Here is a 144,179-nt window from a genome sequence, read left to right as displayed (position 1 = left end):
TTCAGTAGGTGCAAGACAAGCCTCTGAATGACAAAATCAGTGAAATGCAATAGCAACAACAACTGACTGTATTTTTCAATAGTGTGATTCAAGGTTTCACATTGTGGAAGGAGGTTGTCCTGGTCTGCTTCTGGTCTGGACTTTGGCAACTGCAGGCAGAGTGGCTCCTGGAGTCCAGGGCAGTCAGAGACTGAGAGATTCAGACAAAAAACCTCACAAATGGCTTAGGCTGTGGTTTTACTCTTCACATCTCTCCAGAGGAGAGCAATAGATCAGCTTTCCCTCTTTTAGTAACAGATTTTAGCCATCCAAAGTTATCTACCTGTTCTGGTGGATTCACTAATCCCCATGCCTGTGTATGTTTGCTGAAAAGTCTGGTGAGGAAGATCTGGGATGCAGTGACAAACTTTAGGGCAAGTGTGATCTCAGGAATAATACATATATGTTATACATATATATATATATATATATATATATATATATAAAATATATGTATAATTCCAGGAAAGGGTATGAATCCAGTTTGGTAACAGCTGTCTTGATGCTATTCCTCAGATTGTGGAGGAAACTTCAAGAAACACAAAGTACATTAATAGTACATTGATATACTAGTCTGCTGAGGGTACAAGCAGGAAAAACAGCTCTTCTAGCTGTGATTACTGTGTCCAGCCTGTCCAAGTGTGGCCCTTCAGTGGTGTTGAATGAGATGGAAAGAAGCTGGGCTCTCTGCCTTCACACATCAGTGCCAGGATTGCAATAAGGAATTAAACCCAATCTACACTGACCCTTTTGGTCTGCATCTTCTCGAGAAGCTCTTGTGAGCACAACAGGGCTATGGGCATCCTCTTCGCTGGCCCCAGATGTGCAGCTGAGAGCCAGGGCTGGGGCATTGCTGTGTGCCCGGGAGCCCTTCAGCTCTTTTCTCTCACCCTGGGGGTTTCTGCTTAGTGGAAAACACTTAAAAAAGAAAAATTGCACCAAAGCAATTTAGCACTGTGTTTGTCTTCACAAATAGCATGGGTTTGTGTAGCTCCGACTGGAGGCAGTTAAGAGTGGTGGCTTCCTCTGAGTGCTGGCATTACTGCCTGCAAGGATATCAGTCTCAAAACATGTGAAGAGAACAACACAGAGAGGGGGACACAGTGGGTTTATTTAGGTTTATTACTGAGGGTAACTGAAAGATGGTGGGAACCTGTCTATTTGGGAAAATCAGTGCAGGGTCATCAGAGGTCAGGGTTTCTGGAGCCATAATTCCCCAGTGCTCACTTGTGTTAGACTACCAACTAGACCAAAAGGAGCTTTGGAAATCCTGTTTGGGCGAGGCAAACCATGCCAAAACTACCCTCTACAGAGACATCCTATACGGGAAGGACGAGGATCGATGAGATTTCCTGATATCTCAATTACTTAGTGCCTGCCCTCCTTCTGGGGTCAGAACAATGTTGTATTCAGGGCATAGGACTCCAGGACATCCCCAAAAGACTTGCTCTGTATAGGAGTGAACCACTGCAAAGAGTGCAAACTGCTCCTGGACAGGCTGAGTTGCTTCTGAGCTGGTAGTGTAGGGCCCAGATGTTGTAAATTGGTTGCTATGCCTTGTCTCTCACCTTCCCATTTTTCTTTTGTTTCACAGTTATTATAAAAAATTGGTAGACGGCTAATATTACAAGTCCAGGGCAAAACTACTCATACGTTTAGTGTAAGGACATTTAAATATTTAAAGCAGATGGTTCCCAATGACCTTACATGTCTCCTTTATAAATGTATGTACTGTCTTATAGAACCATCTGCATCCCAATATGCAGCTCATATGTTTCTAAGTGTTTCCTCGTTAACCAGCAGAAAACTTCATCTTCCATCCAATGTGAGATAAAGGCTCAAGCTCAGTTACAGTTGTGCAAAGCAGCGCTATAGTTGGGAGCAGCGTTTAGTCCAGGAAAGTAAGGTGTTGGCACCTCACACTTTGCAGACTAGGTGGATCAACAATGGTAGGGTTTGGAGTGTGCTGGCAGGCTTCTGCACAACAACCAAGCCCAGGAACTCCAATGGAACAAACAATTTGCAAAAGCATTGCCGCTGGTAATGACAGGGCATACACATCACCTGGTGTGACCGCATTGCCTAGGTGAGGCTTTTTGTGAAATGCAAAGCAATGCGGAGTGATGCATGACTTGCCGCCCCCCTAGATCAGCCTTGCTCCTTCCTCTGTTCTCACACAGAAGAGCAGAGCCAAAATACTAAAAGCAATTTTACATTCTCTGAGGGACCCACGGGATATAAGCTCTGATCTTGTGCTCATCTCAGACTCCCTTGATTCCCTGGACCGGCAGCCTTCCTGTGCAAGTCTCCACCATGCAGAGCTGCCCTGTCATTAGAGCAGTATGGTTGTCTCACTTCTTTCAAAGAAAAATCCTTTTAATTTTTTAGGACTCACTCTGTGACTGGCCGTGTGCTACCTGCACTTTTTTGGTAGGAAATAATCTTAAAGAATTGTTCATAAAACATATATAAGTGTCAGGGAGATGGGAAGTGGCATGCCTCTAATTTAAATTTCGATTAGAAAAAAATACAGAAATGTATTATATGAGGAACTGCTAAGAGCTGTGTGGAATATTGTGTTTTAAGACCTACTGTAGATCTGTGTCGGTGCCTGTGAAAGAGAGGATAATTAGTGCCCGTACTCTCAGTCATATCAGACTAAAGGTAATGGGGTGTAAGAAATGGTTCATTAGGCTCTCTCAAGTACTTTTACTGTGTCCATACTATTTATACCAGCAGAAAAAATTCAACGTCTTTAAAATCAAGTCAAAGCATTCGCCTTAGATTCTTCTGTTTAAGAAATAACATTGAGTGACGATCTCTTAAAGTCAAATGGAAAAAAAATGTACATTAAAAAAATGCTTAAACCAGTTTTATTAGCATTCTGTCACTCCAACACAGTCTCCATGTCTATGCAAATCCTGCCTCCTTCATTTGTGCTTCTCTCTATATGTTTAGCTTGCACAGAGGAAAATTTGTGGACACAGGAGGCAAGCAGGCAAATGCATAGCATTTATTTTCAAGAGAAACATGCATATGGATTATCATTTGCCTTCTGGTCTCCACAAAAGAGCAAACTGTGTGGTGAACAACAACAAATGTAAGTAAATGGAAACAATGACTGACAAAAAAGAGGGGTTAAAACCCCAAAATATGTGTAGCTTGACTAAGTAGGGTGGACAGAATGGCATACTACAAATGTTTGGAGGGTTCAGCTATCAAATGAGGGTGGGAAAGTTATTTAGACTGAAGGATATAGAAGTAGGAGTAATAGGATGAAGTTAACAAAGGCAAAATTTAGGTTAAGAATCAGGAAAAGCTTCCTGACAGCAAAATATATAATACAGCTCTGGAGCAATTTCTCATGGGAAGCAGAGAAGCCCCATCACATGAAGCCCTATGCATTTCAAACTAAATTGGAAGAGCATTAGAAAATATAAGGAGAATAAAATATAAGGCGCTTTTCTGTGCACTGCAGGCTGGACTGGATAACTGGGAGCTGCTCCTCCTGCCCTCAATTTCCACTTTTTTCTGGTTCTTTGCTAACAATGTGCCATTTGTACTTTCTAGAAAAGTAACTAGCACAGCAAGGGTGAATTTGGGAGTCAGTCTATTAGCATAAATTACACTATATATCTACAAGATAATAAGGGCATAGCAAAGACACATTGTACTAATACTGCATGCAATTCTGAGTGCACTTTTGAACATACCTCATTTTTTGATTTGCAGTCTTGGGCATCTCCATTTTGAGAATTTGGTTCTAGGTAAGTGCTTAGTCTGGTGTGTTTGCAGTCTCTGGCAAGAATTAAAAGAGCTGCTCCACATGTGGACAGCAAGACACCACTAAAAACAGGTGTGTAGCACCCACAGCTCTCTCTGGATTGAAGGGGGAACGGCAGTGCTTGGCATCCTTTGGTGGCAGGTCCTTCCCATGGCTCTCAGGTCAGTGGTTGCTTTTGCACAGGGCTACAGAAACACAAGCCCAGGATTTTGAGCACGGTCTGGAAGGTAAACATTTAATGGGGACAGAAAGTGTCAGCAGGACTGTGTGATGCTGTGGTAGCCTCAACTTGTATCGTGTTGCTTTTGGGCACCAGAAAAGGGCTGCATTAATCATTTCAGTTCCCTTGGGATAATATGTTTTTGAATTGACCTGTCCAGGGCAAAGATTGGCCCAGTGGCCATATTGTAAAAGGACAGGTAGGACACTCAACTCTTTAGCATACAGACAATGAACACCCGCACCCAGAGAGAATACACAATTAAGGCATCCTGATTAATCTGGTATCACAGAACAGATATAAAAGGGGGAAAAAGCATATACTGAAAGATGTAAAGAGTAATTATCTACCTATGCAAAATATATACCATGTGTATTTAAGTGCCAATTTAAACTTGGGCTGTTGCCACTTCTTCTAAAATCACCCTGCAAAATGAAAAGCTTGTAACTGCAAAATATTATTGTGAGATTTAGTTATACTATCATTATAAATTGTCTTTGCATACATTTTAGAAGAGGTGGCATCTTGGCCTTAGGAGATTATAGTTTCTGTCACAAAAAAAAAGACAACTGTATCTTGGCTAAAAGTAGTTTGATATTAAGATGGAAGTATCTTGGAGACTTTTTTCTTTATATATATGCAAACAAATGCTCAGTAACCTATGATCTCTACCCAGGAAAGTGTTTATGCATAAGATTCTGTTAAATACCATCAAACTGCAGAGAACAGCTCATATGTTTTAGATAAGCTTGTCCTCCAGAGCTTTTCTAGGTACAAGAGCTTGAGTTTTAAAAACCAGTGAGTCAGAACACGTACTGATCTCTCACAGGCTGTTGCACAAAGGTGAAGCAGCTTTTGTGATTGTCATGAGCACATGTAGCCTTTTGTGATGAGGAAGCCTCACATTATTCTGCATGCAAGTATTGTTCCGTTGCCTTCCAGATAAATAATTTTTGTTTAACCTAAGAATTTAGATTTATTTAAGTCAGCCTCTGCAGTCCTTGCAGAGACAGAAGAAATGCTCAATACTGACTTCGATGCTTGTTGGATTTCTTTTTTTCTCGTGCACTAAGACCATAGGATCACACTGTAATTACTCTGCCAACCAAGTATTGAGCTTTTAGCACTCTTTATGTTTGATATTTGCTCCTGGAAAACAAACTGAAAAATAGTTCATATGTTTTATACTCATTTAGAAAGCAAAAACATCTCTGTAAAGAATGCAGAATGAAAGCTGGCCTGATGCATAAGCATGAAAAACGTCTATCAAATACTCAGTGAAATTCCAGTGTATGCTTGCTTTACCTCAAAACCACTCAGTAAATCAGCCTAAATTTGTACTATGTATTTGTGGGTTGTTTTGTTTTTTTTTTTTTTTTTTTTTTTTAATTATCCTCCATACTGTAGAAGTGCTCAGAGGGGTCAGTAATGAGCCATGATCCTGCTCTGTCAGGTTTTGTGCAAAGAGAGAACCGAAAGATGATACCTGTGTGGAGGAGTTGACACTGACTACATCTGAGAGTACTAAATTATACCAGCATCGTGTTTACTGCACGAGCTGAAAACTCTGGGCTAATACTTGCTGGCACCAAGTTTGGCAAAGGTAAGTCAGGTCCCCAGTAACCTGAAAAAGCAAAGAAAATGTCAATTCATGTGCACCCTGCACGGAGGTACATCACACCTCCTTTCCCAGAAACCTGTGAGGAGCACAGCACTCTTGCCATCACTCACACCTGCATGTTACAGATGTCTTCATTGTCCTCTATGACTCATTTCAGTACAGAGAGGTATTTTTGCACAGAAATACCCTTTGTCATAAACTTTTGGACCATTTCACAATTTCACACAGGGCACCTTTGAAAATGAATCACTTTTCATATGCTACTTTGTGGCTTTCTCTAGTTACACTCCCCCCACCTCCCTGCTCCAAAATTCAGGGGAATTCCAGAACATTTTGCAATTAGCTAAGGATTATATTTCCTTATTTTTATTAATTTTATGTAAAGTGGGATTTATCAGTGGAGCATTCATTGACACTGACTTCAATTTATTCTGATGAAACTGACTGACATCTGTGTGTGCTGTTCATCAGTCATAATTTAAACCATTCTTAATTGCATTAAATGTAAATTAAGACATTCAATTTTAGCCATTATTTTTCATAAAACACTCTGAACTGAATTTTAGTGGGTCATGAGATCTTACATTCAAAATAAATAGGGTAAATTTGAAACTTACCATTGATGTTCATATTTCACCCTTTGTCGGCTGTATTTCCTTTGTAACGTATGAGATTAGAACAATTAATTTTCTCTCTGAAGGGAACATGAATGGCTGAAGATGATGTAGCTGAATTTTTTAACAAATGACTTTATCATTTCTAGCTTTTGCTTATTACCACAATGTATTAAATATATTAAGAGAAAACGCAATTAACCTTTCATCTAAACCAAATGACAAATTAAAAGAGAAAACGAAAACCATGCCAGAATTAGCCCTCTGATTTTGAATTCACAAGACTACACTGCTGGATTTATTTGCTGAGACTCCTCGAGGAGGTTTTTCAAAGCAAAACCTGTTCAGCAATGAGGGCTTGAGTCAGGCAATGCTAAAATAATGGGAGGTACATGCTGCCTTTGCTGTAAAGGAGGCTGGTGTTCAGTGAGTGGGTTGGGGGACTGTCTGGGAAAGGTCGCATATTTCATTTTTGGAAACTAAGACCAAAGATCCAGCTTAGTCCGGTGAATCTGGACCCAAATGACTAGCACAGCAACTAGCCAACCCCAGCAGTGAGGACACAATTTTTAAAATCAAGTGTGTTTTGCTCCAGATCAAGGGACTGACTGAACACTGTGGCTTAACAGAGGGAGCATCCCTGCCAAGCTCCGTTTTTGTTAGAGCGTGGCAGGACTCTTGGCTTGTCCCCAGCCAAATGTGGTGACCTTGGCTATGCTGAGTTCTCAGCAGGGAAAACCAAGGCTACCCCTGGAGCAGCCCTTCCTGACCCAGCCTGTGCTGGGGGAATTGCCTGTGGTGCTCACCCTGAGAAAGTACAGAAGGGTGGATCCTGGCATCTGGGTACTGAGCTGGTTTGCAGGATGGGGCTCCTGGGGTTGGGCTGAGGGTTTTTTCTCTCTCTGGTTCTTTGCTGTGGATTTGGATGGACAGTTATCCAGATGTTTGTCACTTTATATAGCAGAACTGCTAGTCTGGGAATGGGGGGCATGTCAGTGTGAGTGTCTGCGCTGGTTTAAACCAAATGATACAACCATTTGGCAAAGCTTTCCAGCTCCGCTTTAGCACCTGTCTTGTTGCGTCTCTAGATCACAGAGAGTGTTGGTGTGAAACAGTGCTGAAGCCCCTGCCCGGTGCCAGCCTTCCTCCCAGCCCCACCATTAAGGAAATCCTTGTCACCTGGCTAAAGCCCGGCTGTTCCACTAATCGGGACCCCAATCGACTCACTGAGTAAAGGCTAATCTTGTGTCCACAGCTCTTCGGGATGGGGTGCAAAAGTTGTCCAACAGTGCAGCCACCACAAAAGTCCCCTTATGCATGTAGTAAAATTTTATATAGCTGTTATATACAACATCTACATTCCCATGCCAGTTCAACTGATGGAGAATGAAGAGTTGCAATAAGTCTGGAGATGCAGTGATGCAATCATTCTCCCAGTTTCTTGCTATTAATAAATGTCTCTTACTCATTTTTAAAGATAGCATAAATGAGAGTACTGAATATAAATGGCTTTTGTAAGTCATTGAGGTCAGTGAAGCATGTCATTGTTTGCAACTTGAATTCCATGAAAGCACTGGCTGGCTGAGAGGCACACTATATATTTTTCTCATAAATAAAACCCACAAACAATATTCAGTGTGTTTAATGATAATTATAAAATAAGACTGTGTACAATGAGTTCCCAAAGCCAGAACTAGTTGTGAGTGCTTAATAATATGACCTTACGGTGTCATCTTTAGTGTACGTGATGCCTATATGCCAGCAATGTATAAATTATTTCTCAGGCTGTACTTTAGCAAACATTTGATTATGATTTATTTTGGGGTTCTCTGAAAGATGAAGTAAGTTCTTTAATATTAGCATTACTAATGATTTTAATGAGGCATTAAAATGTTGCAGTATTGTAGGAACATTTTTCTTTTTTAATATTATTTCATTAATAGTTTACATGAATGTTAATGTTAAATTGATTATGGAACCTGAAAGAGTAATCCACAAAATGTCAAAGTGCCATTAGCACAGTGAAAGAGCCCTCCAAAGGCAGGGATCTAGTAAGAGCTAATGAGATATCTCTGTACCACGTAACACTGAAGCAGCTTTTTCTAAAATTAAGAATGAAAATTAGGTTTTAATATCCTTCACTTTGGGACTCTCCAGCCATATCAGTGACCTCACGCACACGGAAAGCCAGCTCAGACCCTGGGCGAACAGACTCCTGCAGAATTTGTTCTTACCTCTGAAAGCCTCAGTTAAAAACTTGAAAAATCTAACTTCAAAAACATAAAAAAAAGGTCTTTCACATAGAATGTGGTGACTGCATTACCCATCTATCGACACCTCCGCGGAGTGGATTAGCTATAGGGGTTTATGGTTCATGTGCAGTTTCTACTGTAAACGTCACTCTTCGGTGACAAGAAAGAACTTGATGGACACTTCCAGTAAATTTTGCAAAGTAAGTTTTTAGCTAATGGTGTGTTTTCTCACCTCAGAGGTCAAGTGTGTTCAGAGGAACATTTGGAAACATGCTATGTTAGAAAGCGGAAATGGGAATAGCGGATAAGGAGGACTGGAGAAGGATCAGACACACATGTATGAGGTTCTCCACTGATTCACAAATTTGGGAGGTAGGAATACTTGAAAAGACTTGTCCCACAGCAGCTCTCACTTAAGCAACTGGCACTTAGGCAGCAGATGAACCAAGGCCTCACTGACCTTGGCAGTTTTATAGGGGAAAAGGTAATGTAAAGACGAAGTGTTCTTGAAAAATTTCACCTGTATGTTAGGCAATTCCATGCTATTACATGCTGTGTGTATATGTCTTCAATTTCCAATTTATTATGTCTGGAACAAATAATACTTACTCTCTCAATCTGATTTCTTCTGATATTACAAGAAGAAATTAAGAGGTGAACTGGGTCATTTTATGGTTTCCCCCCAACTTACTTCTATGTTATGGAATATATGAGTATCCAGGGATGCTCATTTGTGTAAGAACATTGTGCTCACACCCAAATGAAAAATACATTGTCTTTTAACTATAGCCATCAATAAGCATGCCTGCTTGCAGTCTCCCAACAGCCCAACAGCTGCTATGATATTCCACATCAAGTCTTGACTGCAGATGTCAAAGCCTTTCTCACACTAGTTATTTCCAACATCCGAATTTCACCACCAGGACCGGCCTTCTTCCACCTTTCAAGCAGGTATGGCCGGAGGTTTGGATATCTGGGGGTCCTGGGCCCATGAGGACCACCCAAAGACAAGGCATCACTGCAGTGGAGGTGGCCTTCATATCATCGTCTTGAAGCACGTTGGAAGTAGGTCATGGCTTTGACCCTGCACAGCACCTTTTGCTTCCTGGAACTGCATCCTGAAAGCACTAAGCCCTTGTATTCTGGCAATCAAAACTGTGAGGTTTTGGACCTCTCATGTTGTCTAAGTTCAAGTGAAGAGGAGAAACTCAGACTTGCTACAGTATGGGGCTGCTAGACACTGACTCCCTTACAGGCTGTGGAGGGAGCTGAGTGCCCAGCCACAATCTGGATACAGGCAAAGTGCCAGCCTGGCAGCTCTGGGCACTGTATGACTTGAACAGCTCCAGGTGTCCCTCTTCCATGTCTTCCAAACAGCCACAATGCTTGAACAAACTCCACACAGCAGCAGCTGCTGGAGGAAAACCTTGGTCCTTCACAGCCTGAAGCTGTACTGTGCCACCCTCATCCTTCCAAATCATCTTCCTCTGAGCGAAGGCTCAGACCAAATCAGAGCAGAGAGCTCAGCCCCAGGTGGGATTGATCTCTCTCTCTTGTCCATGTAAGATTCTTGTTGTAGTCTGGTAACGGTAATTAATTAGACCAACAACACCCTTAGGAAAAGCACTTCTCCTCTGTCACAGATGAAGAAACTGAGGCTCTGTGGCTTATAGCCTGATGCTGCTTGGCCTCTGTCAAAATCAGAGAAAATACTTTCCTGGGCTAAATGAGAGGACTACAATCCTTGCCTGATGGAAGAAATGGTTCCTAAAGACAAAACTCATGGAGTACTCATTGATGGAAAAAAAAAGGGCTTGGGGAAATTTCTCTGAACTCCTGTGTTACAAAATTTCATAGTGGATGTTACTCTGTCTACTCTACTCATAAAAATTCCTTGGCTGATTTCATAATTCACATACTCAGAATATCTTAAATTTTGTTGTTGTTGTTCTTAATAAGTAGGAAGGCTGGGTTGAAAAGGGATTGAATAATTTTCTTCTACCACAGTTTGTTTGTGTCCCTTTGGTTGGAAAACTGGCTTAATGTAGCTTTCGCCCAGTACATGTACTGAAGTTAGCAGATCTGGTCCTGAGCATTGCTCCATGGCTGGAGTTGTCCCAGGTTTCTCTTACCCACTCACTTCTCTGTGGGGCAATGGGCAGCAAAATGCTGTTTCAAGTAGCTTTGAGAATGCACATAGCTGTCAAGAGGCAGAATGAGGAAGCAGCAGTCTCTTTCCTCTTCCACCTTAGAAATTAGTGGTGGCAACCTTAATCATTAAACCAACAGCTTAAAAAAGCAGTTAAGTAGTTAATAAATAGATCATTTTCCAATAACGAGAGAGACAATTGGTTGAGAGAGGGACAGTTCTGGCTTGTAAGCAGAATTCCTCTTTCCTTTCCAAGTCCATGCAGGGCTCTTCTTCATTTTCATTTAATCTGGGAGTTCTGTGCAGAAACTGATGGTATGATCTGGTCTGTTATACTTAAGAGGGCAAGTATGTATTATACCATTTGTTTATGTAATCTGAATGTTACAGTTTGCATCTAATATATGGAAATTACAAATCAGCTCAATACAATGTTCTGAGTGCAAGGAATATGTTTATCCTGTAAAGACATGTTTTGTTAAAAATATCTGATAAGACTAATATGACACCAAATTGCATTGCACATTAGTCCTCATGCCATTGAAGCAAACCTAATAGCCTCTTCCTGCACTCATATGCAGAAGAAACTTTCACTGAGCCTGAGATTTCCTCTATGTAGTCACTGTAGACTTGGCCCTCCATCTGTTCCTAATATTGCTGGATAGAGTTAACCTGGAATCTTTTGCCATTTGCAATCCAGTGCTGGTTTCCTGATAGGGAGAGCTTGAAGTGAATTCATTTTCAGCTGAATATGTCATTAAGGAACAGGCTTTATTAACGACCTATTAATGCAAAGTCAAACTGTGCTCTTGTGCAAATCTCTAGGATTCAAAGGAAATAGACAACTGCTTATGTGACACATGGTTTGTATATGGCTAGTTCCTCACATCAGGGGGGGATATATAGGCAATATTAAGTATTCTGTTTAACACTGTACGCTTACATTCTTTACCACTCAGAATAATAAAACCTTCCCATTTTGCAGTGACATTTATTTACCACCAAGCATCAGCCCCAGCAGAAGAACTCCCAGTTCACTCCTGTATATAATCTCAGGGTCTGTCATTCACATGTAGAAAACTCAGCTCTCTATTTAGCACAGTGTTGGTGAAAGATAGACATTTACAGGGCCCCTCTGCCCTTGAGCTGTTCCATTAGTGCATGGAAAGCACCTTGCAGCCTGTGACAAGCGCAGCAGATCGGCACTAAATCAAAAATCAGTGCCAGCCAGGGATCTAAGCCACCATGAAGGTCACAGCCATCAGCTGCATGCCATCTCAATCCAAACAAAACACACTGGATACAGGGGGATTTTCACTACTCACAATAGGAGACAAACACCTCATGTTAGAGTAATCCCCCGATAGCAGTGAAATGGGTAACTGACCTTTTAAATACTTTTGAGTATTTAATAGAACTTTGAAGATGAGGAAGGGAGGTGTTTGTAATTTTTGGGTGCTTTTTATAGTGTAACTGAAACGTTGGCTCTGTGCCACAGCAACCCAAAATGCTAGCAAAGAATTTCTCTCCCAGTGCTGGGAGAGCTCGTATGTTTTAAAAAGCTCTCTGTATTCCGTTTTTTTTTTCCCCTAAATAAATGCTCCCTGTTCAGAACAATTTTCTCTATTGAAAACTAAGAAACTTACCCAAGTATCCTTAAGTGGTCGATTAATCTGAAAGAGACTCAAGCAAAGACACAGTTGTGCACAGTATCTTTCCTTAAATTGTAACCCAAAGTGATGTCCAGAATTGCATACTGTAACAACAGCACAAAGTTAAATGAGGGGAAAATAGAAGGATGTGAGATTAAGAGGTTTCAGCAAGGCAGTCAGGGTAATCTGCTGTCTGAGTTGAAAGATGAAGAGAGATCGAATGGCAGGATCTGAACTGACCAAGCTGTGTGCCTTCTCTCAGCCAGGCTGCAGCAGGGGAAGTAGGTGCCCAGCAGTGCTGCATACAAACCTCTACATTGATATGGACACGTATGGGCTGATTTTCTCACTGAGGTCTGTTCAGGAGTTGCCTGTGTCATACTCCATCTTTCCTCCACAGAAAGCAGTGTTGAAAACTGTTTCCCTCTACAGGAGTCCTCAGGGTCAAGAGGACAGAGAAGAAAGAACAGTGATGGGGGTGAAAAAAGAAATACTTCCTTCCCCTGTGGCGACCATTGGCCCATCTCCCAGCTCAGCCCTGGGGACCGACGCTCGGGATCTCCTCTCCTCTACTTCCATGGGAGCTTGACTGCTGGGTTGACTCATGGTGGAATTAAGCACACATGTGTCTGCTTGTGCCCTCGTCTTCTGCAAGTTTCCCCTCAATTCACAAAGAGCTTAGGGAAATTTGCGGGTTTGGGAGCTACATCATTCCAGTGATATAACCCCTTCTCTTTGGACATATTTTGGAGCAAACTCCCTAAGCTAGCTCCAAAGAAAAATGCCTTCCCTTTCCCAGGTCCTTTCCCTCAGGTTTCTCTCAAGGGCAGCCCTTCCCATTCCCTCAGGGTGAACGATGTGCTCTGATGAACATAATCTTTATTTCCCCAGCTCTACAGTAACTTATGTTCTGCAGCTAAAAAAGAAAAATAACCCCAAATATGATACGTATGTGTTTGTGTGTGTGGAATACAGGGTGTATGGGAGGGCAGAATGGTTTCCCTTCCTTTGCTTTCCTAAACTGCAAAACTCATGTGCAACTGCATGAGAGGAAAATGAGGTCCCTTTGGAAATGAAATGACCAGAAAAAGGGAAGGTAGAACTGGTTCCTCTTGGAGATCTCCACCTCCCACTTCGGGAAGGACCATTCCTGTTAGAAATGTAAAATGTGTAAAACAAAAACAAAGGCTCTGGATGGATAGCATAGAAATAATATTCATGCAATCTACGTGAACAGATCTACTGAGGAGTCAAAGCTTTTTTAAACTATGATATTTCAGCCTTTGGCAGATTAATTGGCTGCATCACTTATTATACAGAAAGCTAATTTAAATAAGATACAAACCAATGCACTAGGTCAGGCTACATGTTCATCAATGTCCAGCAGTGGATACATTTTCCTGAGAAAAGAGTGTAAAAAGCAGGGCATATACACAAATTATCCCTTCTGTACTGTACTTCCAGGGCTGTGGGAATCAGTCTCAGTCAGGTGTTGAACTGTCATGTTTAAAAGCCACCGAAGGATCTGCCTTTCAAGAGACAAACTATTCTTTTCCTGAAACTATTTCAATGTACTTTCCTAAATAAAGATGAAAGACTCGCCAATGTGTTTTGGGGAAAGAGATGTTTCTTTTAGAGGAGAATATTTATAAACATGAATAGCATGTTTACATCTCTTTGCTGCTGTAAATGCTCATTTTGCTATTGAAAAAATGGGCATCCATGAACATGTGGCCTCTTGATAGATCATTTAATACAGGCTATGTGTATCTTAGTTTTGTGTTAAAACTATATATATCATCTATGTACTTGCACACACAAACACACAGAAGAGCTCTGCAACCTATAGTAAGGTGTGCCGGCTACCAGGTGCCTGGCAGCATATTTGGAAACCAGGTGCTGTGAGGCCACGGACAACAGAGAAGAACCCGACAATGTTTTCTCCCAGCCCATGAAGTTCCCCGGGATGGTGGAAAAACTCCAAAACGTGCCGGCAAAATGTGTGTTGTGGGCGGCTGCCACCTGGTGGCACCGAGAAACGAGCCCGGAGCGGGACGTGGCTCTGGTCCTGAGGCAGGTTTTTCCTAATTTCGGCTGAGAGCCAAGGTCAGGAGCTTGTCTTCGCTGTGCCACAGCTTTCGGCAAACTCGTGCACATCTCTGAATGGCATGATTTGATTTAAATTCTCCTTAATGGCAGTTTCGTAGGCTCTCAAGCAAGGCAGGCTCTTGAAAAGGAGATAGCGTGAAGTGTCCTTTCCTCTTTCCTTTTTCTTGTTAGTTAATAAAGTTTTTGTATTCATCATTCATCAGGAGTCAGCTAGGGAGAGTGCTCTGTTTTAAACGCTCTGGCTTTTCACTTAATGCATCCCATCTGTTTCTGAAATAAATTGCAATAATCCGTGTTTAATGTTAATCAATGTATTACTAAATATGCAAATTATATTAAAAGACGTGGTTTGAAAAAGCTTTCATTTGTAAATATGGTAGCTTAAAACAGGAAGCATATCTAAAAGCCATTTAGATACAGTAGCCTAACTCGAACAGTGTGGCTGATTTATAAAGCGGTTTGCAAGTTGATCTTTCTCCCACAAGGGGATATGTAAAACTGTTGCATATCAGATTTTGTTAACATCTGATGGGTTACTGCTAACAGTGTAAAAGCCTAATATTCACAACCATGTCTCTTATTTAAATTAAAGCAATCTTATTCCAGCTTTCTAATTTTTGTGCTCATCCTAACATATGAATTTACATGAAGAGTTTATGAATCACAGTGAAAGCAATTTGAACAAGCTTTTCAATCAGTGCTACATCTTAGTGCCTGATTTAGGTAATTTGTTGTCTAAGGAGCTCTTCTGGTCTCTCCTTCTCCTTTTGAGGTGGCCTGGTCTGTCACGGTGGCTGTCCCTGATGGTACAACCACAGTCTCTCCACTCTGGCATCACACTTTTCAGGAGGTTCCTATGCAGAGTCTTTGGGTTGTTGCTCCTATCACCAACATGACCCCGGTCCCCAGCTCACTGAGGCCCTACAGCATTGCTTGTGCCACTTAGACATACAGCTGAGGGTCATTTGCACTTGTTGGCTTTCTGCAGGGCAGTGGTGTTAACATGTCATGGAAGTGCATGTGCTCAAACTCTACAGGCAGAACATGACCTCTCTGCCCAGCCTCATGGCCCTGAACACAAGAAAGGAAACATCGGTAAGGAGCATTGGAGGGAAGATACAGCTGTGAAGATAAATGCTGAGACATTCCACAAACAGAGATGGCCCTTTGAAGTCTCAGGTCAAGGTTAGCCATTGGGTCTCTTCTGTCTTTTTGGCTTTGTTTTTCTGTTCACACTCCTGCTACACTCACTGGAGAGACTGCTTGATGAAACCATCTCTCCTCTATGGTGGGGCAGCCGTACCTGGAAGACCTGGGTACCACGGGCAAGAGCAGGAAGGAAAGAAAGCTGTGACCGCTGCACTGTTCATGATAAGGCAGAGGGGAACCCTGGGAGCTGCATATATCCACAGCTAGGGCTGCCTGTGTGAGAGCAGCTACTGCAAGTCTCATTCTTCCTTGAAAATGGAAACTATCTTTTGAGCGTGTAGTTTTCCCTCACTGACAGCATTTCCTCAGTTTGTGTTTGGTTTGATAGCACACTTCTCTTTTCCCATGCTGTGTTATAGAAAATCCTTGATGTTTCAGCATGTAAGTTAACCTCTAAACACAGTTATTTGAAAGGCAACTTACCCCTTGCCCTGGAGAAGGTCAAGTCATAACTGCATGTTAAGCAGTTCCTGACTTGCTTTTCTTTTCTTTTTTTTTTTACTTCTACTTTCCTGTTGCTGCTTCTTATGAAGCAGCAAGTGAAATTTATGGAGATGTAACAGAGTCAAAGGACCAGGAAGTCAATTTATCATAAACTCACCCGGACTGGATGGGGATCTCTTGTGTCCTTACATATTTTCTCTAGTTTCCACATCCTTGAGAAATGGGGCACCATTATGAATGAATTTGAGACTAAGGAGCAAACCTGGGACAGCTTTGACAGGACCTCTTTCAGATGACCATTTGACAACATATTATTAAACGTTTGATGGTTTTGCCACAGTTTCCATGAGAAACTGAGCACAGATTACTCAGTAGCTATGATTTGGTCCAATGTTTTAGATGTCCTGAAACACGGATGTGTTCTTGTCTATGTGAGCAAACTTCCCAAGACCTAGAAGTGGGAGCAAGGTTAGCACAAACCCTGTGAACCCAAACTGTGAGTTCCATGTAGCTCAATATGTAACACAAGTGCTACAGCTCAGTAGCCCTGCAAGACCATGTAGCCGGCAGAGAGGAGGAGATAGTGCAAGTGCTACTGATCTACTGTCATGTTGTTTACATTCAAACATAGGCAAACATTCCCCTTTTTGCCCTATAAGCTTAAGAAAAGTATTTTGGGAAAAGTAAAGATCAGAAGTAAATAAAACCTCCTAATTTATCCTGGAGAAGAAACAAGACACAAGGGTACAAACAAAATTTAATGAGGCTGCAAACCTGCTAGAGAAACAGGTGTGTTGCACGCTATACTTGCCCACATGGCATAGAGCTCTGAGGGAAAGTTAAACTGACAGACTTGTTGTGATTCACCTGTTGGTTCCTTGTATGTGTCACTTCGGGTATTGATAACACAGGTTTAGGCACTCTCAAAAGAACCCTGGGCAGGGTGACACAGCCCACTTCACCCGTCTTGATGGGCAAAAGCCATGTGTGAACTTCTTCAAGGAAGAACTTTTCACTTCCACAACCCCATAAGTTGAGTGCCCACCTACGGATCCAAAGTAACAGCTTGGTTTGACTTCTCCTTTGCAAAGCAGTGCTCTTCCTTCATGTCATGAAGCCTGAGATTTGTCCTCAGCTCTCTGGGGATTTCGGTGGTGACACTGTGTTTGGTGACTCAGATTGCCCTCATGGAGTTTTTTTTAAATCTTGTCTAATCAAATAAAAAAAAGTTAAAGTAACAGCTAGGTCAGGAATGAAGATCCCTATTCATAGAGGATTTATTGACAGTACCTTTGAAAATACTGTTTAATATGCAAGGTAAACAAATTAAAAATCCCAGCTTGTAGTCCAAGGGCATTCACAAATTAGAAATGACCCCCTGTCTGCCCTGAGAGTGTTAATGATGTAAAAGCTGAGAGGAGCTGAGGTCTCTCGGGAGAAGAGAGTGGGTCAGAGGGGCTTTTGTTGAATGCACCAATCTGTTTGGCTTTGACAGGCTCTTTGTCTAACTTGGGAGATGACAAGAGGAGCTAAACTGTCTGGCAAAGGTGGGGATATCTGTCTACATGGAGCCATAAGATTTATGCATTCATCATTCTGTATTTGCTTAATTGTTGGTACCTCTTGACTGCCTGAGACCAAGGAAAACAATCCCCATTGCCTGCAGCTGTGGGGAGAGAGAAACAGCAGCCTGAGTCACTATCAAAAATTGTGACAGAAGACAGGGTTTAAATCGCAAATCCAGTCACTCAATTTTGCTTCACGCCTGTTTTAATCACAAAGGTTGTCCCTAACTTGGAGCTGAGAAGGCAGAAAGGTCATCCAGTCCACATCTCATTCAAAGGCTGTCAAGAGGAGTGGAGCACAAGTGGTGACAGCATTGGTATCAACGGCAGCATTGGTGAAGTTTGAGGGCTGAGCTGGGTGTCTTGGTGAAGCCAACAACCATATGTTGGAGCCAGTCTTCTCTCCAACACACACAGACCTTTGACCTCCAAACCAGGAAAGGCTACCTTGCCTTTTTCTTCTTCTTCTTTTTTTTTTTTTTTTTTTTCCCAGCTGGACTGCATTGGGGATTCTTATACCTTGCACAGGAAAGCAAAGTTTGTGCCCAGGGATGCATGCACAATTTTCCCAGACTGTCAAGAATTTGAGTGAAGTTCTAGCCCCACTGAAATAATATAATCATAGAATCACAGAATCACAGAATCGACGGGGTTGGAAAAGACCTCAGAGATCATCAAGTCCAACCATTGGTTCAACTCCAGTCCATTTACTAGATCATGGCACTAAGTGCCAAGTCCAATCTCATTTTAAAAACCTCCAGGGATGGTGAGTCCACCGTCTCCCTGGGCAGCCATTCCAATGCCTGACCACTCTCTCTGTAAAGAATTTCTTTCTAATATCCAGCCTAAATAATAATTAAAAAATCAAATAATGATAATAATGATAATAATAATGATAATAATGATGATGATGATGATGATGATGATGATAATAATAATAATAATAATAACAATAACAATAATAAGGCAACCCGTGCCATCAACTTCAGATAATGCTAAGACAGATATCCAGATGCACATCCAGGTGGATATCCATGGAAATTCAGATGGATATCTAGGAAGTGCAGGCGAGGGAGCCTGGATATTCTTTGGCTGGAATGTGAAGGAAAAAGAAGAATTTCTCTCATCCCTTTCCTTGGCTTCTCTTGAATTTTCACTTGGATCCAGAGCTGATCCAGCTAAGATACCATGCAGGCATAACTACTGCTAAAATGAAAGAGGAGATGGTGGTTCCAAGTCCATATTCACAAAGTAGCACTTGCAGAAATCGCAGTGAATAAAATTGTTCAACAATCAAATCTGATTTTAAAAGCTGCTGCTGGAGAAGGCCTGACTGGCAGTGTAGCAAGTTGGCTGGTTAGTGGCAGAGCTGCTTCAGCTGCTTTGGAAGCCTGCATATTTCCAAAGCTGTTCCTGGTCTTTGGCTATCTGTTTAGAAGCCTCTTGAGATGTGTTTTCCAGAGGCACTGAGCACTGACAGCTGTGGGCAACTGTCCTTTGGTGGGCAGTGCGCAGCACTTCTGAAAGTGGACCTAAAGCCTGGCACCCTAATCCAAAACACCCCCAAATGTGTTAATTTAAAATGGAAGCTACTGAGCTTTGTTCTGGAAAGGTCCACTGGTATTCAAAGCCTTGGTATTTCTTGATGGGAAACGTGTCTAAGTGCTGAACATGTCTCTAGCAGAGAAGAGTAAGATTTCCCTTTCTAAGCGCTTAGCTGAGTCCTTGCCAGTTGTGTTTCACCTTCACCCTTTTGATAGTTCATGCCCAGGAGGTTCCCCTTGAACCTGCCAGGGTACTGAATATGCAGGGCCACAGAACCACCTCATTTGAATCTGCCCAAGAGCAGCACTCCTTCTCTATCAGTTTTTAAGGCCCTTGGAGGTGGGAGTGGAGCTATGGGCCTGAAATATCCCCATTCCCTCACAACAAGTGATGGGAGCTGTGGGTAGCCCCAGGACAGGAACATGTAATTTTTGTCCCCTATTTTTTTCAGCCAATCTGAGGCTGCCTATGTGCCAAATGTTTCTTGATGTTTTTAATGTCAGTATCATGATCTGAACAGGATTATGCTTTACTATGGCTGAGTTCTCACAGCTGACACAAGAGCCATATTATCTTCTGGTGAATTCAGGATAAGCAAGACTATATGCTGATGATTGTTTTTTAGAAACTTGTGTTCAGGTGAGATATGAGCTTTAATCTTTATCAACAGGGCTCAGCAGTTCTTAGAGTCTAAATTTTAGTAGTCTTAGAAGTTAAGTTTTTACTTACGTGGATTGGCTCAGCTACAGTCATCTCACAAAATTTCATATGGTGTCTGGTAGACACAACCCTCTGATTTGCTATTTAATTAAAGATGAATAGTGAGACAAGATGAGACTACGCCACAGTGCTTATGCTCTCACAAGTCTGTGGACAGAAGAGGAGGTATACACAAGTGTGCAAGCTCACAGCACTAGTACAGTAAAGAGGTGAGGAAAGAGAGCCCAGCTGCTGAGATGGAGAGCAAGAACATATCTGGGAAAGAACAAAAAAATTTCTAAGTACAAAAAAGTACATAGAAGCACAGGAAAGCACTTAGTTGGTCACTTTGCTGGGTTGACTGGGAATGAACGGATTAGGTATTGAAATTTGACAGAAAAAGACATACAATGGTCCTTGTAGTTGGATGCTATAACCAGACATATTTCAAGACATTTTAAAATGTTTTAAATAGTGAGGTGAACCAAGTTATGAAGTAGCTTGACCTCATATATGCCAGATTCTGTCACACAAGGTCCCTATGTGGTGAGTGGCTGCCTTTATGAGGACTTGCTGCAGCATGCATGGAAATTTGCTATAGAAAAGGTTGGATGAAGTTTTCTGGTGTGTGTTATACAGAAGATGAGAGTTACCGAACACAGTAGCTTTTTCTGACTTTAAATTTATTTCTGAAGAGACAGACTTTTGTAGGAAGAATGTCTGGGAGGAAAGAAGAGGAAACATTTAGAAATGACTGAAAGCCTATTAAAATGCCCTTCCAGACAGGACACCATGGAGACCAGTGCATTAATCAAGAAAGTGGTATTGAAAGAAGAGATAACCTGAACTCGTGTTGGTATCAACACAGCCTGTCCTAAAAAGAAAGTGGGTAAGGAGGAGGAATGCAATTCTGAGGATGGCTGTTTAGTCAGAGGAACTAATTCTCCTGAAAATCATGTTGCTTTAGTACCAGTGTTGTTTCTTTGACCAAGGCTTTTGGTCTCATTGGTTCCTCATTTTAACTGCTTTTTTACCATTTTTTTCCCTTCTCATCATGAAGAGAACAGTGTAAGAGACCAGGCTCTTGGGAATAATTCACGCACTAAGTGGAAGATTGCAGCTCTCCCCTGACTTTCCTTGCAGCCCACATGCAGCATCTGCCCATACTTGCTCCAGAAAATAATCAAGTCAAGCTTCATATGGGAGGAGGTAAGGAAAGGCAGTACAGTCACAGGACAAATGACACAGCTGGTTAGCTGGCACTCAGACACACTATGCTACACCATCCAGATTCTTCTGTCACAAAATTAGCCTTGAGAGCAACACGTTTAAGCTTCCAGCTGTACATTGTGCAAGGATTTATGAGATCAAGGCCAAAGAAAATGAGGCCTCTCCTGACTTAACCTTACTCATTACTTCAAGGGGGAATTTGTATGAAAAGGGAGCAAAGGATATGGCCTAATACTGCTGTCTTTTTGTGGCATTTCAGTAGTTTCATACAGAGAAGGGAGTCAGAATTAGAAAACCATTTTATTTAATGACATAGTATGAATTAATATAGTAATATTTTTTAACCATGGTACGCATAGAGAAGAACTGTTCCCTAGCTAATCTTTTAAATCATTATGGCTCATCAATTATAATTTTTGTTTGAACTTATTATGTAAAGTTGAATGACATTTTATTTCAAACTGTGCAGACTGAAAGAAAAAACCTCAGTATCTGGTGCTCATGTAACTCCAGTATATTTCTTAACAGCTGTGCTGGAGTTTACAGTTTGATTGGATATCACCTTTTATGACTGAGCCTTCACTCCTTCAAACATTCAATTGCCTGCTTCCCAGTTACTTGATTGGAATAAATGAATGAAATGATGAAATATTTTCAAGGATGTGGCTTTATTCTGGTGTTCTGAGTGAGAACAAAGGGCATGCCACATGAAATCCAGTTATCAGCATGTGGCCCACATAGCGTTCAGGAAACATACTTAAACACAGACTTGCCTTTTAATATTTTGGTGACCCAACTCATATAGTGCACATTGGAAATGTGATAGAAATACTTTGCTAGATTGGGCTTTGGCAAATAAATGGTGAAATTTCCCCATCACTCCCACCCTCAGTTCAGAGATCAGAGCAAGGTATATGCATCTTTTATTCCCGTCCAATTGTATGGCTGAAGTGGGTACCTAGTGGCCTTATGCCAGTCTGATGCACCAGGACAGGAGCACAGGAAGGCATTTGCGAGGACAACCACCACCTCTGTCCCTATAGGCCCTTTCTGAGGCTGGCAACATGCTATTGCAGAGCCCTTTAGGGGCTCTTCCCACTGAAACTTTGCTTTTGATTAAAACCCCTTCCCAATTCCCAGTCTTCTAGTGTCTCCATGATACAGGAGGGAGAGCTGTTCTCCCCTTTCCACTTGTGTTTGATTGGGATGAATTTCTGGTGCCATCTGATGTGACCAGTGTTGGGATTACAGTGACTACTCCCTTCTCACATGTGGGTGTGAATTGATGTTTTTTGACAGAAGGACCAGGCTTGCACATAACACAGTGAGTCAGGTCCCACTAGCATCCTGTGTGTTGATCTTTATAAACCCATATCTGTACTAGAAGTACCTCACCATTGCAGCTGCACAGATTAGTTGCACAGTTGTGTCACACTGCCAGAAACGGAGTGGCACACCAATGGAATTAAACAATTAACAGAAAAGGACATTCAACAATTTCTTCTTTGGCAAGGCCCCAGAGGACAACAAGGAGTGACCTGTCCTCTCCTTGAGGTGACTTAATGTGCTGTAGGTATTGAAAGCTTTTGCTGCAGTCACCAGAGTATTCACTGCATCTGAGACATTTCCAACCTCTTTGCTACATGCATGAAACTTTACTATAATCAGCTGTCATTCTATACTTTAACTCTCAAGAGGAATTTTTTGTAAGGGCATAGGAATCTCTCAACCATTTCTGAATTAGGGAAGAAGAGAATATACTGTGACCATATTTTGCACTTACTGTGAAGGGGACAGGATATTAAAATTAGAAGTTGATGGTTAACACTCAAACATAACTATACCTGAAAGCCACTGGTAAACACAGAGTAAAAAATGTGATTGTCCAATAGGAAGGTCACTGAACAGAAATATGTCATTTGCACAGTACAAGACAGTGTTATTCATAAGTCTTTGAGCACAAACATACACAGCTCTGTGTCAAAATACATTTAAATTCAAGGAAGTTTTTCATTTGTCCAGTCCAAAGCCCACCTGCAAGTGACTAGCGTGAACTGCAGTTTAGTCCCTAAAAACATAGTGAAATGACTTTTCAGATGTACTGTTGAGAGTTTTAGGGCTGAAACACAACAAGACACATGAAAGTTTGAACTTCAAAATTTTCCCCTCTGTCTCCTGGCTACCCACAGTCTTACACTGCTGTAGCAATTTGGATTTTGATGCTTTAGGAAGTACAGTTGATGATACTGTGACTTAGAGACTCCTCCTAAAGTACATTCTGAAAGACATGCAGGGCGCTGTGTAGGTTGGTTTTTATTTATGACCTATTACATACCGATGTATTTGAAGCAGTAATTTAAATTAGCTCCATTTGCTTTATTAAATATGATTACTGTGTATTTGTGCTGCTGTATCCCAGTAGAATCTTAAAGAGGCACAAAGATCCCATTTGTCTAAGTGCTGCACAAATACAAACTAGAATGATCTACCTTTCAAAGAGGTTATAATCCATATACAAGCACAGAGATTGCAAGGAGACACAGATGGGGCGGTCCATGGAGTGCATGATTAGGTTCACAGTGTTGGCCAGTGCCTAGGGACAACTTGCAGCACTTCAGCCCAGTGGTTTCTAAGGAAGTCATGGGTTTTTTTGCAAAGGAGATATTGGAAGAAGGGATATGAATGAGGGAAGTGAAATTTTTTTTTGTTGGCACTCCTTCCACAAGTTCAAGACAGTGTGAGAGATAGTACATAGGCATTCACCAGCAACATAACAACTCGGCATGAGATGTCTGAAGGGGAAACAACACTACAAGAGTGACACTAGACCCCAACATCTGAACTGTGAAGCTGATAGGGAGAGAAACACTTCAGCAGGGAAGCAACTCAGATGAGGAGCTGCCTGGGGTAGTGTGAGTCAATCTCTGTGGGGGCCATCCTTCCTTCCTCCGATGACTGAGAGAGTTGAAGATGAACCATTAACACCCTCAGCACCTAAACTGGATGCCTGAGTTTTGCGGTGCAAGTCATGGTCTTTGCAAAGGTCTACCTGTTACTCTTGGAAAGGAATAAAAATCCCACCAGAATCCCTTTGGTTTCATGTAGCTGTTATATGAAATTCTGCCTGGATTTCACTGTGACCCAGCATCAATTACTGCTGTAAAGTATGGGTCATAATTGGACTTACACTTTTCTCATAAACTTTTTGAAAAGTAATTAATTATACTGTAATTGTGATCTTTAAAATTCGACTGGTGTCTTTCATTGAATAGCTGTTGCAGGACATCATCATCTCATGGACTTTAATATCTGGAGTCTAGTACAATTTACGTGATTCCATTAAATATCTATCAATTTTCAAGCTGGGTTTGAGGCTACTGCATTTGAAGTATGAAAACATGCAAACATTGGAAACTTGCAAAAAAAATCATCAGAGTACAGCTTTAATTTATTTGTTCATATCCATCATGGAGATGAAGAAGATTTTTTTTAAACAAAAGAATCAGATACATTCCTTATGAAAACAAATGATTTAGAAAACAGGGTTAGAATGCCACCTGGGGGCTTATATTGACATCACACTTAAGATCAGAGCAGGTTGTCATTTGTACTGTCAGATTAAAAAAAATGTTGACTCCATTTTCTTCACATAGTACAGTCAGATTTTAGGAACTCATGAAGGCATTATTTCATTTTATGGCACCTGCTTCCTTGGTGCTTCAGCAAGAATATAAGAAATGGGCACTGGAGAAGCAAACCAATTTACTTTGCAAAGGGAAACACAGCTTTATGGCTCTATGCAGGCTACTATGCTTCTTTTAACAAAGAAATGTAAACCAAACACAAGATTAAAAAAAAACCCAAAACATATTTATTCACAACATACAGTAGAAAACACTAGGTAACATTAGCCATATGACAGAGAAGGCCACAGAGTTCATGGAGGCAGAAGAGTGATCATTCAAGCACAAATAAACTACATAATGCAGCAAATCAAAGCATTAAAAGTGGGAATATGCAGATCATACTACTCATCAATTTAATTAGTATTTAAAGTAAGTCTTGACTTTAAATTAGGGTACTGTGAACCCAGTGTGACAAAAGTGAGAACTGACTTGAATCTTTGCCAGAAATCACAACTGAATACAAATTCTTGCTGTTAGAAACATGCAGGTAACCTTTTGGTAAACTTTTGTGATTCAGACCAGACAGAAGAACTTAATACTAACTTTACACACTAAGATGTTAAATCTAAAGCCAAAGGGAGAGAGGTGATCCCATTTCCTTAAGAATTTTACCAAGTCACCATTTAGTTTTCACTCAGTCAGGAGCAATATGGTACCCTTCTCCACTTCTCCCCAGCCTCTTGAAATTCTCCGCAAAGGACTGGATGCAACCTGTGTCCTTTTTAGCTTTTATGATGAGCTGCATCAGTTGTAAGACCCTAAAGCACTCAGGTACACAGTATTGGATCATTCCATCGAGTGAGCTGCTCCAAGGTCAAAGACCTGAAAACTTGGCTGTCCTTGTGGCAAGGTGGACCATGAAGGATGTCTGTCTCTAGGGGAGGGTTATTGAGTATTTGTCCACATCATGGATAATTTGATCAACAGAGAAAGAAGACAGAATGAAAAGGGGATCCCATACAATTGGGCATCACGTGCATTTCTAATGTGTCTTCAAGGGCAGTTCAAACTGTTGACTGATAGGGGACTGGTAGTGACAAAGCCTTTTCTTGCAGACCCAAAAATCTGGTAAAATGCAAAATTATTTGTTTTTGTGTATCTGAATCCATGCACTTCTTTGTCCCACAGGCAACTCTAGCTGCTCTTGATGGAAGCAGCTAATCCCTCCTTCCATGGAGAAACATTACTGCTCTCACAGACCATGCTGGGACAGGCACTGCATAAACCCCCTCAGCATGCTCAGAGTCCAGTCAGTTATGACCTGTGGGTGCATTTCCATTCCTTAGCAAGTTCCTAGCAGAGTTTAGATCCACGCTTACCTAGATCAAGCTAATATACCAAGCCTAGCATATCCTGCACTCAGGTGAGGAGGAGGAACTCAATAGGCTTGAGTGGCATTGCTGGATGATCTCCTGCCCCACTCCTAAACCTCTGTATGCTGATGGTTAGATGTGAGATAGGTGGTGATGTGATAAAATGCATCAAATCCTTAAAGGAATGCTCCTAGGTTGCCCTGGGGACACATTGCATGTCTACTACAACGACCTTGAGCTGGTGGGAGCCACAGGGTCCATGTTTTTCTTGGTGCTTTTAATTACCTTCATTCACTAAGTCAGCTACTTAGGCAAGGTGGCCTCAAGCACCAGAAGCAAGTGACACTTAGCTGTGTTATCCCCTGTCACTCAGCGTCAGGTTGTACCTCTAAGATGGCCTACAGACTGAAAGGGATAACTTCTCTGTGGGAACAATGGATGTCTGAGTATTCATTATCACTCACCTGACCTGGGGAATGCAAGGTTAGCCAATTCCCAAAGAGGTGGATTTAACTGGCATTGAATGTAAGGAACAGCAGAATGGATTTTTAAGGCACACACACTGTTTGTGGAGCTATGTAACATATGCTGTCCATTGAAACATCATTTGTTGGCTGGACTACTCTGTTTCTAACTCTGTTTCTTTAATATGTAAAGTGTTTTGGACTATATTTGATCCTGGCAGAGTGTGAAATCCTTGCAGGCACTTTTCAATTGACATATTTATTAGACATAGGGGAAAATATTGTCTGGATTAGACATGGATTTTGAAACTGAATCACAACTAACTATATCTCAATGGTATATATTTAGAGAAGCAACTTTAAAATAACATTTTCCAAGACATTATTTGTAAAAATCTCCCCAAGTAATTCTTAAAATAAGACTGATTGTAAGCTGTTTACTTGTTCCTAGCTACACTATTCAATAAATAGAATCTATAGGAAAATTTGAATTGTGTAATGTGAGGAAAGTGTAATAGGTTTCAGTAATTTGTAAACAGTGAAGCAATGTCAGTGCATTGATAAGCTTTTCTCTCTCCTATATAAAAATAAATTCTGATGTCCATATATGTTAGTGACACACAGATCTATATCTGTGTGTTTTGTACATACATACAGATACCTATGCATACATATATGCAAGTTCTTGGAGTAAACATCCATTTGTTTAGGTGTCTTGATGCCTACAGTAAACTAAGGCATTATGCTGTTTAGTAACAGGACTACAGATGACTGTGCAAAAAGCTTCTTATAGTTGATTATTATATCAGGGACAACATGATGGGAAAACAAAAATGTAACCTTATGTGGAGGAGAGTTACAAATGCTAAGCATCCAAAACTCATAGGATTGCTGCACAGTACTTTCACTATGCAAAGCTTACAGGAACATTCATGTTATCAGTCTAATGAAGTGACTGTAAAATCGCTGTTTGTGAAGACTGAGGATTTTTAGAAGTTTATGTTAGTGTATTTGGTTGATTTCACAAGAGAAGCCAGGCAAGAGGTATACAATTAATGTGACATGATGGAAATGTTAGTTAAGAGAGGAAAAGGTAAGCCAGGGACAGTTTCTATGCCTGATCAATACAGCAGAGGCCAGGACCTCATTGGGAAGAACTAAAAGGGAGGCCACAGTGCTAGAAGATAGAAAGAAAAAGTATTCCTCCATTTAGCCACAAAGGCCTGGGAACAATAAATGTCATGTTTGTGGAAGAGAGTCTCCTTTTGCTGTAATCATAACATGTGCTGCAAATTTCCTGCAGTGACAGTTATTTTCCAATTTGCTCATTATTTCCATATTGTTTAAGAGCCTTAACACAACCCTTTTCCAATGGCCAGTGGTTGACAGCAACAAGCCATCACACTGCGGAAGACACTGCATCTTGACCTGGCAACTCTTCACCTAGACATCATGACAAACGCAGCACATGTACAATCTGCACTGGGAAACAGAGAAGTCCTTTCTGCTTCCAGAAGTATACAGTACCTTAGATGTATTGAAAAACAACAGCTGTTTTTTTTAAGATTACAAGAAGGAAGTATACAGAAATTCATATGACACACAAAGGTAGATAAATGAAAAATGGAGTAAAAAAGCTGGAAGCAGACTGCATTGTTAATTTAAAGAAGGAATTCAAAGATGCTCAGAAGCAGAGTTCTGAAATTAGGTTTAATTAATGAGACAAAAGGCACTCTCCTGAAGTTCATCTATAGTGGGTTGACCTTGCCTGGATGCCAGGTGCCTACAAAGCCACTCTATCACTCCACGTCCTCAGCTGGACATGGGAGAGAAAATATGATGAAAGGCTCGTGGGTCAAGATAGTGATAGGGAGATCCCTCAGCAAGTACTCTCACAGGCAACACTGACTTGACTTTGGGAAAATAATTTAATTTATTACCAATCAAATCGGATCTGGATAATGAAAAACAAAAGAACATATCTTAAAATACCTTTACTCCACCCTTCCCTTCTTCCTGGGCTCAACTTCACTCACAATTTCTCTACCTTCTCTGCCTGAGCAGTCCAAGGAGTTGTGGAACGGGGTGTTATGGTCAGTCTATTGTGGATTATCTGTGCTGCTACTTCCTTCCAACAAATGAAATGCAATGAAACAAGACAACAGTCGCTACTTTGGAGAAGGTAACAAATTTTTTAGGGAGGCTGCTGAAGAGCAGATTGGTGGCGATGAAATATTACCATGGAAACCCTGGCAGATGTAGCTACAGGCACAAAGCAATCCAACTGGTTGTGCCCTTATTCTGCAGGAACAGCACCTCTGAGCTGAGAGTCTAGTACAACTGCACTGAAATAGAAAAGCAGGATTATGTTAAAGTAGGAGTAAAGATATCCTGCTTTAAAACTAGTTTATGAGTGTCATCAACTTCAGTTTGCTGAGAAGCTGCAAAATATTCACATAAGTTAACAAATGGCAATATTCAGACTACATGCTACCAATACTTGTAAAAGTTATATCACTAGAGCAACATTTCATCCTAGACCTAGGATGCATCCTATGCTTTCCATGAACAGACTGGTCACCACTAAAAGTTCAGGTTTTAGCAAACCACCGTTATCTCCTGCCCTAAGTATCTGTCAAATCTCAGTTATGTCTCATGATACCGTGTTCTGTTGACTACCTGAAAAAGGTAACAAGACAAAAGAAATATGTAGATTCAGATGTGCCGAGCAGTCCCTGTTGGACATGTTTGTACACATTAGGGGGCACCTGTGTCTGCTGAGGAACAGGGTTTGTGAGGCCTTTAGGGTTGGGTTTTGTGATCATACTCCATGTGCACTTAAAATTCAAAAAGGCTGCCAAGATCATTGTGTTAAGGACAGAAGAGGGGCAGGATGGTGAATTGTGTGAGGCTGTGGCTTAGCCTGATGGTGCAACCTCATCTACATTTGTTGCTCCATCCCAAGAAGGACATTGCAGACCTAAAGGAGGATGAAAACAGTCACAGCCAAGGGAAATCTGTTATATACAGAAAAATTTGGTGGTCGTTTACTGCAGGAAACAGATAAGACAGTCACAATAAAATGGTAATAATTATTCTTTCATTGTAGCATAAAATTCATCTGAGATTGGAAGACAGCATAGAATCACAGAATGTCAGGGATTGGAAGGGACCTCAAAAGCTCATCCAGTCCAATCCCCCTGCCGGAGCAGGAACACCCAGATGAGGTTACACAGGAAGGTGTCCAGGTGGGTTTTGAATGTCTGCAGAGAAGTAAACTCCACAACCTCCCTGGGCAGCCTGTTCCAGTGTCTGTCACCCTCACCATGAAGAAGTTTCTTCTTATATTTAAGTGGAACCTCCTGTGTTCCAGTCTGTACCCATTTCTCCTTGTCCTATCATTGGTTGTCACCAAGAAGAGCCTGGCTCCATCCTGGTGACACTCACTGTTTATGTAACTATAAACATTAATGAGGTTCCCCCTCAGTCTCCTCTTCTCCAAACTAAAGAGCCCCAGCTCCCTCAGCCTTTACTCATAAGGGAGATGCTCCACTCCCTTCATCATCTTCTGTGACTCTCTCCAGCAGTTCCCTGTCCTTCTTGAACTGAGGGGCCCAGAACTGGACACAATATTCTAGATGTGGTACATAAAAAGCTAGTAAATATTTATTTGTCCGTCATATGTAATTAACACACTCGGCAGTTATAACTGCAGAATTTGCCCACAGGCTCGTGCGAACCAGCCTGAGGGTCCCGCCACCCCCTCACAGCGCCCCCCGGAGGCGGCAGCACACCCACTCGGCGATCGATTGCTTAGGCCCCTCTCGGCCCCGCCCACTCAAGGGCTGCGCTCCGCGGGGAGCTCGATTAAGAAGGCCTTTCCCCCCCGCCCCGGCCATCCCGCCTCGCTGCCGGCTGCCGCAGACGAGCCGCCCGTGGCGGCCACGCCGGTGCCGGTGCCGGTCCCGATGCTGCGGTGGCTGATCGGTGGCGGTCGAGAGCCGCAGGGCCTGGCGGAGGTAAGGCGGTGGGCGGGCGTGGCGGAAGGGGCCTGAGCAGCTGGCGGCGGGAGGCGGGGCCAGGAGGAGCGTTAGGAGCGTTGCGAACGTTGGCGCGGTGAGCGTTGTCGCCTCACCGGCCGGGCCGGGAGTGCTGTCTGTGGGATCAGCTGCTCTCACGCAGCACGGCGCCGGTGGGAGGCCGGGAGGAGCTCTGGGTCTGGGTGGAGCGTTGTGAGGAAGGGGCGCGCTGGCCGTGGCCTCGCTGCCCGGGCAGATCTGCCGTCCCGGGGTGACGCGGCGGGCCCTGCGCCCCGTCACGGTCAGCTGGCAGTCTGTGAGACTGCCTGGCTGTTAGGAGGAGTTACAAGCTTCGTTAAAGAGAAACACGGGAGGTGAAATATACACAAAAGCAGACCCACGAGCTTGGGAGCCCTCGCAGTCAGGAGCGTACCGGTTTCTTCCCTCTGGCTCAGCGCGTCCTGGGCGAGTGGGAGTTACGTTGTATAACTTGCTAGCATATGGAGTCCTGCCTTGGGGACTTTGCCGTCGATAATGTAAATTAAAGGCAGTAACTTACTAGCTATATAGCCTAGTTGTAGTTTGTAGTAATCTTCTGGCATTTCTTTTCAGTTTCTCATCCATAAATTAGGGTTATTTAGTGCACTGAACACTGGTATCCTTCCTGTTGCCGTATTTGGAAAAACTAGTCTTACTGGATTTGAGGGAGACATTACTGGGATTTTCTTGTCCCTAGGACTCTGCTGAAGTTCTCAGCCTGGACTTAACAGAAGTTAATTAACACTGTTACTGGGCTCACATCAGTTAGTGCTTTTGTAATCTAGACAAATATGAGGAAGTAATTGTATTTCAGCTGCTGTGTGTGAGAAAGCCATGGCAATATGATGGTTTGTTTCAAATGCCATTTGTTACTTCGGTGGAAGTTTGAGTCTGAAGCCATTTGGAATGACCATGTCTGGGAATGCCTCTTTTGTTATGTTTGACTTTTTTTCTCCATCAAAATGTTGGTTGTATTGCAGTCATATTTAGCAGGTTCATGTGCAGTTATTTTTAAAAGGAAGACGGGAAATTATGTGGGTGTGTGTGCCTGTGTGTGATTATACTGTGATTTAATAAAGCATGGGCATGAGTCAAGGTGTGGTCCAGTTCTTCCATTCTGCCATTTGTAGCTTGGTTAAACTCTGTTCACAGGACTTGTGTTTCCATTGCCACCGCTGGTTTGCTGCATGATGGTGATTGTTTTGCTTCTCTGTGGAAAAGCTGAGTAAGAAATATTGACAAGGTTTAGTCCCCAAACTATTTTTTTTTCCTTTCTTACAGTAGGCAATATTGTTAATCAAAAGATCATGTTGGTAACCATTAATTCTCTGTGTAGTCTTCTTAAATAGATAAGGAAGCCCATAGAAGTGTGTTGTCTATGGACTTAAGGTGATTATTTAATGTGCTATGGCTTCAGCCAGTCATGAAAAGGCCAGATGTATTAGAACGACGTTGCACTGGGTGAATAGAGAAAGCCTCTGGCAAAGATGTTCTAAATTCATGAAATATGAATTTCTCCTTACCCATTTATTTTTTACTATGGAACTGAAAATCATTTAGACTTAGGCTCCTGAGTCTCTTCAGCTGATGGCCATGTACTGATGGTGTATGACTTCAGCAGGGTGGCTCTGGTAATGGGAACAGTGTAACTGCAGTAGCATCATGCTCCATATAATCTAATTTGTCATGCTCTATAATAGGTACATAAGTAGGTTTGTATACTCTTGCATCCCTATATTTTGTGAATTGCTTTTGAAAATGCCACTTTTAAATGCATCGGGTCACAGGGGTTATAGGAAGTTCTGGAGCTGAGATGAATGTTGTGTTATTTTTTACTGATTTTTGAAGTGATCCTTACAGGTCCTGCCTGAAAGCCTGCAAGTTTGGAATGGATTCCATTAGCATCAGCATCTATAATAGCTTTCTCTTCTAAAAACTTGGATGTTGCTACAAGGGAGTTCAATTAATAGTTTATATCAAAAATAGATTTTTTTTTCAGAGAAAGAATGCACATGTAACAAACCCAGCACTCTAAATCTAAAGACAGCATAGCTTGTTGTGTGACAGTACTGGGGGAAAAACTTCTTTTTGTTATCTATAGTACTTTATCAGCACTGTACCTTTCAATTTTTGCAGGCATGCTTAGAATTCAGAAAAAATAATATTAGACACATTATTCAAAAGAAGTAGCACTGTTTTGTACTGAATAGGGATGTTAATGTTAGAAATTATGACTTTTTCAAAGCAATGTTACTATTGTTCTGTGAATGTGTGTTTCTGTTAGTAAATAAAAATGTGAGTCTTCTGACTGCAGTATTCTTAATGTCATTGGGTGATGCTGAGTTTTGCTTAGGATTTTTAGGACTCTCATTTTTTTTTAAGGAATGGTTTGTTTAGCTTTTGACAGATGAACTCCAAGTTTCCATATTTGTCCAACTTTTCTTTGTAACTATACAGGTTCTACTTGCATTATTTAAAATGGGAACTGCTATTCTCACATAATTGCATAGAATGAGGAACAGTTGCTTCGTGAAATGCATCAGATAGCACAAAACCAAGATAAAATCGCAAGAACTAGCATTTTGACAACCTCTTTATTTTAAAAATAAACACAGATTTCTTTCCCTATATATTAACTTTGTCATTCTTAACTTCTGAAGAGTAATATCAGAGTACCAATATGGAAGTAATAGAAAATAATTTATTATTAATTCAAGAAAATGTTGAAGTTTCTGAGGATAATACATTTGTCTTTCACATAGCGTTACCTCTAATGCATGCTGCATGTTGTACAGTGTTCAGTAGTTACTGTTGTACAGTGCAGGTTCTGTTTAAGTTCTCGAGAGTCCTGGAAGTAAGATGACATTGACTGTGACTGTGATGTAAAATAAATCTAGAAGGAGGATAGTGCTCAGTTACTACTAAGCTATTTAGATTACTTTTTTTTTTTTTTTTTTTAAAAAAATGTCTAGTAGCACGTTGTTCTAGAATGTGGAAATCTTAAATACAAAAAAGTTGTCTTCTATTGAAACAAAATTATGATTGAGATCAGCAGAACTATCGTGCCCTGAAACTGCAGTCCTATGCAATATTGTATTGACCCTGCCTGGTGATCAGCTTGCTCTGAGTGATTGATTGTTCTTTTAATTAATAGTCTAGTTGGGAATAATTGCAGATGCTGTTTTATAAGATGATTAATCATTCTCTTTCTCTCTCTCTATTTTTTTTTTTTTTAAGCAGTTTCTTTTGGTATTTTTTTAATTGAGTCCCAACAGATTACTTATATATTATGTAACAGGACAGCATTTATTCTTATTTATTTTAAATGTCATCTTTATATAGGATTCTAAAATTGAACAGTAGGTGAAAGATATGATAGGTTCACAGACCTCTTGGAAGAGGTGTAATTTAATACAAAAATGAATGTATGGTGAACTGAGTCATGAAGCTGGCTCCACATGACAACTAATGACTAAACTGGGTTTTCATCACTGTGTCAGTGATTAAAGGCGTACAAAATGTTTTTTGTTAAACAGAAAATGCTATATTATAATTTGAAGTACATGCTATAGAAAGATATAATTTACTTGGAATAATTAAGAAATGATAATCTATAATGATTTTCAGAAACTTAACTGCAAATATATCTATATGTTCACACATGAGACTATAAGTCCATTTTTAGACATTGCAAAGACGTGGTGAAAATAATTCTGTCACTACAAAATAATTTTTTTTTTTAAATGAATTTTAGAAATCATCTGTACAGACAATTGGTGAAGAACAAATACAGAATCCTTACACGGAGCTCCTTGTGTTGAAAGGTCATCAAGATATAGTACGATTTCTAGTGCAAATAGATGACTGCAGGTATGAAATTGTGTTTCATATTGTTTCACAGCATCCTTGGCAATACTTCAGAGAATATTTATTAAAATGTAGTAATATTATTTAATCCTCTCTTTTTATTTTTGGTGGGGGTGGGCAGAAAAAGCCTGGAGTTTAAAAAGGCATGGGACGAACACTCCCTTTTCTTGGTATGTTACTACATCTTTTGGCCTCTCTTGTTACACTTTTGTGAGAAAATAATGGTGATGGAGTTATGTTTCTTGTTTGAAAGAAAGGCCTTAAGCTAATTAAGTCCTTCTCTTTTAAGGTGTTCCTGGGTTGAACGTTCCCTTCTGTGCATGCATGCACACACTTTCTTCCAGGACAGCATGCAGTAGTGCCTGCTTCTGTTCTGGACGTGTGTGTTTTATGTTTTTGAATTGAGGACAGCTGTTATTTCACCTTTTGCTTCTACAAAGCAATATAATAGACTCCTACAGATACACTGTAGCAATTGGACATGACATTCTCAGCAATATTGAATGTTGCTATTACTTTCTAGTATTTTGTTATACTTTCTTCTGAAGCTCTAGTGCTTGATTGGCTTGAGCTTCAGTTAATGTGACTTTTTTCTGAACTTCTCAAGTTTTGAAATTTTCACCACTTTGTTCAAAATGACTACTTAGTAAATTTCAGCATATGTGTAATTTCTGCATTACATATCTCGTCCAATTAGATCTTGCTCAACTTGTACTTCTTTGAAACCTATTTCTTTGTTTCACTCTTCAGATTTTTAGCTTTTTGCACTTTTTTTTTTTAAATATTCCATGACAGTATTTGTTGGTTCTGTTCTTAGATCCTTGTAGCTAGGTCCAACTTTATTGTAAACTCTGAGGATGGAGTTATCTAAAAGTTGAAAGATAGATTATGAAGCAGAGATGAAGTCACTACATTTACCATTGCCACTTCGGAAGTGTGACTGAGATAATGAATTATGATGGTTTTGTGTTACAACCTCGCTTCTCTCTTATCTTTCTCTAAGTTAGCCTTGCATGTTCTCTAATGTAACTTGTTAATAATGCTGCAAGAGAAGAGATATTTATCTGCCTTAAAAGTAAAGTTATGACGTCTTTAGTCAACAGTTAGTGTAATGACTCTTGGCTGGTTTGGAGAATTAAATAGAAAACCTTTAAAACTAAGAATGTGAGTAATAGGTGAGAGTCCCTCCATTAAGAAGCTGGAGTAATTTATATATTTTATGGATTAAACACAGAAGGGAATTTAAAATATATTAATCAATACACTACACAAAGTTAACATGGGTAGCAGTGTGGCTTATATCTTTGCAGTGTACAGCAGCTGTTTCATGAAGGGAGGTTCTCTCCTTCCCTGTGCACATTGATCAGGCAGGTGGTCTCTTCCAAATTTGGAATGCCTGCAGAATCTTGTTTTCTACTGATTTTGTAAATATAAATGTAAATTAAAAATGAGTAAATAAATATATACACATTTCACTGAAGACTCTATGGAGAATTTTTAGTATGTCAGTTTCCATTCTTAATGTGATAACTATGTATATGTTAGAAAAGTTACATGCATTGCCTTTAGATTTATTTTTCTACATTATAGTAATCCTACAGGAGATTCTTATAGAAACAGAAGAATCTTGTGGGGTTTTTTTCAGTCCTTTTTTTCCCACAGACAAGTTATTAAAATAACCTTTCCTCAAAATACACTTTTCCCAGAACACGTACTTGATAAATGTAATTGGTCTTTATGGGAATACCAGAGTATCCTTAGATTGCACACACTGTCTGATGCAAATAAATCTTTTACCATTTTGGGCTTCATTGTGTGGTAGCAGGTAAATTATTGAAGCTAAACTAATGATCATCAGTGTAAAACTAAAGCCTGGATGGCTGCATTGAAGATAGGTTGTAAAATAGCATATGGATAAGGCGTAAGTTACATAGCTGGTTAAAATTCTGAGAGTTTGAGGAGTTTAAGAGTTGCTTCACTGGACAGTAATTTAAAGGTTTTATTTATCAAGAATGTGGTAGTTTCTGGATTGTTAAACAGCTGATAATATTTTTCACTTGATTTTTTTTATAAAATTAGTATTGTTACTCAGCTTCTGAAATGTTTTTATTTAGTTTCTGCAGCTATTCCATTGTGTGCTTTTTGTCAACTATTGTAAGCCAAGTTTCACGCTTCAGGTCTTTAGATAATATCATCTTATTGAAAATTTTGCAGAAGGATTTTCTTGTTTTCTCAGTGGCTCAGCTAAAACCAGTGAGTGGAAAATTTTCTCAGATTGGTTTTTGAAGATACTAAATAAATCCTGTATAAGTGTAACAGAAAGGTTTTTTTTCTTTTTTTTTTTTTATTTTTCCTTGTACTTTCTGAACGTGAAATAAGGGTCATATTGATTGGAGATCACTGAAGAACGGTAAGCCCCAGCAAGAGTCTTCCACGAAATGGACTGAGATAAAATTATGTGTAATACTCTAGCATTTGACACATTAAACTAAACAGAGTTCATAACACATTTTAAGAATAGCCTTTTTTGTTGCTCATTTGACCATTTCTTGCTCCTTCAGGAAATAGACAAGGTTAGGGATGATGGTAATCCTGATTGGAAAAAAATCAGGTGACTCATGAATCTCCACCTTAGTGAATAGAACCTAATTGTAGGATGACTGACTCCCCAAAATACCTCTACGTTTAAACAGAAATCCTGGTTAGGAGGTGCAGGGGAAATACACAAAGCAGCACTCTATTGAGCTTCTGCATTGATGAATTACACTCATGCCTTCTTTGAAACACAACTTTTCTTCCCAGAATTTTGTTCAAGTGGCACACAGCTCCAAATACTACTCCAGAAAGAAAGTGAGATATAAAGGCTTATTGCTGAATTGTGATAGTCTTACTATTTTAAGTGGTTGATGGTGTGACAAAACAACATGTAATAGAGCTAAAAGGCAACTAAAGATAAGAAATTAATGTTATCACAGGTGCGCATAGGAGTTTGATTTTTCCACTAGTCTTTTTAATTAAGGGGCTTGATTGGATGTAAAATAATGAGATATGAAGAAAGTACAGCTTATATATATATATATATATATATATTTTTTTTTTAATACTATAATAGAGTAAACCAAGAGGTTATGTGGAAGAAAGAGGGCGGTATGGGGAAACCGTATGGCTTTATGCCTGAAAACTTATTCTGTAAGTAAGTTTCACAAACACTGTGATGGTAAAGACTCTAAATGAAAGGATTTGTATGTAGTTAATGAAACCATTCATAGCTGGTAAAAGAAGAATGTTTGGAAGTGATATAACCTCTCCTTTATGACTTTATGGTTCATAGTATGAAATCTTAGTTGGTTCTCTAAGTGTTAACTATTTAACCTTTGGTGAAGGCTTAAAACTAAGGGAAAAACTAGAAGGTAGATACTTGAAACTAACAACTGCATGCAATTTTCTGTGGAAGGTGTTGCTTCTGTTCTAGGCTTTCTCAGCTCATAGTGCTCTCACTGGGATAGCTGGGATGTGTCCTCCAGCTACACTGTAGCTGCGGTGGTGATAAGGTGTAGATGTAAGCAGATGGTAAGATACTCGCTCTAGCCTAGGGAAGAAGATTGAATGTAGGTCAAACTTAGTTAATTTGAGATTAACATGATAATATGAACCTGGTTTGTAACTTTTAAAATATCTTGCAGTAAGTTGGCTCTGACCAATAATATTTGGTTTTGGACTTTGCTTTTATTAGGTGTGCAAGATCTCTTTTTTTTTTGTTTTGTTTTGTTTTTTTAACAAGAGAATTGGTCCAGTAATGTGGCATTCTATTTATAATATTATATACTGAAATTCTAAAGCCTTGTTCTTATGTAAGTATGTGTTGATAAACACCTCTTCATATGTACTGGCTTCAGTTTATAAACTGTAGTTGGGATTTGCAAATACATATTTATTCTTTAAAGCCAGAGTCTGATATATGTTGTAAATATTTTTCTCACATAACTGTTTGCTGCTTTTCCATTACCTTATGCTACATTGACGTTTTCACAGGTTTTAAAGTTATTATTTTTTTAATTTCAGGTTTGCATCTGCAGGAGATGATGGAATTGTATTTCTTTGGAATGCTCAGGTTAGCTCTTTTCGGGGGGTAGCTTGTGTACTATGGAGCGGGTAAAAGTTAGGGAAAGTTAGAAATGTCTAGTAGTGAAAAATCAGAATAAATAGGAATTGCTGCAGAGCTACTGTTTAAAATGTTTAAGTGTAGGGAGTCTGTCAGATCTTTGTTTAGAAGGGGGAACTATGAAGGTAAAAATTCTGTGAACCCAAGAGAACAATAAGTTTTAAAAGTTAGAATGTTTTGGGAAGACATAGTGATTTTTAGAAAGATTTGACATGAAATAATTATGTGAAAAGCAGAAGTGTGTATGAACTTGTGGCTTTAATTCTTCTTTTAAAATGTTTGGTGTTTGCTGTAAACACGGAAATGCTGACTACTAACTCAACAAATATGTAACAATGTCCCAATCCTGCAGACATTAATATATATACTTAAGCTTTAAGTAGATTTCAGTGGTTCTATTAGCAATACCTTTTTGTGTTATAACTGATTAGACTAACTGGAGAGCGGACAAAAACTGTATTGGAAAGACACCAAAGTCAGTGTAAGTCAAACATTTCATGCAGTGCAGAAAAAAAGCCTTAGTTGCTTGCCATGATAAGATCTTATAATTTTTGAAAACCTTACTAAGACATTAGGTGTATTAGTATAATAATTAATTAATTAATAGTAATTAATGTAATGGAAACAGTGTTCTGTTCTGCTCTTCTGCTCAGTGTCTCTGTATCAATAAAATTATAGACTAGGGATGCATGTTAGACCTCTAAGGAGGGCTAGTATACACGTTAGATAGTTCAATATGAAATCTAAAAGGGAGACACTGTGCTGTCAAAACTGTGAGTACAAAGCATTCAAACTGAGGAAAAAAAAAATCTCAGACTTTAAACGTTTTTAGAAACTTTCTGAAAAATGTGTGACATTTATGATGGCCTAATTTTACAATACTGAAGGGAGAACTTGAAACTTCTCTTTTGAGCAGTTTCAGTTAGTGCTTTGCTGTTGTTGGAGACCTTTTGTAATTCTATAATTTGGAAAAGCAAGTTGAGTTTGAATATTCAAAACCATGTATGTGCGTATATCAACTCAGTGTTCTAAGAAGTCTATGAATGTAAAAGCCATTTAGATATCCAGCTTAGAAACTGAGTTCCATTTTCTATCTGTAGGATTTTTATTATGTTTTTGCTAAAGCAAGTCCTCTGTAGTTTTAATTTAGAAACTTAACCCACAAGTGTAAAGAAGTTTACAGTTATAATTACCCTGTACTTTCGTTGTATATTTAAAATGAGAGTATGCTTCTGTTTGTAGAGTTTTGTCATCTAACTAAAGAGAGCAGAAGTTGCTGCAGTTATCTAAACCATCAGCTTGAAGCTATAGATACTATACATACTAAAAAAAGCTGTCAGGAAATAGGCAGCACTGTGTTTGCCATAAATATAGTTCAGGTTTTTATAATAATTAAATTAAAAAAAAAAATTTTCAAGAGAGGGTTTGTCAACACATCTGGATTACTGTAGTATCCATTAAAAAAGCTGAATGACCAATATTTGCATTGAAATGAAATGAGTTTAATACAGAATTTAGTTCCCAGGGGCTTTTAGAGAAGTATTTACTTGTTTGATAGGTTGTGTGTTTGTTTGTTTGTTTTACCCTGAGAGTGATTTTTATTATGTACTACTCCTTTACACTTACACTTAAGACATTATTTAATTCCAGGTAAGATCTTGAACAATATTGAAGGTAATAAGAAGTAAATCCATAAATTACACTAGAAATGGAGATTTTAGACTCTCAGATATTCTTGCTTTCAAAAGTAATTTTGTACCTATGTTACACGCTGCAGTAGACATTTTCCAAATTTTACACTTAGTTTTCTGTGTTTTTATTTTTCAGACTGGAGAAAAACTTTTTGAACTTCATGGACATACACAGAAAATTACAGCTATAGCGCCATTTTCTTCACCAGATGCTTCTGAAGAAAAAAAACATTTGATTTTAACAGCATCAGCTGATAGAACAGTTATTGTATCCCTAGATCTGGAGAGGATTCAAATTTCTATGGGCTTCTGTTGGTTTTTATTTTTAAAGGTAGCATTGAGGCAGGCTGCAGGTTGTTTAAGTTTTTTGGTTGTTAATATCCATTAGGTTTAATTGGATTACACTAGGATTTTACTAGTTTTTGCTCACAAGTGGATGCAATCCTTGCTACAAAAATGAATCCGCAACAGACCTTTATTAATATGTCATTTTGGCCAAATATTGAAGACAATCAGGGTTTAGGATACTGAGTCTCTGCATACCTATTTCACAATCTGCCATTTAGTTACAAACACAGCAGTTACATTCATAATATATAAAAACCTTTCAGTTTCCTTAATGAATAAAGTCAGGTTTGGGACTGCACGAGTGGCAGACAGGTTCAGAAAGTGTCATGTTTCCATTCTACTGTAAAGGTAAGCTGAGGAAACCCTAGGTATGTCTCTTGTTTTGTTATGTACAATAATTCTATTATTTATTGCTCATTGGGCCTTATGGACAGTTGTGTTAAACAGCAGTTTGGTTTAAGAACAGGTACATAATGAGTGGCTGAGAAGTAGGCATGTTTCTTAACTTGTTTTTGGAACTCTTAATACCTCAATTTTCTTTTTGAAAGATATAGAAAAAAGGTCATTTTATGGCTTGATTTTGTTACTGTGTTTGAAACTTCAATCTACAGTTAAACTATTTATTGAATAGTAGAAAAAAAAATCACTGAAAAATCTGTTTTTCAGCAGAAAAATGTAACATGGTATGTAATTAAATGTATTTCTCAGGAAAGTGACACCTTAGAACTGTATTTCATAATACTTACAGCTTTATCTAGCTAAAGCTCGTGATAATTTCACTGAGAAATTCCCTGTAGAACTTTTGCAGGGGACATATATCTGATTTTTGTTCTGCAGTGTTTGACAGTTCTTCAAAGACTGGATGTATGGTTGTCTGGAGGGAGTGATCTATGTGTTTGGAACCGAAAATTAGATCTCTTGTGTAAGAGCAGTCATCTTACTGATGCAGGTAAAAATGTAAATGACTCATTATAGCTGTTAAAGTGCAAGTGAAATGGATCTGTATAATGATGCAAAACCAACTTGGCAAATTCTCTTTAATTCTAATGATAACATTATATATTAGAGCTACCTTCTATTTTTTTTAAATGTCAGACTTAATAGTTTCAGAATTAAGACTGCTTCTAATCTCCTGTGCTGTGTGAATTTTAAAATATGTCAAATCTCTGTAACTGTATATTACCTCGAACTTACAGGGCTAGTCCTTGGATGTTGACTTATACATATTTACTGTAACACACGTGAGATTCTTTGACTGCTTCTCTGTGAACGAGTGGGAGTTTTATTATTCTTAAGTAAAGGTTTGTAGTGGTAAAGGAGTAAAGATTTTTTTTTTTTTAAATTGTTAAGATCAGTACTTTTGATGTAGAAAATGCAGGTTTTGATAGAAATACAGTAAATGTAATTGGATCTCAATGTCAATCATGCTTTTTTGTTAATAAGCTTATATATAATCTGTCTGTGCAAAGAAAACTGTTGCTTATTATTGCCATACTTTACAAAGATACCTATGAATCTGTTAATTGCATTAAAAAATGGAACCAATATTTTCCTTATTTTGTCATAGAATGAAGCAGTGATAGGCAAAACCTTCTGAATCCTTGAGGATATTAATACTTCTCTTGGTTCAATACAAAATATCATGTCAAAGACCAGTTTGAAGTGGTGCTCGAGTGTTTAGCATGAGGTGCTATTGAAACTTGTGTACAGGGTGTCAACAGGATATGCAGATTTCTTATTCCTTGGGGAATTTTCCTTTAATGGTGTTGCAGCACAGAATGGGGGAATTCTGTGGAGGATGAAGGCAGAGTAACATCAAGCTGGACGTTTATTGTGATCTATTCTTCTTCATCTGGCTCTACATGATATTTTAGTATTATGCATACTGCAGTAGCATCAATGTCTAATGACTTCGGCACTGACTATGTTTAGAGTCTCAGTGTCCTTAATATTGTCCAGCATTACAACATAAACATCTTAACTGTAGAATAAAAAGATTATTTACTCTCAGGTTTGACATTCAGAGTTCAGTTAGATTCAGGACCAAAACTCCTGACTCTACCTCCACCTAAGGTAATCTGTTCACTTCCAGTGCTACTTAACTTTCACTTCATGCGATGTGCTTTTATTTTTATGATAACTTGTAAGTGGAAGGAGGATTATGAAGAACTTTATTAATAAGGAATTAACAATTTGCTGTGTGTTCTTGTGGCCAACAAATATACTTTTGTCCCTTATCTCCTTTATTTTTTCAAAGGTATCAGTGCTTTGATTGAATTGCCTAAAAATTGTGTTGCGGCAGCTGTTGGCAAAGAGCTAAGTGAGTATGCTGCATTTCTGTTAAGTGTTTCTCTGAAGCCTCCTATCCCAAGATCAGGGACCTTAGATATCGCTCATCTTCCACTGTCCAAAACTATAATGGTACAATGTGATGGTTTCTGTTGCTTATTTGGAGACAGGGTTTTCTGTGTATGCAAACTGTAAATCGTCATCTAGCTGTTGGTGGAGGGCCTTTTAACTAAGGGCATTTTGTAAAATTAGTTTAATTTCACAATACGGTAAAAAATCCAGGAGAAAAAGTAGGCACCGAATCAGCAAAACAAAAGAGTTTGCTCAACATGATTAACCACTTAGCTGAAAAATAGCAATCTGATATTCTCGTCAAAGAATCAGGATCAAATTAAAAATAGTCTTTTTGTGTTTAGACATTGGTATGCAATGTAAACTTCAATCTGAACTTTGTGCAGTTCCTTTGTAGTGCCCTTGAGTTATAAAAGAAATTCCAAGACTGGTTAAAATAATGTCTTAATTCTTGGTGATCTTGATTGCCTTACTAGAGCATTTTGTATCCTTTTGTATAATAGTTTTCAGTCAGACAAGCCTTTAGGAAAGACCTTTTGCTTTTTGTTTGCTGATCTATAGAGATGTCTAATACTTTTCACTTCTGCTTTCTGCAGCGTCAGGTGTTGACCAGTTCTCTGAATTTCAGAGTAACTAGGCTGAGGTGTTTTACCCTATAGTTACTGTAGCAAGAGGCCTTAATAATAACACTGACAAAATTTGTTCCCATGTTTTTGGTGTTACAAGTGGTAATAAATGGCTTTGCACATCTTGTACTGTCTCTTTTATAATGTGTTATTTTCTGTCTTTCTGAAAATGTTATGTTTTATTTAAGCATAGCTACATTTTATTATGAATTTTAAAGCTTATTTAGAGAATTCCTCTCTCTGTCTTGTAAGTAATTTTTAGGTTGATTCCTTCGAATTATGGGTCTGAAGGTTGGAATGTCCTGGAAGTAAAACGCCTTGTTGACCATCAGGATAACATTTTGTCATTAGTCAGTGTCAATGGTAAGAGTCATTTTATAATGTTACTAGTTTTGTTAGTTACCAGGGGGATATTTAAACTATGGCGTTTTCATTAGGACAAAAAATTTAAACTGGAATGAAACTTCATAACTAGTAGATGTACCTTCCTGTGTAACTGCAAAGATAGTGAAATGTGAAAATATAATGGGCTTATTTATGGATCAAGAATGAAGTGAAATCAGGCAGGTTACAATGTAGAAGAGGCACAAAAGAGGCAGCATCATTGATGGGAGTGGAACTCTGCATCTTTTTCCTGTTGGGAAAATTTAAAGTGCTGTTTCTTCTGATTCTTAAAATGGAATGTACCATGCCAAGTCCCTTGCAGTTGTAGTCCCAAGGTAACTGAAAGTTCGGGTGTGTGGGTGTGGGCCTGCACGTAGATCCATTGTTTAGATGCTCTGATGCAGTCTCTGCTGCTCATTAGGGCAATACTGAGCTATTACCTGAAATTCTGTCTACTCTGCTACAGGTATCAACCTCTACTTTGTTCTTCCCTGTCTTTTTCTATGAAGCACTCCCAGAGCCTAGGACAAGTTATTCCCAGTGTGATAATGTATATTTGTCTGTGGGCTTATTTGTGTCAGCCTTTTCAGTGCAAGGGGACTGTGGTACAGAGGTAACATGAAACTGGAAAAAAGAAAACTTGGTAGTTGTTTCTAGGGTTTCCTGTTGCTCTTATTTTCTCCTTTTTGATTATGAAGGGGGAGCAATACTAGGCTTAAAAAGACAGTATGCTATCTGCGTTAAGTATTATTGAAAAAATTCCTTTTCAAGTGTGTTTAACAATGTCACAAGCAGCTACTTCAATCTTGCCATTAAGTCATCCATTTTATTAGTGATCAGTATTTCTGTGTCTGAGGTGTACCTGCTTGTCCAAGGAACAGAAGTATTTTGCATGTCAGCAATAAATGAACTTTAAATGCTTGTACATACTACTGGTGGTGTTCCTTGCCTTTGCTATACTATACTGTGCACTGTGGCTGGTGGATGTTCTTGGTCCTAATTTTAATTTTACAAGAGAGAGCCCATCTCCTTTTGCTCATCTGAGGAATGCTAGGTAAAAAAAATGTGTATTTACTTAAAGGAGAGGTTTTTGTCTGGTCAGTTACATATTGCATATTCTACATAGCTTCACTTGAAAATGAGCTCACAACTTTCTAGGGTTGTAATTTTTTGTGAAATGGATATTTCTTTCTAATATCATTGTTTTTTCCCTCTCTAGACTTGACTTTTGCAACAGGTTCTCATGTGGGTGAGTTAATAGTTTGGGATGCACTTGACTGGACAGAACAGGCATCTGAGTGCAACTTCTGGGACTCCTCTGTCAATCCAGATGCACAGACAGAAATAAAGTTATCCCAAAGCCCAAATGAAACTTCTGTTCAACACCTAACATCCGATGAGGAGGTAAAAAGCTTTAAACAGAGTAAACTACTTTATGTGAGCTAGCATGACCTTACCAAGGAAGGCCAAGGGTTTTCAGTTTGCTTATTTAAAATGTGCACAGGTATTTTTATACAACAACATTTTTTATATAAATTTTTTTATATTAAAAACTTGGTCATTGATCTAACTGAAGGCATAATATGTTGATGATTGGGAACTGACATAGTGGACCATCACAACAGTATTTATTTTTGACTGACAAAAACTTACTAGTTCTTTACAGTACCACTGGAGAAATATAAACAGGAGGTAAATGTTTTGATGGCATACATGCTTCATATTCCATGGTTCTGGAAATGCACTTTCCACGATAAATGCGCCTCTTGAACTTAACGTACTATGAAGTGACTTAAGTAATAGGCATATGTCTGTGCTTAGTAGTAAACAAACATTTGTGCTTCTGTTCAGATGGGCTATCCTCAATTGTAAAGAGCACAAATATGGGTCCAAAATTCAGTCTACTCTAATCACACTTTGGAGGTAATTCAGGAGTTCTTTGTCGGAATACTCAGGCAGAACCCATTTATTGTTCAGGAAAAAGTAAAAATTCTCAGGTTGTTGTTTACTTTTGTGAAATATTACCAACTGTTAGTGGCAAAAGAAAAGATGTTTCATAGTTAGGGTACAGTGGCATTCTGTTTTGGAGCCTTTGCTGGGCAATAATTAAGAAAGGATTCTTAGAAACAGATTCAGAAATATGAGCTGTAGCAAAATAAAAGCTGTGGAAAAACCTGAATGTAGGCTGAGGACCAAGTAGTCACCCGACACATTTGTCTGTCAAAAGAGCATTCATAAAATACTGGAGAGAGAAACATTGTGGGCTGTGGGTGTTGGGGGAAGGAGGTGTAGTTGTCTCTAAAGGTACAATTTCCAATGATTTTGTTGTGGGTGCTTCATTCTAGAAGGAGCAAAAAGCCTATCCTCTTCAGGAAAAGTTCTATAATTTGGCTTCAAAACATTTTGATTCCCTGCTTGAAAGCTACAAAAGATGTGTTTTAAGGCAGGGAAAAATAGTTTTGGGAATTCAGAAATAGTTAAAATATTGAATGTGGAATCAGAGGCTGCTGAGGACTTTCTTCTGTTCATGGGACTGAACTAAACAAGTTGCTGCAGAATTTTATTTATTGTGAGACTTTTGAATGGTGAAAGAAAAAGTAATTCTAGTGTTATGCCCTGAAATAGAAAATGCAAAATTGTTCTAGATCTTTGCAGTATTTTTTAATACCTTTCTGTGAGAGAGTTATTTTTCTACACTCAGTAGCGCCCAAATGGTTGAGCAATACCTCTTTGTACAGCTTCAGTTAAATTTTAAAAAAGTGGCAAAAATGCAGAACAGCTTCCTGTGTTCTCAGTCTTTGTTGATAAAACAAGAGTTTGTCAAAACACAGAGCATTATTTTAGTGTAAGAACATAAATTTTTAATTAAGGAAATGTGTTGATGTGTTGATATCACTGGTTTCTGCTTAAATTGTAACTACAGGATGAAAATAAAGAAATTTAAAAACTGCTTGGAGTACAGAACAGAAACAAGCTAGATAATGTGGGTTGGATGACATCATAGTACTGCTGGAAATCTATTACACGCAGAGTGATCTTTCAGTATCTGTTTCTGTAAGTTGTTCCATTGAATTTTCTTTCCAGTGTGTGTTTGCTGCTGTTGGGAAAGGCATATACGTATATAATCTTCAAATGAAGCGTGTGATTGCTTGCCAGAGAACGGCTCACGATTCCTCTGTACTGCACATTGAGAAGCTTCCAAACAGGTACGAGTCATGGTACATTTTGTTAATGCAATAAAGAAATGCAGAACTTGAGGGATGGCTAGAGACAGTCGCCAAAGCTACATCTGATTCTTTGGGCAGGGCCTTGGTCTTTAGTTTGGTCTGTTGTTATTAGATAGAGCTTGTCAATCTGATTTTTTTTTTTTTTTTAATGCATTGTTTTAATTCAGTTTTAAAAAAACTTGTAATCCAATATGCTTGATGAACAGGCTCAGAGTAAAATATCTTGGTTATTTTCAAAATGAGACTTGATAAAGCACTTTTGTCTGCACTGTGAAAATACAGGTTGGTAGCGTTTTACTTCCATAAAGCAAAGGCCTCTGGCATACTCAGTAAATATTTTTCACTAAATATTTTACAAGAATTGAAATGTTTGTTTTAGCAAAAAATAACTTCTGGCCTTTGCTCATTAGTGCCGAATTTCTAACTGGAATTTATTTCAACGGACAAGTTGGACAATATGCTACATATATATAATCTAATAGTTGTGTTATTAGATTTCTTCGTACTCTTGTTCAATGGAGCAAAAGTCTGTCAGAAGATAAAAATTAGGATCCTGATCATGCAAATGCATGTGCTGTTCTAAATGGTTTTAAACATGTGACAAAAAGGAGTATTTTTCCTTTTGTTATTTTTCCGTAAGAAAAAAAATACGGTTTTGCTTAATGAAAGTAATGTTATGGAAGCCAGTTAGGGAACCGTGTTTGCAGAGTCTAGATTTGGGGTTTTCATTTGTTTTACAGAGTGGAAGGCTTTTTAAATGGGGTTGAAAATGTGTAATTTTTTCCACCTATTTTGCAAGTCCATTGTAGTTTGTCCTGCTAAAAATGTGCCTTGTTTTATATGGAACATCTGGATGTCCCGCTACATTGGAGAGTTCTAGCAAACTTTTGTAGAACCTGAGGCACTTGCTGTCTCTTTTATAGAAACATCACAAGGTGACTTGCACAGATCAGTATTCGGGCTGGTGTTGCTTATCAACTGTTTTTACAGGCAGCTGATCTCCTGTTCAGAAGATGGCAGTGTGCGCATTTGGGAGCTCCGAGAAAAGCACCAGCTGCCACCTGAACCGGTTCCAACAGGTTTGCTAGTAGTGGGGTTGTGAAAAGAAGCTTTAAAAAAGGGTAACAAGAAACCCAGTATTCACCATGTAGGAATACAGGCTTACAGGATTTGTAAGAAGAGATAATGTCTTGTGTTCAAGCAACTGATAACAGGTGTGGGAGGGAAACTGAAAAAGACATGGGTGCACAAGCCTTCTGAGATCTGCTATGGGAAGGTAGAAGGTCCAGCTGAAGCTGTTCTGTGCCATAAAGCTTATTTAGAGTTTATAGTTTTATCAGCTGTCTTAACAAAAATTATGACCTCTCCTGAGAAACCTTGATTTACTTCTGCTTGTACTGAATAGTGCTGGATCGTCCACCATGGAAGAATATATAGTTGCAGGGCCTTGTGATGAAAGCTAAAGAGAAGCTTGCAGATCAGAAGCTGGCAGGAAAAAAAAAGGTTTTCCCTGTCTCCTCCTTGAACTTGGAATAACACTGGGTCTCACTTTGAGGCTGTATCCAACCTCACATACTACATCTGAGCATTGCAGCCCTCAGGGCTAGCTGCTAGTGTTTTAGGAAGCATTTTTCCCAAGTACAGAGCCTGCCTGTGTAGCACTTGCTTCCCTGGGCACTGATAGTTGTGTTCTTAGACAGGTACTCTGGACAATATAATTAGTATTATGGACTGGGAACAGTAATGAGCTGTTACTCTCTCTTGTAGGAGTTTTTTTTTTTATTTGAGCTGTGAATAATTTTCCTAACGTACCTTGTCTACTTGGCTATTCACCTGCTGATGGTAATTTTTGCAAGTACGTTATTGCTGCGTGGGTTGATTTAGAAACACTTTTTCACAAATATTCTGCCTTCCGTATTGCTGGTGACAGCTTATCTATTATACACAGTTCTGCTTCTTATTTTGACAAGTGGTATTTGGTTTCACATTGGAAATTTATAACTTCTGTGATTGGAGACATTTGAAAGCAACCATATGCAGTAGTGAGATGGGTAGACTGCTGTTGATTTGCTCTATTTTTTTTCTAAGGAATAAAGTAGAGTAGAATAAAGTAGAGTTCATCTCTCCAGTTATCTCGCTTGCGCCAGGGCCAGGGTCTAGCGCACTTCTTGTTTTGTGTGCTGATGGAGCTGAGGGAAGGGTTAGGAAGAAAGTCTGAACTGCATTGTGTACAGAAACAAACTTTCTTACTTCTGTCAGTATTACTACATAGTTCTTCTCGAGGCTGTGTGACAGATGTGTATTTTCTTCTTATCTAAATGGAACATATGGCGTACTATTTATACACTCCAGTTTGGCTGATAGTTTTAAATCTGAAGGAGAAAAAGCCAGTGGGCAGTATAGAAACAGGCAATTCAGTGTCAGAAACTTGCTTCCTACTTGTAGGCCAGCATTCTAATGCCTTACTGCAGGAACACAGGATAGAGACTGGTACCTCATTTCTCTGTGCACAAGTAACAGTTTAGGAGGAGTTTAGGAGGTAAACACCACTGTTCCTCATCTGCCTTTGCTGTTCAGTTTGTTCATTTAGGCAAACCGTGGATTTTTTGCTAAATCTCTATATTGTTTTATCCAGGTGTGTAATTCGACATGTTTCCTAAGTTATGTCTAGTAAAGCCAAAAGGCAAACTAGCTGTGCTTCCTTCCCCACTCAAGATGAATAACCCAGATGTAGAAATGCTGTGCAGCACAATGCTACTGTCACTTTGCCATGCAGACTGTCCTGCTTTTAGATTTTAAGTGACTCGTGTAGTTCTCTCTTTAGATAGAAGAAATAAACTGTATTTGTGATTTTTGCCTTTTTTTTTTTTCCAGGGTTTTTCAATATGTGGGGATTTGGAAGGGCAAACAAGCAGGCAAACCAAGCTGCTAAGAAGATGCAGGAGAATACACCTATGTATTTCTTGGAATTGGTTGGTGATTTAATTGGTCATTCATCAGCTGTGCAGGTAGGTCAGGTCTCATAAGAACAAGTGAATTTCATGAGTGAATTTCACTTATTGATGTAATTTTTGCAGTGTTTCTTAAGCAGCTGTAGCTTTCAACCGTCTGGCCTCTGGAGGCTGGGAACATGTTGTTATGTGGTGTATTTAGTTCATTTTGAAAACAATAATATATACTGACTTAAAGTTCTAATGAGAACTCAGATACTCACTGATACCTGAGGGCTGTGTGTGCAGGCACACATGTACATGGTACAGATAATCTGTTGAGGTCTTACAAACAATACAGCTGGGAATGATTTGTTTGTTCCAGATTTCATCTTAAGTTCTCAACCTAAATGAGGGCTTGTATAAAAAAACCCTTGCAAGACTTTCTTAGCCTTTTGTGCTATGAGCCTTAGGGAGATATTTTAATTTTATACTAGCTACCATTCTGTGCTTCTGTCTGCCTAACAGAGTGTGTTTTATGTTTCAAATGGCATTTTCCCTCCACACCTTTTTGTATTAGACAAAGCTATTTGAGTAACAAATGACTTTCCTATGGTGGACTTTTATAAACATTCTTGGCAGGAGTAGGAGAAAGGGCAGGTAGAGAGGAGCAGTGTAGTTCTGGAGTAGTTTTGCTCACAAGTATTCATGAGACTGAGTGTTTTTTCAGGAGGTGAACCTTTCTGCTACAGGGATTTCTGCAAGGCTTTCTGCTTCTCTCTTCAAACAGTTTTTCCCAAAAAAAAGATGGTAGATGCCCTATTATCAGTGTGGATAGTTGCTATCTAAGAAAGAGGACATAGTGTGTAATTCAGCAGGAGGTGCAGCAAAGGAGATGAGAGACACATATTTGTTCTTTGCTGGGATGCTGCAGAGCCAAGGAGTAACTGAGGTGATGGTGGATGTGATTTTCTGCAGTATTCTACATATGGAAATTTCTATTTTTAAGCTATGGGCAGACTGGAGCAGTTGAGGCTGGAAATGTTGCATGGTGATGAAATGTGTTGGTCAAAGATGTGAGCTTGGCCAGAGTATTTCTACTTGGACTACATAGCTAGTAGGTGGCTTTTCCCAGTGCAGGTGGGCTGTAGCACAGTCCTTGGCCTGAATGCTTCCTGTGTGCAGATCCTTTCCACAAGCTGAAGAGTCAGGACACTGGAGGCATGCCATAGTGTCCTCACATGACTTGGTTCTGTTGGCAGTTGTGTTGAACTGCAGTCAGTGCCTAGATGTAGGCAGCCTTGTGGAGGACTCCCAAGTCAGGGATGACTACATGCATGACTTCTTAGCTCCACTGGTCTTGCAAAATCTCTCCACTGCTGCTGTATTTTTCTCCTGTGTTGCAGCTGTTGCTGGTTTGGCTTCCTCTGTGTGACCAGGCACATGCTGATGTCTGTTAAAGTTGTTTACTCTTTGATCCTTCTGGCCCTGGTGATGGTAGCCTGTGGTGTTGTGTGGAAAGGGGACAGTGTACCCAAGTGAACAGTGGCTTCTGTTCCTAAGAAACCAAGGGAACAGAGTTCATGCAAGTTATTCACTATTCTACTGCTGACTTGGAACAAATTTCTTCGATGTTCTGTACCTTAGCTTCTCTATCTGTAAGGCTTTACTGCTTTTCCTAAACGGAGGTCTTTCAATGTGAAGTGCTGTTTAAGAGCTGTTTTCATGTAGAGATTTTGTAACAAACGTGTAGAAAGTATACATTGTGATTTTTCATCCCTATGTGCAAGCAGGACAATTTCAGACACATGTATTTGTTAGTCCAGCTGTACACTGAGCATTTAAGCAAGCTGACAATCTCATGCGGGCATTATGGTAATAGCAGTGATTTCATTGCAGATGTTCCTGTACTTTGGTGAACTGGGACTGGCCACATGCTCTGCTGACCACCTCATTATTTTGTGGAAGGATGGTGCACGAGAATCTAGGCTTCGCAGTTTAACGCTGTTTCAAAAATTGTCGCAAAATGGTGATTTGCAGCTCAGATCTTAAATTGCTGAAATACAGGCTATCTATGTATAAACTGGATGTGTGTTAAATGTGAGTGTGAAGAATAAATTCTGAACTACTGAGAACGTGACTACCAGTAAGGTTTACACTTATATGCCATATTTTGTATTGGAATTTTTATTAGTTGCTAATACTCCTCTCAAAGGAGGATTTTGCATGTCGAAACTTAATTGGCTTACTCTGTCAGCAGAAATGGTGTTCTCTTGGAAGACTGAAGATAGTGATGACTCATTAAATAATTTCTAATATTATTGTTAATGTTTAAAAATACTGTGGGTGGATGTCAAAATTAAGATTTGTGAAAATCCCTAGATGGATAACTAAAGCAGTTGGGGGCATTCCACAGTGTTATGTGCAGAAAGGCTTCCTGCTCTATGTAATTCATTTCTTGAGGGTAAACTTCAGTCACTGATGGCTCAGATTTATGTATTGACAGAAAACTCAAAGAGAAACAGTTCTCAAATATATATATATATATATATATAAATTTTTTTTTTTTTTTAAAGATTTGAAATTACTACCCTGCACTAAGGGTAAGAGCAAGAAAGAAAAGCAGGCAATACTGGTTTGCCAGGTTTTAATTTTTGGTAAAACAGGATATATAGATGATCCTTGCTTCTAGTAGCTGCATTTTCACTGTGGGTTAATCTACACTGCTGGAGTTTATACAGCACCATTAACATGTCTAGCATGAAGTGTGATTGGTTTAGCTTAGTCTTTCTATAATGCATTTATCAAATTAATTTGTATCTAATAAAAAGCACTGACCTTACAGTGGGTTTTCAGGATGTAAAATATTTTCTGAAGCGGTAGCAGTTGGTGTATTTAATACTAGCAGAACACTTGTGCTAGATTAATACTATATTTGCAGCTGAGGTTTGACTCCAGAGAAATCTGCACAAAGTTTATAAGGATAAATAGTATTTCAGCGTTCAAAAATAAAAATCCTTGAAGTACACAATGTGTTTTTCAAGTCTAACATATCAACAGTAATTTGCAAGTTAAATGGGAGCAGGAAAAAACCCCAAACTAAAATGAAAACCCCAAACCAAAGCAACACAAAAGCAAAAAAATGTGTTTGAATCAATGGGAACCGTTTCCAGTACAGGAGATTACAGGGCTGTATTTCTGGATTTAAGATACAGCAGCATCAGTAAATGCAGTTAAAAGCTAATGTCATGAAAGTAAATATCTTCATCAGACCTATTCTTAATACTTGTACAACTCTGAGGTGGCTCTTTTACATATCTGTGTACTGACAGCAGCATGAAACAAGCAGCTGTTAGTCAATTGGACAGGTTAGAGTCTGGGAGATCCAGTGCAACAGGTAGATGATGATTGATCAATGCCAATTTCTTTTGCTCATAAAGAGGACATAACTTCAAAAAAATCTTTTTTTGCTTAGTCTGTGACTGTGGAAAGAAACAAGGGATCTTGCAACAAATATACTGATTCCACATTAACGTCTTAGCTCACAAACCAGAACTGAGGCTGAACTTTATTTCTTAGGTTCCTTCCACCATTTACATTTTCTTTCTTGTGACAGAAGTGTGACAAAAATAATGAATTGATGTGTTTTACATAGATGCAGTCTTACAGTGTTGCTGTATGTAACAAATTCAATTAAGTGATGACAAAGCTTTCAATCTTGTGATGTTCTTTTCTCCAATGCAACTGCAGTGAGTGTTCAGTCATCAGAATAGTTAAGGTACAACCACCAAGAGCACTAGTACTGAATAAAGGAGTAGTAAAAGCAAACAGTTTACAGTATAAAAATCAGAGGTTCGATTTATCTGAATAAAAATCCATTGAAGAATGCGGCAATAGAGAATAGGAAATAATGACAAAATGTAGTTCACCAGAAACACCATTCTTCAAATATACGCAATGCAGCATTTAAATACACAGCAACCTGCCTTAGTCATGAAAAAAATAAGAGTCTATTACAATTCTAATAAAAATATAGCTTATATACATTTTTCTGCACATACATTTTATGAATGTTTCCCTTTGTTTCAGAACTTGTACAAAACGTACAAAAAAGGTTGGCATGTTATGTAAGCTACCTGCAGTAAACAATAATTGTTGTCACTTTTCTTCCACAGCAAACTAAATGCTGTTTTTTTTGTTTGTTGTTGTTTGTCTTTCTTTACTGGGTTAAATTCCTGATACAGCCAAAGGGCTGTAAAGAGTATGTCTCAAGACCTTTCTTTTTAGTGAGCAGTGGACTGCTTCTTCAACTGCGGCCACAGCTTTGGCACCTTTGCCTGCAGCATGGAGTGCACAGTGTTAAAAATCAGCAGTTATGCTAGGATTTATTAACTGAGTAGTCTGAGAATGGTCTAAAATTTGAACTCATGTTTATGTTCTGCATGTGATTAAAATGAGATGTACAAAAATATGCACTTGTTCTTTGTAGGCTTTAGTGTAAGTGTTGTATCTTAAAACTAATGAAAAACTGTTTTCTAACTTTAGAAATACTTTTGAAATACTTTTTACTTCACAAGACAAACAAGCATTTTATTGGGAGGGAAAAAGCAGTACAAATTATAATCCTATTACAAGTTATAACCTGGAAACAATTTTGAAGAAATGACAGGTTCATCCTAGAAGTAAGTAGCACAATATATGGACTTACCATAAAATTGAGATCAGCTTAATAAAATTGATGACCACATGTACAAACACTATTAGAAAAATATATTGATCAAGTGCCACAATGGTTTCTGTGTAAAATTTGATGAAACATTGCATGGTAACATGTCTAAGATGCTAGAGAAACATGTGAATGGCACCAATTATATAGAACATGTTTGTTTTCCTCCACTACATGACAAATTTTAAGGGAATTTGCCTCCTACTGAGATTTTATATGGAAAAGAAAGGAGACCAGATAGTAATAAGGTTGTCTTAAATGGTGCAGGGTTTGTTTTTTACTGGATCTGATTGATTGTTGTTCTACTGTCTATGTTCTCTTTAGAGCTATGATTCAGAGAAGTGAAGAACATGGATAGAATTGGATCAAATTTATGCTAGATAAGTGGGAAGTTTTCAATGCTTATTTGTCAAACTATTCTTACTCTACTGATGACTGGATTACCCCTCTGACTGAGAAACAGTTGAGTGAGGTGTTGGTGAATACTGTGGTATCAATTACAAGATATGACAAATGCATATTCAGTATTATAAATTAGTTTCAGAAGTACATTTTCTGCCACAAAAAGTTATTTCCAAAGACCACTTATTAATCTGTGGATTATGTAGGCATTTTCAAAACATTTTTGTAGGATTCAGAAAAACTTAAAAGTGATGAATGAAATATTTCCTTTTTGCCATGCAGTCTTAATTTCACTGGAAAAGAAAAAACATTCCTCTTGCAGCCAAGTCAGTAAGTGATTCACAGTGAAACTGGTAGATCAAGAGGTCTGTTTTTCTTGCCTTAGTGTCAGTAGTTGTTTTCTGATGGGAGCCTGAGACTCTTGCACTTTAACTCATCCAGTGTTTTCCAGTATTTGTAGTTATTAGCCAAGTGTTGCATCAAAACAGGCAGATGTGCAAATGCTGAAACAAACAGGAGAAACAGTTGTACAGTGTACACAGGCAGAACAGCCCACCCTCACGTGAAACTGGTGTTTTCCTACTCTCTTTTATTCCTTAAGCTGTAAGCTAATGCCAAAAGGGGAATTTTTTCAGTCTGTTTCTCTTTCAGGCAAATCTCTTTCTTAACGTATGATGACTTCATTAAAAGTTATGCAAACCACTGTGGTCTCAGTTTCTGCTGCTCAGAAGAAATACATTGCAAAAGGAAAAAATGACCTAGGTGAAAAATAAGGTTAGTTTTAAGCCATTACTCCTTCCTTCTTTACAGAGACTGTCTGGTAACTGCTCAGCTTTCATAAAGCTGGTGTTGTGGTGTGCAGTTTAACAGGCTTCGGCAGCATTTTTGCTTAGATCCTGTGCTGTACTGCTCATATATGGGTACTACTCAAGTCCAACTTTATTTTAATCTGTAGAAATCTCTGCCTCAAAGCAAGGAAGAAAAAAGCAGAAGTACTTACCATCCCATGCATCAAACATATCTGTTATAAAATAGTCAATGAAGGAAATTTGAGACTTGGGGATGCTGCAGGTGTTCCTATCAAATACTGGCATTACAACAGGCAGACCCTTTCTCTTCTCTTCTTCCGTCTAAGAAAACACAACTCCAGTTAGCCCCTATAGTTTTTTTCTGGCTTTCATGCTGGAGTAACAAAGGCCAGGGGATGAGATGAACTGCAGTAGGAGATTCGAGACAAACTTTGGAACCCCTGAGGTGAACAGCCTTCTTTTCATGTGCTTTATTTCATCTGGAACAGGCACTGAAATTTACATCTCTTCCCTTTCACAAGTACACTATTACTGTAGTGCTGTGATTGCTCTTAGCTCCAGCTAAAAGTGGAAAATGGGTTTGCAGAGTCCTTTGGCAGAGGACAGGTTTGATCTTTCCATTTTTCCCCATATCTCTAATGGATGTTTCAAACCAAGTGTCTATTAAGTAAGAGGGATGTTGCTGTTGCTACTTTCTCTGCTTGTTTTGGGTTATAAGATGAATAGAAGTAGGGTATGCCTTTTTACTCTTTGTCCACAACTGGAAGAGCACTGGTTTTGTTGTGTTCAGTGTGGTGGAGGAGACAATCACCTCATAGTCTTACAATTTAATTACAAAAAAAACATTTTAAGTAGTAAAAGCAGGGCCTAATGCTGGAATTGTCTGCAGAACAGTCCCCAGAATTATGAGATGAGGCCAATGAAGAGCAGAAATGTTCTCAATACCTCACATTGCTTCAGGTAGGCCAATGCCTAAGACTGGCAATTTAAATCTAGCTCATGGTACCTTGGCTGCTAGGGAGATACAATGTAAGTGATCCTTGATCTTACCTAGGAAACGATCAAATTTATTCACTGTGGTTAAAATGAAATTCAGACATGTCCAAGGTACTAACTACTATTTTATTTCGATAATAACTAACCATGACGTGTGATCTGGATTTAGATGCCAGGCACACCTGCCCCCTTTTCTGTCTCTTCAGTTGTAGCTGCTGATTTCTACACCATTAGTGGCAAATAAAAGCTAAGAATCTATCAGTTGCTCAAATAAAGAACTAGAAAAATGTTTCACTTTCAGGAAGCTGCTCTATTTGTGTTAGAAAAACTGAATATTAAGAAAGGAAGTTGAGCTTCCTGTTTTGTCTGGAGAGATTGCATGTGATAAGCATTTACACTGCCCATGTGCCTTCATTCCTGGTCAGCCACATCATCTGCGTACCATGAAAATAGTTCAAGTGCCATTGTAGAAGTGAAGGAGCCAGCCTGATGATTCATCTGAGGGTTTCATCAGGCATGGAACTTCATGCTCTCTGCAGGGAGGATATTGGGACTAGAAGCTAGAATGGTGACAGTCTTGAATTTCAGCCAATTAAATTGGCTAAGGTTAATCAAATAGTTTTGTTTTGGCCAGGTGGAGAAAGTTGAAAGTGTAAAACCTCCTTTCCACCATTCTGTACCTCAGGCTTCATGGTAAGCACACTATAGCTAAGTTTAGGGTAAATTCTTCTGCATGTGAGGGGCTAGTTCTCACTGGGGCTGAAAAACATACGTCTAGACTCCGTGGTGATGCCAGGCAGACCTAATCTGGAACAGCAAACCAGTAGACATACACTTTCTTATAGAACACAACAGTCAAATTATAAAAATATACATACCTGTGCAAAATACTCCTCTGAAATCCTTCCTGCCCATTCGATACATAACTCTAGAGGGCGGCATGGATTTGCTACATCCGCACATTTAATCATCATGCGCTTGATCAGTATCTGGATATCTGGAAAATTCTTTATATTGGCTATACGTTCACAGTCACTGCTGTCATTCTGTAAAAGAGAGCTGGTTACAGGGGCTCGTGGCCACTATCCCTGGTAGCAGAAGTGATGGCATTGTTATCAGTTCTATTGTACTTAGGCAGTAAGCAGGCACCCAGCCTCACACCTTCTAATTTCACAGAGAGCACCAGGAATTTTGAGGAGAAAGTGATATCTGAGAACAGCAGCCTTGCTAAGTAACTAATGATAGCCCCATTATGTGTGGCAGTTGTGGAGATTCTCAGAATTAGTAGCAAAGTTTGTGAAATAAAGGAGTCACAAGCTCTTTATCAGCTAGGATGAGTTACCCTTCTCTGCATCTCAGCCTTGCCCTCATGGAACAGGATCAGGATAGAGGACACATCCATCAACTGCAAGCTGATAAACCACCCTCACTATCAAGTGTTTGAATTTGGGGGTGCTGATGGTACAGGGCTGCTTCATTTACAGGAGTTTCTAGAGTCTGGTTTTCATTCCCAGATGAGAAAACTGAGGCAGGCACAGGGGGCTGAAACAGCTTGCACAACCAATTGTTTCTTTCACAGGCAGAAAAGCAGGTCTGTGCCATTCAGTTCCAGTATGTTTGCAAATAGCACTGCTTTCTTTGTGCTGGAGTTTGAATCCTTGGTCTGAAATACTTTTTGGTTGTAGTTACCAACTAGGATGAAGTCTCAAATAATCTATGAGATTAATAGTAGGAAAATGCAGGAGTGGCAGGCTGACTGCAGAAAGTCTCTGCTTGCTAGGCAGTGAAATACCAAACTGCTTATTGACTGCTCTGGAGAGTGGGTGCATGGCACAGAGTAGTTTTTACAAGTCTGCTGTGGCATTATCTTCTGGGTCTTGACCAGTTTAGAAGGGCACAGGTATATTAATCTCCTTATTGAGTAATAAAAAGCCTCTACCTCAGCTCACCATGGCATTAACATTATTCTCAAAATAATATATTTGTGTAATTATGGCCTCCCTTCACTGCTAAATTCAACTCTTGATTCAAAAATTGAACATAAATACTTTTTACCACCATGGCTAAATTAATGTCTTTGTGGTTTATGGGGAGATACTTTGCAGTGACTTTTGCCAATTCAGGCATTAATCTTTTAACTTTATGTTTAGCAGTTAATTTTTTTCAGCATGGGTAGGCCAGCAAAGAGCTGCAAATTAACCCTGCTCCTCAAGTGCTGTTCAAGATCAAAAATATGAAGAGCCACCATTAACAATAAGGAACAGGACAACCTAATACTGAGGAAAAAACCAATTCTGTAACACAAGTGGTTACAGTGGTTGCTCTCCAAATCGTGTAGATTTTAAAATAACTTCTACTATAAACTGGGAAGATAAAGGAGAGTCAGAGAAGATGTTTTCTATAGGTTAGAAAAGCTCATTGCAGTAGAATGTATGGAGAGCATTTAAAAGCTCTTTAGGAAGTGCTGGAACAAACGGATGGGATGAAAGGGAGATTCCCATAAATGTCTTTAGAGCTTGGAAACACCATCATTTTGGTGAAGCTTGTGCATCTAAATCCTAGTGGCCAATCTGGCAATGCCAGAAAACTTAAGAGATTATAGAAGGGTGGAGATGGAGGAAACATTTCAGAAAAACACTTAAGCTGTCAGAGGGGAAAACGAAGCACTGTGAGAAGTCCGATTTCCCAGCGACACCTCCGAGGGCTTTTTTAGAAATTGGTGAAGCAAGCAGCTATCTGGTTCACATGCAGGTACAGAAAAAACGGAGAGTGGGTAAATTCCACACCACTAACAGATGCGGACCTTTCTTTCCTCTCATTTTGATCTGAAGTGGGATCCGCAGCTTAGCCTGTGCCATGAGGGCAGATCTGTGAAGCACTGGACCAGGAGATGTGCTGGGAGGGCAGAAACAGTGACAGGGGCCCCCAGTGATACCCAAACCTCGTCCCTCTGTGCCTCGGGATGTCTGACACTGGAGATGATCAGGGTAATTCAGACCCAGGGCTGTGTCCAGTGAGCCCTCCAGAGCTTCAAAGTGATAGGGAGTACAGTGCAAAGAGTCCACAGAGCCAGTGAAGTTCAGCAGCATTTATGATTTCTAGCTTAAACTGGAGCTCAGCAGTCCCTAGAACCAGGCCAGTTCAACTGCGGCAATGCTGTCCCTAAAGTTGTAAACCCCACAGTCCTGACTGGTTTCTGTACCCATGACACTTGACACTGCAAAAACTTCAGGTATGGGGAACTGACAGAAGCTACTTTTATTTATTTTTAATATCACTGACCTTCAATTTGGTCTGATATTTTTTCAGTGTTGCTATCAAAGTACTGTCTTCACTAAGCTGTGATACATTGGTCTTTGCTTAAGTGGGTAACACTACTTTGGAGAACCCTGGCAGGTACCAAGTGCTTAACCTTAAGAGGCAACAAGAGAAGGTAAAGAGGGACCTGGGCTGGGAAACTTGAAGGCGTCTTATGAAATATACCAGCGATGGAGCATTAGGGTGCATAACTGACAGGAGTAAAGGCCTGGACATCGCTTAATACAGTCAGGAATGGAGTGGAGAGGTCTCAGGAAACAATGGAGCTATTCCTTGTGGCTTGAAGGCTCCAGATTACATAGACACAAAACCATCAGGGCAGGTTCCTCAGTTACAACCCCAGCCTTAGGCAAATCCCAGTGTTTGGACGCAGGGCCATAGGCACAAGTGCCAACCTGGCTCCTTACACAGAATTTTGCATGTACAAAAGCACCTGCCCACATGTTTTTTGAACACCAGATGGCTTTGAAACGAAGGCTTATAAAATGAAGTGTTTAAGTGACCTAAGGGCAGAGCCAGACGTAGAAAACAAGAAATTAGAAACATTAGAAACATTTTTTCACACTTTCAAGTATGAGGTCACAGATCCAATTGTGTCCTTTGGGCATTATCACAGTGCAAATTAATACAATCTGAATGAAAACAATCGCAGAATCACAGAATGGTTGGGCTTGGAAGGGACCTCTGGAGATCATCTAGTCCAACCCAGCTGCTAAAGCAGGTTCACCTAGAGTAGGTTGCACAGGAATGCATCCAGCTGGGTTTTGAACATCTCCAGAGACGGAGACTCCACAGCCTCTCAGGGCAGCCTGTTCTAGTGCTCTGTCACCCTCATAGTAAAGAACTTTCTCCTCATGTTTAGATGGAACCTCCTATGCTTCAATCTGGGCCTGCTGCCCGTCATCCTGTCCTTAGGCACCACTGAAAACACTCTGAACACTTCAGGTTGTCTTGGAAGAACTTCATTGAAATGCCTGACGGCATAAAGTCCTGCAAGCACTTACATGTGAGCTGGTCTCCTCAGATGCCATTGGCTTGTTGATGCTGTTCACAAATCTGTTCACATGCTCAAAGTGCTTTGTCATCTCTGTTGCCAAAACCATATCAATAATGGCCTGGCGCAACGTCCGGTAGTGATTTCTAGGAAAGAAAAATAGTTTCTGTTGACAAGTCTGCCAGACAGAGCTCCGTCCTTTCCTTGTCCCTGCCCAGACAGTGCTGCTAAACACTGCTTGGGACCTCATCCACATAACCTGGCACCTTCAGGGTTATGAACGGTCTAGGGTTGGAGGGATGGACTAGATCATGCCTCTGCGGGTTCCTCTAGCTATGAATTCCTGTATTACCCTTTTTCACGTTATTTTTACCTAATTAAAACCAATCCTTTGAAGTCAATGAAAACTTCCAATTCAGTTTCATAATGCTGTAACACTAAGACAACTTTTCCAGGAATGGCACCAACACATTTCCATCTAGCTGTATGTTAACTTGGAACTCAAATCTTGTGTTATACAAAAACCAGCAGCATTATGGGGGATAGATAAGTTCATTACCTGTTTGGAGCCAGATCCTTTTCTCTCCCACTCTGCCCCTGCAAAAGCTAGGCTGATGCAATGGGAACTGCCAGGCTATGTGCACACCCAGCAGCAGGGTGCCTCCAGTTCTCTTAGGGTTTCTGCCCAGAGAGCTGGTAGATGCCCCATCCCTGGAGACATTCAAGGCCAGGCTGGATGGGGCTCTGAGCAACCTGATCTAGTTGAAGATGTCCCTGCTCATTACAGGGAGGCTGGACTAGATTACCTTTGAAGGTCCCTTCCAACCCAAACTATTCTATGATTCTTATGAATCAGCTCACTCTCTTACCACCCTTCTGTCCCATGTGAATGCAGCAGTGCCAGCAAGCATGAAGCCATAGTATACAGCATCTGGCTGTATAGGGGGAAATGAATGGCCCAAAAAAGTAATTTTCAGGCCCCTGCAATAAAAAGGCAGTGGGTCAAGATGCAGCCTTGAGGCTGTCAACTAGTCCATGCCAATGTAATCCATAAAAAATTACTGAACATCTCTCATCTCTATATGCTTCCAAAAAATACAAATTGGAGGACGGGGGGGAAATTAAAGCCTTTTAAAAAATGATGTCTACATAGGACTCTGGAAGAGGTTCGCCCCAAACTAAAAATCCCTAAACAAGAAATCCACAAATGCACATTCCCCTTCTCCAGCAGACCCACCTATCAATATTCTTGAAAATGTTGCATTTGCTGTCTGTAGTTGTAAGCTGAAACGCCAGTGCTGTGTGATGACTCTCTAATACAGCCATATCATTGTAAAGGACAGCTAATTCACTGCCTGCATTGCACAGGAAAGAGTTGGTCCGTCCAGGGTGGTCTACGTCATGAATGGTGGCAGCTATTAGTGCAGCCACCTCATCTAAATGGTCAAGGCTTCCCTACAGGAAGAGAGAAAAGTTACAGTAAATAATTTCTGATAATTTCCAGGTACCCACAAATATGCAAGTGTAAGCTTGAGTGCAGGGATTGTACCTCCTTGCAATTGTTTTTCACTAACTGCACCCGCCGATTACCTATTCCAAAACTTCCCCTCCCACTCTTACCCAAATCCTCTTTTCTTAATGAAGCTTTTAGCTGTGCCGTCACCTAAGCAATATCTTCTTATCAAATCCTCTAATGGTGGATGGATCCTCTGATGCTGTCATTCCACTTTCTGTGCTTGCCTGAATCACTCTGTACCGACTCTGCTCCTACACAGCTTGTGTGTTTTAGAAGAGGATAGGCTAGGTTAGGCTAGGATATTTCGGTTGGAAAGGAACTACAGCAACCATCTAGTCCAACTGCCTGACCACCTCAGGGCTGACCAGAAGATAAAGAGTGTTATTAAGGGCACTGTCCAAATGCCTCTTAAACACTGACAGTCCAGGGGCATCGACCACCTCTCTAGGAAGCCTGTTCCAATGCTTGGTGAAGGAATTGCTTCCTAATGTCCAGTCTAAAACTCCCTTGGTGCAGCTTTGACCCATTCCCATGTGGTCTAACACTGGTTACCTGGGAGAAGAGACAGCACCTCCCTCTCCAAAGATTTTGCAAAGCTTTATTAAAAGCTCTTACTAATAGTGAGTTACCAAGACATAGAAAAGAGCCAGGCTTACCCTCCCACACCCACCCAGCCCTGGTTGTTGCCACTTTAAAATGTAGATTCCTAACTTGTGTAAACAAACTTCAGAGAAACTCTGTGAAAAAGACTTTAAGGACAGAGTGACTTTATGAATCCAGGACCATTAAGTAAACATCTGACTTTCGAGTGACACGCATATAATGACAAACACACCAAAGTCCTAGCCCAAAGGACTCCTGGGTGGTGGTTATACCTTAACTCTCTCCTTCCTGAGAAAGAAGGCGGTAGCATGCAGAACATCTGCTGCGTGTGTGGAGTTGTGGTATGAGTTGGAGGAGTGGTAGTTGGCTTCAATCACCTGCAGCCATGCTCGCAGTGTTGCTTCCGCACAGTTTAAAAACTCACAGACCCCAAACCGGGCAAAGACTTTTAAGCCCAAATACACTAATGGCCTGAAAAACAGTAGAAGAAAAAAGCACCACGGTAAAGCAGGAACTTCTGATGTTCTGAGGAGCGACAGTTTTGACAAAGAAACCAGTAAGACCTTAAAAATAAAAGGTGGGGGAAAATGTTACACATTTTTAAATTGCACATCTATAATCTCTCAAAAGCCTGGCCAAGGTTACAAATTATTACATCTTCCATCCTTTCAAACATTATTTTAATATGTTTGTAAAAATGGTGCAGTTCCACTAGAGTTTCACTAATTCTGTGGCTTCAGAAAAAATTCTTAAAAGCTTAGGTCTTCTATGGTTTTGCTATCTGTCAGTCAATCAAAAATACATTTTTTTCTGATGAGAAAAAGCAGACTTGGAACATGACATGGGCATTTCCCAAAGGCTTAAGACAAAACCTGACATATGTTTGTTGTTTCAAATAATCCTGTGACTTCAGGGGGTCCAGATTTCTACTTCTGACTCTTTGAAGCTGGCAATATGTAAAGAATATTGATGCTTCTCAGAGCAGCTCTTAGCGCCAGGTTACTATTTCATGTGAATTTTTCTAGCTTTGAGGGGACTAGATCACCTTCTAGAGCCGAGTCAGGAGTCTGCCACTGGTAAACCACCTCCCTTGAATTTCAAAGGCTAACAGGCAGCAGATAACTGTATGTGTGTGGAGGGGTTTAGTGTCTAAAATTGAATTTTGAACTCTCAAGCAGAAACCTGCTACTTTCTTGCTTCAAGTTTAATGGGATGGACTAAATTGAAGTGGCATGTCCTGCATCCTCCCTGCAGTGATCTCCCAGCTGGAAAGGGAACTTGAGTTCTGGTGAATGTAATGCTGGGGAGGACAGTGATGAGCCTGTGTGTGAAACAGTAAGTAGGATAAAATCTCTAATCGTATTGGTTCTTAAACCCAAATCCACTCTGGGTTGTCATTTACTCTGCATTGCCTGTGACAGAGTCACATTTTTTACTCCTGCAAGATGCTCTACAGGGCTCTTGAGCTGAGAAAGGCAGAACCAAAAGCCAATATCTGCAAATTAAAGCCAGGCAAATGCAAATTCAAAAAATGGCCATTTTCTTCAATCAGAGTACAAGAGACCTGGTAGTCTCTCCAATTCTTTGCATCTTGGAATGCAAATCAGATTTCCCTGTGGATGGTCTTTATTTTTGTGGTCTGTATGACCTCAAAACTACTGGCATCTTCTTTCATTGTAAGCTTTGAAATCTTAGACTCTTGATCCTACGACTGGTTTATCCTCCATCCTAGATTTTTATCCCTCTAACGAAAAGCCACAGTTGCCCCAGAGCTACCTAAATCATAACGAGATTTAGGTGAGGAAGGGGAGAGACTTGCTTTTTCCAGCATGGCCATTTGCACATCAGCAGAAAAATGGGATATCTGTGGGATGTCCAGCACATAACCACACCAGTGTCACCTAGACAGAGTGCACGGGAGCTGAGCAAAGCAAACATTGAACAAGAGACAACACTGGAGGGTTGCAGATGTTGTCAAGGAAGATAACAGTCTGCACAGGGCTCTCCATGGCCTGTACATGCATCTTGATTGACCATGATGTGTGCCTGGCTTGTTAATTGGACAAGTGCTATAAACACACACACAACAAGTGCTATCAACACACACACACACGCACACACACACACACACACACACACAACGACAGCTCTCTCAGATTTGCTGTGTCTTGCTTTGTTTTTTTCAGAGCAAAGTGCTTTCTGATACAGCTCCTCAAATTTCTTTTTTGCAGACACCCAGGGAAAGGAGTGCAGTACCTTTTATTTGTAACAGCCTCCAACTCAAAAATATTGAAGTCCCAGCTTTCCTCATTTTCCAGGAGCTGTACAACACAGGGTGGAACATCATTGGTGGTGTTTGGCACTGAAAGGAGACTATGGCTCAGGTTCACATCTGTTAAAATGGAATTTGGGAATTACAACATTTCTGGATTATTTACCCCCCCATGCAGAATTCAATTTAGAAAACAACTGTTTTTCAAGAAATACAACTCTTTTCCTTACATGAAAAAGTGTGTAAAAGCCTATAATATATGTCATTTATATTATCACAGATGACTTGGATATAAAACAATAAGATTGGTGAACATTCTTCGACTGACAATTTTGTTTATTCCTTGTCTGGTTTTCTGTATTTTGAAACACATTATTTTAATTATTTGAACCTGCTTTGACTCAAAAAGGAGGGAGTCTAGCACTTGTTCTGTACTCAGACAACCATTTCCAAAGACATACATCCCACTGCAAATTAGCTTGGAGCTCTGTGTCACTAGCATGTACAAAAGTAGTCACACATGGCAAAATGAAGTTTAAACTGGTGGCTTACTCTTAGAAAACACATACTCGTTTCCTGACAGCCTTCTCAAGCCATCCTGAAAAAGCAAGTTTATTGTAAGTTTTAAGCAGAATAACTATGCATCATTAATTGCAAAACCACTTTATGCACTTTCCTGCCTACTAAAAGCACTGGTCCTATTGTAGCCCTTTAAGCACAATCCTTGTTTTAAGGTCTTTTGAAACAGATATTAAAGGATCCAAGGAATGCTAATATGAGATCTCCAGAAAGCATATTATCAACTGTACAGTGTATTGCCCTCCTTGACCCTTTCATTGACACCTACAGGATTTCATCATTCAAATGAACCACCATAATTTATTTTTTGTCTTCTTTATATTATTTTGACAAGGATTAGCTCAGTGTACATTAAAAATGGGGTAATCCATGATAAAATCTAAGTGGTCTGTCTCTGGCAGGCAGTATTGCTGCTGTTCTTACAGGAGCAAAGTCAGAACCTGATTAAAATAACCTTATTCTTACAGTGGACCAGCTGTAGAGCAATCCCTTTAATCCCGTCAAAGCTTTTAGGGTTTCTAAAAAGCATCTGTCCTTGAGATAAATCAGGTTGGATGATACAGTTTCTAGTTTCGACCAAGTTCACTTATTTATGAGGATGAATCACCCAATGGATTGAGATGTGCCCATCTCTCACTACGTCTTGGTGCCTACTGTTGCTGGAGACGCCAAAACAATTAAGTGAAATGGTGCTGAACTGCAAGTCCCCTTCCCATTCCTTGTGAAATTTTAGCAAAACAGAGCACTGAACTGCGATGTAGGACACTGGTAGCAGTAATTTAATTTTTAATCGTTTTACTCACAGTCATCAGACCTCCAACAAGATCACTTGTGTGAGGATCTTCGTCTTTGGTACCTAGCTGAGGGGAGTAAAGTTCTGTTGTCCGCAGAATTTCCAGAACTCTGTCCAAGGCCTCTGCTACTGTGACGGGGCTGTTTTCCTGGGCAGCATTAATTATGTTAATAACCTGAAAGCAGATTAAGGAGGCAGGTGAGGAAGAGTGAATGGCACTTTTGTCTTTTCTTATTACAAAAATCTTTATTCTTTGCTTGATTATGCTACTTCCCATTTAGCAAATGCTATGTAATTCCCCAAAACCTTTAAAGTACAGCTCTGACAATGTAGATTTGTGCTCAGATTGCATGGTATCCATCTGCTGTTTTAAACTGGCAAATTCCTGGGAAACAAAAGCAGAAGTGCACGAAATATCTGAAACAAAAAACTAGTTATGTCCGTGTCCTTCAGCCACTCAGAAGCAATCATTCAGTCCCTAGAGGAAAAAAACAACAAGCTCCTGAATGTGGCACAGATATCCTGATACTGGATGAAAAGCCTTAGTTTTCTTAATGTGAAGATGAAGGGCAGAGAGCAGGAACAGCTGGGCCATGGTTGAGGGAGAAGAAGATGGCTCTTCTTTGCCTCCCACCTTGTGTCTCAGCCGCATCTGGGAATGCAGCAATGACACAGGAGCACTGAGGACTGCTCCTGGCATTGTCAGGACTGAGAGGGAGAAAGCCCAAGTGATGTCCTCTGCAGTAACCAGAAGCTGCTGTGGGACACTACAGACCTCCTACAGGTGCATTTGGGGAGAAGAAATAGGAAAGAAATCATCTGCTCTAACAGACATGGTGGTGCTGGGAAGTAAAGAGCTTGATGATAGAAAGAGAAGATGGGGAGAGAGGAAAAAAATTGTTTGAGGGTGGGAGATGGCAGGCACCCTAATTTGCAGGACAAGTGATTGTGCAGCTGGTTTACGACCACAGCCTTTGTATAACACGGATAGTGAAGAAAAGACTGCAGGAAAGTGTGGGGACAGAATATGCTGCAGGGGTTATCTCCACTGCATGCTATTTTATAAATATCAACAGTAAAAACAAAGGTGAGACTGGATGCACATATCCTCCTACGCATGCACAGCCCAACAGAGCAGGGTCCCCTTCCTGCCACAAACAGTGCATCTAGAAATGATACCCTTTTCCCCTTTTTAATATTCTTCCTTATGGCTAGGATTTGGAATGAGATTATGAGAGGCAGAAAGCGGTATGAAAAAAAATTGATATATATTATTCTGTTAAACACAAGGTGCAGGGATACCCCTGTCTGTCCTGCCATGAGCTACTTACTTCCCAATGAGAGTGACTCCAAACTCTGTGTTTGTGGAAAAGGCAGTGCTCAGGACTCACCTTTGTGATAGGAGCTTCTATTGTCATTGAGTGGATTCTTGCCATGGATGAGTACCGTCGGGTCTGTAAAGTTGCAGCTGCCATTAAAGAGAGTACTGTTTACATTTCACAGAGTGTGAATGGGATGACAGCATTTAAAAAGTGCAGAAGGCTGTCTTTGGGGAAGAGCATGGTGGAATCCACTCTCATCTCTCCTTTCTCCCATGTCTCCCCTCTGCGATTTATTGCTTTACTGTTTCATCACTTGCACTGTTGCTTACCTCCTTTGCAGCCACCCCTCGCTTCTCCTGTCTGTTTTCCTATCCGTCCTTCACTTCAGCTATACTAAAATTAAGCTATATTATACTTCATGCACAGTACGTGCTACTCTCCCTTTGTTTGCAATGGGTCTCTGTCAGACATGGCTCCTCCTGTGAGAGTGTGTATATGTCCTTCATCTCAGTGATACAGCTGCTCTAATGAAACTTGTTCTCACTCCCCATAAGTTGTGCTTTTCTCACTACATACAGGGGCAGAAAGAAATCTCTGCCACCACTGTCCCAGCCCTAGCAAGCACTCACAAATGGGATAAGGAACAGAAGTACTGTTGCCAAGTAACCAGCAGCAATAGATACCTTCATGTCCCACACTCATGAAAACAAAATACTGTCTGAGCAGCTCAAGCTGCATCTTTCTAAGAGAAGTGGAATTAACGCTTCACCATGCACCTTTTTAGCAGGCTGTGCCCATCCCATGGCACAGCACTTGTCCTCTGTGAGGGCACTCTGTGCTGCTGTGCACTGTACAGAGGTGCTGGTATTCATGCAGGGGCACTGTTTTGCAAATCAGAATACAGAAATTTTATAGCAGTTATAAAAAAAAGGGATAATAGCTGTGAATCTGTCCAGTTCCTCTTTCATTCTGCATTATTATTGGCTAGGGCAACTCTGTTGACAGTTAACTTTCTTACCATCACTACTTTGAGATGTTATTAACTTAATATCAATTGAGTCTTTTCTTCTGTTCTTGCATCTGCAGGAATGGGATTCTGTAAATACAAACCAAAAGCTTTAAAAATCTATCAAATAAGACCTCTACAGAGTCTCCTCTATCTAAAATTATGAACATTGAATTAAATGACCTTAATGACACCACATAAACGGGGGAAATATTGTAATCTCTGCACATTAAAACAAGGGACTCAGTGGCTATTAATTTACAGCAACTTCCCTAAAGTCCCCTGAACAGCTGTTTCACAAGGAAGTCAAGATACCTTATGGAACAGGAGACTCACTTCAACTAATTTTAGCTGCCTAAAAGAGTCTTTCAGGCTCTGTCTAAAGTAGTTGTCAAAGATCCTGCTTTAGGAGAGAAGTCTCAAGCAGGTGGGTTGAACCCCTCCTGCAAGTCCCTTTTGCTCTCCACCAACCACTGAATAAGCCTGAGTTTAACGGCCTAGCAATTTATCTAAGTGAGAAAAATCCTGTCTCAGTCTACACCCTTCCAGCGCAAGTATAATTCAGACTCTCACAGCTTTTGCTTTTACTTGCAATATTTTTTTATGTATCCTGTATTTAAGAAAAATCCAACATACTGAGAATGATAATAAACAACCAATTCAGCTGCTGTGAAAATTAACCATGCACCAAGCTGTCATTCTCAAAACTGCTGTTTGATAAGGTAAGAGAAATTATCACATCCAGACAAATGCAAAAGCTGCATGAAGTGCCTGGAAAGAGCCTAAAAAGAGGAGGGGAGGGGAGGGGAGGGGAGGGGAGGGGAGGGGAGGGGAGGGGAGGGGAGGGGAGGGGAGGGGAGGGGAGGGGAGGGGAGGGGAGGGGAGGGGAGGGGAGGGGAGGGGAGGGGAGGGGGAAAGGGAAGGGGAAGGGGAAGGGGAAGGGGAAGGGGAAGGGGAAGGGGAAGGGGAAGGGGAAGGGACAGTTTGTTGTAGTCCAGACTGGAGAAACTCAAAGCATTTTCCTCTGTTGACACCTAAGAGCAGGGCGTAACTAATGCATGTTAGATTATTTTATTTATTATTTTGATAGGACTTCTCTTTCAAACCCCTTTCCTGCATTACCATTTGAAAGAGTTTAACATAAGGCACTTGAGTGGGAGCAAACATTTACACGTAAACATAGCTGCAAGTGGCAGTAACTGACAAATCAACTCTCCTTGTGTTAAATACCAACAAGCAAGTTGGAAGCTTTGCTAGTGCTAACTGGAGAGCCACAGCTGCATAAAATCTACTCTGTGCCACACTACAATTTCATTTGAAAATCTTTAAATGCCTAAATAATAAATTTTCCTTCACCTGGTCAACCGAATGTCTCCCTATCCAGATTTTTTACAAATCACAGCATTGCGAACAGCATGATACACACGGATTATTTTTCTACACTCATTACATCCTGGTATATGCTCCCCATGGCTGTGGGAATTTATTCTTGACACACAACCATGCACTGCAGGGAAGGATAACTGACACCACATCCCTGTGACTGTAAGCTTGCCCAATTTCACTGCACCACAGTCATCAACATGGCTTCATGTGAGGTCACTTCCCAGTCTTGCCAAAATCTCTCACAATAATGAGCAAAACTAAGTGCCCCACATAATCTGTAAAACACATTCGTAAGCTAGTAACAATGTCTTAACTGGTAACCAGTTCTTCAGTTTAATCCATGAGTGTTCTCACCTTCCTGTTTGCAGGAAAGAAAAAGTGGGAAAGAAAAACTGCATTTATTACAGGGACACAGCTGCAGCAGTTTAACACACTATGGATCAGTTCTGATGGTAGTAATGGTAATGAGAACAGCAAATGGCACATATTGTCTCTTCTCTCCCCTGCCCATTATTATTTGGCATCACAAAGCTCTCCAATGCTTGTACATATTCTTATGCTGCTTGAAAAAGCAGACAATGTCAAACAATCACTTCCCATACTCTTGGTACATTATAGCCTCCTCCCATGTAAAAATCAGAAGCTGCCTGACATTGCAAAACACATTTTCTAGAGTTATATAGCCAAAAGGTCCTGGAGTGCCATCAGGTAACAGGGCATGAGAACCTCTTCACTCAGGATAACACAGCAGTGCTGCACCTGGCTCAGATCACCAGACTTACAAGCTTAAACCTGGCCCTTTTTCAGGGAAAAGCGTTGTTCCAAACATTACTCAGAAGAAGTGATTACGCACACATTAATCAAAAGTTATCTGCAGAAGATACTGAGAGCTTGAATGTGCTGTCTGCAAGTGAGCAAAGCTGCCCAAGACACAGACACCCTGCAACAGCTCAGTGCTGACTGGGCATGACTAGCTCTAAGCTGGACAACACAGACAACCATCCTAGCCCTTTACTGAGCCAAAACAAAGGCCTGCTGACAGGTCCTAATCTTGGGAACACGAGGGCACAAATCAGCACAGTTCTGTGTTAATTTCAAACACAAAGGGGTGATGAGGTACACCAGCCTCAGGATCAGACGCTGTTTTAATACAATGAAGAGCAATGCATCTTGACTCTGAATGCATGACTAGAGCTCTGTGCAGAAGATGGAATTATTAATGATGGTTACAAAGCCAGTTCATGGTGTGACATCAGAGCAACTGGCATCCATCATTGGCCATCTGCTCCAACCACTGACTCAACAGAGGGAAGAGACAACTTTCCATACCAGCAAAGAACTTGTCCCATGACCTCAAATACAGCAAGATATAAATGTAAATGATGGTATACTAACCTGACTGAGAATTGTCTCCTGTGTACTTATCATCATGGTGACTCTTGTAGAGCTGAAGATGCACCAAGAGTAAAATATATATGTAAGAAAAAAGAATACAAAAGTATGTTAAAAGGGCTACATTCAACACTGTCCTTATGCAGCATTTTCTGTTCAGTTATTTTTTAAGAAAGTGTTTGGCAAAGACTCTTCTTTAGGTTTAATTAGATATAGTGAAATAATATGAAAGTAAACAGATATGCAATGTAGAAAATCACAGATACAATAGGGCTTTTATGTACTAAGCTCCTGCTTTATGCCTGTGTCTGCAAGAGAACTGGCATTCGTTTTTAGATAGTATTTTCTGTGCAAATTGCATACAAACCTGAAAGATTCCAGGAATAAAACACAAAAAGGAAAAAGAATGCTAAAATGGTCTCTTCTTCCCCTCCGTACAGTAGTTTAAAAATCATTTTCTTAGTGTTATCTAAGCTAATTTTGCATTCATCCTTTCATGGGTCACTGACAAACTGAGCTTCAAACAGCTCAGTTACAAAACCAACTCTCCAGCAACTGAAGGGTAGAGGTAGGTATCATCAAAACTTTCTTTATTTCCAAGTAATTTTAATCATTCTCATGAATGAAGAGATTAAACACAAAATCTTCATTCTTTGTGCTTCTGAAACATCTTGGGTAGTTCCACCAATATGTATTTCAAACTTTCTTAGAATTTAAATAGTATATTTCCCCTATCTTAAAGTTTACTCCTATTGCTTGGTCTACAGTAACACAGATAAATGCTCCTCTGCTTTTCCATCATGCTCAGAAAAAAAAGCACAGTCTTTCCAATACATGGCAGTTTAATACCTGCTAATGACTTCATCCTGTTCCTTTCCTATGTGGTTACAAGAAAGTATTTTGCTGTTAATAGGAAAACTTAGTAGAATTTTAAGTTCCTAAAGTCTTCTCTTTAAAATTAGCATATGATGTATTTAGGTGTAGAGAACACTGAAAAGGACTAAAAATAATACTTTTTTTTTTTACTGTAGTCACTGGAGAAAATAGACATACCCTCTATTTCAGATGAATAAACTTCAGTGCTTGACACTGCATTTACACATTATTCATTACACATCACATTTAGGGTTCCAATAGTGTAATCTAATCTGTGGTGACTGTTCCTCTGAGCAAATCCATCACCCGCATATAGCAAAGCACTAGACTGTGTGAAAGTATGAAATTGTTGGTTGCAACCTGTGAGTTAAAAGGAGAGTACAACAAGGTTGCACTTATGTGCCCTTAGCATCTATATCAGTTTGCGACAGTACATGCTGCAGGGTCCTCAGAGGGATTATTCAGGAAAGAAAGGAAAGGAATGATACAAATTACTTTTCCATAATTTTTGTACACCTCATTTCTTTTTAGCTTTTAGCTACTGGGGAGAGGAGAGGAGAGGAGAGGAGAGGAGAGGAGAGGAGAGGGGAGAGGGGAGGGGAGGGGAGGGGAGGGGAGGGGAGGGGAGGGGAGGGGAGGGGAGGGGAGAGGAGAGGAGAGGAGAGGAGGGGAGGGGAGGGGAGGGGAGGGGAGGGGAGGGGAGGGGAGGGGAGGGGAGGGGAGGGGAGGGGAGGGGAGGGGAGGGGAGGGGAGGGGAGGGGAGGGGAGGGGAGGGGAGGGGAGGGGAGGGGAGGGGAGGGGAGGGGAGGGGAGGGGAGGGGAGGGGAGGGGAGGGGAGGGGAGGGGAGGGGAGGGGAGGGGAGGGGAGAGGAGAGGAGAGGAGAGGAGAGGAGAGGAGAGGAGAGGAGAGGAGAGGAGAGGAGAGGAGAGGAGAGGAGAGGAGAGGAGAGGAGAGGAGAGGAGAGGAGAGGAGAGGAGAGGAGAGGAGAGGAGAGGAGAGGAGAGGAGAGGAGAGGAGAGGAGAGGAAGAGGGTGAAAGGGAAAGTGAAGAGAAAGGAAAAAAAAAACCACACCAAAATTCATATGTGGCTTTCTGTAATGAATGAGAAGAAAAAAGACACACCACAATAAAAAAGGGAAGGAGAAATCCTGTGCTCATGGTCCATATAAATATTATTTGAGGGAGTGTAAGGAATGATTCTTCCTCCAGAAAACTGTTTTTAAAAGTTTAAACACTTATCTTGCAATCACACAGGAACTTTCAGAGTATCATCTCATTCAAACAGAGTAAAGTTGAAGCTCAGCAGATGTGGCACAGAGACACAAAGCATCTGAACTGCTCGCTCTGGTCCCAAACAGGAGCTTCTGTCAGAGCCCAAGGATATATCTCTGTCTACTGCACATCTGGCAGGCAACATTGGCATAGTCCTCTAAGTGCTCTACTAAAAAGATAAGCCACATTTCAGTTCTAAATACTTCTCATACCTCTTCTGAAGGTATGACCTGAAAGAGCCACGTAAAGTAAGTTATGAGGGCAGTTACATAGTTAATCTCAGGACTATATGGTTTTAAGAGAAAAACACCACCTCTGTTGTACATTTATGAGTGTGCAAACACTGGACTCAATCCTTCCAGGCCTCAAATTGACAAATGCAACACTAATCGCTACCTAGGCTTTAGCACATGGGATAGTCGCATGAAAGTCAATCACCATTCATAAATCTTGACTGTAAGAATACTTAATACACTCTCAGATGTTTGTTTGTTTTTCCGTGCATAAACTAACGTGACTGAATTTTATATGTGATAAATCTGGCACAGAAACCCATGAAAGTTCCTATAGAGTGATCTCTAATCATAGTGTGATATGCCTTACAGACGTTTCTGGTTATGACAAAGAACATGCCTACATTTTTTAAGGTGAAACAATGCATAACAATGTAAGGATGTTTCTAAGTCTGCATACAGTGTCTGAGTGCTGAGATCAAGCCATTTATTATTATGTTGATGCAGTGAAACATTAAAAATTTGCATCAAAATGTGAATCATGACAGCTTTTACTGGTCTGCAACTAAATAAATAGTTTGTTCGATTTCTTTTTATCCTTACTTGAAGAATTATCTGTGACTTGAAAAGAAACCTAGTATTTTCATAGGCCAGAGAAAAGTTATACTGCTGCAAGTATTCAGGCATGGATTTTTGGAAAACTGCAGTGAACAAATGTTGATCAAGATTGATACCATCACATTAGTATTGCTACAAAAATAACTCTAAGAAGTCTTACAAATATAATACAGATGTTCCTATACAGCACCATCACTGCCCATCTGAAATGAAAAAGCCAACTGAAAACCAAAACCACACTCAAACCCCCAAAATTCCAAGACACTGTTTGAAATTTTAATGCAGTGTGAGAGCACCTGGTGCTCTACTACAGGCAGGAGATATTTCCACCACAGAAGTAAAACAGAATAATTACCTAGTTCTGTTGGATGCACCATGTTTTCTCTACAATGGACTTTACATCTCTGAAGATGATGCTTTCTGTTAGGATGAGGTCTTTAACCTTTGTGGTAGATGTCTACATCTTTGGAGAACCCTTCAAAGACCATATTCCCTAGGCTCACCAAGTGTGGAAATGTCTCCAGACCTACAGCTCATCATGTCAGTGCTTCATTTAACAATAACTGCTCATGAACGAATGATAAAAAATGTGACTAGGTGGTGCTTTCCGACAGTGTCAGTATTACAGAGAATATAAATGTCCCCTTGGACACAAGTCCCTAACTAAAATTTGTTTCTTAAGCTTCCTGGCTTAGGCAGTCCAATGAACAGGACAACAAACACAGAAAAGGACTTTTATCTATATTCTTACTGCTGCTTTTTACAGATATCTGTAAGTTTGTAATTGTTTTATACTAATTATCTTGCACTAAGAGTATCATATGTACACTTCCCTGCACCACTCTTTCAGCTGTGTGTATATTATAGAAAAAAACATGGGATTGTATCTTACTTTCAAATCAACATCAAAGCACGTATAAATGAAACAATAACAACGAGGTTTAAATAATTAATTTAAAATAAACACATGTAATTTTAGCACTGCTTATATTACAAAACTCTTGCACTCTAGCCTAAGCACTTTAAAACATCCTGCGGTTGTAAATGATACATTGCTGCAAATACTGTATCTGTGTTTTGGTTCAAAGATGAGGTCAGTTTAAAGTATTTTGAGCCTTGTTTTTATAGTGATAGACCTTCAAAATTCTTCCAAAACTTGTGCAGATTTCTCCCTTGATTTGTCACTACCTGACCCCACAAAAACTTGTGCAAGAGGGATGGTTTCAACAGTCAAATTTTACAGAATACCAGGTATGAACTTCTTCCAATAGTAAAAGTTTTCCAATAATGTGTTAATATTCAGTATTGTTACACTGGAGAAGGGTCAACTAGAAATAGAAATGACTTTCTAAATACCTTTTATACACAAGTGTCTTTGAGCAGATAATGGATAAAAGCACATTAAAATCATAAGTAAAACAAGATACATAAGCCTTCTCCTAGAGAACACAGCAACGTGTTTCCCAAGCACATCCTCAGTCTAAAATGTTGCCAGCTACTTCCTATGCTTCCTACTTTCTATCTCACCCCTACAGACCACAGGTTAAAGATAGATTTCACTCCTTTGCTCACAACTTCTTTACAGGCCATGTACTAGAGTATTTTTGAGGCAAAGGATGTGGTATGATCAGGCAAGGAGGCTTCAGACACTTTCAGAGGGAGGGAACCAGAAGCAGATGGCAACAAACACCTTCCTGTGCCACCAGCTTTGTTGCAGGACCTGCTTGTGTGGATATATGCTGGGACTACAGAGACTGGGCCCAATTTCTACTGCTGGTTTTCTTGGGTTACACCCCTCCACAACACAAGTTCTGATGAACATGCCATGTCTCAGGTCCTGCACGAAGGCTACACTTTACTTAAGAACAACACGTTAGCAAACCCTGTGACAGCTGAGCATGGGTCAGTATGAGACATAAGTACACAAGATCAGGCTGTCAAGAGCAGCTCTAGAAAAAGCCCCTGAAATCCCTTTGGACTATGGTCTATGTTGCTCCACAGTATCATGGGCTCAACTGTCACATATGTACTCCAGAGAGTTAGAGCCTTTCTTCGTCAACTCAGTAGTCCTGCAAGAGGAAAACAGCCCCAGGGAATGCTGAAATTTTCTTGCTTGCTCCAACAATCAATGAGAATCTTGTTGACAATATAGATCACCTCCTTTTGGAAAAAAATAAATTTCTAAAGCACAAAATATCAGTTTACTAAAAGCTATGAAAATTTTGACAGGAAAGAAATACAATACCTGGTTGCTGTTTTCATTGGCACAATGCAGCCTTTTGAGGGACACAAAATGTCTTATTTTCCTAGCAACAGAAGTAAACACTTGTTACCACGTCAAATGGCAAAGAGACAAATGAAGTGATACACTACTATTTTCTAAAGCACAGGTCTCCACGCCCTCATGAAGAAGATACCAAACCCAACACCAAACAGATGACTGGGCGACAAGCGCTCCTTCAGCATTACAGCTACATTTTTGTCCCAGGACCACAATCCTTTTGCTCCTGCAGGAATTCACCTGCAGATCTGGGAGCAGAATTCGGCAATGTGCCCACACTATGCTGCAAAGGTGGGAGCACATACAAGCACACGCACATACAATGGGATCACTCAGCTGCTGATCCTTCCAGCTGACCTGATAATGGTGTGGATTTTGTAGAATAATTTCATAAAGAACTGAACAGTAACATGAACCTAAAACTTCAACCTACAGGTATCTGTACCAGTAACATTAATTCTTATGACTTTACAGTTCTTTTAGCCTGGAGATGATGTCACCAAAATGGAGAAACATCAGGAAAGAACATGACCTTCTCAACTTCGCTTATTCTTTCCACATCACTTGAAGTCAGCAGTTATATCATCATTCTGTTACTAAACACGTGGAGGTTCATTTCAAACTTACAGATGGGGAAAGCAGAGAGAAGGTTCTAAAACCAGAAAGCAATTATGTTCTGGACAAGTTAGTTACCCTCCTTGCCCGATCACAGGTGTTATCTTCACTTGCTGCTGGATACTATCTCCTGATTTTCTTCTTGTATAGTAAACTCCTTGCCATTCCTAAGTAAACACACAGAACAGAGATGGCATATAAGAATACATAGCTTACAATCAAATATCCATTTATTATTACATAGTCCTTACATAGTAAATGATTATATGTTATTTCAGTTTGTATTTTTTTAACATAGTGCAAAAACTATTAATATAGAGTAGCAACTTTTACAGGCATTTGCTACTGTAAGATCAGTGTAAATGTTTCTCTTGTGAGAGAGCATAAATTTTTCACAAAGAATTTTAGGGATCACCTACTCTGAAGGGTTACAAACGTTCTTGCTAGGAACCACCATAAACAACGGTGGCTGCAACACATCCAAAGAATATCTCCCTTGGGAACACCAGAATCAAACTCTGTGTTGAACACCATTCAGCTTTGAAATTCTCAGTCGTCAGCTGATATACATGGTAACTTTCAGAAGCCCTTGACCTAAGGGTGTCCTTCAATTAACAGCCATGACTGTTTTCACATGACCATGAATATCCGAGGCACTCCAGATCAGCAAAAGAAGAAACAGTTTCTTCATAGCTTCTTTTATCCTGTTCTCTCATGCAAATGCCAGTTTTCCTGACTGGCCACTAATTTTCCCTCCATCCCTACTGCTACAGGAAAGCGTCAAGAGGAATGCAGGCTAACCAAGAGCCATATATGCACCATCCTTAAGCAGTCCACTGATACAGAGATAAAATATATCCTCTAGTACTGATTGGAGAAGAAAGGTAGATAAAGCAGAAAGCTTCTTTCTCTTTACCACCTCAAGAAAAAGAGATTTTAAGGAGGGAACCACTTGGCAGCAAAGTAGGATGAATCTGGAAAATGAGTGCAAGATACCTTCATCACAAAGACGAACAAAGCCGAAGGTGCACAGGGCCTTTGAGCAGGAAGTGCTAGCGGCTACTTCTAATGAACCAAGGTGAATTCGCACACAACTCCAGACAATGACCCACAAAGCTCAGATCATTGCTGCAAATGACTCAAGTGTTCAAGAACTCCCCAGAGTTCATGAAGCAGAAGGGGAGACAGGGAAGTCTGAAAGGTACTTGTGCAACCCAAGAGAAATGGGATAAGAAACTGTTGCATAAGTTAGGGGAACATATCACTAGGAACATGTGGCACTTTTGTGGCCCATCACCACCATTACACGAGCTAACAGTACACTGCAGATATTCTAGCTATGGTTAGAAAAAAAACCCCACTGGATGGTGTTATATTTTGGTCACAACTGATTATAACACATGGTACTTAAAGCATGCAGTCATTGAAGGCTCTGCTGTTAAGATAGAACAGTTAAACCTTTTGATTGGATGAAGCAGCCATCTGAGAGACTGACTGAGAGACAAATGGTTATGTTCCAGGTAGCAAAATCTCCATGAGCTCTAAGAAAAACAGAAACACAGAAAGCGTTCTCATATTGATCTTAAGCCAACAGATCAGAAGAGGAGTTCAGTCAGATCCTAAAAGCAAAGCTAAGGAAATCTGTAATCACTTGTATGAAGCATGGGCTGTTGTGCTCCTAAGACACTTGGGGAGTAGAATTTCAGCCTTACATGTGCACTCATGAAAACCACAACTTGTATTCTTAAACCTGGACCATTAAAACCAAAGAAGAATAGAAATCTAAAGCTATTTTCCGTGAGTTTATTTTATTTGCTTACCTTTCCTTTTTTAATAAATGTGTTGATAGTATCTAAAAGATCTGCGCAGTTTTTATCACTTTTTGGTAGTTCAGTAAGTTCTCTGCCAATAAGCTCTCCCTTGTGATATCCCATCATCTGTTCAAAGGCTGGATTAACATACTGCCAAAACAAAAATATTTTAGGATAATATTAAAAAGAACATACTTAAAGGATAACTACTCACACATAACTATCAAAGTGTTACAAAGTGTTACATCTAGCGCCATAACCACACATCTCTACAATTCAGCATTTGTCATATAAAAATCTGTATAATGGTGAAACATTTTATTCAAGAAAGGAGCTGAACACAGAAGGTGATATGTAAATGTTTATCAGAAGGCACAGAAAGAGAACAGAACTCTCTACTGTACAGATTGTCGAGATCTGCTACAGATTTCATGCTGCATTTACCATAAGCAACATTATTTTAAAAAATCATTGTCTAAATAAAGTTGCTGAGGTAAAAGTCTTAAAAATTCATCAGGCAACAATGTGCAGCATCCAGACATAAGTCAGTTCATCATATGGGGCTTTCTAATAGGCAATAAAACTAAAATACTGAAATAGAACAGAGACTACTGAGAAAAGATCTCTTTGAGATTCCTCTCTTGAAGTTCTACAAAATAGGTAGCCTTTTTTCCCCTACCTGAATGACATGATCTTCACTGGTTATTTCTATAGCTTCCTGACAATGGTCTAACGCTGTGAACACTGCATTACAAGCCCTGAAATTAGCAAATTATTCATGTTAGTTTTATTGTTTGAACATGTTGCTCACAATAAATACCTTATTATATTGTACTTATTGGTACATGGATCACAAAGTAGCATGATATTTTGACTAAACCATGTCACTATCTCCGTTATGATTTTTTTTTTTTCAGGAAATTCAGCTTTAGACATCCCTATTGTTAGTGTGTTTTTACTGCAGATCACATTGTAAAATTGCTCACGGGTACTACAGCATCTTATTAGTGTATTTCTTTCTCCAAAAATGCTCTAGACAACAGGAACTAACAATTAGCCATGAAAATAACAGATGTCTGTTACATCAGGATAGAAAGTATTGTGATCATTAAAGACAGGGAATACAAAAATCACCACAGCAAATATATACAGAGTTTTAAATGCAGCAAATAGTTCAGCTCTATTAAAGAAGTTTTAATACAACATAGTTGAAGAAATAATTTAAGGCATCTCAAAGTCCTAGTCAGAAAATTACAAATTTTCCTGCTTCCAAGTAATAATTCAGTGATTTGATTTCCACACATGCTGATCTTTATTAAGGGCTAAATGATCTTGATTTCCCATTTTTTGTTTTCAGGACTATCCTTGAACTAACAGAGAAAAAAAAAGACTTATGTTCTTGCTACAAAATGTAAACTGCTTAAATTATAATTTATGCAGTGTGAGATTAACATTAATATAGGCTCCTAATACTAGAAAGAAAAAGAAATCGTGTATATATGTATTTGAAGAGGGAGCATACGAAAGGAAAGAATCCAGACATACTTGTTTGGGTAGATGTCAGTACTTCATCTTTGATTTGGACTAAACACAAACTAATTATCTTCTATGTACCTCTCATTGCAGGGAGCATAAATACACCATGCATACACAGTCTTATATAAAGTTATTACCTCAAAGGAACATCTTACTTCAAGACTGCATAGTGGGATTTGAATTAACACTAATGACTAGATAATTAAGAAACACAGGACATTGCTGTTTCTGCTCATCATGGAAGTAACTCAAAAACAAACAGGATACACAGAGAAATATACACAGAGACATAGACATGTAGCCATGTGCATTAAGATTTGCAGAAAAAAAGTGTTGTATATGGAAGTTGACAGTAGTATTTCAGCTCATACAATAAAAGAAGATTCCAATGTAACTTGTACAGTGATTTTCTAGCAGTTCAAGCTGGCTCTGAAGTGTGATTTTGTGCTGTGTGAAACAACTAATTTATCTCAGTGATAGATGCCCATCTGTTACATCAGCTGCTAACAAATGTCATTATGTAAACTTTCTGCAAGAAAACACATAGTTATGTTTGCACTATTCGAACCTTAGTATTTTCGTTCAATCTGGCAACTAAGCCAGCAAAACGACAGGTTTAGATGGCCCAGATCCTCATTGATAATACAAAACTCCCACAGACATCCAACCAAGCTTCAAACAAGAAGTTATGTGGATAAGCAGTGTCCCTGTGGGGATAGAAAGACATTTCTGACCATCGACATGACCTTATACACTGGCTTATTGGGCTGGTCCTGCTTTTTTACCGTGCTTCTCTTGCACCTGAACACCTGCAATATCCCGGTTTTAATTCCATGGACTTTCTGAAAGTGTTCTCTCATCCCTTTCATTTTCACAAAGCTGTACAGAAGGCCAACTGAGACAGCAAACGGATCAGAGGTCCAGTGGGATAGACATATAGTGCAATACATTTTTCCACACTTAATAAAACCACACAGATGAAAACAAATTATCATAAAATAGCATTACCAAACACTGGTTCTGCTTATTTTTTAAAGACAAACTCATTTAGAGCACCTGCATAATCAGGCAGAGGTAGGGGCAATCCTCTGTTGGAAGACATCAGCTTCTCCAAGTTACAAGTATGTGTTTTCAGTAGGTTTGTATTTTAAAAGGCTACTTCATGCCCCCATATGCTAGTCCAAATGTTACTTATAAGTGTTACTTTTGCTTGTTACATGGCAAGGAATATTTAACTATTTAACTGGGCCTGCATCTACTAAACTCTTTAAAAAAACACTGTCCTGGTTTCAGCTGGGACAGAGTTATTTTTCTTCCTAGTGCTGTTGTAGTGCTGTGTCCTGGATTTAAAATAACACCGATAACAAACTGATGTTTTAGTTGTCATTAAGTAGTCAAGAACTTTTCAGCTTCTCAAGTCATGCCAGGTGTTCAAGTATCTGGGAGGAGGTATAGCCAGGGCAGCTGATCCAAACTGGCAAAAGGGATATTCCATATGGTGTCATGCTGAGTACGTATTTTTGGGAAAGCTGGCGAGGGGAATCACTGCTCAGGAACTGGCTGGGTATCGATTGGCAGGTGGTGAGCAATTGCATTGTGTGTCCCCTGTTACTGTTATTGTTATTATTTTCCCTTTCTGTCCTAATAAACTGTATTTATCTTGACCCATGAAGTTTGCCATTCTTTGTTCCAATTATCTTCGTCATCCCACTGTGGGTGCAGGGATGAGCAAAGAGCTGTGTGTGGTGTTTAGCAGCCTGCTGAGTTAAACCACAACAACTACTTAACTGTTCTCAAACGACATTTGGCCATGGCAGTTGCAAATCCAAAAATACCACCAGCTTCTTTCATAGTATTTTTCAATGCTGCCAAAGATTCCCAGAAGCCATGTTCAGAGGTGATGTGAATGTACTTGCACACAGAAAAATATATAATGTGTGTTATCAATATACAAAAGATATGATAACAAAGAATACATTTCATATAGTGTTGTTATTCACATGAATTGCAAGGAAGTTTGTGTAACAACATTCAAGAAAGCAAAGGCGAGCAGAATAAGTAGTGGGTGGGTTACTTCTCTTTTCATAAACAATATGAATGGAAGAACTGTCGGTAGATGAAATGCCACCAGAGAGTGACATTGTCTCCTAATTCCAATGAATTTTAAGATTTTTTTTGGCGATGGTTATAAATAAACTTGCGTAAAAAGATGGTGGTCAATACGAATCATTCTCCCTGTGCTGGAGTTTTAATTATCTGCATTAATAATTGATAATACTCACATAGAGATGCTTAAACTGTATTTGCATCTCATTCTTGAGACATAAACTACAAGCATTGTGTGTGTGAATGACAGCTTAATCTTTCTGATGTTTCTGATCTACACAGAGTTAATTCAAAAGTCACTCACTTCATGTTGCGTTTACAACTGATCAACAAACCAACTCAGGATCACCAAAACATCTAGGTAACTTCTGCAATTTCACAGCTGCTTTATTTTCCTGCTGAGTTTTGGAAAACACCTATTGAAAACTGCATGAGCCCAAATTATTTTTTCCTTGAAAACGTTACTTTAATTGCATTCTGCATGTACAAACACGTAGTCACTTGAGCATGAAGTCACTTTGAGATCAGTTTGCAAAGAAGTTATTAGAAAAATCTGCTCCTTAAAAAGAGACACTGAAATCTGTAGAGAAGTTACAGTATTTTCTGTAGACGGAACAGGAATTAATTTATGACAGACAGGGAACTACAATTTCCCTGCATGACACTCAACTTCAGGTCTTTTTTTCATATGGTTGAATTGTAAACATATTAACATGCATATATAAGCACCTGTATTAAATATAAAAATAGCCACATTAAACAAAAAGTGATAAGGGAATGAAAGTCATTTAATTTCTCACCAAGGTAAAAAACTGTGCTCATGGTCTGCCAAGACTTGCCCAAGAAAGAAAATAAAAACTCAGGGTATGAAGAGATGCGTCAAGATTGCATTGAGCTCAAGCTATCAAATATGAAATCTCTCACACATGAGATCACAAATGACTTTGTGAAGTTTTACTTTCATATACATTTGCAGCCCATAAACCTTACACATAATACAGCATTTAAAAAATGCTCCCCTTGCTGTTAAATCAAATGAAGTTGTTGCTCTGGAAAATTTCTCCCAAAGGATCTTGCCCTGACTGTAATACAAGTAATAATGGCTAGCAGAATATTGTCAAATTCAATATGGTCACCACAAGACATATGGGACACAAGCAAGCATCAGGAAAAAAAAAAAAACCAAACAAAAAGACGTACTGAATTTTGCTTTAAGGAAAGCCATCATTTAAACCACCACTGAATGAAACATACACAGACCATGCTTTCTCACGGTACCAGTTACTAGGGCACTTAAATTTGTCCTTTACTAAATATCAGAAGAAGGAAATAAGGACATTAGAATATAAGTATATATTAGTTAATATACAGATGCAAAACACATATATGCACAGCTGGGAAGAAGCAGAAAGTAACCTGGTACAATTATGTAGATCAAGCACTTGATGTTTGCATTTTCTTACACTTCTACATACCGTAATTTGAACTGAGATCGCACTTCCCCATGTTCTATTTGAACCAGCTCATTGTAACAAGCAGTTATGCTGCTATTCTCCATGAATTGCTGGAAGACAAATCAAGAGTGCATGAAATAGACTGGAATGCCTTTAAACTGTTATTTCTGTTCCTACATTTAAAACTCCAACCTATGGAGAACTGGCATGAGTCCAGCAAAGGTCCATGAAGGTGACTAAGCATCTGTCCTGTGAGGACAGGCCGAGACCTGGGACTGCCAAGCCTGGAGAAAAGAAAGCTCAAGGAAGGATCTCATCAAGGTACATAAATATCTGAAAAAAGAGTGTGAGAGAGAAAGTCAGGCTCTTTCCAGTGGTGACTAGTGACAGGACCAGAGGCAATGGACCTGAATGGAGATACTTGAGGTTCCTTCTGAACATCTGGAAACTCCTTCTTTTTTTTTTTTTTTTTATTTTGAGGGTGACTGAGTACTGGCGTTGGTTTCATAGGAAGGTTGTGGAGTCTCCATCTTTGGAGATCTTTAAAAATTTTGTGGGCATGGTTTTGAGCAACCTGCTTTAGGTGGCCTGCTTGAGCAGGACAGCTGGGCAAGATGACCTCCAGATGTCCATTCCAACTTCAGCCATCCTGTGACTGTGAATGCTCTCATTTGCTTTTAGCAACACAGTTAGAAACAAGTAATCAAAAAAAATCCCAAACACAGTCTCACACAAAAACAGTATATTGCCTTAATATTTCGAGTATCTGTCCCTAATTCAGAAGGAAAATAAGGGAAACATTAGAGACACAAATCATTCTTGCTAAAAAAAAAACCAAAACCACCAAAATAATGATATTTGGCATTTCATATGTTTTCAAGCAAATATGGCAGATGAAGCTCAGAAGCTCAAGTAACTTTGCCCAACAAGCAATCTTACTGGGCTGTCACTGTGAATTCAGAAGTATAGAAAAGTGTATAAAGTAAAGGACATGCTGAAAACAGTTTACAAACTCTTATATACTCCAGATGAGAATGTCCTCTCTTTGTTAGGCAAAGGTAGTAAGCTGAAAGGTCTTGTGACTGGTCCTACTGAAATCAGAATCGTTACGCTGATAAAAAGGAACTAGATTCTGTGACTCCAGTTAAAGTTTTAACGCTCACTAATAAATTTCTGCTATGAAGAGCTAAAATATTCCTACAGAAATACATGCGCTGACTGTCTGTCACTAGTTCTCACAGCACAGCTGCATGAAGAGTCAAGAGGCAGCACTCAAACCTCCGTGGAACAATGAATGACTTTTAAGAAATCTATGCTTCTTTCCTGTATGAAAAATCGTATTTTGGGGATCCATGGTTTAATCTCAAGCTGGCAGCAAAATGTAAAGAAGTAATATTAAATGTTGAAAATAACTGGGTTTGCTTCCCTCCTTAATGTTAAGATCTTAAAATATTTCTATAACTCTCACTTCACACACTAAGTGAATGCATAGTGAACCAAAAGTCACAATACCAATTTGGCAGAAGCAAAGGTGCCTGCAAACAAAGTAGTCTTCTATGGCACTGTAGATTTAGATTTTCAGTTTTAGCATGCTCTTTTAAATATTCAAAAATGCTTGTGCTAAATTTAAAACAATATAAAAACAAATCTATCAATAATACACAATTTAACAATGATGACAACATATTTTACAAACTAAACTTATGAGAACATACTAAAGCTCCTTATTAATTGAATTTCAAAGCAGTGCTGTTTACTTTCAAAATTTAACCACTGCTCTTTACTGACAAAAATCAACTACTATCTCAGCACAAATCTTTGGCTAAAACACAAGAGTGGCAGCTTGTTGAAGTGCTAAACCTGGTCTTAACTGTTGTATAGTCCTCTGCAGAGGTGTAGAATCTCTTTAAGTTTATAGTACTAATGCCATTCATTCACTGGCTAACTCAAAGCCGAGAAATCAACTGGGACCTGAAAAAACAGAAAACATTTCTTTTTTCTAATCTACACATCTATATGAAGCACAAGAAGATGAAGATCTATTACTTCTCAAAGATTAGAAAGCAGATAAAAATACTTTCATTTAAAAACCTTTAGTATTTATACAGTACATTTTGATTTAACTAACATATACCCTTAAATTACATTTTACTTCAGGATAGTTGGATTCCACTGTCATACTGTACAGAACCTGACACAAGCCACAGGAGCCATCAGCTAGGAGGAATGCATCATACTTCCTATTTGGCAAGAAGTACTAGGTTAAATAGTAGAAATTTGTTTTGTTGTGAGCCAGAAAATTTTAACAGCAACTGGTCAATGAGAATCAACATTTGTTTAGGAAAACAACTGAAGTTCAAAATACAAGACAAGATTATAGTTGAGTACCTGCAAACATTTATTGAAATTATAGTTTAAAATGTCAGGAAGCCATATAACTTATTTAAATGAGTTCATCCTTAGTATGCCATCACTATTAGATATATGAGGCTGAGAGGGAAAAAAAATCAGGATAATAAATTTACTGTATTAACACCACTGTTAACATACAAACACAAAAGCTGTTATGAGATAGGGAAAAAATCAGAAGATGTAATAAAATAGATTTTCGTGAGAAAGGAGGAAGAAAAAACAGAAATAACATAGCATAAAGAAAATGCCAAAGGAATTTATAAAATTAGCAGAAGATACTCCCAAAATCTCTGTTCATAACATCTTTAAATGATAATTGTGATCCAGATGTGGATAATGATCAGTCATCACTGACTTCCTTATAAGAAATAAAAAGTGATTTTTTTTAGAACTATTGATGTTACGTATTACAGGTACACATAAACACAGAAAGGTATTACTCTAACTTAAGTAAACATGAAGACAACAGAACATTTTAAAGCAAAATAATCAGCTGCTCACTGCGTGAAAAAAAAAACTATGGTTATTTGCAGGAGTATCCCCCCCAAATTAAAGGAGTTCTTTGGAATCTTTAAATCAAAACATGATGTAAAAAGTCTGGTTTTGTCTACAAAACTCTACAAAAAGATAACAGACAAATTGGGTAGAAGCTCAGACTAATGAAGTTGGAGGTGCATTTAGAAGACAGCCACCGCCAGACAGAGCAATCACATTCAGTGTTTTTACAAGGGAAAAGGAAGAAGATGAGCAGAAATAGGACAAATGCTGATGTGATTAACAGTAATAAGGCAGCCAGGAAGGTTGGACTGTAAAAATAAAAATAATGAAGAGAAACTTCTAATTTATTTTTTGAAAATCATATCTGTTTGAATTATATGTTGCTGCTGAGGAAGAGATTCCCTCCAAATACTGTCTATTTGAAGAAGAGTATTTTTAAATCTCTGTGAAGGATATTTGTAAATCTCCACGTGTACGCACACACAGACACATTTGTGTGGTGGATTTTTTTTTTGTTTTGTTGTTTTTTTTTTGTTGTTGTTGTTGTTGGATTTAGTCTCTACTGATCCCCATCCAAGGAGAAATCCAAGGAGAAATAATTCCAATGTCCATCCCACTGTGAAAATAAGATCTTCGACATCAGATGTGTTTTAAAGGCCTAAAAATAATTCCAATAGGCAATTGCTATGTTATGCAATCTCTCCAATAAATTTGGGACAGCTCTCAGCCTCATTTTTTCCAATTTTTGGAACATCGAAGCACTTCAGAAGTGCTTTTGCTTCCACAGTAGCCTTGCAGGAGGGGTGAGATCTGTTACCTCTTCTTGGAGATGACCTCCGAATGGTGACGCTGGTGCATGTTCTGCTTTGTTAGGAAACTAAAGCTAAATATGAGTTAGCTCAGATACTCAAGTCAATATGAGCATATTAACATGAGATGCTGCCTAGGTTAACTCCCTTCCTTCTCTGATTTTCCTTACTACAGTTAATTGTCCAGACTGTATATAGCTAATTTCCTCTAACTACAGTATCCATTGATGTGCTTCTACAACTTTAATACATAACTCTCCTTATGAACGGCTAATTTTAATTTAACAGTTGATTTATATTACATTAACATAACATTAATATCCATCAAAAACCACTCACAAAAGCTGGAAGAGGATAAGCAACTGAAACTAGATTTTCAGAGGTCAGAACTCCTGCCTTTCTGCTTTCTCTACAAAGCTGTTTTGAGAAACACTATGAAGTTACCATCTTCCTTCCTATTGCCTGTACAGGAAAGCCTCAAACACTGCCCTGAGAAGAACAGGTGCAAGCCGACATAAAAGCCCTCATGAAAAAAGGAAAATACTTCTTCACATCAGGAGGAGCTGGACTAGGTTTGTAGTCCCTTTAGAAGGGGAATCCTAGCAGTCTGGGCCATGTAGAGATGTTCAGGTGACAAGATATGCACAGCACATTAATCAGGGTTCCCTGTCACTGTGTTTTTAATGCAGTCATAAACAAATCCCACCTACAACCTTCCCAGACCACAACAAGTTGATGTCAGTATTCCTGCTTATTCTGGAAGGATTAGCTAGATAACATTATTTCACAGACTTCTTGGATACATTGTTGAAAAGAGTACCTAATCAACTGCCACCAGTTTCTTATCGATACATTTTTGACAGAAGGAAACACATAGTTTTCAATTTGAGGAAGCAGAAGTGTCTATAATTTATGAAGTGATCATGGTTACTATATTAAATATGTGATTTATACATACCCTATTAAAGCCTGCATTAAGAAGGGGAAGAATAGAAGTCTCTTCTTGATCAGCAGATCTACAAAACAAAATGTATGGTCACACAACATTTAGGAATTAGATAGTATAAATTTGATGTGGTTACCTGAAAATAATAAATGTAGTGAGAACACTCTTGCATCAAACACATACATTAAATCATGCTATTACAGAAGATGATACTATAGTTTTCTTTTATAAGTATTTGCAGCTATTACTACAATGTGATAGTTATCCCTACAGAAAACCTGACAGATGTACTCTACAGAAGCCCTCTTCACAAATACATGAGGGCTTTACAAAAGGAAAGCATGAAGAGGTTGAAGGACATCCTATGATATCCTATGAGAAATAATCTAAAAAAATGTCATTAAGTAGAAGGTGAAGCAAGTTGTAAAGTCTTGCTCAGCAACAAACATAGTAATTTTTCTAATCTTGGCAGGAATAGTTCTTCACCTGCCACTCTATTTCTCAGTATTTTATGTGAGCTAGGAAATTAATAAAATTAGAGTGGATTCAGTGGTGTGCAGGAATTTAAAACAAAGACAGAAAAGGCCTCATTTTCAAAGGTGTTTGATAAACAATGTATTTAAGTCAGTAAGAATTCTGCCTGAATACATAGGTTATGAACTAATGAACAAGGATTTCAGGAAAAGGATTTCAGGAGTTTAGTGTCAAGAGGATTTAAATTTTCTCCATTATCTAGTAAACACAGTGTGTTATTTGATTTAGTTATTTCCTTTAGAAATTAATACATCATTTTCTATCTTTTTCTTTTAGAAAGCTTTCTATTTTTTCTTACTATACAAGCCATTACATATGCTTCTCTGAAGGTGATAAGGACAGTACTAGTCCATGTAAATGGAAAGTTATCAAATACTTAAATAGGCCACATAAAAAAATCACTAACCTGTTTCAGTCAAAATAATATTAAACTTACTCTATGGGGCTTGTTTGTAAGATACTTTCTGTTATTAGGTAACTATTACACATAACACTCTGATCAAGTAAAATAAAAATCTTACACAAAATGGTCATACTTACGTGCGTGGAACCACAGCAAGTATTACAGCGTGCTCTGATGGTTTTGTGGCACGAATCGACCTGAGAAAACAAAAATTTCTCAGTTACACAATATGCTTTCTTTATGTTACTCTGAGTATCTTCACAGACAATATAGATGAAAAACAGGACTGAAAGACAGCATTGAGGCTAGAAAATAGGATAATACATTGCCAAAACCTACCTACCCCCACTTATACAATCCATTTTCATTGTGCTACAAGATTCCTGAGGTTTTGCTCAATGCCGTGATGAGGCAAGAGCTCCAAAACCAGAGTGCATGAACAGCAGTTCTTCAAAACTACTCTTATAACCTAGTGAAGGTCAGCCCTATTTACTTCACTTGTTTGGGGCAGACTGCCCTGACTGCATGGGTTGAGAAAGGTCAGTCTTAACAATGCTTTTGCAATCCCCACTAGCTAATTCAAACAAGAATCTCCACCACCTTGTCCCATCTTTACCACTGTCCTACTAGATACCATAAAATTTTCTTTAGAGGGTGGGAAGTGCTTTTAGTGCACGCAACTAAAAAAATGAGAATATAGCAAATATATATGTTAGCCTAACGTTTATGAAATGCTGAATAAACAAGATTTTACCACTTAACTTATTATTGAGAAACTGAAAAATATATGACCAGCTATCAGAAGAACAACCTATTCACCTTTCACTGGTTAAAGGGAACATTTTAAAACATGTCACACTGTCTCGAATAAACAGTTTTTATATTGATGTATTGATCTTTTAGAAGAACTTCCATCAGCACAAGTATTTGAGCTTTAAAATGCTTGTTGTCATAAACATGGCAAGTTACAGCTCATGATGGACTGAAAAGAACAATATGGTTCTTATGGCACAAGAAGGGCCGGAAGGAGGATCCAGGTAACTATAAACCTGTCAGTGCTGGGGAAGGTCATGGAGCAGATGATCTTGAGTAACGTTACATGACACATCCAAGAGAACCATATGATCAGGCCCAGTAAATATGGGTTTATGAAAGACAGGTCCTGTTTGACCAACCTGATCTTCTATGACAAGGTGACCCACCTAGAAGATGAGGGAAAGGCTGTGGATGTTGTCTACCTGGACTTCAGTAAAGCCTCTGACACTGTTTCCCACAGCAGGCCAACAGCATCCTGGCTTGTATCATGAATAGTGTGGCCAGCAGGACTAGCCAAGTGATTGTGCCACTGTACTCTGTGCTGGTGAATCCCCACCTTGAATATTGTGTTCAGTTTTGGGCCCCTCATCACAAGAAAGACATTGAGGTACCAGAGAGAGTGCAGAGGAAGGCAATGCAGCTGGTGGGGGGTCTGGAGCACAAGTCTGATGAGCAGCAGTTGACAGAACTGGGGCTGTTTAGCCTGGAGAAAAGGAGGCTGAGGGGAGACCTTATCTCTGTCTACAACTACCTGAGAGGAGGTTGTAGCATGGAGGGTGTTTGTCTCTTCCCCTAAGTAGCAAGTGATAGGACAAAAGGAAATGGCCTCAAATTGTGCAAAGGCAGGTTTAGATTGAGAAAAAAGCTTAGGTTTAGATTAGGAAAAAATTCTTCATGGAAAGGGTTGTCAGGCATTGGAACAGGCTGCCTAGCAAAGTGGTGGAGTCATCATCCCTGGAGGTGTTTAAATGCATTTAGATGAGGTTCTTAGGGACATGGTTTAGTGCTAGAGTTAGGTTATGGCTGGACTTGATGACCCTGAGGGTCTCTTCCATTCTATGATTCTATATGTATGCTTTGGCTGAAACAGTGTATTTTAGCAAAGAACTGCAATACTAAGCACATGAAACCTTAGAACTGCTAAGAAAGAGTCATGTGGACCGGAAGTGTGATGCAAACTTTTGTGAAAAGCTGGCAGTGCTTGATCCAGTGGACCAACAAACGCATTTCTTTGAAGCCCCAAGCCTTCAGATTTTGCTGCAGCATTAACCCGGGAAAGAAGCAGGCACAAGCAGCAGGGAATAATTTCACAACAGCTCTGGCTTACACTTGATAGAAGCCGTGACACGAAGAGATAATTCTACAATTTAACCTTGCCAAAAGTGTATTTTTCTTATTGTATGCTTCCTACACACATACACAAACCTCGTGGCCTCAGTCCCCAAACTTCCATTTTAGTAGAATTTTGTGGGTTTGTTTACTTATTTACTTTATTTTATTTTTTTATTTTTAAAATTAGGAGATTTGGTTTTGTACAATATATTCTGAAGTTCAGGAGAAGTGTAAGATCCTTTGGGTTACCTGCAGATATCTTCTGCATCAAAATATCTGGAGTTTCTGTGATCTATAACAATTATTTCCTGGTGCTTATCAAGAAAACATTCAAGTGCTGACTCTGGAGTCCGGGCAATATTACACCTGTATCCAGCTCTGTCACAAGCCCACCAGAAACCATCACTTTGGTTATCTTCTTTTGCAAAGATCAGCAAAACCTGTAAAGCATGCAAAACAGTGACACTACATTAAACATACAAAGTAGCTTTCTGCATGGTGCAAATCTTAACAAACACTTCTGCTATACCGAAAACAGAGTCTACTTTGAAAGTGGGAAGATTGAACTATACACTGTAAAACCGCTGATGCAATGGCACTATTTTCTTAATAGATAGAGTGGTTATCAATAGTTAATCAACAGTTAACTGTGTATGGTTGATGTTTAGGACAAAACCAGCTGCCAGATGATGAGTCTTTTCTAACTCATGTTTAAATTCAGTAAGCAGCCACCCAGAGCAGGTAGGTAAGTGTTCAAACATCACTGCCATTCTCATCATGCCACCCCACCTACATCCACCTTCAATTGTAATGAACTGTCTGAGATTCAGCTGTCCCTAATTATCACTCTTCAGGGGCAAAAACATTGATGTAACAGTTTTACTCATTATTTCTCCTTTGACGTACAAAAAAAAAATGGAGTTAAGTCATATTCATTCAAAACTGAAAAGAATAACAGACAAGCAGGTATGGAGAAGGCTGAGTACGGAAAAAAAAATGATTCAAACATCACAATTTTTACACAATGAATTGTCCCTAATTACATAAATATATGAAGTAGTTTCCACAACATCCACTGAACACTTAAGGAATTGCTCATACAAGATGAGGTAGGATGTGCATTGAGGCACTGTTCTAAATACCAAATCAATGCTGTAGAAAGTCTGTTTGCTAACTGACACACAGAATATAGGCTGAAAACAGGTGTGTTTATGTGCTTTTTGTGTTAAAGTAATAGTGCTTTTAGGAAGGAACATTTTTTTGACCCTTGCCATGTAATACATAAATTGTCAGTGAACAAATTACACAACTAGAAATGCAAGCCATGTAGACGCCCCCTGCACAATATGCAGATATCTACCATAGCAACAGATCACTAAACATGCCAACCCATGTGACAGATAAAGAAAAAAGGATAATTTAGTGCAAATATGCTGCAAAAAAGACCTCAAAAAGTCAAACACACAGCTATTCAAATTTCACAGAAAGGTAGCACCTAGAGAATAATCTATGTATAAAGCAAAATCCTGCTCATTTCATGAATAAAAGTAATCCCCTGACCTCACTGAAACAACCTGTCTGAGCAAAGTATGTAAAATTTTGCTCCAAATGCCCACAAGAAAAGTCAAAAACCTTTCCTCTGTGCTGCTCTATATGTCCATGGTGTCATCATGTGAAATTCAAGAGCCTCAGTCTGGAAGCTAGAAAAGGTGACCACAACTTTTCTCTTATCTTGAGCTGTCTGGATTGTTGAATTCTAAACAGTAAATAAATCAACTAATGTTACTATTGCAAGACAAAAACCGGTCAAAGTTTCATTTATCAGTGCCAAGGTTTCCTTAATCAGTGGGAGTAAATGATATGCTCAGAATTTCCATAAATATTAAGAAATAACTTAAGAAGTTTCCACTTATTAGAAAGAATATCAAAGTGTTGGAAAACAGTGACATGGCTTGAGCTGCAGACATTGTGAATACTCTGATGAAGTCCTTTCTCTGATACTATCTTCTGTTTTCTTCCAACTGCTAGTAGTTTTATTTTATTCCTAGCTTGATCGGCACAATGTGGAGGGAAAACAGTCTTTTTAGGGCACATTTCTTGATATCTTCCTCCTTTCAATATTCCCAGTTGCTGCTGGAATATAATGGAGCTTAATTAAACTACCTGATCTCCCACTGGTGGCTAATTATGAGTGTGTGCATCCTTCTGCGAACATTAAGTTTAAAAGTATTTCTTAAGTATTACTTCCACGCTTTCTCATTAACATTTATATGAATCTTACTATAAACCATCAAAACATACTGTAACTAGAAGTAATATTGCAAGATATGCTCTCAAGTCAAGATAAAAATAGAACAATCCCTATAAACAACTCAGTCAAGGAGAAGTTTGAATTCAGTCTCTATTTATTGACAAAAAAAACCCCAAATAAACCCAAACCAAAACATGTAGCTATTTTCTGGTGTATAATTTGTCAGTGTTATTGTAATAAAATAATTCTACTCAGCACTACCCTTATTTAAATGCACTGTGGACTTCTACAGATATATTCACATTTTTGTGATGTATTGGAATTCCTAGCATATTTCTAAGTATTTGCTTTGCACAACTATAAGATGTCTTGTTCCCACTATATCATACAAATACAGAAAATGGACAGATATTTGCTTTACAGAGCTCAAAATAAAACAAGAGACACCAAATGAGTACAGACACATAGGGTACAACAGGAAAACCAAGAAAATTACAAACAGAAACTTAAGATGCAAAAATAAAGTTACTTAATTAGTGGTATGTTGTTGTAATGCAGCAAGACAGGTTTAAGATGGAAAACACACAGTGGCTCTGAATTAAGTAGGGAGGAGCTCTTGTACCACAAATTGGCATGGAGGAACAGTAAAAAGCCGTCCATCATCATACTTCGTTTGCAGCTTAACAGGGTCATCATACATCATACGTCATCATCATGAGAAGAGAAAAGGAGTTTGGTGTCAATGCTAAGAATGAGATGATGGCCATCAAATATCCCAAGAGGTGAGAATATGCAATATTTAAATGGGGGACACATCCAAACCTTTATCAGCCCTGGTAAGCACTTCCACAAAAGGGTAAGATAGCTTTTTAATGAGCACTAAACATTAATAAAATCATCTTTCTCCTGTGTCCCCAGAGAAAGCACATTTATATGTACTTTTACAATGGCCATTTCTAAGGTCTCAGAACCAAACTGTGCCTATTTGCAAGCCTTGATACAAAATCAGGGTGAATGTGCAAAGCTGTATGTGGGGAGGGTGTTTAGAGGCTCAGAGCTGGTAGGTTTGCTTTGGACTCTTCCCCTTGTCCCCTTAAGGTCAGCAGTACGTCAGTCATGATCTAGTACAAATCAAACCAGATTCGTCCTCCAACACAGGTCATAAAGTCCAGTGGGGAATTTATTAAACGGTTTATGGCAGGTCACAGTCACAAGTTAAAGTCAGGTCTCGGACAAAAAAAAAAGTACAGGCCATTTCCAGGTAAGCACAGGTGTCCTGGTGCCAAATAATAGCATAAAACATACACCAGGATAAAATTAACACTGCCAAAAAAAGCCATGATGGAAATTGTTTTAACAAGCTAAACTGACTTATCAGAAAATTGTGAATATGATTAAGCACCCACAAATAGATATTTAAATTGTGATATTCAGTAGCTTGTTTGCACTGCACATAGAAATATGTAATTCTATTGTCAAGATGGAATAAAAGATTAACACACATTTTTTTAAATGCATGCATGTGTGCAATACTTGCCAAATTAGCTGAGGTAATGTGTCTTGTTCTACAAACAAAGGAGGTGGGTTTACACAAAATGTTTTACCTTTACTGTAAATAAGTCAGTGTATGGTCATGTCTTTACAGAAAACTCTTCAGTTAATGGTTTTTCTTAAGGTTTGCTTATCTTAAAGTCTTCTATGGTAGCACCATAGATTCTCACTTGTGTAATATAGGGACAAAGTAACATCCACACCTGACAAGATACCAAGAAGAATGTCAACAACTTAAAAAAACCCCTAAACAAACAAACAAAACAAAAACAAACAACCACCAACAATCACCAACAACAAAACAAAACAAAAAACAAAATAAAAAAAAAAAAACACACACACAAAAAACCCCAACAAAAAACAAAAACCCCAACAGTTTCCCTTATATGAAAAATCTTCCCTTCAAAAAGCTAGCACTTGTACTATGATATTTTGGCAAATTCAATTTCTGCAAAGTAAAATCCTGACATCATAACTGAAGATGATCACAATCTGAAGAATATTTTTCCATTAGGAGTTCCACACTTCTGTGTTGAAATTCCTTGCAAAACCAAAGACCAGTCTACTGCTGAAGCCATGGTTTCACAGTCATCTTACAATAGAAACAAATAGTTCAATTAGATCAAGTCATCATCAAGACCGAATGCTTAATACAGAAACAAAAAATGTAAAGCTTAACGATGCATATACATGATTTATTTTCTTTGAGAATTGCATTTCTTCCACATGTAGGTTTTTTCCTCTCATAGCCAGATATGGAATAGAAAAACCTCAAACCCAGAAAAGGTCAGTGGTGACTGAATGTCTAAGTATTTTACAGAGTTAAGTGACACAAAAAGTTACCTCAAATGAATGATGTATCACCAGTGCAATGTTAAAGACTATGGCTATACAAATTCCTATAATCTGAGAGCTCTAACACTCATTATAAGCTAAAAATATAATGCTTGACCTCTGTTTACTGGCACTGGAACAAAATATACAGAAACAGAAGCAAGCATGAATGAGAGCTGTTGGTCCTTAAAATGAAGGATCTTAAACCTTTCTTGTTGGACGTGGTGTGAGTTCTTGGATTGGTGACTTGTAAAAGCACCGTTCTCTGTCCCGTTGTGCAAAATGGAGCTTTCTACTTTGGTATCTCAGAACCGAACAGCTTTTAACATAAAGAGACTCAGCATTTTCACCACTGATGCACATGCATACACACTCCTATTGACAGAACATATAAAAGGAATGAGTTGATGTTAATGGAAGTCTAAGTACCTCATTTACCAATTCAATTTACTTGTAGATCTCAAGCAAACAGATAAACCAAATACTAATTACTAATGTGACAGTCTTTACACAAGTAAAATGAAAACATTATACTTAACTATTAGGGGTTGAACCTTAATTTCTTCACACTAGCATGGTATCAAGAAACTGAAAGAGCACCTTAGCACAGTATCAAGAAACTGAAAGAGCACCTTAGCACGGTATCAAGAAACTGAAAGAGCACCTTACCTGAACTGGATCTTGCATTAGTCTCATGGGCCCAATATGTACTTCTGTAGTTGAAACCTGCTAAAGAAGAGTAATACAGATATTTTCTCTAGTTTGTTTTTTAATGAGATAGCGTTTTACATGCAGGAATGAAAGATCAAACAGAACCATGAAAGACACTCAAAGACAGGCAGGCATATTACTAGCAACCTTGATTTAGTTGCTTTGAAGTGTATCTTTTATGACCATATCTTACCAAGCTCCTAATTTTATTTGTCTCCAAATTAAAAATTGTTGAGGAAACAAGAAACACAACTTCCTTTCCTCTTTTTCCTCAGAGTACCTTGGTTACACAGAATTATTTACATTTTGCTTCAGACCACAGAAAGCTTTTTTCTTTTTTTTTTTTCTGGCCAAAAATTGCCTTCTTCATTTGAATGTAATACAGAATTTGTATTAAAGGTCTTGTGACATGTATTCAATCATAGTATTTTAATGGGCTTGGCTAGAAAAAGAGTGACTTTTCAGAAAAGAGGACTTTTTTTGGATTGTAGATTTTAAATTGTTTTCCAGAACCATAGTCTTTAGTTTGTGTGAAAATAACATTACTACCATGTGAGCCAAGACATTTTTAGAAGACATGAGAGCACATCATAATCTAAAGCTACTGCAAGATAGACAGGAAACATTGGCTGTGGCTGCTTTGTTGCCATATATCCTAGGAGTTGGACTATCTTAAAACTTTTTTTTCTTGATACATTTCAATACATTTCTCCTGTACACTACTAATTTGTTTCCCTTCAGACCATTAGCCACAGAAGGTTGTTAAGCAACTGAACAATACTTATGCCCTCCCACAGGTGCATGTACTTAAGGAGAAGTCTTTGAACACTTGAAATATTGTTCTGCTCGTGCATGTGGAGGACTATTTACAAGTTAGCAACCTCCAAATGGCTGATTCTCTGCTTTCCTGGTACCAGTTACCCCAGGTGACAAGCACAGGCAAGTCAAAGCCTGCAAGACACGTATTTTCAACAAAACTAGCTGTCTTGGAGCCTCCTTTCTGCAGCATTTTGCTCTGCAGTGCTCGTTAGTTCAAACCCTTTGTCCAGGTATTACCTTATTCTTAAATGTAATATTTTTTTAAGAAATGTGTATAAACATTCAAAATGGATTAAGTTTCCATTATTGAACATTTTTCCTTAGACAATACAATATCATGTTAAGTATTAACAGCCTTGCCTGCTCCTGAGACAGTGGTATTTTGTAGAGCTACAACTGACATGTTGGACTTTCATGCATCACTGAGCATCAATTCTTCTCAGCTCAACAACATACGTCAGAAGGTGGTAACAGGCAGTACTTCAAAATATTAAACTACAAAGCCTGCCACTGTTTTCCAAAGCAAAACCTGCCCCCAATGTAAGTGTAGTTAACCTCTCCTTTTCTCACACAAAAGCTTCACCTCCCACTTTTTGCCATAACAAAAGGTAACTTAATGCCAGTAAATGTATCAGAACAGAAAATACAACAGACTTGGGTCAGTATCAGTGCAAAAGCTTCTTTTTTTACAATGCACAGCTCAGACTGTTACAGAATGTATTGATCAAGAGCCTGGGTTCCTTCAGAAAAGACAGGACACAGATAATTATTTTATTATCCATTTATTAATGCTACTAGGGAACTGACATAGTAAATTAATGTCTTCCACTTTTCTGCCACTTCAGAGGACATCCAGCTTTAATTACTCTGTTTTGTCCAGGATGGAATAATTGTATCTAAGACATAGATCAATGCAGGCAAGTCTATCAGTCCCTTTAAAGAGATTCATTTATAGGACAGCCACATCGCTTTGTCTGGGTGTTTTAAAACAACAACAACAACAAATCCATACAACTGTGACTCACGGTTTCTGTCCCTGCTATTTCTGTGTCAGCCTCATGAATAGAAAAAACCTGAATAGAAGTGCCTAAAAATCAAGGCCTCTGTCTCCCCTTCACTCCCAGCTTCTGGGTGTTCCTGCCTTTGCTAATGGTAGGAAAGCTTCATGATGCTTAGAAAATCTGAGATCCCCAAAGTAGGTGAACTTGTCCCTGTCCTGCTTTGTGTTGACATGATAGTGTCAGAAACACCCAGGGATACATAAAAGGTGCTGCTCTATCTGAAAAATTGCCATGTATAACCTTTGAGCCCCTAAGTTGCTCAACTTCATTACTTATACTAAGCATGGAAACAGATGGGACCCTCAAATTAAGACTGGTAATGAACCTAAGCATAGGAAGGATTAATAATCCTCATCAAACACAGCAAAAAGTATGTCTGAAATCCTTCTTCCTGGACTTGGAGTTCTGAATTTTGTTTTACAAGCTTAATCAGTCCCTTGGATTTATATGCCCAAATTGCTCTGGGTACAAGTGACTGTTTCACTTTTCACTTTGAAAGCACAGCTAGAGAAGGCAGTAAGAATAGTGACATGAAGGCCTGTCCTTCACAAATATCCTGTGGATCTCTTCTTAGCCTGAGGGAACTAATTCCACACCTTCCCAAGTCCCAGAAGAATCTGACCATGTGAACGTTGCATATTAGTGATATCACGATCATACCTCTGCTCATTTCCTGATGTAAGTGAACACCTTATTGACAATTTAAGTAAATCTCATTATTTTATTGACTGTCAGGAAGGACTACTAATAGATTTGCAACGTGTATCAATTAATACAGTAGCTCATGACAAACTTTTCTGGTAAAATATGTGAAGACAAGCCTGGTTCCAAAGAAGTCAGTGAAAAAAACCCTGATTTCCATGAGCAGAGGAACATACACAGAGTTGGAAGCAAAAAAATCATAAATAAACCAAACACCTGGTAATAACAAAAGCTTAAAAACAGCGAGAAATTTTTGTTTTAACATTTTAAGCTGTTCAATATTACTTCCAGATCATTCTAACCTCTTAGGCGATTTCCACAGGAATCAGTTATTAAACAAAGAATTACAGAAAAAGTCAATACTGCTTTCTTAAATCCTCTGCTTTTATGTAAATCAGTGATGAGCAATTACCTTACTGTGATAGCAGTATCATTATTCAAAAGGTACTTATCACATCATTAAAGTTCCACCGTTTTAAGTCACCCATACAAAATCTTTACCCCCCCCCACATGCCTACAGACTTACAGCCCGTGAAGATTATGAATAACCAATAATTAGTAACACAACCACTGTAAAAAAAACATTAATTAGTACAGCAAAATCTTGTATAATTCTTTATTCCTCCAGAGAGACAACAACTAGAGACAACCAAGTAGTGAAGCAAAGCTGTTGGGGAGTTCAGCCTCCTAGAGAGACCCAGAACAGATGGGTGAGTTGGGAACATCAGACAGATGCCAAGGTCCACACAGATACCACTTCTGCCCCAAAGTCTCCCTCCCACTACCTGCTGTATCTTCTTTGCCCTTTAATTGCTCCCACACTGAGGCATCCCTTCCCTCACCTTCGTAGTGTGTTTTCAGACCTCTGTCCCTTTGATTTTGTAAGTGGGTAATGGGACTCTCTTTCTGAGCTGTCACCACACTGCTGTGTTCCCCTGGCTCCATCTCCCCACCTTTGCTAGGACTCATTTGCATTTCTCTCCAGCTCAGCTTTTCCCATCCACGTTGCTGGTGATGGTTGACACCTCAGCCCATCCTTTGGCTACTACCATATCCATATTTGATTATACCACTACTTTTGAGCTTAAATCCCTTCCCCCCATCCCCATTCTTTTTTTTTTTTTTTTAATTTAATTTTTCCCCTGGCCAAACTGCAGCCCTGAAAAGGATTGCAACCATATATGACCTCAACACTTGTCTTTAGCTTTGCCTGGATTCCCTTACAAGACACAGCACTCACAGCTGTTCTCCAATATCCCTGGCCTTGAGCTGTTGTCCTGCTCATCTTCCTGCTACAACACACCCGACCAGGGTGTGTCCAGCTCCTCTTCCACTGTTTGGCAATGCCAAATCTCTCTCTTCTTCCCCTTCTTTTCTATGCCTCATCTTTTGTAGCAGAGTACAATATCTTTAAAAGATAGGTGATAACATGTTTAGGATAACATTGGTGTATTAAAAATACAGCCCTGAATTTTCATAGACCTTGCAAAGAAGTGGTATTTTCCCACATTTTAGGGAATAAATACAGCTCTTATTACTGTAGAAAATAAAATCAGAACCAAGCTTTCCTTGAAGAAAACTGGAATGTCTTGAAAACTATCTCCTCTCTTCTCCAGAATTATACAACTCCAGATGGAGGCAAGCAGGACATGACTGTTTGGAATTTGAGTCTTTTTGTTTACCAAAATTTTCCATTAGAATTCAGAACGTTTTCTGTTTTTAAGAAAGTGTTATTTGAAATTTAACACCTCAAATAGGTTAATGCTATAAAAACCCAAAATCGAAACAATTTTTTACAGCATATTCAATGAAGAAGAGTACTAAAAAGGTTCACTACAAAACTCTAAGGTAAGCCAAGGTTTTTTCCTTGATATATTAATTTAGCACTCATTTAGGAGGTCTGCAATATATTTGTATCTTACTCATGCAGTATAGCAATTCCCTGATTTAAGGACTTAATCTCTTAAAGCTTATCTATACACCAGGAAAATTTTACCATGTAGTATTGAGCACACTCTTCCCATACATATGAGCAAAATGCATGACCCATAATGGATTCTTCTCTTCCAGATACTACATGATATCTTGTTCACAAGCAATAAACCTCAAAATTCCCTTGGAGCAAAAAAGTTACTTTTACTTATATTGCAATCACACATACAACTACTCAACTGGGCCAAATCCTCAGCTCAGGACACCACACACAGGCACATAGCATGAACACTACATATACAGGCAATGAACTAGATCCAAATCCACAAAGACATGCAGGTCTGGAGGGCTTTGCTGCGCTTTCATGCACCTAGCTCAAGGGTAGAGTTCACAAACCTGCAACTGGTTTTTGTGCTTCGCAAAAGCAAGCAGATTAGGATGAGGCCCTCACAATGTCTCCAGTTGTAACTGTGTTAACTGTAGACAAGGGAATTGAAAATTTTGAAGTAGAGGGAGAAAGTCAAGGGGAAGAAGAACCTTTCCTTCCATAACCACCCTCACCCCTGGACAATGATGTCAGGCTCCCGTTGCACACTCTCTCCCTCACCCATGACCATTGCACTCTTTTTTTTTTTTGCAGTGACCTGTACCTGAAAAAAGGAGCCTTAAGCAATGTCTAACTTCATTTTCCATGCCCCTCTTTCCCACCAACCTTGCCTTCACCTGATGGGGGAGCACTCACCTGGGAGAACGGCATTTGAAACCAAGCTTGGCTGGGTATAGACTACCACATACCGGATACACCAGCCTACTGTTGTCCCTGCATTTCCCATGTGCCCTGAGAACACCAGGCTGATTGGGCTCTTCAGAGGACCTGCCATAGAAGTGTCTCTGGCTGTGAATTCAGTATATTCTTCAGTGTGTGAGGTATCTGCCAAGACCATATATCTTAGTAGAGCTAAGATTGGTAGCAGTTCTGGACATAAGTAGAAGTCTTCATAAAAACTTCAAAGTCCAAGGATCAAAGAACTGACGCTGAATTTCTGTGAATCACACGATTGGTAACATATCGGATGCTTAAGCTGTTCTTTGAGTTCGGTTCTCACAGTCTGCACCTATAACTGCTTCTGTGAAAAGCTGCAAGTATCTATCTGATCAGAGCCAGCTTCAGGAGCAGACATTAAGATTTCTATCCTTCCTTCATCGTCATTCCACTCTGCATGGTTCCCTGGCTTTGTTTCAAATAAGAAAACAGAAAAGTAAGTATTCAAAAACCCAGATTTGTTTCTTTATTGCTCACTCCTTCCCTGCCCTCCACAACATAAGTACTGTATTTTTAAGAAATTACAGGCAGTAGTGATAGTATAATCTTGCTGTTTCAATTTAAAATCAGTGGTAAGGAAATAAAAGCAAACCAATGGGATGCAGGTAAACCTCTGAAAGACAAGGAGAAAACTGAGGAGCAAAAAAGGGCAGCTAGCACAAACAAGTCACAGAAACTGGATCATCCTTAAGAGAGAAAGAATTGAGAAAGACAAAATGTACCGGTGTCAAGTTGCTAACAATTTTAGGCAACCCCTTGAACAAGCAAGCTGACACTTGCAAAATAATTATATGAGCTCTAATATAACAAATGTGTGCTTGATGTAAAATGACAACTGAAGTAAGAATATTGTATTAGGATTTTGCATTCTGTTCACATTTTCGTAGCAGCTTCTTTATGAATACCTCATTGTAATAGGAAGTAGAACAGTCAAGTAGAAGAGACACTGGTTTGGCCATTATTTTATTAAATTTGACATACAAAAGCTACCATTGTCAGTTGGCCCTCAATTCTGCTCACAGCAGCAGCCGCTTTGGGACCTGACAAGGGAATACAGGCCAACTCTCCGTAAAGAGTAGTCCACATTCCTTTTATTCCTATAATTTGCAGATTAAGTCTTCCATCAGAATCTGGAAGCAATTCTGCAGGTTTGTACATTCAGTTTCTCCCCACACACATTTTTCTTAAGTGGATTCAAGGCTCATAACAAGACCAGCACCACAACTCTGTTTTCTTGATGTTAGCACAAAATAGATCTGGTGGCCAAGTTACGGCTCATTAAACACAGTTGATTAAGATATCCCTTCATAAAACCTTACAAATCTCTGGGGCAATTTCAAAATATATTCCTGTGTCCTTTTAGAAGTCTGGTAAGGAACAACAAAAAGTTGGTCAGAACAACCAGTCTTGGCCCAAAATCCTGTCTCCACAAGTGGTCAACAGCAGGTGATGAACTGAAAAATGCAAAACCAGGGTAAGCGCAGAGTGAGACTGTCCCTTACACCACCTAAGACTGAAGCTGATAGCTCATCTCACCTTATGCTTTCCTTACAGAAAAAAAACATGCTAACTCTTCTCCAGGACATTGTATTACCCAATCACCTAACACATCTACTTCGGTTATGTTTTATCTCTAGAGACAGTGTCTTGTACAGTATGGAAACAGAATGTAATGCCTAAATTATCTGTTGTACCCTCTAAGAAAGACTAACATGTCATCTGATTTTCACTCCTCTAGCACTTAAATTAGTTTAAAGAACAAGTGACACACCTTAGTTAGTAATTCAGCAGCTTCAGATTTATGTTTCTTGTGAACTTCTGGGTCAATATGCCAATTGTGTACTGGCAATCTTTCCTTGTACTTCACCTCCTCCCTACAGCAGAGCAATAAATGGCCCACATCCCCAGATCTACTACCCATGTGTTTCCTGCTCAAGAGCAGTGCTCAAAGAGGTGGCTCAGGTGACTTGTTAGCTATTCACAATGCTTCAGAAGGGCACGGTCTCAAAAGACAGAGCTATCATTATCCATGTACTCACTGTCAGTGAAGTTTTTATGGCAATGACATAAAAAAAAAGTATAATAAAAGTGTTATAAATTATTTTTAATAGGTAAAATATACATCCAGGAAGACATCAAATTACAAAATGTTACATTACCATTTGATACCAAACATTTTCTTTCAATAAATTATGTCTTCAACACATCCTGTCTTTCTCACTCTAAATTCAGAATTGATTGTAAGAAAAATAATCATATTCCTTAATGGGCTTTCTGGTTAACGTTTTACATGCAATTCTACAGAAACAGGAAAAATATACCACAGTTGGTTTGTTTTCTACCTTTTGACAAGAAAGCTAAGCATTTATTCCTCTTTATATTAAGCTGTTCCTAGGTATTACGCGTTCCTTATTCTTGTGTTTAAGTAGAATTTAGAGCTAAGTTTGCCTAGAGTTGTCTGGATTTCTATACCATAGAAATACAATAACTGAGAAACCAAATTAGCTGTAACAAGGTATCTTTTCAAGATATCAGCTTCTTATCCACAGATCCTGTTAATTTGTTCGAAAGGAAAAACAAAATGAGACAAAAGCCCCAGGCCCCAAAACATCCAAAAAAGCAAAAAACACCCCACAGTACTTTTTCCTAATTAGGGGAATTATAAATGGCAAAAATCTAACACATCACTTTCCAGTAGTATTTGGACTAGGTATTCCTGCTTACAGAGCAGCAAGACACATAAATTTCTCCACTGACTCTGTACGGTGCCTCAAGGTCTACAGCAGTAGCAAACTTCCTACCCTTCCCCCAGATACTCAAAACCCAAATAGTTTCTAGACATGCTCAGTGAAACAACAACGAGTAAAAAAGAAAAATCACAAAACTGTCAGCTTGAAGGTACCTCTGAAAGTCATCTGGTCCCTACAAGTGGTGCTATGGCAATGCTCAATCAGGTCAACCATGACTTTGCCTAACCCTTCTCAGCAGGGCTGCTGCTCAGGCAATCACCTCTCAGCCTGTACTGGCAAGAAAGGAACTAAAATACATAGACTGGACAAATGCTGTAACTTCTGAGCTACTGTGTAAGAGAAAAATCTGCTGTCATAATGTTGTCCTGTTTTATTTCACTCCTTTATCTGTGATATTGAGTAAATTCAGACCAAACTGGCACATTTTTTCTGGAAAACAAACAATTTTGTACTTCAAAATACTTTCAAATGCTAACATTGAGCAGATGTTATGGACTTCCCCAGAGATATGAAACTCCAGTAACTCTAACTGTTGTGACAAGTTCAAAAATGATGGCTTCTATAAGAAAAACACACTTCCACATTTTTATCCAGCAGCACACAGACAATAAAGAGACAGACTCATGTCACAAACAGCAACATTTTTGGACCTGTAGAAAGAAAACCAGTTACAGAACGTGGTCTTCAGTAACATCAGATTTATTATGAATATTCAATTTGTCAACAGAATTTTCTCTGAAAGTGTAATTATTTTGCTAGCATACACGTTTCACTTCACTAAATATGCGTGACAGGTAAGTTACATTAGTGGGGTCCTTGCAGTGTTAAGAGACATGGGGAAAACAAACTTTTCCAAACATCTGTCAAAGTAAGCACAATCTGCCTAAGACTTGTGGATCTCAGCATGTTGAAATGTCTTGCTGTAAATCCATTTGTTACTACTGTCCATTCTCCACTTTGTAAGAGAACGAGTCACACATGTTACTGGAGAATCCATTCAAATCTCCTTATAACAGTCTTAAGGAAAAATACGGCAACTTAGTCTGAACTGTTTCAGAAATACTTGCACTGGTGTTTAGGAGAGAGCAAAATCCAGAACTACAGACACAGAAAGATTTAAAAATTAATCTTATTTTCGTGTTGGTATGCTCAACTAGTCAAAAGAGCACCCAGGGTGAGGATGGGCACAAAGAGCCAAACAAAACAACTTTATGCTGCCATGTAAATTTATGATGAACCCTCACCTTCAATGCTATACATCATCTTTTGTTTTCCTTGAGATAAGTTAACCAAAAACCAGAAAAAATAAAGAGAATGCAACAAGAACAATCATAAATATTCCAAGACATCTTTGGAGAACTAAGAGGACTAGACTGCTTTGGCCAGAAAAAGAGGTAACTAAGGAACAGAATAGGCATCTATGAAATCATGAATAGTGTAGAGCTGAATGAAGTATGACTCAGAAATAGTCATCACAATACAAGAAATATGATGCTTTCACTTCAATTATCAGGTCACTGGAGGGGCTGTTGTTCAAAAAACTGTTGAACAAAATTTACCAAAAGTGGGCCCCTGTGTTGCTGTGAAAAACATCAGTAGGAACATAACCTCAACTCAGAAGGTCTTCAGTTATATGCTAAGAGGGGCCCAGGGAGACATTCCCCTCCCTCTGCTCTCTTTCCTGTCTGTTGTGTAAGGTTCTTTGGTCCTGCCCAAGACCAGATAATGGACTGACAGACATATGGTTCAATATAGCAGACCAATTCTTGGGCATGGCTATTAACATTGATACAAAAAGATATGAAGAGAGTTTCAATACCAGATTTAGGTAATATGAACATGCATGTATGAATGGAAACAGCTATAACATTCACTCACAGCAAGCTGCTATCTAGATGGTCCTGATCTTCTTCCACCAGTTCTTGGTCTACGTAAATACTCATAATTTATGAAGCATATTATTAGTCTGCAATCAGTCATTTTAAAATGTAAAATTAACTTTGCCTTTCAAAGACTGACTAAGAAAAAAACATCTGGAGCTTGTTTGCGTATACCTGAGGGGCTGCCAGTTCAGCATTTTCTCTAGAGACAGTTCACTCCACCTCACAAGGAATGTGCTGCCAAAACAAATCCACAAATCCAACACTTTTGTGCTGGGTTGTGGGTGGGGCATAGTTCCAGGACTCTGCAATGTCAGTAAGAGTTTCCTGGAATACCATTACCATATTTGAAATTCCTCCTGGAAATTAACATAGGAAGAACTTAAATATTTTAATATGTGAATATTCAGAGTTTTCCACAAGTTTACTTCTATTAGAAAAGGACAATTTGTCTTTCAATTCAATGTATTACTGGCTGCTGCTTGTTGGAGGACTATTTTAGTTTGGGGATATTTTTACAAGAAATGGTGTGTTCTCAAATAATTTAATACTGCTGTTACAGTAGTAGATAACCTACCTGTTTTCTTACTGAAGGATAAAACTTTAGTTGTCTTGGCTTCCACTGTTTATCCAACATAAACTATACAGTGTTTTACTGAAAGTGAACCAATTAAGATTGAGATGAATTCGCAGGTTTTTGCTTGCCTTCAAACCACCAGGATTATGCCTCTCAATAGTCTGAGAGACATGAGAATTGTCATCTCAAATAACGGTTTGCAAGTGCACACATAGGTAGTATGGACTCCAAGGGTTAAAAGGAAGACAAATTTTTACCCAAGGGATGCACTATTTTCAGTCTACCATTTCTCCAGTGTTATTCAATGCAGATATGACTAGCTATCCATATCAACCTTAAGATGGAGTGGTTAACGGTCTTCCTCTTCAGAGATGCATGTTGGATGCCACCACTAAGCTTTGGCTTAGTATCACCTCCTCTTATTTCTTATCCCAAGTGGACATAGCTGGAAAAAATTTCTTCAACAGGAAGATGAGCGCTATCCACTTCTTGAAGTTTTATGAATTGTCTTTAATTGAGAAAAATCTTTGCTGTGAACCTGGATCTATATTTTACAAAAAAAAAAAAAAAAAGCAAACAAAAAAACCAACAAAATAAGCACTAGGAAACAATAGGGTATTCCTTACTTTCTTCAAAGGCATAATGCCATCTCTCCCTCCTCTCCCTCAGTCCTTCACACTGCCAGACAGTGTTTGCCTTGCAGTTCTTCTGTCTTGCTTGTTCAAGTCTGTGCACAGGCAGCTGAAGCCAACAGGTTGCCCTTTTGATTAAAGTTTTAGCTTCCACAACATATGCCTTAGAATCATACCTAGAAACTCTATTAAAAACAAATAAACAAAACCCAACAACAACTCCAAATTGCAAATACACAGTACAACCAGCAACAAAACAAAAAATAAATCTTCACAAGTTTTCAGGATAATGGGTATGTATATACACTTTTTTCCATTACAATCTAACATTGAATCTAAAACCAAAAAAAATAGCATTTGACTATATATAAAAATTAACTATTTTGCCACTTCTTTTATCAGAAACCCAAAGACAGAAGAATTATTCTCAGAGCAGACTCTACTATCTCAAGTATCAAGTGATACTGTCTCCAGTAACAAAGCCTCCAGCTCAACACCACCTGTTATTGTGGAGCTACAGATTATCAACATAAAATCTGTGCTATGTCTCACACTAAAAATCATGCAGACAACAAAAATAAATGCCAAATTTCATCAAAACAAACAACTCTGAGGCTCCCATGCTGACTGAATCATTAATTATCACATCTAATTCAGTTAAAGTTTCTATTTTAATTTTGAAAAAGGCACCACAGGTAACCCAGACAGCAGCAGTAGTGTGTGAATCTAAGAATTCAATACTGACATTTGGAAATTACCTTCTGGGACATGGACAGTGCCTTGCCCACTGGTGAGTCATCTAACTGAGCTACATGAATTTAACACAAACCCAGTATTTTTACTGTCTGTATTTTGTAATTCAAGACTGTAAAGAGTTTATGAAGCTTGTTTTATCTATTTAGGTTATAAAATCTCAGAGGCAAAGATCACCTCTCACTTTCATAATACCTCATGTAACAGTTCAAATGGGCTGACTGATCCCATAAGCCCTACCCAAATACAGACAAAGAGTGTGGAAGAGTAGAAGTAGTATTTATACAAGGTAGGTAAAGTGGCACACATGAACTAGTCAAAGGAAGGGAAAGCTCTGACCCCAGAGCAACAGAGTAACAGGCCTTAGATGTGCTTGAAGCATTATACCTCACAAAAGTAAGAATCACCTTGATAAACGTGGAAATTATTAATCAGTCTTACAAACTTGAAAGCACCCATACCACTTTCACTGCCCTTACTATGCACTTACATAAATGCTGGTAGGATCAGCATCCTATGTTAGGGTCTAACTTTTGCATTAGCTCCAGTCGAAATAAGCTTTGCAAAAGTATGGAAAGACGGCATTGCATGGTCCTCCAAGTGATCTGCTGCACCAGAGCAAGTTATTGCTTATGGGATAAGCAATAATCATTTTGATATTACTCATCACTATAGTTCGGAGGAAAATAATTTAAAACTTTCTGGAAAAATACTGTTTTTGACATTTTATTTGAGACTTAATGAGGAGAAGTACAACCAAATTTAAGTGTCAGTTTCCAGAATCAGCTTTGCAAGAGTCATGCCAATGCTCTACAGAATGCTCTTACTGTGACTCCATTTTTTCATGTCCTGGCATCTATTAGAATAGAATATAGTCATCTTAGTCCACTGTTAGGATCATCCTCCATTAAGATGTATTATGCAACTCACTACCAAAACAGTATTGAGAGGATAAAAAAATTACACTGTTGTATTCTCCAGAGACGGTCAAACATGACTTTCTTGTAAGTGTCTCAGCAACCAGTGTTCTCCCATGGCTTCTCCATGTGTACAGAATGAACTTCAACAGTCAAGAATTAAAACCAGAAGTTTTGGTTGCTGAATGCGGTGGTAACTGCCAAAATTTATCTCCCTAGAGAATAGTTACAGATGCCTGTTTTCAACTAATCTTACATTGCAGAAGCTAAATTCTGTGCAACACAGCCTCAGTATGGCAACATTTAATTTTATGAGCAATATTACCAGAGACATAAAGGGCTTCTTGTACAGTTAAAGGAGCATAGCCCAAACACTACACATTTTGCAGAATTAAGCATCTGTGAATTAACAGGAACTATATACATATCACAAACTGTAAGCGAATATTAATATCCTCTCCGAAAGGTCACATGGAGACTTCAAAGCCTGACACTTTCCAACCACTTTTGTTTAGAATTACTGTCTCTGAAAAGCTGTAAAATATTTTATATCCAGTTCACAGACAACATTTTTACCAACAAAACTTTTGTAAGGCATGATCTCTTAATTTTAGTGGATTAGACTCAGTATCACATACCGGTCCACTGAAGAACTGCTTATGCATAAATTCCTTACAATCTAACACTACAGTTCATCAGATTACAAGAGAGATATATAGTCCTGGAGTTCTCTGTTTTATACCATTCTTATATATATCTTTATTTTACCACTGTCTTTGGTTTGGCACTGCTGAAAAATATGTTATAGTTCCTTGTAATATTTTATTTATTTACAAGACGATAAAAATCTAGAAAACAGTAATTTGTATAAATTTCTTGCTGAATCACAATCAATTTTGAAAGAAGTTGAGAAGCACACGATTCACATAAGCTGAGCGAAATGAGCTGCTAAGAGAGCAGGGAGAATGAGCTGGGCGATCATTGGCCCATCATATTGGCATTCACGCTAAAAATGTGTACCACGTTTGTATGGAAGTATAAGGACATTTTGTTATACTGAACAGAATATGCAATTCAATAGCATTTTACCAAACTTACTTGATCACACTAATATGATAGTTACTACCTAGATATGATAATTACTACCTAGAGAAGGGAAACTTAATAAACCTGTCCTGTTCAAGACTACTGGAAGTCATTTCTTGGGATGCCAAAGGTGAAGCTTGTAAAAAAGCTAGAGAAAATGGGATGAATAAAAGAATTGCAAGGTAAACAGTGTAGCAGAGAACCTCAAGGACAGGAGTCACAGAAGTGGGCTGAAATTCAAACAATATGAAGAGCCATACTGTGCACTTACATGTTTCGCTATCTGTTAGAAGCTTCTTAGCTGAATACAACAGAGATAGCAGAGATGACAGATTAGGTCTCCCATCAGTATGGGCAGAAAGGATCAGAAGTAAACTTTTCCAAGGTTTTGATGAAATTAAAGGGCTTATAGATGGTGGCTTCCTACAAGGGCAAGGGCCAGCTCTCTGACTCAAGAGCCCTTTCTGGAAATTACTTTTTACTTTACATAGCAAGTCACTGTTGAAGTTCAAATGCTTCCCCAAAAGTAACTAAGAGACACCAGGCTTATCTTGCAGAGATATCCGTTCTGAAATGGGAGTTTGCCTTGTGTACTCTAAAAGAAAAGTGGCCTTGATACATCACTTATGTGCATCTTGTCCAGTGATTTTATTTCCCTACAGAAACTGAGAATGCTGCTTGTTGGATCCAAATTAAGATAATTTGGTTTCAGGGAGACCTTAGGAAAGGAGCCCCACAAAAGTTAGCAATAAGATGAGAGAGAAGTCATTTTGCTAGTGATTAGAATTGTAAGGAGTTTGTAAAGGGCCTCCTGACAAAATACATCTGCAATGAAATATCTGTAATTGTTATGGTTGTTGAACATAAAAAAAGCCCATTTCTGGGCACACATAAAACAGTCCGACTAACTCACTGATCACATCTGCAGAAACCTTGTGATGATATGATAACACAGTATGGACAGCCAGATCCTCCACGCTGAATAGCACATAAGAGCATCACTGATTATTTCGGCTATGGAACTGCAAATATATTAGTAGTCCTCCTTAGAGAATTTAGGCCCTAACTCTTCAGATCCACATAACATTATCAGAACAAGAATTTTTCACACATGCAGCTCTTCTCTGGGGAAATGCCACTTTTCCGTGTATTCCGTTTTAGACCTTTTTAGTGACACAGAGCTAACCAACTGTTCTATATTTAACTGCCAGATACAGGCTATAACCACCCCAAAGCTGTTTTAGACTTCTTCTGAGTGCAATGACCCTGTGGAAACACGAAGTCAAACCAATGCTCTGGTTTTTCCAGTCAGGCTGGATGGTTCTACCTGTGCACTTAAATATTTTGCTAAGTCAGGCTTCAATGGAGGCCAGGATTGCAAACACATAACAACAGGTGCCCTGGGTCAGATCAACCCACCAAACTAACATCATGTGTCTGAGAGTGGTCAACACTGGATAATACATGCAATACTAGGGAAAGCACATACGATGCCTCCTGCACCCCTTTCCCTTCTCAAGCTTTGGAGATTTACAAAATACACAGAAGTAATTTTTGATTTATTATTCCTCAAAAGATTCCTGTATCACTTTATTTTTCAGCATCCTGGTGAACTCATGTTACATGCTCTATGGAACACTACCTCCTTTCTGTATTTATAGCTGTAATGCAAGGCGCAGTCTGACACATTCTGTAATTCGTAGTCATTATATTTTTCACAGAAACTGCGGTATGTCAGGTACAGATTACTTGGAAAACTTTAATTAAAAATAAAGCAAAGTCATTTTTATGTTCTCAAGGTAGATAAAGTAATATTTTCAAAGTCAGTGTGAGTCAGCATATCCTTGAATCTACAGCAGGTCTGAGACAACAAGTTTGATAGCTTTTATGGCAATTAAACAGTCAGCATGGCGAACTTATCTTGCAGAGATATCTGTTCTGAAATGGGAGTTTGCCTTGTGTACTCTAAAAGAAAAGTGGCCTTGTTACATCACTTATGTGCATCTTGTCCAGTGATTTTATTTCCCTACAGAAACTGAGAATGCTGCTTGTTGGATCCAAATTAAGATAATTTGGTTTCAGGGAGACCTTAGGAAAGGAGCCCCACAAAAGTTAGCAATAAGATGAGAGAGAAGTCATTTTGCTAGTGATTAGAATTGTAAGGAGTTTAGAACAATGCATTATTGACCTACTTCAGCATCATTTTTTAAAAAAAGTTTGCAATGAATACACACAAAATGCTGAAAAAACATGATTTTGCCATAGAAGTCTGAGTGCTGGGTTATGCTTAATATTTCATGTACTAGAAGCTTGTTGTGTTTTAATTCCTCTTGCATCTTTCAGTAAAGAGAGGCACACATATTTGCAGGTACAGTTCTTCCCATAGAAGTTATAATGAAATACATTTGCACTAACCAGCACTTTTATATTTCACTTTACAAAAACAGCCTAAACAAATATCATTTGCCATTAAACAAAAAAAAGTTATAAGCAATTTCCTAATCTGGTATTTGAATTTCAATCATGATGTATGCAAAAATATTTTTAAATTATTCCATCACTCTTATCACATTTAAAATATGATATTACCTCAAGACACTTACATGAGAAACCTAACTACAAGCAACTCTATGCACAGGTCTCGTTTTTCTCCAGAGTGGGATTTTCATCTCTGTGTTGGGAACTACTCTTGCAGCCAAGGAGGGGTCACTCGGGAGCTTGTTACCGCTTGGAAACACTGGGACAGCCTCTGTGGTAGTACAGGAATCCGCATTGCAAGGCAAGGACTCTTCCTGCTGTCAGCCCTCTTGAGGGAGGTAAAAGCCACAACATTAAAGACACCAGGCCATATCAGGACTTGGGACACAGAAGTCTCAAACTGACTTTGTCTATGTCAGATCAGAAAAAAAGTTTACTCTATTTCTATGTGTAATAAAACTTAAGATTTTGTAATTACCGATTATGTCATCAGATTAAGAAGGTGAAAATGTGATATTAGAATAGAAACCTTACCTAAGTTCACAGCAAAAAAATATTCATCTATATCTCCTGCATGCCAGTTACTTTGAGTTTTTCTTTGTTGTATAAGACACTTGCTGTAAATTGCAATGAAATTTTATGCAGGTTCAAGTAAATAGATTATATGATGAACACAGTAATTTCACTGGTACCCAACACAAATTATTTTATTATCCTTGGAAGACTAATGAAGATGCTGCAACTGTGTACAGAAATAGAATAAATATAGCCTACTTGGCAAAGATTTATAACCAGGCTCTAGTGGAAAGACTCATTCTGAGAAAATGAAACAGCTGCAAGAACATCTATCTTATTTAAGATGGCTTGTTTTAATGATTGTCTATGCTGCTGTTGAAAGGTAGACTGCAGACTTTTCCATCTGAGATTATTACTTATCACTGAAATGTGTACAGCACGAAGCAATACAGAAGTCTCCATGAATTTTTATGTACAGCAGAACACACATGATTGACTGTCATTCACTTTACTTTTCTGTTGCTGACAGTAATATCAGGTAAGCATTTCATTCATGTGCTTCCTCATATGACTAGGTTCTCCATGAGAAGAAACATAACGACAACAGATCGAGTAACTGCCTCCTAGTCCAATTTAAAACCTTGCTTGGCTTGTTTTGATTGATTTGGACTCAGATGCAAACCAAGTCAGAAACCATTATTTAAAGATAGCTTGCTAAATTCTTCACCTTAGTGCTCCACTTCATCTTTTCCTTCAAAGGGAACAATTTTCCATTTTCATATGTGTTCACTGAACACATCTGCAAGCATTAAACACAGAGAGTGAAGCCACATCTGTAAAAACACAAATGATGTTATGGCTGATGGTAAGAAGAGTAAATAATTACTCATTTGTTTTTTCACCCTGAATTTTGATCTAACAGTGCAACCTCTATCAAAGATGCAAGATACATCACTGCAAAAAGTGAAAAAACTCAAGTCAGTTGTCAAATAAGGAAGAAGAGCAGCAGCAAACACTGCAATCCCATTTGTGGAGCCACTGGATCTTTGCAGATCTAATCCAGTTGTCCAAGGCCACCTACTTGCCCTTTACAATAGTGGGACAACTGAGGTGTTTAGGCACCTGGTCAGGCACCCTTAGCACAAGGCTGGTTGTGTCTCAGCAAGAACTGTGAGATCTTTGTCCTACACGTGCAGCCTGCATAGCATATACATTGTTGGGCTGTAGTTAGGTGTAGTCAGTGCAGCCACCTGCTGTAGCATACATCCAGTGTGTGTGTCATAGCTGCTATTGCTGTCATCATTACCCCTAAAGCTTTAGTAATTTAAAGATGGTTTAAAACTGCTGTGTGTGTCTCTATGGTAATGTGTCTTTGGACTTCCCAGATGCAGCATGAAGTTATCAAAGTTAGAATTGCTAGATAGTTGGAAATTTCCCAGCTGGATCCTCCTAGCCACCAGAAAATTTTCATGTACTAGAAGTAAAGCCTTTTGAAGAAGCAGTACATCAGGTGGGCATTTTAATCAAAATATAAACAGAATCTGAGAGACAGTTGAAATATTTTTTCCAGAATTTCATCATAAAAATATTTCTGTTGTTGAAGTGACTTCTCCAAATAAGCAAGAAATTCAATTCCCACTACCTTCCCATCAGCATACAAGTCAGCTGTCAAGCAAACTTCTGAGCAGACAAGCAGCAAAACTTGGAAGGAGTTTAGAAAGGATGCACAAAAGATTGTATTTCCTCTTTTATGCTTCGTCCTGTGATAGGCAGCAGTGAAAGTGCTAATTTAAGTCACACATTTGTGCCATGATTTTTTCCTGTCTACAGCATACATGCTGGTAGCAGGAAAGAAGATACACCTACTGTTGTCAGCTACTTGTCAGTTTTGATGGTACTTGGAATAAAAAATTAGAACTGCTCTCCTCCAGTGTAAGAAAGAATCTATCAAACAGTGAATGAGGAGATTTGGCAGCTGCTAGACAAGCATACACCAAGTATGCATGCAAACATATGAAGTGATTGCCCACCATCCAAAGAAAGCAGATGATCCTGTTCAGTGATCCTATGCTGAAAGAATGAGTGAAAAATAGAAATCCTGCAAGAGAGACAGTGGTAGATCAACAAAAGGGAGTGGTGGCAAGAAGCGCTGCCAACATCTCCAAGTGATTCAAACGTGGTGTGTTGTGCCTATATCATGTCACTATCTCCTTTGCTTGTCAAGAAATGTTGAACAGTGATTAGGGAGAGTTAGGAACAAGGCATTCGGAGCAGAGGCAGTGCCCAGACCAAATGCTAGCTACAGCTAAAATAGCTAAGGGCTGTGTGGGAGATAGGTTGGCAGCTCTTTCGATCTCTGACAGCCCATTAGCCAGAAGAGGAAATATCAGGGCCCAATCATTTATTTCTATTGAATTAAAATAAAGAAAAAGTGGGCAAATTTTCAGAAAATTTGAATAGCCTTTCGCCCATTTCCGTCTTCCTGGCTGAAAAGGGCCAGGTTTTCTTCTCACTGATGTCAGTGAAGTGTTTCCAGGAGCATGATTTGGATCATAACATATGTAATGGTGACTTCTGAATTTGGGTGTTTTTACCAGACTCCATGTGTGAATTGTACATTTCTGCACTGGGGGTAGAAGTGTAAAAAGGTACAAAGTTTTTACTGTTGTATCATTGAACTTTGTTTTGTAATTTAAGTTCTTTCATTAGATTTCGAAATAAAATATTGTTCTTCCTTCAATGATAAGTAGTGATACAAGAAGTACCTCTTTGCAAGTACCTTGAAAAAATAATCGCATTTCTCTTTTTCATGTTCTGCTGTTCAGTTAGAAAGATAGTTATGTTAAATGTTCTTACAATGCATGTTCACAATCAGAGTTAACCTGATCTCTCTCCTAAAAGACTCTGACGTGCAGGAAAGTTTATTGCTGCTCTTTACCACTCTGATATTCCTAAATCTGCCTGGTGACAGTACCTTGTAGGAGTAGCTCTCCAGCTCCAAATCACAGATGACCATGTATGTCTAGTATCCATTTTACAACATCAGTAACAGAAACTGAAAAACTTTGCAACTACAAGCAAGTTGTCTCCATTTTCCTTCATTTTATTCCAGTGGATCCTGTGCAGCTATACTACATGAGTTCCTGAATAAAACAAGGGTATATTGAAAACACTCTTTACTCAATTGTTATTTAACATGCTATATGCCAAAAATTGTATGCCATAAAATAGCAAATTGTAAACATATACATAACTCAGACTTGGACAGGTAAACTGCATTATGTATTGACACCAAAGAATAAGCATGACAGTGGCAGTTAAGGGTCATCCTTTCACAGGCAACCATCCACATTAACCATGCAGGAAACCAGTGTTCTCTGATAAGACTTTACATGTGAGCTACAGAAGTACAGAGCCCTTTTCAATTTTAAGCTATCTGCAGACTATTTGCAATCAAATTAACAATAAAGTGAACAGGAATGAATGGCCTTTAAGGAGTTAGCAGATTTAAGCACTGCAGATTTTTGAAATCTGAGATGAGGCCACAGACATCTTATAGTTCTAAGGGGAAAAAATCCTTGATCTAAAAATAGCCTCTTGTATAAATCTGGTGGAGTCCATGAAAATTATTCCCTTCTTTGAAGACGATTCATTACTGAACTCTTTGAACTCTATGGATGGTCCCTAAGCCACTAAAAAGCCAGAAGGCCAAAAACCATCTGTATGTACATTGTTTTTTCTAGTTAACACGTATCTGCAACAGGCAACAGAGGAACCTTCTGAGTTGATAACATAGGGAAAAAACAAACAAACGTAAGCCCAGAGTCTAAAACTCTTGGTTTGAACTACTTTTTAAGAGAGTTTCTCATCACCTGTTAACTTCTCTTCATGCACTCTATAAGCATGTGTTGAGACAAAATGGTAGGTATCAGAACAAAACCCATGAACACACTGAAATACCAGACGTTGTCCCCATGTACTTTCATGAGGACCCAAACCCACGAGAGCAACATACAGTTATAATTCACTGCAGGATTTTACCAGAGGTCACTCCAAGCTCACCTGAAGGACCAGAGTAGTAGAAGCTAGCTCGTTCACACTGAAATGAGCAAAAATGGCTGAATGCACCGAAGAAACTGCTGCACAAAATAAACTGTCAACATTTATTCAAAATCATTTTTGAAAAAAAAATAAACCAGACATTAAGATGAAATTCATTCTCATGCACCAAACCACCAAACCCACAGGCCTAACATACTGTTTGAGTCTTCTGGCACTACCCTATTTGGGCCTGGAATGTAGATGTGTATGTTGTCGTTTCACAAAGTGGTGCCAGAGGTATCTTCATATTACAACAATTCTGATCATTATGCCCTGCTTGGTGGTTTTAGTTGGATGTGGGGTTTTGGTTTTGTTTTGTTTGTTTTGGTATGGCTTTTTTTTTTTTTTTTAAGGGGGGAAGTGGGGGCAGGTGCAATGGGGTGGTGGCATGTGGAGTGGGGTTTCTTATCCCCTGTTTTGTCGAAGCTCTCTTCAGGACAAGATGACTCTCCCTGCAAGCTCCCTTTTCTGTCTTATAGTAAAGGCACTGATTTAGCTACCAACATTCATCCCCCAACTATCATGACACCACAACAAGCCAACATGGTTTGCCCAGAGCAGTACTCCAGACAAGGAGAAAAAACACCTGAAGCTAAGAATGCTTTTTGCTTTCAAGAGTATAGAGCTTGCACTGGCAAACAGACTGGTTAGTACTCTTCAATACGTCTAGACAAATATGAGTTACTTCTCTCTTGCTCTCAAATATTAAATTACATAGCTTCAGAAAGAGTTCTCAGCTTTTGTGATGGGATGGGAAAGAGAGCCAGAGAAGACCACTGACCATCAGGTGACTTCAGGCAGCAGTGGATATATTACTACAGCTTTGTAACACAGAACACCACCTACGCATGCCCTGTTGCAGGGAAAGTGATGAATTGTTTTAGAAGTCCATTAAAACTACCACAAACCCCAGAAACGGCATGTTCAAGATGATCGCTGAAATCCACAAAATTTCTTAGCACTGAGTTGCGAGCTACATTTTTGTTCTGTAACTACAAGATATGGACAGAAATCACTCGATTCAGACACCACATCTCCTCAAGACTGACAAGGGTCGTTGGCTTCCTGTGCCACGAAGGCAAATCTTTCTTTTTCCCAAATTAGCCCTCTAAACAAGTGTCCCTGAAGTCCCACTCCCTTTGGCTTAAGTCTCTATCCTGGCCTCTTTCAGTCCATAACAGTTGCTTCTTCCACAACCATCCCAACTTAGGCTAGATTGATTATTTTCCTTTCACTTGGACACTGATGCCTCACTCTGCTTAGCTCATCTCAGATCTTCACTTCATACACCTCTTCTCTAAAAATCCACTGTTCCCTCATAATACTCTAGTTGACCTTTTTACGTCTGCAAAAGCCTCCAGACCAAAGATAGCAAAGATTTCCCAGGTTTCCACCAGTGTGCTGCAGATGCTGGCCAGAGATCTGTGGGAACAGAAGCACTTTTGAGCTGCTCCAACCAGCCACTACATCAAGACAGGTTTATTTGGAAATGGATGGATTTCAGGGAAGCAGTCCCAAAGAAAGCCATAATAGCCAACAGTCCAGGAGGCAGGAGACTCATGTGGGAGAACCTCTTCAGACTCTTTTAAAACCGATAATTTCAATTGGGTGTCTTATTTCCAGAAAACACCCTTGCCACCACATCTTCAGACCCTGGGGCCTTTGAGTTTCAAGAGATACTTGATTCACTTGGTAAGTGAACACACACAAAAGCTGAAGCCTCACTTCCTCCCTCCTTTTCTAAAAGAGATTCCGGTGTTTTCTGGCTAGCACAATGGCTTGATAAGTTGCATTTCATAAATGGACATAAGATTATTAAACATAATTCTTGACAGTGACAATCATTGACAAATTCAAGTTCACAATGCCTTCAGACGGCCTTCCGAATCCATGACAGGGGAAGAAGAATGTCCCTTTTGCTGTCCTTGTGGTGAAATGGCAGACCTAAGAGCAAAGGGAAAATGGAGTGCTGGTAGGAGGTCCAAAGCCAACTTCAGAGACCTCAAGCCAAATTCCACATTTGATCAAACTGATTTTTTTATAGCACTAAAGCTTATGCCTCTGGTAAGTGTATCATTATTTTGATTAAAACATGTATGAAATGAGAAAGGAGTCAGATCCCTTTCCCCCAAATATAAACAAATAAATTGTAATGAAGGCTAGGAGGTTACAGCTCTATATGCAAAGTGGCTGTGAGCACAGTTTGTCCTAAGCTTATAAACAGCGATTTAATAGCTTGTTTTCCAATAGCTACATTGTTTCTAAAGTCCATTCTGCACATTTCATCTTGTTCCCTTAGCTTACAGTGGACATCACTGACCCTACTAATGCAGAGTTTCCAGATACCTGTTGTTTTTTTCAATTTCTCATTTAAATGCAATTTCATGATATCTACATAATTTCATACTTGGCTGCATTCTCTGTGAATTCTGTGTGCTAGAGTTCAGGCAGCTCAAATGTCTGCAAATTCTGCTCCACTCTTCCATGCTATGAAACCAACAGACATTGGTCCAGTTTTCCTGTTCTTTTAGAAAAAAGCTGTCTCTTCACATGCAGTGTAAATCCGGGTTAAGAGACGACTGACAAATTGTAATTCTACGTCAAAACTAGTTCTGCATTTTTAACATGAGAAACGCACATCATTAAGAGCTTAATATTGGGACTGATTCTAAAGTAGTACCTTTTAGCTGAGAGGCTTGTCAGCATAAATCTAAATCCTACGTCTTCTATATTCAGGGTGTGAAATACTTGCCACTGGATGGCCAAATCAGTGGGTAGAGATATATGGGGATATTTTTTTTACTCCACAGTAACTGTCTATTCACAGAATCAGGACTAATCCAAAAGAACAGAATGTCTCCAACACATTTTGTCCTTTTTTAGCTGACAATATAGGTAAGAAAGAGATTTATAAATAATTGGGTGCTGAAAGCTGAAGCAGTGATTGCCACAAATGCTTGACTTGCAAAGGAAAAATAAAGCTCATGAGCAAATGGACTAATGGCCTTCTCAAGTGACGAATGTTATCTGCACTAGATACTACCTCCAGAAGGCTGTGCAGTATGCCATCTTAGTCAGAATTAAAAATGTATCTCCAGACAGAACTTCTTCCTCACACAAAAGGACAGGTGACTCAGGATTCACAAGCCAAAACCAGCAGCGTTTTGTGGGAGTCATGGAAGCTTCTATAAAATGACCTCATTGTACTTTATGGCCTGTGAGAATTGCCCCAAAGAAAATGCCCTCAGAGAAACAAGGGGTCAGTTGGCTGTTACTGCCCTGCGAGACTGGTGACTTACTGGGCTAGAAATGCACCTACTAAACTGGGCCAGAGTGAGACAATACTACACAAGAGCTTGTCAGGTCGCAGTCCTTACTGTAAACTCATACCCTCAACCACAAAATAATGCACTTCAAACACACATACTGCATTCCACAGTGGCCCATACATGTATCTTGACATTTGTAAAGGTGACTGTTGGTTTTCTGAAGCCATAATCCTGCTACCATTGACTTATCTTTAAGTTCAGAAAACAGTGGGTTTAGTTACCATGACAACACTCCCCAGAAAGAGTTAAACTCTGCTATACTGTAAAACACTTCACATGCTATTTCCTAGCAACCACACAGGTACATACAGTCTTTGCTGAAGGCAATTTTTAAAAAGCTATGTATACATCAAAGATAATTCTACAAATGTCACACACACCATGCTTCTTTCACTCCAGGCTACACTGAAAAACTCTGTAACGGAGACAGACCTGAAACTTAAAAAAATATGAGAAGGATGACCAAAAGGCAGACTATAAATACAGGCAGAGAATTACCTATATTTATGGAAAGTAAAGTGCCCTGAGAGTTGGCAGTAGGGCAAGGTGGCCCCAGAGTAAAATTTAACCCAAAGCATGGTTTCTTTTCCATCTCTGCTTCCTATTCACACAACTGCTTACACTTTCACCAAATCCTTACTCTCCTAGACTTGAATTTTCAAGCAACAGCACGTCTGAGGGAGTCTGCAGATAATCCAAAATGAGATTACAGTAGTCATTCAAACATAAAGTCTGCCTTGTACTGTGAAGATTTTCATAAGAAAACCCAAACAAAACCCAAAGCCAACAGCAACAACAAACCAAACAGACCCCTTAAAGTTGCTTTTTTCTTTTTCTTTTTTTTTTTTTTTTTTTCTGTATGGGATTAAGGTGTATTAATGTCCTCAGCTCTGGTTATATTAATCTGACAAGCCCATCCATGAGCACACAGCATTTCAGAAATCACTAGGATCTAGAAACAATACTTTTAACTTCTACAGGCTTTAGGTATCATTACACAAAATTCAGGACATTACCAAGTTTGTGAAAATATGCACTTGCATTACTCCTTACTTCACAGATGACTATGCTATATGATCCAGCCTGGTGCAGCTACCTGATCTAGGAACTCATGGATGCAGAACAGGTGCAGCAACCTGCCTGAAATAGCAAGTCCCCTGAGAAGCTGAATCACAGAATCACAGAATGTCAGGGATTGGAAGGGACCTCAAAAGATCATCTAGCCCAATCCCCCCGCCAGAGCAGGAACACTTAGATGAGGCTACACAGGAATGTGTCCAGGCGGGTTTTGAATGTCTTCAGAGAAGGAGGCTCCACAACCTCCCTGGGCAGCCTGTTCCAGTGTCTGTCACCCTCACTGTGAAGAAGTTTTTTCCATATTTAAGTGGAATCTCCTGTATTCCAGTTTGCATCCATTGCCCCTTGTCCTATCACTGGTTGTCACCAGGAAGAGCCTGTCTCCATCCTCGTGACACTCACCCTTTATATATTTATAAACATTGATGAGGTGACCCCTCAGTCTCCTTCAAGCTAAAGAGACCCAGCTCCCTCAGCCTTTCCTCCTAAGGGAGATGCTCCACTCCCTTAATCATCTTCTGTGACTCCCTCCAGCAGTTCACTGTCCTTCTTGAACTGAGGGGCCCAGAACTGGACACAATATTCTAGATGTGGTCTCACCAGGGCAGAGTAGAGGGGAAGGAGAACCTCTCTCAACCTACTAATCATCCCTCTTCTAACACACCCCAGGATGCCACTGGCCTTCCCGGCCACAAGGGCACAGTGCTGGCTCATGGTCATCTTGCTGTCCACCAGGACCCCCAGGTCCCTTTCCTCTATGCTGCTGTCTAACAGGTCATTCCCCTACTTATACTGGAACCTGGGGTTGTTCCTGCTCAGATGCAAGACTCTACACTTGCCCTTGTTATATTTCATTAAATTTTTCCCCGCCCAACTCTCCAGCCTGTCCAGGTCTCTGGATGGCAGCACAGCCTTCTGGCGTGTCAGCCACTCCTCCCAGCTTCGTGTCATCAGCAAACTTGCTAACAGTGCACTCTATTCTCTCATCCAAGTCATTGATGAATATATTGAATAGTACTGGTCCCAGTACTGACCCTTGAGGCACTCCACTAGATACAGGCCTCCAACTAGACTCTGTCCCATTGACCACGACTCTCTGGCTTCTTTCCTTCAGCCAGTTCACAGTCCACCTCACTACCTGATCATCCAGGCCACACTCCCTCAGTTCAGCTGTGAGGATGCTGTGGGAGACTGTGTCAAATGCCTTACTCAAGTCAAGGTAGACCACATCCACTGCTTTACTGTCATCTATCCACCTGGTTATGTCTTCATAAAAGGCTATGGGGTTGGTCAAGCACGACTTCTCCTTGGTGAACCCATGCTGACTGCACCTAAGGACCCTTTTATCCTTGATCTGCCTTGAGATGACACCAAGGATAAGTTGCTCCATCAGTTTCCCAGGGATGGAGGTGAGGCTGACCGGTCTCTAGTTACCTGGGTCCTCCTTCTTGCCCTTTTTGAAGACTGGAGTGACATTTGCCTTCCTCCAGTCCTCAGGCACCTCTCCCTTTTCCCAAGTCTTGGCAAAAATGATGGAGAGAGGTCTAGCAATGACTTCAGCCAGCTCCCTCAGCACCCATGTCGATTTATGCATGGATTTATGCATGTCCAGATTGCTTAATTGCTCCCTAACCCAGTCCTCATCAACTAAGGCAGACTCCTCCATTGTCCTCTGGGGCCTCAGGGCTACAGGGCTCCTCAGGACAGCTTCTAGCAGAGTAGACAGAGACAAAGAAGGCATTCAGTAACTCTGCCTTCTCTGTATCTTCTGTCACCAGGGAACCCACCTCGTTCATCAGCGGGCCTGCATTGCCTCTAGTGTTAGTTTTATCTGCCATGTATTTGAAGAAGCTGAAGAACCCCCACCAGGAACAGGAAACATTTTTGAGAGTCAGATGTTTAAATGCTGATTACAGCAAATAGGGCAAACATATCATCTCAATGTGATGTCCAAGGCACAGAGGACGCATTCAGGCCACCTGAAAGGAAATGTCTACATAAGGCGGTCTTGCTTAGACTAACGGCAGAGCAGATGTGGTGTTTCATTTCACAACTTAAACCTGTTCAATTACTCAGCTGTCTAAAACACTGAAAGTATGATAGAGGACTAGATTATTCCTCATCTGAAGAGAGAAATGGGAAACTATGTGCCTATTTTCTGTATCACACCCTAGTGATCATTAAGCATTCTCAGCTGCAGGAGTTCAAACCTATTGCCTGCTTCCCAAGGGCACAGAGCCTTGATCCCCCTTGATCCTTCTACAGAGGGATCTGGACCAGCTGGATCATTGGGCTGAGGTCAGTTTTATGAGGTTTAACAAGGCCAAGTGCTGGGTCCTGCACATGGGTCACAACAGCCCCATGTGACACTACAGTTTTAGGGGAGTGACTGAAAAGCTGCTTGGTGGAATAGGATCTGGTGATCTGGTGGTGTTGATTGACAGCAGCTGAACATGAGCCAGCAGTGTGTCCAGGTGGCAAAAAAGATCAATGGCATTCTGGATTGTGTCAGGAACAGTGTGGCCAGCAGGACTGAGGAGGTGATCGTCCCCCTGTACTTGGTGCTGGTGAGGTCAAACCTCAAATACTGTGCTCAATTTTGGGCCTCACACCACAAGAAAGACATTGAGGTGCTGGAGAGAGTTGAGAGAAGGGTGATGAAGCTGGTAAAGGGTCTGAAGAACAAGTGTTATGAGGAGCAGCTGGGGGAACTGCGGGTCTGTTTAGCCTGGAGAAAAGGAGGTTGTAGCATGGAGGGTGTTGGTTTCTTCTCCCAAGTGTTAGACCAAGTGATAGGATGAGAGGAAATATCCCCAAGTTGTGCCAGGAAAGGTTCAGATTGGATATTCGGAAAAAAATCTTCATGGAGAGGATGGTGAAGCACTGGAATTGGCTGCCCAGGGATGTGGTGGAGTCACCATCCCTGAAAGTGTTTAAAAGACGTATAGACAAGGCTCTTAGAGAAATGATTTAGTGGCACCGTTAGGTTATGGTTGGAGTCCATGATCTTAAGAGTCTTTTCCAACAAAAATGATTCTAAGATTCTATGTCTTTGAGGGGTTCAGGGGTCCTGAGACACTTCTTGTCTTTCAACGGCAAAATGGTTGAGGATCTTTGTTCTCTTACAAGCTGTCAACACGTCTCTTTTTCTATACAAACTAAAGGGGATGGGTGGAAGAAAATGTATTTTATATATAATAGTATAAACATCTACCTTGCAGAACAGTTTTGGAAGTTTAAAATGTTGCATGACTCAATACCAAGTAAGTTTAATCTACCACACTGCTCTATTTCCCTTGCCAAGTGGTTTATTATTTTCCAAGGAAATAGTTTTCTTCATTCTGTAAAACTTCTCCTGATTATTATTGCTCAAGAGCACAACCACAGTAGTTGTTGAAGTTTACCTGCACCATTTGGAGGCAGAATGGACAGGGTAGATATGGAACAGCAAATCTTTGCAGAAGTCCTGTATTCATTTAAGAAGTCTGGGTTTAGTCCAATAAAAGCATTTCTCTACTAGCAATTTTCCTTATGGCAAGAGATATTCAGGCCAGCACCTCTCAGAACAGCCAGCTTAAACTAAAACGGCTCTGCACTGTAACACATTTCAGATATGGCTAAACTTTAATCACTTTTTGGCATGTCCAGGTTTTTTTTCTGACAGTTTTTCAGGACTTCCAAGAGGATTCTGATATCTTAGATATCCTATTGAGTTGTGAAAGGGACATTCACCACATTAAATCACAGAATTCGGAGATTTATTTTCCAAGGCTGCCTTATATCTGGTATGTTCCATGTTCTACAGAACATAGTAGCAGCCACTTTAAACAGTAGTACAGTTCAAATAAAACAAGAAGTGCAAGAAGTACAGTGACTTTGCTTACATGTGATGCTGCTTTAAAGAGAACTGTATTTGAAATCAAAGCAATGCTTACGGTTGCATTTTTCCCGGACCTGTGGGCCTAATGCAACTCTCTCCATATCTGGATTTCTCAATGATTGCCATAGCACTTATAGCACTTTGTATTTGGCAGCTGCATCCTTTCCCCTAGTCTCCTAGTTAAAAAAAAAAAAAAAGTAAAAAAAAAAGTAAAAGCTTGACATATTGGGGCACATCCTTCTCCTCAGTGCTTCCACCTGCACAGGTCAACATTGGTAACAGATACAGTCCCATTGTATTTCCTCTTATTTCTGATCTTTGCTTCTAATAATTCTTTTGCTACAGAAAAGCCTGAAAACTGATAAAACTTGTTGCTAGTGTGACTAACTTTCAAGAGAGGTTCATAAACAGCCTTTTCTCTTCCACAAAGAAGAAAGAAGCATAAGAAGAACTAAATCATTATACCTGTGATTCTTGTCATTTCAAGAAGAAAAGATAATGCAGAGGATCATCTTCTTTTTTTTTTTTTTCTCTCGCTAAGATATATGTTAGCAACAAGGTCCTTAAGACTTGTTTGTTCTTTTAGTCTTTAAGTTTGGCTAACATTTTAGTATCAAGATGTTCAAGAAAAGCACATCTACGCATATACTTTTGCTTAAGATTTGCATTCAGCCATAATTAGAAGTTGTATTTGTAAACATAAATAAGATGAACTTTTATTATATTTTCAAATCCTCAAGGAAGTGTTCAAGAAGCTGTTTACTTCTTGATGAACAGCTGGTAATGTTGCACTTCAGAACTGGCAATAGTTGAGCAATGGGTCAGGTAGCCATTTTACAACAGTATCATCTTGTGCCAAATAGTATGCCTCAGTGATGTAAGCTAAGTGGCTTATATCTTTATACATAGCTGATGCCGATTTTGAGATATTAACACTGTTTGCTGCCATGATACTGACTGGTTTTACTAAGGAGGGAACGTGGTCAAGAAATGTCTGTTTTTCACACAAGTGTTTCTGCCCAAGTACCTTAGAATCACAGAATCACAGAATCGACTGTGTTGGAAAAGACCTCAGAGATCATCGAGTCCAACCCTTGGTCCAACTCTAGTCCGTTTACTAAGTGCCACGTCCAATCTCAGTTTAAAAACCTTCAGGGACGGCAAGTCCACCACCTGCCTGGGAAGGCCATTCCAATGCCTGACCACTCTCTCTGTAAAGAATTTCTTTCTAATATCCAGCCTAAATTTCCCCTGGCAGAGTTTAAGCCCTTGCCCCCTTGTCCTATTGCTGACTGCCTGAGAGAAGAGACCAATCCCCACCTGGCTATAACTTCCTTCAGGTAGTTATAGAGAGTGATGAGGTCACCTCTAAGCCTCCTCTTCTCTAGACTAAACAACCCCAGCTCCCTCAACCTCTCCCCACAGGTCTTATGTTCAAGTCCCTTCACCAGTCGTGTTGCTCTTCTCTGGACCCGCTCCAGCACTTCAATGTCTTTCCTGAACTGAGGGGCCCAGAACTGACCACAATACTCCAGGTGTGGCCTCACCAATGCAGAGTACAGGGGAAGTATCATTTCCCTTGTCCTGCTGACCACGCTATTTTTGATACAGGACAGGATACCGTTGGCCTTCTTGGCCACCTGGGCACACTGGTGGCTCATGTTGAGCTTCCTGTCAATTAGTACCCCCAGGTCCCTTTCTGTCTGACTGCTCTCCAGCCACTCTGCGCCCAGCCTGTAGCGCTGCAGGGGGTTGTTGTGACCAAAATGCAGCACCCGGCACTTGGCCTTATTGAACTTCATCCCATTGGAATCAGCCCATTTTTCCAGTCTATCCAGATCCCTTTGCAGAGCCCTTCTGCCCTCCAGCAGGTCGACACTCCCTCCCAACTTGGTGTCAATCCCCTCATCTAAATTGTCAATAAAGATGTTAAACAGGACTGGACCCAACACTGACCCCTGGGGGACACCACTAGTGACTGGCCGCCAGCTGGATGCAGCCCCATTCACCAGCACTCTGGGCCCGGCCCTCCAGCCAGTTCTTAACCCAGCGTAGAGTACACTTGTCCAAGCCATGGGTTACTGGCTTTTGCAAGAGTATATTATGGGAGACAGTGTCAAAGGCCTTGTTGAAGTCCAGATAGACCACATCCACGGCTTTCCCCTCATCCACCAGGTGAGTCACCTGATCATAAAAGATCAGGTTGGTCAGACAGGACCTGCCCCTCCTAAACCCATGCTGGCTGGGTCTGATCCCTTGTCCATCCTGAAGGTGCTGTGTGAATCCATTCAGGATGATCTGCTCCATAACCCTGCCAGGCACCGAGGTCAGGCTGACAGGCCTGTAGTTGCCAGGATCAGCTTTGCAGCCCTTTTTGTGGACTGGGGTAACATTGGCCAATTTCCAATCATATGGGACCTCCCCAGTGAGCCAGGACTGTTGGAAGATGATGGAGAGTGCCTTGGCAAGTTCTTCTGCTAGCTCCCTCATCACCCTAGGATGGATCTCATCTGGTCCCACAGACTTGTGAGGATCCAGATGGCTCAGTAAATCACCAACTATTTTCTCCTGGAATACAAGGGGCCTATTTGGCTTCCTATCTCTGTCAACCACCTCCAGAGATGAGCTGTCCTGAGGACCACCTGTATTACTGGTAAAAACTGAGGCAAAGTAGGTATTAAGTACCTCAGCTTTCTCCTCATCTTTGTTAACTGTATTTCCCTCAAAGTCCAACAGAGAATGGAGGTTTTCCTTGCCCCTCCTTTTATTATTAATATATTTGAAGAAGGACTTTTTATTATCCCTGACAGAATTGGCCAAATTAACTTCAAATTGCACTTTTGTTTCCCTGATTTTTTTTCTGCATGATCTAGCTATTTCCATAAATTCTTCATAAGTAGCCAGCCCTTTTTTCCACAGTCGGTAAAGTCTCTTTTTATTTCTGATTTCATTCAGAATCTCCCTGTTTAGCCAAGCCGGTTGTCTTCCCTGCCGGCTAGCCTTTCGGCACACTGGTATAGCCTGTTCCTGTGCACTCAAAACCACCTGCTTGAGGCATGTCCAACCCTCCTGGGCCCCCTTGTTTTTAAGCATTGTTTCCCAGGGTATGGTCTAAACTAGACTTCTGAATAGGCAAAAATCTGCCCTCTGGAAGTCCAGCGTAGAGGTTTTGTTAATGGTTCTCCCTGCATCTTTGAGTACTGAAAATTCTGTTATTTCATGGTCGCTATGCCCCAGGCGGCCTCCAACCACTACATCTCCCACCAGTCCTTCTCTGTTTGTAAACAGTAGGTCTAGCGGGGTCTTGCCCCTGGTGGGCTCATTTACCAGCTGATGAAGGAAATTGTCCTCTATACACTCTAGGAACTTCCTAGACTGCCTCTTCTGTGCAGTATTGAGCTCCCAGCAAATATCCGGCAGGTTAAAGTCACCCACAAGAACAAGGGCCGTCGATTTTGAGACATCTGCCAGCTGCTTGTAGAATAATTCATCTCCTTCATCATCCTGGTTGGGTGGTCTATAACAGACACCCACGAGGACGTCAGCCTTGTTGAACTTCCCTCTAATTTTGGTCCACAGGCACTCAACCTTGTCACTGCTGACCTCAAGTTTAACAGAGTCGAGTGACTCTCTAACATATAAAGCCACCCCTCCACCTCTCCTACCCTGCCTATCTTTTCTGAAGAGCTTGTAGCCACACATAGCAGCACTCCAGTCATATGAGTCATCCCACCATGTTTCTGCGATGGCAACTATGTCATAGCTTTCCTGCTGCACGATGGCTTCCAGCTCCTCTTGTTTGTTGCCCATACTGCGTGCATTAGTGTACATGCACTTCAAGTGGGCTGCTGATTTCAGTCTTAATTACTAACATTGCGGCTGGCTGGACACCAGAAACTGCAGGTCCTATTCCGAATTATGGCGCAGGTGCATCTTGTAACACTTCACAAGTCCACTGAACATCTTTGTCAGCTAACCAGTTGATATTTGTTACCAGCCTTTTGAGATCCACAAAGAAACACACACATACTAGGTCTGCTGAATTGTTGCTCATAAGTGGCGCGAGCAGGATACGATGGTTTTTATTTGAATCAAATCAGGCTGAAATTATTACAGGTTGATTTATCTTAAAGCCAGTTTAGTATTATGGTATGGTTGAGTTTTAAAATACTGTATAAATATAGGGTCAAATGTAAATAATGCAATATTTGATGGGGTAAACAACTAAAGAACAGTTTTGAAGAGAAAATAAAGACAAACGAAACAGTATGGTTTAGGTGGACTGAATAGTTGCACAACCTAAATATTGTACTAATATATAACAGTGCTAACAGCCATTTGACCCATGGATTTGTTTTGTCCCCTAAATACAGTTAGATGAGACTGCAACACAGCTAATACATGCAAAAAAGAACTACAGTAGTTAAAACCATGTGGTATTACTAGACACTTTTTTTCTGGTTTTGCTTCATCTTAGAATTTCTGTGGAAATAAATTCTGGTATCAGGTACTACTGGAGAACTGTGTCTCCACACTTTTCCACTTCTTAGAGCCCACCAAGTATCAAGTACTATCTTGCTTTTACAATAGCTGTGTAATATTCTAAACTTGCTTTGGCCACACAAATACTCAAGTATGATATTAACATGTAGGAAATTGTGTCAGGAATAACAGCAAGACTGGAGGCTCTAAATCCGTCTAAAAAGAGCTAAAATATTTTAAAGGTCTGAATTCTTATAAGAATGGAAACATTTCTACTATGTCATTGATGCAGTTGTTAAATAAAAAGGTATCGTCTCTCTTAGGTGCTTGGGACTCTAAAATTGTAAAAAGAACTGAAACTATCAGAATAATATTACAGTGCCAAATATGAAGCTCAAAAGCATGTGAAATATGTTCACTTTTAATAATCAGAAAGTTGACAAATATATTAGTTTATAAGAGTACATGATGCAATAACAAATAATGATTCCTAGGAACAGAAAAGTGTATTACCACTTACAAAAAAAACCAAAACTTTTTTCAAATCTCAGCTTAAATAATTGTGCAAAAAAATTGTATTTTGCTCTCCTCTACATTAAATAAATATATATATATATATAATATTTTGCCTTAAGTATTCTACTCTGAAATCTAAAAAAATTCCAGAAATCCAAGAAATAGAACATTTTTTTTACTCTAGTTGTGCTTGGACTTTATGCCTATCACTGATTATGCAAGTTCGGTTTCTGAGTGAGTAAAACAGTCAATGTAACTGCAGACTATTCTGCAAGTTTCTCAGTGTTTGAACAAACAATCTGAATGTGGGTTGTGGTGGTAGCCTTTAGTGTTTGTTTCCATTGATTTTTGTTGTGGTGGTGTTTGTTGGGTTTTTTTTGTTTTTTTTTTTTGTGCCTTTTTTTTTTTTTCTCTGTGATCTCTCTCACAGGTTTTCCTTGGACAACTTCTGACTTTTGAAGATTACATTATCTTTTAATTTCTTAATTATATAAATAAAAAAAACCCAGGATCTATTTAAGTCCATGGAATTACTTTGTGACATGGTATCCTACTTTAGTGGTACAACAGAAAAGTAAGGTAAGGTGCAGTTGGGATCTCGACACTGTTTGTTTTGATTATAAACTTTGTAATGGGACAACAAAGCAAAATTTAGTTGTTAGTAAACTTTCAGAGAAGTGAATTTAAAATCTACTCTGATATAAAAAAAACCAAACCAAACAAAAAAACACCCAGCCAAACAAAACAAACACCCCAACTACAACCAAAAAACCCCAAACCAACCAACTAAACAAAAACAACAAAGCAATACTTTATTTTAACTGTAAACTTAAGCGAAGATTTTAACAAGCAGGTTACTGCAGTGCCTGTCTTGGCCACTGAGAGGGAGACCCAAGCCTTCCAGACTGGGAGTGAGGTGACTCTACAGATCCAGCCCCTGTCTGCCCCTCATCGGAGTATCCCCCAGCCCTACACCAGCAAGGTGTCATGGGCCTGTGTGTGTAAATCATAACGGTTCGGTTCTCAGCTGAACATCAGCACCGAGCAGCAACAGTTCATTTTAACCAGATACAGGGGGAAGAAAATGGGATAAAGAACACCCAATGGCAAGTACGGGCTGTTTGCTGTTGACAGTTAAGCAAGGGTAGATTTTATTCCGGAATATTAATACCTCTCCCAGACGCCCACTCTCTGCCGTCAGGCACGGGACTCAAAACAAACCCTTTCCACCCCAACTCCAGGAGCGATCTCAGCAGAGGGGAACCCGGGAGCCCTTCGAAGGCTGCGGGACGGAGAGACCCCAGAGGCCCGGCGGCTAGCGCTCGCTCGGCCCCAGGCGGGGCTCCAGACGTGGCCCCCCCGCAGCAGTGCCAGCCCGACCCGGCCCGGCCGCCGCAGCTGCGGTGAGTCAGTGGGCACCAGGGCAACCGCTTCTCGCAGCTGCATCTCTCCCTCCGAAGCATCATCTCTCTCCCCGGCGGAGGACGTTCTGTCTCTGTCCTCCCTCTGCGGCGGCCGGCCGGGACCCAGACCAGCCCCCAGCGGGACCACCCCCCGGAATGGCCTCAGTTTACCTTACCCTGATGCTGGCGTTGCTGGTCTGGGTCTCCGTCTCGATACCGCAGCAGCGGGGCGTCCTGGCCCGGGCAGAGGAGCCGGGGTCCCTGCGCTCCTTGCGGCGGGGGTCGCCGAAGGGCGGCGGCTGCCGGCTCTGGTAGGCGAGGACGGCGGGGATGGAGTCGGCAGCGTCTGTCTTGATGAAGAGGCCGTGCAGGGTGGCCGTGCCCTGCGAGATGGTGGTGGTCTGGTGGGGGGAATTGGACTCGTCCGAGTCGCGGCAGTAAATCAAGCCGCTCTGCGAGACGTGGATGCTGGGGGCGCAGCCCATCCCTTCCCTTCCCCACTCCGCCCCGCTACACCGCCGGCGGGCCGGCCCGCTCTGCTCCCACCTGCCGCCCGCTCGGGCTGCGGGGCCGTCGCCGCTGCGCACGCCGCGGTGGCACCGGCTCCGGCACCGGCACCACCCCCCGCCGGTGGCGCTGCCCCGGCCGCTCCCGCCCATGCGGCGCCTCCCCAGCACCCCCGACCGTCTGCCCGCGCCGCCTCCAGGGACCCCAGACCAGTTAAACCCCTTTCTCTCCCCGGTAGCGTCTTACGAAGCGCCTGCGGCCACAGGCTCCTTCAGCCGGTGGCGGGGGGAGAATGAGAAGCACCATCGGTGGTGCAGCCCTCTCCCGACCCTGGCAGAGGGTCTGCTTTCAAGCCTTCCACATGTTGAACACGACAGCCCCCAACTGTGCCAAATACATTTTTTTTCTTCCTTTTAAGCATTAAAAATACTTATTTTCACAGTTAAAACGCACCTACTTCTCTTACCCATGGGTGAGCAAACCTCAGTTATTTGAGGGGACTGCAGGGAGGATTTCAGAGCTGCACCACACTCTCTACAAATCTGGAAAAGGGGCCAGGATTGTTCCACAATTTTTAATGTTGTTTTTCAATTAGACAAATACTCAAAGACACAAACTTGTATTATAGCCTTTATGTCTGATAGTTGCCAATCCTTGTTTCCAGTCCCTGGAGAGATAATAAAGCAAAATGTTTAAAGCTGCAGAGATTTACACACCTTCTTAACTTTCCACAGTGAATAGTTTCATTGACCTCAGTGAAACTACCTACGAGCTCTAAAGCTAAACATGTGGCTTTTATGTCTTTGCAAGATTTTAGTTTAAATCTGTTTTTAATAGCACATTATAAATCCTTCAAGAATTGGTAATGTCATCCAAGCAGTATGCTCCCTGCCTAATAAAGCATTTATCTGACACCCAGCTATCAATGAACACTTGTGCATAGAGCTTTTCTTCTCCTTGGAGTGTTACCTGATGTTTGATCGCTGTTTCTCCACCTAGTTTTTAGTCAGTGATGTGAAAATACTAGAAATGTGAAGCACAATTGGTGCAAGGATTGTGATGCAGAACAACAAAGTGCTATGAACATGTTGTTTTGGCTCATAATACTCCTGAAGTGCTTTCATGGATTACAGACCAGTGATGGCTTAACGACTAGAATGCCTAAGTTTAGAGAGACCGAGTCTTTAGCCTCTGTCTTTGCTGATCCATCCCATGGGTCACTGTACTTATGTACGTTCACTTATCCATCAAGACTGGGACCGATGTCACCAACCTGTTTGACAAACTATAGATTTCCAGTCACCAGAGAGAGTTTGTGTTGGCCTTAGTTACCAAATTTCTCTAGGTAATTTTTTTTACCACTCATTGCCAATGTTCACAAATCAAGTTTTGGCTCATGTCCTGTATATGCTGCATGTTTGCACGCTGCCACTCTGTTCTGCTGATGATTGTCTTTAAGGACCAACATGAAGACAGGCTCGGTATGAACATAATGAAGCAGAATACACTTCATCACTCAGCCATGCAGACTTTGTTGTTACTTAGACTGCAGTTTGGGATGAGACCTTCCAGTCTTCCAGTGTATAATGTACTTAGCTGCAGATGAATGTGTCCTAAAATTGCATTTAATTACAAAAAAAACCCAACCAGTTGTATCTATTACTTTTTATATTTTCAAGTATCTCTTCATTTCTGTTAAAGGCTGGGAAACTAAAGTTGGGGATTTGAGTTATCTGCCCTAGAATAGACCTGAGAATTGCAGCAGAGCCAAGAGCTCAAGAATGCCACTCAGAACCCATGCATTGCTGTAAATAATGTTGCTCCAAAAGACCTCTAAGAGTTGTAGACTATCCAGTTTGAAACTTTGCTCATAGGAATTTACCCACCTCAGGTATCAACGGTCTCTAAAATTTTAGTAAAGGTTGTAAATGTAAACTGTATTTTGACTTTGCAGGCTGAGCTTGGTGAAAATGCCAAGTCACACCCTACACTGCGTTGCTAGATATTCACAGTTCATTTTTCTGAACTGATATCAGTGGTAAGTTATTTTGTCAGTCAGTACCTAGGTTTCCTTAACATCCCTGTACTTAGGTTTCTGCCCTGTTTTCACTAAATTCTGTGACAACTTTTGCGTGGTAGGCACCTACCCATTCTCACATGTTTGAGCTGATGTCACAGAATAAGTCATAGGAATAAGATGTCACATCTCTGGAGAACCTTTGCTAAATGCAGCTCTCAAGTGGCTCTCACTGTGTTGTTGATTTTGGAGCAATAGAGAAGCATTGCCTGTGAAGAGGATGAGCCTGACTGTGCAAAATGCCAGAGTGCTTGAGAGGAGTGAAGGCTGCAGGATGGGGAGTTATACGGACTGTTGAAAACCAACAGAAAAGGTAGGAGAGTAACTTCATCTGACAGCAGAATCACAGGCTGGTTGAGGTTGGAAGGGTCATCTGGTCCAACCCCCTGCTCAAGCAGGGTCATCTAGAGCCAGCTGCTCAGGATGGGCATATCTGGATGTTTTTTAATATCACCATGGATGGAGACTCCACAACCTTTGTGGGCAGCCTATTCCAGTTCTCAGTCACCATCACAGCTCCCTCCTGACGTTCAGATGGAAACTCTCATGTTTCAGTTTGTGCCCATTGCCTCTGGACTTGCCATTGGCCACCACTGAAAAGACCCCAGTTCTGTCCTCCTTGCACCCTCCCTTCCAGTATTTATATGCATTGATGGTATACCCCTGAGCCTTCTCTTCTCCAGGGTGAACAATCCAAGGTCTCTCAGCCCCTCCTCATATGCATGGTGCTCAGAAGGAACTTAGAGTGATAGAACAAGCTAGTGGGGCAGAGTGAGTGGGTGCAGTGGAGATGGTTGACTGTCTGCCACTGAAATAGGAAATCAAGAATTTAGAGACTGTTTTTCCTAACATCAGTACTCTTCCTGCACCTTGCCTGTGAGAAGACAACCATGAATTTACTGGATGGGGCGGGGTGGGAGTGGAAGGGAATATTTCACACACAGACACTTGCACCAACTCTTATGGCAAGGTCAAGTAATGCTCCTGCAGTCATCTTGCTGCAGTCTGTCCTGACCAATGCCCACTAAAGCAGAAGGCTTTTCTGTGAGCAGCACATACTAATTCAACCAGAGACATACAAGAGGGGCAGTTAATGTACTGAAGCAGACTCTCTCCTCAGAAATACATAGTCAGTATGGCCCCAGAATTAAGCCAGTGCATCAGAGCACTGCAAGATAACCACATGCACAATTTTTTACACTACTAAAGTGCCTTTGCTGGTTTTAGTTGCAACTGTATAAATCCTGACAAATTTTGTGCTCAGAGGAAACCGATTTCTTACACATGACTAATTTCAGCATGATTAATTTAAGCATATGAGTGATTCTAGAAGCCATCAGTGGAACCCTGAAGCATCTCATATTTTTTTTTCCAGTAAAAGGCAGTGGATATACATTATCTATGGTGTTTACACCTGCAAATCCCTCCACAATGAGGAAAGTATACTCCTTCAAACTTCAGATCCTTTCCAAAGACAGTCATAAGCTTCACTCTGAACTCAGTATTAAGAATCTATGCTATGAGTAGATTGGTAAGTTTATGTTGGCACTATTGGAAGTAACATCTGTAAATCCCAGATCACTGCAGTAAGAATAGACTACTTCAGAAGTCACATTTTACAGACACTTAAAAATCTGGTACTTGGCAACCAGCTGCTGAAGACTGTTACCTCTATTCATGGTTCATTTACTGTAAAATCAATTTAAGAATGTATAAGCCTGTACCAAAAACAAACAAACAAACAAAAACCCAAATCAAATCAAACATACAAACAACCACCACCACAAACAAAAACCCAAACCAAACAAAAAACAAAACAAAAAAACCTAAACAACAATTCAACAGTTGCTCAGTCCTTTCATATTGGTCCAACAGATTTCTAAACTACAGTAAAAACTAACATGCTGCACATCCAGATTAGAGCCAAGTAAGTACTTTAAAGTTATTTAAATTATCCAGACTGTATGTTGTGGTTTTAACTTAAAATCGATACGAGGAAAATAATAATAATCATAGCACCTAGAACTTCCCTCTGTATAACTCTATTCTGTAAAAAACAAAACAAACACAAAAAACAACAACAAAACCAAACAAAAACACACACAAAAACCAAAAAACCTGCAAACACTTCTATAATAATGTGATAATCTGCAATAGATTATCAAATGCTAACCTTGTGCTGTTATTCATCAACAATACAAGAAATTATGGTGCTTGGAAAACAGAAAGATATTAAATACAAGAGGTAAAGGTTATTTCTTTTTCCTGAGGAAGAGCAGAATGTATTTTCAGTCCACAAATCCAATGACTCTCACACCGATGTAATCAAGAGTAACTACACTGAAAGAAATGACCTTTCTCTAACTCAACCAAAAAGCAAAAAACTTCTTGTTTTTTTTCCTTTCCAAATCTACCTTAATTTCATGACTTTGAAAACGTATTTGTTGCAGTAAAACTGTGTTTTAATATACCATGAGTCTGTTATACTGTATTCGCATACTAAATTCCATGAGTGTGAATAACAATCTCCTAACAGCAACATTCTGCAATAAGACACCCTCAGGTAGATACTGTTCAGACAGAATGGGTTTGCTGGTATTGCTCTCTAATCATACTGTAAAACCTGACTTGGGCCTTCTTTTACAGTCAGAATTTGAGTAGCTTGGACAATACCAGCTCTCTCAGTTTTCCTCAGAACTTCATAAAGTACTTTGCACTATGGATATTTCACATGTGGGGAAACTGAGTCATGGGGAAGCCTGTTTCCAAGCTCACTCAAGGGAGCAGAGCTGAAGAGGGTTCGTTTTCTGCTGGCAGTCCGTGCTGCTGTAAATGCCACGATGCACAAGTTGTGTCAAAAGTGCACAGAGGGGCAGGGGCTTTCCTCCACTCTACCTTCTGCACCCCTTCCTTTGCAAGCAAGGAAAAGCTGCGGTTTCTGCCCTTCTCTCTCTGCAGCTGTTTCTCTCTCCCCAGGGACAGGAGAAGATGCACTCGTGGGCTTTTGCTTTTCACTGCTGACAGGTGATGAGCTGCTCCAGGGTGGAGGTTCCCTCCTGGGGACAGACACCCGCAGTTGTTTTCCCTAGAATGGGCCAACTTGGCACTGTCCTTTCTATCAGCATATTCTTGAGAGACTCAGCAACCCTTTACTGCACTTCTTTGAAGAGGAAGGTTACATAGAAACAATAGGCTTTAGTCACCTGCAATAGTATTATGTATTAGCATTATTCCCCTTGAGGAGCTCAGCTTTTGGCAGGACAGTGGCCAGACACTTCTAGTAACATGCACGTCTTAGGACAACAGAGATCGTATCACATTTAAAAGGCTTAGACTTCTGCGCTCTACTAAACCCTTTGGTTTGCCTTTGAGTAGGACTGAATCAAGTACATCACAGCACTCAAGTGACTGTGGCTCTTTTGCCAGCACTGATAAGTCCCCCGGCAAGACTTCAGTGCTCGTTTCCTTAAAAGAACCTTGTTCTTGGCTCGTTATGACTTTAACAACACAAGTCTTCTCTCTTGAATCATTGTTCTGTGGCAATACTCACACTGCAAATCCCTTTTGGATTGCAGGCTCTGCGCACCGGTACCTGCTGAACGCAGGAGAGCTGTGCCGTACAGAGCCAGGGTCGGACAGACGCTTTGGCAGCACCAGCGCTGGGACACATCTCCACTATCCCCCTGTGTGCCTCCCGGAGGGTGAGATCACCCGAAGGCAGCCAGTACCCAACGACGCTGTGCTCGGGCTCTGAGTCCCCCGGAACAGGGAGAAGACCTTCGGGGTCAGTGAGGTGATCCCGCGCCTGGTCTCCCCTTACCCTCCTGCCTGGCCTCCCCTTACCTTCCTCCCTGGCCCGTTCATCCTCCGAGGAGCGCAAGGGAGCGGGACGGGCGCTCCCGCGCGGCTGCCCAGGTGAGCGGGGCGGGCCCCAGCCCCGGCCCACGCCTCCGGCACCTCCCCCGGGGCCGGTTCCGGCTCTCCGGAGCTCCCCCGCTGCACCGCGGCCGGCACCGCTGTGCTGGAGGCCCTCCAGAAATATTCCGCTGGGGAAGGAGGGCTTTCCCGAGATCTCCCGGCCCCTCGGCTCCTACCCCTGCCCGTGCCCCGTAGAGCTCATCTTCTGCCCTGTTCGGGAATATTTAGTAAGGGGGAAAACTGCCCCCGGAAAGCAAGGTGAACCAAGTGCTCTGAGCCTGGCTTGGTTCAGTATGCTAAGTTACACAGCCTTTGGAAAAAGGCAAACTCTTACATCCCCTGGAGAAAGCGGTAAAACCACCTAAAGAGCAGATAGGTTGTTGCTGATGCATTTCAGGATCCTAGGTAAAATCTAGCCTCACAATCTTGGAGAGGGGAGACACACTGCCTAGGTTTGAGAGAGGGCAGCATGATCTGAAGCAAATCCCAACTGCCATACTTGGGACCAGAGACCTACTTCAAACAGCCCATTTGCATCTTTGAGATACTCTAGTTTGCAGCAAGTACCAGGTAGGTAGAATGCGTCATCTTGGGAATTACATCTTTAGGCTTAAGTGGACTTGACTCTCGCTTTGTTGCTCTCTCCTTCATGCTTTAAACCCAGATTTTTTTCTGTTCTTCCTTTTCCAGTATTGCTATTTCTTGGGAGTTCATCAATATTGTCAATATTGTCATTGCGTTGTAATGGTACCCAAAGCTTCAAGGAGGGAGGTGTACAAGATGCTCAGCAAACACAATAAAAAACAATCCCTACCCAAAAAAAGTCAAAGGCTTGCACACAGGAGAGCAGAGAACACGTGAATGTCACGGAAGTAGAGTAACATTAAAGATGACTGGGAGCTGTGGGACAAGCAGTGGTCAAGTCACAGCAGCTGCCTGGCTAAAAGCCCTCAAAATCACAGACTACAACACAAAATAAGCCCAAAGCACTGAACCTGTGCAGAAAATGAGTTATTGACAGAAGACGCAAAACTCATGTTGGTCAGCAGCTTATGTCAGATTGAGGCTAGGGACTGTCCTACTTCTAGGGGAGAAGACATACAGTCAGCAAACACAATCCTCCTTGAGCTTCCCAGAAACCCTAGGCAGCACACGTATTGCAATGTCCTCAACAACAGGTCACAACATCTCCCTTTTTGTGGCCATACATCTGCAAGAGCTGTTGTCTAGGAGCTTGAGTCTTTGGCACTCTCTCAAAGGTTCTGGTCCTGCATAGATGAGGGGTTTGCTACAGGCTCAGTTGTGTACAGTCATGTTCTTGGACACCTGGGACTGCAGCCCAGGAAATGTAACTAAGGAGGTATAACCTTTCCTCTTCAGCACCTCTCCACAAGTGGCAGGTGTCAACCAGCCAACCGCAAATCTCAGAATCAGCTTTGCCTCATTATCTCAAAGGATTGTTGGACAAACATGCAACACAGCCTGCCCCACAACCCTTCTTTCCCCAGGCAGACAAATTAGGGACTAATCAAAGCATGTGTTTTACTCCTGCCATTCTCTGCAGCCAGGCTGCCTTCCCAACAAAGACCCAGGAAAAAGAGGAAGGATCTCACTCACCCAGACAGAGAATCATGATCAGGGGAAAGTACTCATTTGGACAATAGGGCTCAGAAGTGCCCACAGTGCTAAGTTTTGGATACAGCCACATAGACTTTTTGCAGGTCCTACAAAGGCCCTTCCCTGCATTTCTCCTTGCATGTTCCCCTTTGAGCTGATGTGGCTTTTGAAGATGAATGCTGCAACCAGCCAGAGCATCAATTCTTTGCAAGCACTGACATGGCAAAGGCAAAAGGCTCAGCCCCATCACCCACAACCACTCTCAGTATGTGGCAGACAAACGGCATTTCATGTGGACTCTGAAAGGAGGATGCCATCCTGCAGTGACCACGCTGTCAGCAAGGCTTTCCCTGAGCAAAGAGTGCACACACAGGTCCACTCACTTTTTATCCACCTGTGACTTGGGACGGGGCTGCTGACACTCAGTGGAGCGCTTTAGAAGACAAAAAGCAACTCAGTCTGTTTCTGGGGAAGCAGCTGGAATGTAGGGGATTAGTCTGCCTACTTTTATTTTAAATATAGAATTAAAATAAAAAGTAAATAATCTGCTTTTTTAGTACTTTTGCATGCATGTATATTTTAGCATGCACTGAGGACCCCAATTCAGGCTCAGTATATGACTCTCACTGAACTTAATGGGAATGTGTCTGTGTTTTAATGGGGATGGAATTAAGTCCTTCATTTGAACTTTATGGCTTTTTTATTCCTTTTTATTAATATATTTCATCAGTCTTAATTTGATCCTGCTATGTTCTTAGAACGTTCTAAGAACACTCCAGTGTCCTGAATAACATCTTTAAATGTTATTATTGAAACATTGTGCCTCTGAGTGGGTAATGCATATGAACTTCAGCTCTCATTCAGGTTGTATTTTCATGTTAATCTCTTGGGACTTTCTTCTGTTACTATCCAGGAGGTAATTTTCAACATTTTTATCACTCTGGAAGTTCCTTGTTTCATTCCTATGCTGTTCACTTCGCTCTTTCTTGCACACAGCCAGTTAGGTTTTGAACACTTGGCGGTTAGAGTTTTCTTTACTGTGTATAAATCTGCCATTAAAATTCCTTTCATTCACAAATCTGATTGTGCAGAGCCGGTTCCTGAGATGTTATTGAAGTCATACAAATAGTAAGAAAGTGAGGGTTTGCATATTGCCAGAATGGACTTCCCTGAGTATACCATCTGTTCCTGAATTGTTCTGTGACAGCAATACAGTTCATGTTTCTTTGCAAGTGAAATGCCCACTCCATGCGTTCTGGGACTTTTGAAAGAAGGACCAAAGACATGTCACAGATAAGACCCAGGATACTACTTCTGCTGAGTGAATTCCCCAGTCTACGGAGACAAACAGCAGACTCCAGCAGCAGACCAGTAGGTCTATGTACATCAAGGTCCATAATCCATTTCTGCCTCCTTAGCTGGCTGCAGCCTGGCTGTAGCTTCAGCTCACAGCATGCACATGTAATTTACGAAGAGACAAGGTCTAGGTACCTGTTGGTGGTGAGGCTGAGACATGCTTGACCAGACATTCCTTCCTGCCCCTACTGCAAGGACCAGAGCATGGTCCTCCTAGGCTCAGGCAGACTCCAAAGCTCGGATTGAGTTTGCACTTGTCTGTTTGTTTGGCATTAGCAAAACAGATGATAAAACATTCCTGGACCTGCAGACAGACCCAGTGCCATACTCACTCGTTTCTCTGCCATCAGAATTTCTGACCTCATGGTAGGCAGGAGTAGGATGTCTTTGTCACTTGGACCAAAAGTTTTTTTTTTTTCATTTATATTTGGCCAGCACTGAAAATGCTGCTAGATCTGAATAGATAAGAAATCAAATCTAAAATGAGCTGTACTTAAAATGAACAAAGAATTTTTACTTCTGAATATACATAACCTATGTGTAGGTTAGAATATTAATCCTGGAAAGGCTGTGATTTGCCAGGCTGCAAGCCAAATTGGAGTACAGAACATGGTTACATTTTTTTGTTTTGTTTTGTTTTGTTTTGTTTTTTATCCAGTCCTTATATACTGGCTTGGGTTTAATATTATTTTCTCAGTTTTTCACGTCACTACAAGGATAAATAGA

The 144,179-nt window shown here is 39.9% G+C and overlaps 2 protein-coding genes across 6 annotated transcripts; one reads left to right on the top strand and one right to left on the bottom strand.

Annotated features, from left to right (window-relative positions):
• Positions 1–30,451: 30,451 nt before the first annotated feature.
• WDR41 (WD repeat domain 41) lies at positions 30,452–56,079 on the top strand. Its single transcript, XM_005505939.3, has 13 exons — positions 30,452–30,614; positions 34,408–34,523; positions 38,583–38,631; positions 40,510–40,641; positions 41,007–41,069; positions 41,559–41,670; positions 42,979–43,041; positions 43,961–44,071; positions 45,312–45,496; positions 47,177–47,298; positions 48,310–48,398; positions 50,194–50,327; positions 52,149–56,079. Exons 1-13 carry the CDS (start codon positions 30,564–30,566, stop codon positions 52,299–52,301), a joined length of 1,380 nt encoding a protein of 459 aa, XP_005505996.1. The 5' UTR covers positions 30,452–30,563; the 3' UTR covers positions 52,302–56,079.
• Positions 53,785–140,479, bottom strand: PDE8B (phosphodiesterase 8B). Of its 5 annotated transcripts, none has more exons than XM_065047384.1 (22): positions 140,406–140,479; positions 98,222–98,281; positions 93,166–93,356; positions 90,906–90,965; positions 89,844–89,901; positions 85,188–85,276; positions 80,750–80,828; positions 80,080–80,220; positions 78,338–78,426; positions 77,609–77,669; positions 72,367–72,418; positions 69,598–69,675; positions 68,649–68,725; positions 67,268–67,432; positions 66,438–66,483; positions 65,870–66,005; positions 63,886–64,084; positions 62,732–62,949; positions 61,505–61,640; positions 58,061–58,228; positions 56,378–56,507; positions 53,785–55,880 (listed from the first exon to the last, which is right to left on the bottom strand). In XM_065047384.1, the coding sequence occupies exons 1-22, from the start codon at positions 140,424–140,426 to the stop codon at positions 55,765–55,767; spliced, it is 2,370 nt and encodes a 789-aa protein (XP_064903456.1). In that variant the 5' UTR covers positions 140,427–140,479; the 3' UTR covers positions 53,785–55,764. The 5 variants fall into 5 exon arrangements, with proteins under 5 accessions (XP_064903456.1, XP_064903457.1, XP_064903454.1 ...); XM_065047385.1 differs by having other exon boundaries at positions 98,222–98,278; positions 140,406–140,457; XM_065047382.1 differs by lacking the exon at positions 140,406–140,479 and adding an exon at positions 134,155–140,366 and having other exon boundaries at positions 98,222–98,278.
• Positions 140,480–144,179: the final 3,700 nt, after the last annotated feature.

This window comes from Columba livia, chromosome Z (genome assembly GCF_036013475.1).
Source record: "Columba livia isolate bColLiv1 breed racing homer chromosome Z, bColLiv1.pat.W.v2, whole genome shotgun sequence".
Taxonomy (NCBI): domain Eukaryota; kingdom Metazoa; phylum Chordata; class Aves; order Columbiformes; family Columbidae; genus Columba; species Columba livia.
Note: the sequence above shows the minus strand (reverse complement) of the source record. Positions and strands in the feature narration are given on the sequence as shown.

What these genes read in the sequence shown, in the direction of transcription:
- PDE8B (XM_065047381.1), bottom strand. Translation starts at nt 134,637, where the DNA reads ATGGGCGGGAGCGGCCGGGGCAGCGCCACCGGCGGGGGGTGGTGCCGG. An exon ending in TAATGCAAGATCCAGTTCAG is followed by an intron (nt 93,357 to 98,221) that starts GTAAGGTGCTCT and finishes CATGCTTTACAG; the next exon opens with GTTTTGCTGATCTTTGCAAA. An exon ending in GAGGCTGTTACAAATAAAAG is followed by an intron (nt 64,085 to 65,869) that starts GTACTGCACTCC and finishes ACTGTTTTTCAG; the next exon opens with GCCATTAGTGTATTTGGGCT.
- WDR41 (XM_005505939.3), top strand. Translation starts at nt 30,564, where the DNA reads ATGCTGCGGTGGCTGATCGGTGGCGGTCGAGAGCCGCAGGGCCTGGCG. An exon ending in AGCCGCAGGGCCTGGCGGAG is followed by an intron (nt 30,615 to 34,407) that starts GTAAGGCGGTGG and finishes AATGAATTTTAG; the next exon opens with AAATCATCTGTACAGACAAT. An exon ending in CAGTCATCTTACTGATGCAG is followed by an intron (nt 41,671 to 42,978) that starts GTAAAAATGTAA and finishes ATTTTTTCAAAG; the next exon opens with GTATCAGTGCTTTGATTGAA.